This window comes from Panulirus ornatus, chromosome 64, assembly GCF_036320965.1.
Source record: "Panulirus ornatus isolate Po-2019 chromosome 64, ASM3632096v1, whole genome shotgun sequence".
NCBI lineage: Eukaryota > Metazoa > Arthropoda > Malacostraca > Decapoda > Palinuridae > Panulirus > Panulirus ornatus.
The window spans coordinates 21021924-21155684 of record NC_092287.1 but is presented as its reverse complement, the minus strand read 5'-3'; the positions used below and the strand labels follow the sequence as shown (position 1 = coordinate 21155684).

The 133761-nt window shown below is 38.2% G+C and overlaps 1 protein-coding gene and 3 long non-coding RNA genes across 5 annotated transcripts; 1 reads left to right on the top strand and 3 right to left on the bottom strand.

Moving 5' to 3' along the window:
• Positions 1-12086: 12086 nt before the first annotated feature.
• LOC139746328 (uncharacterized) lies at positions 12087-23141 on the bottom strand. Its single transcript, XR_011712136.1, has 3 exons — positions 23037-23141; positions 22508-22653; positions 12087-12299 (listed from the first exon to the last, which is right to left on the bottom strand). It is a non-coding gene; the product is annotated as an uncharacterized lncRNA (long non-coding RNA).
• On the top strand, positions 22224-78101 carry LOC139746327 (endosome/lysosome-associated apoptosis and autophagy regulator family member 2-like). Of its 2 annotated transcripts, none has more exons than XR_011712135.1 (20): positions 22224-22609; positions 34150-34273; positions 35668-35866; positions 39417-39564; positions 40774-40966; positions 45028-45266; positions 47498-47633; positions 48384-48533; positions 49076-49176; positions 52232-52345; positions 54795-54914; positions 55184-55315; positions 58945-59177; positions 62748-62889; positions 66646-66866; positions 67191-67376; positions 69915-70047; positions 70894-70982; positions 71175-71300; positions 73357-73379. XR_011712135.1 is itself a non-coding variant. In XM_071657469.1 (20 exons), the coding sequence occupies exons 1-20, from the start codon at positions 22529-22531 to the stop codon at positions 73420-73422; spliced, it is 2967 nt and encodes a 988-aa protein (XP_071513570.1). In that variant the 5' UTR covers positions 22224-22528; the 3' UTR covers positions 73423-78101. The 2 variants fall into 2 exon arrangements, 1 of the variants encoding a protein (XP_071513570.1); XM_071657469.1 differs by having other exon boundaries at positions 70894-71016; positions 73357-78101.
• Positions 78102-103381: 25280 nt separating this feature from the next.
• LOC139746363 (uncharacterized) lies at positions 103382-108278 on the bottom strand. The gene is made up of 2 exons (XR_011712141.1): positions 107959-108278; positions 103382-106128 (listed from the first exon to the last, which is right to left on the bottom strand). It is a non-coding gene; the product is annotated as an uncharacterized lncRNA (long non-coding RNA).
• Positions 108279-117112: 8834 nt separating this feature from the next.
• LOC139746362 (uncharacterized) lies at positions 117113-126821 on the bottom strand. The gene is made up of 2 exons (XR_011712140.1): positions 126655-126821; positions 117113-120472 (listed from the first exon to the last, which is right to left on the bottom strand). It is a non-coding gene; the product is annotated as an uncharacterized lncRNA (long non-coding RNA).
• Between the last annotated feature and the right edge of the window lie 6940 nt (positions 126822-133761).

The following is a 133761-nucleotide window of genomic DNA, read 5'->3' as shown; positions in this document are numbered from 1 at the left end:
AAATGGTTTGGTCACATGGAGAGAATGAGTGAGGAAAGATTGACAAAGAGGATATATGTGTCAGAGGTGGAGGGAATGAGAAGTGGGAGACCAAATTGGAGGTGGAAGGATGGAGTGAAAGAGATTTTGAGCGATCGGGGCCTGAACATACAGGAGGATGAAAGGCGTGCAAGGAATGGAGTGAATTGGAACGATGTGGTATACCGGGGTTGGCATGCTGTCAATGGATTGAACCATGGCATGTGAAGCATCTGGGGTAAACCATGGAAAGTTTTGTGGGACCTGGATGTGGAAAGGGAGCTGTGGTTTTGGTGCATTACACATGACAGCTAAAGACTGAATGTGGCCTTTGTTGTTTTTTCCTAGTGCAACCTCACGCGCTTGCATGGGGGATAGGGGTGCCATTTCATGAGTGGTGGGCTGGCAATGGGAATGGATGAAGGCAGCAAGTATGAATATGTATATGTGTATGTATATGTATGTATACATTGAAATGTATATGTGTGTACATGTGTGTGTGTGTGTGGATGTGTATGTATATACATGTGTATGTGGGTGGGTTGGGCCATTCTTTCATCTGTTTCCTTGCACTACCTCACTAACGCAGGAGACAGCGACAAAGTATAATAAAATATGAATAATGATTTTATTATCATTATTATTATACTTGATTGCTGTTTCTCGCATCAGCGAGGTAGTGCCAGGAAACAGAAAAAGAGTGTCACATCTGCTCATATACACACATATATACATAAACGCCCATACATGCACATATACATATCAACATACACATGCACAGACATACATATATACACATGTACATATTCATACTTGCTTGTCTTCATCCATTCTTGGCTCTACCCTGCCCCACAGGAAACAGCATTACTACCCCCACGTCTGTGAGGTAGCACCAAGAAAACAGACAAAAAAGGTAACATTTGTTCACACTTGGGTCTGGGGTGTGTTGAGGTAGTTTGGACATATGGAGAGGTATGTGTGTGGAGAGGTTGACAAAGCGGATATATGTGGACAGAACAAGAAGTGGGAGACCAAATTGTAGGTGGAAGGATGGAGTGAATAAGATTTTGAGTTACTGGGGCCTAAACATGCAGGAGGGTGAGAGACATGCATGAAACAGAGTGAATTGAAATGATGTGGTATACTGGGGTTGACATGCTGTCAGTGGACTGAAGCAGGACTTGTGAAACGTCCAGGGTAAACCATGGAAAGGTCTGTCGAGCTTGGATGTGGATAGGGAGCTGTGATTTTGTTGCATTGCACATGACAGCTGGAGAATGGATGTGAGTGGATGTGGCCTTTCTTCATATGTTTCCTAGTGCTACCTCACTGATGCAGTGGGTGGCAATGCTGTTTCCTGTGGGTTGGGGTGGCACCAGGAATGGATAAATGTGAGCAAATATGAGCATGTACAGGTGTATATATATTTATATGTATGTGTATTTGTATGTATGTCTATATATACATTTATATGCATGTATGTATATGTGAGTATATGTGTATATATGCCTATGTGAGCGGATGGGTCTTTCTTTGTCTGATTCTTGGTGGTACCTCACTACCATGGGAAATGGCAGTCAAGTATGATAAATAATGTACACACACACACACACACACACACACACACACACACACACACACACACACACATGTACTGCCCTAGGAGTTCCATATGTCTTTATAAGATTCCTGCAGTTCTGCAAGACTCAGGAAGCCAGCCATGTCCTCTGGTTGGAACCATAGGTCATATATAATGAAAAGACAGTGTTATTGATTTTCCATCTACTGCAATTCCTCTGTTTACACTTGCAAGTAATTTGTGCCTTTAACTTTTCTAAGGTTTCTTTTCTCTTTTCACACAGTGGCACTCTGTATCTCATACAACTTTTCTACTATTTTATAATCAGTTGTTTTCTTACATCCAGAATTCTTCCTCAAGAATGAGTTGTAACTTATTTATCCTGTGATGTATGTAGAGTTAAGCAGATGATATAGTACATTTAATGCAAAGCTGTTCACTGATGATTGTCAATGAATGTGACATATTTTTTAATGCTTATGAGAAACTACAATCTCATTTAAATTGCTACAGTTAGAAACTGGGTTATGAAATTTGAAAAACTCCTATGAATGTAGAATATGAGAAACCATCACTCACAATATGATGCCATATGAGCCCATCTGACCCATCCTTTTGGCAAATACCTCCCTCTTTAGGATAGGTCTGTACATTGTGCTGGAGATATGGCAATGCGGTAGAGCTGCACCCAATCCCCCATCCCTTTTTGGCATGGGTTCTCACCCCTTAGTTCCACAATGAGTCATGTGCTATCCTTCAGATTCTCATGATTTTACTCCATTACATTTATTCCTCTGATAGAAAAGATGATGCATCTGAACTATATTTATTTTAGGTTTCAAAAGTAAACTTGAAGCATCGGTAAGATACGATACCTATTTCCTGTGTGGCAGGGTAGCGACGGGAATGAATAAAGGCAGCAAGTATGAATGTATACATGTGTATATATGTATGTGTCTGTGTATGTATATGTATGTATACGTTGATATGTTTGTGTGTATGGGCCTTTATGTATATATATGTGTATATGAGTGGTTGGGCCATTCTTTGTCTGTTTTCATGTACTACCTTGCTGATGCGGGAAATAGCGGTTAAGTATATTATAAATGTAATATAACGTAAAAGTACCTTTGGACATGCAGATGTTTGTCAAATGACACTGCTTGTTCACCATTGCATTTCAGATGTGAGAGATAGAGGACTTGCACAAGCTTCCTTCAAAATGCATATTGGTACTGCTTGCATTATTCTTATGAAACACTTCAGAAACTATAGCCAGTTGTCACACTTGTGTTTGAAGATTAATTATGGATAGAGAATGATCTCAATAGGAACAGAACTGGCGTCCCCAGCCCCAACCCTACACTCTGGCAGCAGGGTATGGATACTCATTTTCCTACCTTTTTACCCAGTTTAGGCTTATGATTGTACAGAACATACGCACTTGTTGTGACTGAGGTTTTTATTAGTCATTCCTATGCTTTTGAGTGAGAATCTTCTTGAAGTTTATGTTCGTATATGTTGTGAATATGATGAAGTCTATGTAATTCTCTATCCAGAACATCACTGCCAGTTTGTGATATAGTCAGTAGATTTGCTAATCATAAATGATGTGTTTATTATATATACATATATATATATATATATATATATATATATATATATATATATATATATATATATATATATATATATATATTATATAGATATAGATATCCTGGGAGCCTTGAAGAATGTGTGCAAGTCGAGAACATTATCTCGGAAAGCAAAAATGGGTATGTTTGAAGGAATAGTGGTTCCAACAATGTTGTATGGTTGCGAGGCGTGGGCTATGGATAGAGTTGTGCGCAGGAGGATGGATGTGCTGGAAATGAGATGTTTGAGGACAATGTGTGGTGTGAGGTGGTTTGATCGAGTAAGTAACGTAAGGGTAAGAGAGATGTGTGGAAATAAAAAGAGCGTGGTTGAGAGAGCAGAAGAGGGTGTTTTGAAATGGTTTGGGCACATGGAGAGAATGAGTGAGGAAAGATTGACCAAGAGGATATATGTGTCGGAGGTGGAGGGAACGAGGAGAAGTGGGAGACCAAATTGGAGGTGGAAAGATGGAGTGAAAAAGATTTTGTGTGATCGGGGCCTGAACATGCAGGAGGGTGAAAGGAGGGCAAGGAATAGAGTGAATTGGATCGATGTGGTATACCGGGGTTGATGTGCTGTCAGTGGATTGAATCAGGGCATGTGAAGCGACTGGGGTAAACCATGGAAAGCTGTGTAGGTATGTATACTTGCGTGTGTGGACGTATGTATATACATGTGTATGGGGGTGGGTTGGGCCATTTCTTTCGTCTGTTTCCTTGCGCTACCTCGCAAACGCGGGAGACAGCGACAAAGCAAAAACAAAAAATATATATATATATATATATATATATATATATATATATATATATATATATATATATATTCTTTCTTTTCTTTCGTACTATTCGCCATTTCCCACATTAGCGAGGTAGCATTAAGAACAGAGGACTGGGCCTTTGAGGGAATATCCTCACCTGGCCCCCTTCTCTGTTCCTTCGTTTGGAAAATTAAAAAAAAGAGAGGGGAAGATTTCCAGCCTACCGCTCCCTCCCCTTCTACGACACGCAGGGAGTACGTGGGAAGTATTCTTTCTCCCCTATCCCCAGGGATAATATAGTGCCATTGTACAAAGGCAAAGGGGATAAGAGTGAGTGCTCAAATTACAGAGGTATAAGTTTGTTGAGTATTCCTGGTAAATTATATGGGAGGGTATTGATTGAGAGGGTGAAGGCATGTACAGAGCATCAGATTAGGGAAGAGCAGTGTGGTTTCAGAAGTGGTAGAGGATGTGTGGATCAGGTGTTTGCTTTGAAGAATGTATGTGAGAAATACTTAGGAAAGCAAATGGATTTGTATGTAGCATTTATGGATCTGGAGAAGGCATATGATAGAGTTGATAGAGATACTCTGTGGAAGGTATTAAGAATATATGGTGTGGGAGGCAAGTTGTTAGAAGCAGTGAAAAGTTTTTATCGAGGATGTAAGGCATTTGTACGTGTAGGAAGAGAGGAAAGTGATTGGTTCTCAGTGAATGTAGGTTTGCGGCAGGGGTGTGTGATGTCTCCGTGGTTGTTTAATTTGTTTATGGATGGGGTTGTTAGGGAGGTGAATGCAAGAGTTTTGGAAAGAGGGGCAAGTATGAAGTCTGTTGTGAATGAGAGAGCTTGGGAAGTGAGTCAGTTGTTGTTCGCTGATGATACAGCACTGGTGGCTGATTCATGTGAGAAACTGCAGAAGCTGGTGACTGAGTTTGGTAAAGTGTGTGAAAGAAGAAAGTTAAGAGTAAATGTGAATAAGAGCAAGGTTATTGGGTACAGTAGGGTTGAGGGTCAAGTCAATTGGGAGGTAAGTTTGAATGGAGAAAAACTGGAGGAAGTAAAGTGTTTTAGATATCTGGGAGTGGATCTGGCAGCAGATGGTACCATGGAAGCGGAAGTGAATCATAGGGTGGGGGAGGGGGCGAAAATCCTGGGAGCCTTGAAGAATGTGTGGAAGTCGAGAACATTATCTCGGAAAGCAAAAATAGGTATGTTTGAAGGAATAGTGGTTCCAACAATGTTGTATGGTTGCGAGGCGTGGGCTATGGATAGAGTTGTTCGCAGGAGGGTGGATGTGCTGGAAATGAGATGTTTGAAGACAATGTGTGGTGTGAGGTGGTTTGATCGAGTAAGTAATGTAAGGGTAAGAGAGATGTGTGGAAATAAAAAGAGCGTGGTTGAGAGAGCAGAAGAGGGTGTTTTGAAATGGTTTGGGCACATGGAGAGAATGAGTGAGGAAAGATTGACCAAGAGGATATATGTGTCGGAGGTGGAGGGAACGAGGAGAACTGGGAGACCAAATTGGAGGTGGAAAGATGGAGTGAAAAAGATTTTGAGTGATCGGGGCCTGAACATGCAGGAGGGTGAAAGGCGGGCAAGGAATAGAGTGAATTGGATCGATGTGGTATACCGGGGTTGACGTGCTGTCAGTGGATTGAATCAGGGCATGTGAAGCGTCTGGGGTAAACCATGGAAAGTTGTGTGGAGCCTTGATGTGGAAAGGGAGCTGTGGTTTCGGGCATTATTGCATGACAGCTGGAGACTGAGTGTGAACGAATGGGGCCTTTGTTATCTTTTCCTAGCGCTACCTCGCACACATGAGGGGGGAGGGGGATGGTATTCCATGTGTGGCGATGTGGCGATGGGAATGAATAAAGGCAGACAGTGTGAATTGTGTACATGGGTATATATGTATGTGTCTGTGTGTGTATATATATGTGTACATTGAGATGTATAGGTATGTATATTTGCGTGTGTGTATATACATGTGTATGGGGGTGGGTTGGGCCATTTCTTTCTTCTGTTTCCTTGCGCTACCTTGCAAATGCGGGAGACAGCGACAAAGCAAAATATATAAATAAATATATATATATATATATATATATATATATATATATATATATATATATATATATATATATATATATATATATATATATATATGGGAGCGGGTGGCTGGAAATCCTCCCCTCTCGTTTTTTTAATTTTCCAAAAGAAGGAACAGAGAAGGGGGCCAGGTGAGGATATTCCCTCAAAGGCCCAGTCCTCTGTTCTTAACGCTACCTTGCTAATGCAGGAAATGGCGAATAGTATGAAAGAAAGAAAGAAAAATATATATATATATATATATATATATATATATATATATATATATATATATATATATATATATATATATATATATATTTATATATATATATATATATATATATATGTGCGTGTGTGTGTGTGTTTATTATCATTAACCCCATTCTCCTCTAGGTAGTGTAGATCAAGAAGATACAGTTGTAAACCTTTAGAAATTAATTTTGTAAAACTAGGGATCTCAGCCCAACTCCCACAGATTGGCAGTGGGTAGGGATACCTAGACCAATATTTCTTTTCCATAAAATGTCAAGTTGCTTTGGCAGTGTTGAATAGTACCGTCTCATATTTGAAGTGATGCTAAATATATTCTCTTTGTTGTAATTTTCAATTTCAGGTAGATTTTGAGTCAATTTCGTGGAACTGAACACAATTCAAAGTATGGATTTTTTTGGATTTAACCTACCTAGTATTTCCAATGAACCCTGACTGAGGTTCAAACATTTTGTGATTTTAGCTGTGCTGTCCTCTATACCCAGTAGAATTCTCAAATGTGACTTGTACCATTATGTAGAATATGTAGATAGAGATTTCCTTTATCCACTTCTAACAAGGGTAAAATAGACTAAGACAATGATTCATAATTACACTGAAGGTAAAGTACTGTGGATATTGTGTTCCTAACACCATAACATTTACTAAAGTTATACACTGATTTGTCATTTTCTAATTAATTGATAAGAGTAACATCCTTCCCAGTGCACTACTGCATATATTGCTATAACTTGGGTGTTTGTTGAGCACCATTATAAGGCATAATAATGGCAAAATACACAGAAATAGATGAGAAAAGTGTAGTACATACAGTTTCAGTGTAGAATAACAATGACAAAGCAGTAGTGTGGGTTATGGCAGTGCATGGAAAACAGAGGTAGCCTCTAAAAATTCATGCACCTTTCCCAGAAATGTTAAATGCACTGAGATCAAATTTTGGAGGTATGTCTATCTGTATATCTCTTTACCTATCTGTTTATGTATGTATCTGTCTATCTATCCATCTATTTATCAGTCTGTTTGTCATTCTGTCTGCTTGTTTGTCTGTCTGTCTACCTATCTTTCTTTTTATCTGTGTATCTGTCCATGTTTATCCCTATTTGTCTACCTGTTTGCCTATCTACCTGTCGTCTGTCAGTCTGTCTATCTATCTATCTGTCTCTGTCTGACAATCTGTCTATGTAACCATTCATCTATGTGTGTATCTATCTATCTGTTTATCTGTAGTCATCATCACCTCATTATTTTCATGAACGTATGTATAAAAGTTTGTTGGCACCTTACTGTTTAGAAACCTTGCATTTTTCAGGGCTAAATGAATTCAGAGCAAGTTATGTAAGTTGGTTTAACAAACAACATATTCTCTACATACTCTCTTTTAAAAAAGAAAAGAAGAATATAGCATCAATCATTAAGTGAAAAAGTAGTCCCTTTATTTCTCCACAACAATGTTTTTAAGGTTGACTAAAACCATAAAAGTTACTACAGTACTTATTCTTCAAACTTTTTTCTTTATAATGTGAAGAGTCATATTCTGTTTATTTAAATGGAATTTAAATTCATAAGCTAATGCAGTCATTTGCTTTATGAATGATTATTAATATTCTGTTTAGTAATTTCAATCTAAGGACCAAGGACAAAAATGATATGTAGAGTACTTGGTTATTTAGGTACTTTGCTGCACTTTCACAGATCTCTGGCAGAGTATTGTATTATTGTGACTTTTATAGTGTAATTTGATCTCATGTAAAGTTAGATTCTTTAAGATTGACCCAGAGATGCTCTTTGTTAAAAGATATTGCTTTGATACGACTGATAAATATTTGAATGAATATATGTACCAGTATATATTTTATTCATTCACTTTATTATACTTGAGCGCCATTTTCTGCATCAGCATGGTAGCTCAAGGAAACAGATGAAGAAAGAATGGCCCATACATGCACATGTACATACATATACATATACTTATTAACATATATGCATATACATACACACACATACACAGATATATATGTATTTACACATGTACATATTCATACTTGCTTGCTTTCATCCATTCCTTGCACTACCCTGTCTCACAGGAAACACTGTCACTACCCCCTGTTTCAGCAAGTTAGTGCCAGAAAAACAGAAAAGAATGGCCACATTCTTTCACACTCAGTCTCTAGCTGTCATGTGTAATGCACCAAAACTATAGCTCCCTTTCCACATTCAAACTCCACAGACCTTTCCATGCCCTGGTTAAGTCCATTGACAGCACATCGACCCCTGTGTACCACATCGTTCCAGTCACTCTATTCCTTGCATGCCTCTCACCATCTTGTATGTTCAGGCCCTGATCACTCAAAATCTTTTTCGCTCCATCCTTCCGCCTCCAATTTGGTCTCCCGCTTCTCTGACACACATATCCTTTTTTGTCAATCTTTCCTCACTCATTCACTCCATATGTCCAAACCATTTCAACACATCCTTTTCTGCAATCTCAACCACTTTCTGTTTATTTACACACATCTCTCTTACCTCCCTTTCATTATTTACCTGATCAAACCACCTCACACCACATAACCACATATTGTTTACAAACATTTAATTTCCAACACATCCTCCCTCCTCCGTACAACCCTCTCTATAGCCTATACCTCGCAACCATGTAATGTTCTTGCCTTCCACGCATTTTTCACTGCCCCCAGAACTTTTGCCCCCTCCCCCACCCTGTGACTCACCTCTGCTTTCATGGTTCCATTTGCTGCCAAGTCCACTCCCAGATATCTAAAACTTCTCTTCCTCCAATTTTTCTCCATTCAAACTTGCATCCCAATTAATTTGTCCCTTAACCCTACTGAGCCTAATAACCTTGCTCTTATTCACATTTACTCTCAAATTTCTCCTTTCACACACTTTTCCAAACTCAGTCGCCAACCTCTGCAGTTTCTCACCTGAATCAGCCAGCAGAGGTGTATCATCTGCAGAAAACAAATGACGCACTTCCCAGGCCCTCTCATCAACAACAGACTGCATACTCGCCCTTCTCTCTAAGGCTCTTGGATTTACCTTCCTAACCACCCCATCCATAAACAAATTAAACAACCATGGGGACATCACACACCCCTGCCGCAAACCGACATTCACTGGGAACCAATCACTCTCCTCTCTTCCTACTCGCACACATGCCATACATCCTTGCTGAAAACTTTTCACTGCTTCTAACAACTTGCCTCCCACACCATATATTCTTAATACCTTCCACAGAGCATCTCTATCAACTCTATCATATGCCTTCTCCAGATCCATAAATGCTACATACAAATCCATTTGTTTTTCTAAGTATTTCTCACATACATTTTTCAAAGCAAATACCTGATCCACACATCCTCTACCACTTCTGAAATCACACTGCTCTTCTCCAATCTGATGCTCTGTACATGCCTTCACCCTCTCAATCAATACCCTCCCATGTAATTTCCCAGGAATACTCAACAAACTTATACCTCTGTAATTTGAGCACTCACCTTTATCCCCTTTGCCTTTGTACAATGGCACTATGCATGCATTCCTCCAATCCTCAGGCACCTCACCATGAGTCATACATACATTAAATATCCTTACCAACCAGTCAACAACACAGTTGCCCCCTTTTTTTAATAAAAAATGTTCATGTATGTATATATGTGTGTTATGAATGGATGAGTCTTTCTTTGTCTGTTTCCTTGTGCTACCTCGCTGATGCGGGAAACGGCATTCAAGTATCATAAAGATAGAAAGAAGGAACAGAGAAGGGGGCCAGTTGAGGATATTCCTTCAAAGGTCCAGTCCTCTCTTCTTAACGCTACCCCACTAATGTGGGAGATGGCGAATAGTATGAAAGAAAGAATATATATATATATATATATATATATATATATATATATATATATATATATATATATATATATATATATATATTCTTTCTTTTCTTTCGTACTATTCGCCATTTCCCACATCAGCGAGGTAGTGCTATGAACAGAGGACTGGGCCTTAGAGGGAATATCCTCACATGGCCCCCTTCTCTGTTCCTTCTTTTGGAAAATTTAAAAAAAAAAAAAAAAAAAAAAAAAACGAGAGGGGAGGATTTCCAGCCACTCTCGTTTTTTTTTAATTTTCCAAAAGAAGGAACGGAAAGGGGAGCTGGGAGGGGATGTTCCCTTGGGGGCCCAGTCCTCTGTTCTTAGCGCTGCCTCGCTGTCGCGGGAGGTGGCGAATGGTGTGAAAAAGAATATATATATATATATATATATATATATATATATATATATATATATATATATATATAAATATATATATTATCCCTGGGGATAGGGGAGAAAGAATACTTCCCACGTATTCCCTACGTGTCGTAGAAGGCGACTAAAAGGGGAGGGAGCGGGGGGGCTGGAAATCCTCCCCTCACTTTTTTTTTTAATTTTCCAAAAGAGGGAACAGAGAAGGGGCCCAGGTGAGGATATTCCCTCAAGGGCCCAGTCCTCTGTTCTCAACGCTACCTCGCTAATGCGGGAAATGGCGAATAGTATGAAAGAAAGAAAATATATATATATATATATATATATATATATATATATATATATATATATATATATATATTAGCATGGGCTATGGATAGAGTTGTGCTCAGGAGGGTGGATGTGCTGGAAATGAGATGTTTGAGGACAATGTGTGGTGGAGGTGGTTTGATCGAGTAAGTAACGTAAGGGTAAGAGAGATGTGTGGAAATAAAAAGAGCGTAGTTGAGAGAGCAGAAGAGGGTGTTTTGAAATGGTATGGGCACATGGAGAGAATGAGTGAGGAAAGATTGACCAAGAGGATATATGTGTCGGAGGTGGAGGGAACGAGGAGAAGTGGGAGACCAAATTGGAGGTGGAAAGATGGAGTGAAAAAGATTTTGTGTGATCGGGGCCTGAACATGCAGGAGGGTGAAAGGAGGGCAAGGAATAGAGTGAATTGGAGCGATGTGGTATACCGGGGTTGACGTGCTGTCAGTGGATTGAATCAAGGCATGTGAAGCGTCTGGGGTAAACCATGGAAAGCTGTGTAGGTATGTATATTTGCGTGTGTGGACTTATGTATATACATGTGTATGGGGGTGGGTTGGGCCATTTCTTTCGTCTGTTTCCTTGCGCTACCTCGCAAACGCAGGACAAACAGCGACAAAGCAAAAGAAAAAAAAAATATATTATATATATTTATATATATAGTGACTAGATTTCCCCTGCAAGAGGTTTCTCTACTATGGCATTTATTAGTTATCAGTTCACTGTCTTTTGTTAATAAGAGATACAATTTTCAGTCGTTGAATCAGGAAAGCAGTGTTTTATAAATTGGTAAAGGTATTCATAGGTGATGCCTTTGAAAAATAAATAAACTTTCCATTTATCATATGAAATTTGAAATTTCAGTTTTCAAAGGTATTTGCAAACTGTTGTGATTATGTATTAGCAACCACACATCATTTTTGTATTTATATGTGTGGTTGACATGTAGTTTTAGCTTATTTTTAGAGAATGGGCCTGTGATGCAACTGTGATATTTTTAGATTAAATTGAATTGTACAACTACCATCTTTCAATTTCTTTAATGTTTTTATCTGTATGGGCAACATACTCTGCTTTCTTAGCATGGCAGCAAGGGTGAATATTCTTACATCTCTTGTAAAGATTTCATTCTCAACTTTCTGCAATGAAATAGGAAAAATTATATACACATTCATGTATGTTTAACTATATATTAGAGTTAAGATGGTAATAAGACAGAAGGTTGGAAATGGAGCTTTAATCCAAACCTTTCTTTGTTATGCACTTCATTAGTAGACCAACAGCATTCAGATATGAAGAAATGAACAGAGGAAGTTCACCCATTAAGCAGTGCATGGATCAAGATGTCTCCTGACTGGCTCTACTGCACACCTGACCCCATACCTGTGGACAAGAAAAACATGACTGCCAATCAGAAGAAATACACAATGAAGACAATGGCTAATGAGAGCAGAGAGGGTGAGGCAAGTAAATATAAACAAGAGAAATATACCAAAAATTTTGATAAGTGAAGTGAAAAACAAAATGAAACCATATGAAAGCGAAAAAAGTGTGATAGATGAAAGCATGTGGAAAAAAGTGAAGAAAATGAAGAGACACCAATAAATAGGATGAAAGTTAATGATACATGCAGACATATAGAAGAGGCAAGTGCAGAGAATTTTTTAAATATGAGTATAATCACCTCAAGATGTGCAAGGAAGCACTCCTCTTTGGAAATTTTGATGTCAGCGGATGTTATGATAAGGAAGAATGCTGTTATGCTTGTCCAGAAAATGGCTGCAAATGTGACAAATAAGCAAATGAGGAGATGAATGTAAGTTCATATACCTACAAAATCAAACAGATATTTGTTTCTACTAGGGAAGAGACCAAGAGTTTAAAAAGTGTAACTATGATATGAGGAAAACAAAAGATTCAAAACTGAAAACATTGGAAACACAGGAAAGAAAGGAAATGATGATCAACTTGGGCATAGACGTACAGGAAGATTTGTAAAGAGATGGAGACAGGTTAATGAAAACCCAAGAAGGAAATACTGGAATAAACATTACCTAGAAAAGAGATGGAGGAAAAAGGAATCAAAATAGATACAACATGAAAACATAACCAAGAAAGGCTGAAATAATGCCTACACAATTAACTTTTAGTACTTTGTCTTGTTGCCTCTCTCTCTGTTAATCTTTTTCAGTCTATACTGAACTGAATCTGATAACTTCCTGAGATATTCATTGTCTATATCCTATTGATTTCATCATGCAGCCTAGATGATGTATAACCACAAAAGGTTGAAGATATGTGTAATTATTGAATTGCAACTGGGCTAAGTTGTTTTATCTGGAAGTTTGATGTATTTTCAGTGTTTGCTTCAAGGTATTTCTTTTAGGTTCAAAATATTTGTTTTATTGGTAATAAGGGTGAATGAACTTTTGTTCTAGGATGGAACTTGTGTAGGGTTTTCAAGACTGTCCTTTATTACGGAAGTGGGTGGCTTATGACTATTTTGAGAATGTTTGTGTGTTCTTTGGGAGAATGATATTGTTTGTATGGGTCAGAAGTACATTGTATGTAGCGCATGGGGTGCTACACATGTCAATTTTGTTTACCATGCACCATAGGTGGGTGTTACTGATCTTGTTCATTTTGTTTAGAAGGGCATGTTCGTTCGTTGCTTGCTTTTCTGTAATAAGGTTGGTAATGGTGTTGTTTTGATTGCCGATTTATTCCGGGGTTTCTTTTTAGAATGAGTGTGTTTGTCTGAGTATGGTTCATTCCTTTATGAGGATTACGCTGTGTAAGGAGTAATGGAGGTTACGTTGCTCCTGTGTCCATGGGAAATATGCTTTTCACTGACTTAGTTGATGGTGTTGGTGAAACATGAGATGGCATGATCAAGAGATGGAAGTGATCTATGATGAAGTTTTGAAGCTTGCAATAAATGGAATGTTGACCAATCTGCTTTTTCTTCTTTCTCTCTTTTTATTTCTAATCTCTGAATTAGATGGGTTTGGAAAAGTGATTTCAGACCAGATGAGGGAAGAGATCATATAGCATGCTTGCATGTGGTTCTTGTGTGCAGTGCTGGTGTGCAAAATGCAATTTCTAATGACTTTGGAAGTGGTGAGCTGGGTGTTTGGTTGGCTGGTTACATAGGTTGAAGATACTGAAAGAATACATTTAGTTTATGAGTAGTTTGCCTCAGAAATTTTGAATGTGAGTCAAGCCAAGCAGGATGGTGGGCACTGAAATTTCCAGGTGTGTTGGTCAGGATCTGTAGATGATGAGTGTAAATGGGAAGACAAGTACTGAGGTACAGTATGCATGTGTTGTGTATGTTGTAGAATGTGTTGTGGTTCTATTTTCTTAGATAGCATTTCAAGATTGTTGTCCCTGATTGTGATCTGTTTTGTGTTTTGGATTGATTGTAGTATATGTGTCATGAGGTCTTGTCCTTCTTGCCTGTCTTACTGTGGCTCTAGTTATAGAAGCGAGGGAATATATATTTGGGCACAGGTCTGGTTTCTTGAATGAGGGCTGTGTATATACTGTGTTTATGGAGAAAGTTATGTTCTGTATGTTTGCTTTTCATCCCACTGTTGAAAAATGCATAGTGTGTGAATGGGGTTCTGCAGAGTAGTGGAATCATATATTTTGTGTTAGTGCTCTTTAAAAGTGTGAGGATTCGGGGAGACATTTGAATGTTTGAGTGGGAGTGGCTGCCATATGACCAGAGCTCTGAGTAGTCGTTTATGAAAGGAAGTGATGTACGATGAAGAAACCAATGAAGACATCTGTTACACATCTGAAAGATCAGTTTCTCTAGCCGGTGACTGAGATCTGGCATTGTGAGTGGATGTAATTGTGTGGTCTGTGGTTAAGATTAATGTCAACGGCTTGCAATGTTTTTAAGGGATGATAACTTGGATATCACCCTCATTTGTGCAGCATTTAGGTTTGACTGATGGAACATTTGCTTAGAATTGCCCAAGACTGCACTTTGTGTAAAAGCAAGAAATTGGATTTTAGGGGGAGGGAGGATAAATGCTGAGGGTGTTCTAGGCAAACACACTTTGTCGCTGTCTCTCGCGTTAGCGAGATAGCGCAAGGAAACAGACAAAAGAATGGCCCAACCCACCCACATACATATGTATATACATAAACGCCCATACACGCACATACACATACCCATACATTTCAACGTATACATACATATACATACACAGACACATACATATATACACATGTACATATTCATACATGCTGCCTTCATCCATTCCCGCCGCCACTCCGCCGCACATGAAAAGGCACCAACCTCCCCCCGGCGTGCGCGCGAGTTAGCGCTAGGAAAAGACAACAAAGGCCACTTTTGTTGACACTCAGTCTCTAGCTGTCATGTGTAATGCACCGAAACCACAGCATATATATATATATATATATATATATTTTTTTTTTTTTTTTTTTTTTATACTTTGTCGCTGTCTCCCGCGTTTGCGAGGTAGCGCAAGGAAACAGACGAAAGAAATGGCCGAACCCCCCCCCCCCATACACATGTACATACGTCCACACACGCAAATATACATACCTACACAGCTTTCCATGGTTTACCCCAGACGCTTCACATGCCTTGATTCAATCCACTGACAGCACGTCAACCCCTGTACACCACATCGCTCCAATTCACTCTATTCCTTGCCCTCCTTTCACCCTCCTGCATGTTCAGGCCCCGATCACACAAAATCTTTTTCACTCCATCTTTCCACCTCCAATTTGGTCTCCCTCTTCTCCTCGTTCCCTCCACCTCCGACACATATATCCTCTTGGTCAATCTTTCCTCACTCATTCTCTCCATGTGCCCAAACCATTTCAAAACACCCTCTTCTGCTCTCTCAACCACGCTCTTTTTATTTCCACACATCTCTCTTACCCTTACGTTACTCACTCGCTCAAACCACCTCACACCACACATTGTCCTCAAACATCTCATTTCCAGCACATCCATCCTCCTGCGCACATCTCTATCCATAGCCCACGCCTCGCAACCATACAACATTGTTGGAACCACTATTCCTTCAAACATACCCATTTTTGCTTTCCGAGATAACGTTCTCGACTTCCACACATTTTTCAAGGCTCCCAAAATTTTCGCCCCCTCCCCCACCCTATGATCCACTTCCGCTTCCATGGTTCCATCCGCTGACAGATCCACTCCCAGATATCTAAAACACTTCACTTCCTCCAGTATTTCTCCATTCAAACTCACCTCCCAATTGACTTGACCCTCACCCCTACTGTACCTAATAACCTTGCTCTTATTCACATTTACTCTTAACTTTCTTCTTCCACACACTTTACCAAACTCAGTCACCAGCTTCTGCAGTTTCTCACATGAATCAGCCACCAGCGCTGTATCATCAGCGAACAACAACTGACTCACTTCCCAAGCTCTCTCATCCCCAACAGACTTCATACTTGCCCCTCTTTCCAGGACTCTTGCATTTACCTCCCTAACAACCCCATCCATAAACAAATTAAACAACCATGGAGACATCACACACCCCTGCCGCAAACCTACATTCACTGAGAACCAATCACTTTCCTCTCTTCCTACACGTACACATGCCTTACATCCTCGATAAAAACTTTTCACTGCTTCTAACAACTTGCCTCCCACACCATATATTCTTAATACCTTCCACAGAGCATCTCTATCAACTCTATCATATGCCTTCTCCAGATCCATAAATGCTACATACAAATCCATTTGCTTTTCTAAGTATTTCTCACATACATTCTTCAAAGCAAACACCTGATCCACACATCCTCTACCACTTCTGAAACCGCACTGCTCTTCCCCAATCTGATGCTCTGTACATGCCTTCACCCTCTCAATCAATACCCTCCCATATAATTTACCAGGAATACTCAACAAACTTATACCTCTGTAATTTGAGCACTCACTCTTATCCCCTTTGCCTTTGTACAATGGCACTATGCACGCATTCCGCCAATCCTCAGGCACCTCACCATGAGTCATACATACATTAAATAACCTTACCAACCAGTCAACAATACAGTCACCCCCCTTTTTAATAAATTCCACTGCAATACCATCCAAACCTGCTGCCTTGCCGGCTTTCATCTTCCGCAAAGCTTTTACTACCTCTTCTCTGTTTACCAAATCATTTTCCCTAACCCTCTCACTTTGCACACCACCTCGACCAAAACACCCTATATCTGCCACTCTGTCATCAGACACATTCAACAAACCTTCAAAATACTCATTCCATCTCCTTCTCACATCACCGCTACTTGTTATCACCTCCCCATTTACGCCCTTCACTGAAGTTCCCATTTGCTCCCTTGTCTTACGCACCCTATTTACCTCCTTCCAGAACATCTTTTTATTCTCCCTAAAATTTACTGATAGTCTCTCACCCCAACTCTCATTTGCCCTTTTTTTCACCTCTTGCACCTTTCTCTTGACCTCCTGTCTCTTTCTTTTATACTTCTCCCACTCAATTGCATTTTTTCCCTGCAAAAATCGTCCAAATGCCTCTCTCTTCTCTTTCACTAATACTCTTACTTCTTCATCCCACCACTCACTACCCTTTCTAAACAGCCCACCTCCCACTCTTCTCATGCCACAAGCATCTTTTGCGCAATCCATCACTGATTCCCTAAATACATCCCATTCCTCCCCCACTCCCCTTACTTCCATTGTTCTCACCTTTTTCCATTCTGTACACAGTCTCTCCTGGTACTTCCCCACACAGGTCTCCTTCCCAAGCTCACTCACTCTCACCACCTTCTTCACCCCAACATTCACTCCTCTTTTCTGAAAACCCATACTAATCTTCACCTTAGCCTCCACAAGATAATGATCAGACATCCCTCCAGTTGCACCTCTCAGCACATTAACATCCAAAAGTCTCTCTTTCGCACGCCTGTCAATTAACACGTAATCCAATAACGCTCTCTGGCCATCTCTCCTACTTACATAAGTATACTTATGTATATCTCGCTTTTTAAACCAGGTATTCCCAATCATCAGTCCTTTTTCAGCACATAAATCTACAAGCTCTTCACCATTTCCATTTACAACACTGAACACCCCATGCATACCAATTATTCCCTCAACTGCCACATTACTCACCTTTGCATTCAAATCACCCATCACTATAACCCGGTCTCGTGCATCAAAACCGCTAACACACTCATTCAGCTGCTCCCAAAACACTTGCCTCTCATGATCTTTCTTCTCATGCCCAGGTGCATATGCACCAATAATCACCCACCTCTCTCCATCAACTTTCAATTTTACCCATATTAATCGAGAATTTACTTTCTTACATTCTATCACATACTCCCACAACTCCTGTTTCAGGAGTATTGCTACTCCTTCCCTTGCTCTTGTCCTCTCACTAACCCCTGACTTCACTCCCCAGACATTTCCAAACCACTCTTCCCCTTTACCCTTGAGCTTCGTTTCACTCAGAGCCAAAACATCCAGGTTCCTTTCCTCAAACATACTACCTATCTCTCCTTTTTTCACATCTTGGTTACATCCACACACATTTAGGCACCCCACTCTGAGCCTTCGAGGAGGATGATCACTCCCCGCGTGACTCCTTCTTCTGTTTCCCATTTTAGAAAGTTAATACAAGGAGGGGAGGATTTCCGGCCCCCCGCTCCCGTCCCCTCTAGTCGCTTTCTACGACACGCGAGGAATACGTGGGAAGTACTCTTTCACCCCTATCCCCAGGGATAATATACATATATATATACATATACACACACACACACATACACACACATACGCACATACACACACACCCACACACATACATATATATACATATGAAAAATGTAAGAAACAATTTAGAAAACAAACTTTTAGATTGAAATGAATGAAAAAAAAAAGAATGTCACATAATGGTTCAACCTCTGGCTATGGAAAAGGAAATGTACAATTTATTCACACAAACGTCAATAGCAGTTCTCATCAATTTCACCACTGTATCAATAAGCTTCAATGTCTAAGCTACATTTTTCTCCAACTTCACTATTTTCTTGTCAAAAAAACACCATGATTGTGCGTGTCCTGGGAGGGCGTCCAGGACAGGTTGACGGAGCGAGAGCTGAAACCCATGATCAGAGGTCGACCAGGGGAGTCTGGAGTATCTGGTTGTCGTCTGCTTCGAACGGAGTACCGAAGCCCAAAGCTGCGAGGCAACACAAGCTACACCACATCTAAGCGACTACCTTGCTGCAACCCTGAAGCGCTATGACCAATTCACCTTGTCGCTTGCGATTCCCCGTCGGTCAGCAACAGTTCCTCTCTACGTCTCGTCAAGTAAAAGAATGATGGCTCTTCACTGATCACAATAACACATTCTTCGTCACGCCTTCCGCTGCCACCTGCTCGGTGAGGAGGAGTAAGGACCAGCAGTGCCCTCCTCTACAACACTATATATATATATATATATATATATATATATATATATATATATATATATATATATATATATATATATATATTTTTTTTTTTCATACTATTCGCCATTTCCCGCATTAGCGAGGTAGCGCTAAGAACAGAGGACTGGGCCTTTGAGGGAATATCCTCACCTGGCCCCCTTCTCTGTTCCTTCTTTTGGAAAAAAAAAAAAAAAAAAAAACGAGAGGGGAGGATTTCCAGCCCCCCGCTCCCTTCCCTTTTAGTCGCCTTCTACGACACGCAGGGAATACGTGGGAAGTATTCTTTCTCCCCTCCCCCCTTTTTCTTTAACCTAAGATCTGTGCCTTGAATCCATACGACACCGTCGGGACTACTATGCCATCAAACACCCATCTTTACACCCTCAGGCTGTGACATTTTCTTTCTACACACATACATTAATGCACCCAAGATGTCCGCTTTTGGTAGACTTGTGGAAATCATTATTTAAAACATAAGTGTAGATAACTTAGGATCACAGCTTAATTGGTATTTTTGTCACATGAACGATTTCGTCGAAAACCATGTCTAACAGATATTGATCTTTATGATTAGTGTGAATTATAAAGTGGTTCATGTCACTTATTTAGATTTTCAGAAAGCTTTCGATAAATTCCAACATCGAAGATTACCATCTAAACTTAACTCTCATGATTTAGACGTACAAAAATGGTTGACAGGCTACACAATATAAACAGAAATGTAGCGATTACATGTCAAGCCTCATCAAGCTTAGATGTATTAAGTGCAGTCCTAAAAGGATCAGTATTGGGACTTATTCCCAATCAGATGTATTTTTATGACATAGATCATGGTCTGCTGTAAGGTATCAGAATCAGCGGACCCCAATAAAAGCCTGGAAATAAAGCTACACAAGAAAATGGCCTTTTTATGCCACATTTGTCAAATAAATGTAAATCAATACATGCAGTGTTTTACAGATTAGTAAAAACGAGAGAACAATATTCTGCTAGAATTATATTGTTACATAATTTAGGTGAGGAAAGTGCAACAAATTTTAGGAACAAAAGGGAAGTAAGAAGTGAAAAAGTTGACCAAAATTCTAGGCTTTATGTTTAGAGCATTCAAATTCGCAAGGAATGTTAATACACTCCCTTCACTTTGCTGGTTTTGATTGGCATACATTTATCGGGGGGGGGGGGGGGGGAATTGCATTATCTCAAAAAAAAAAAAAAAGAGGTGACATAAGTCATCCCTACCCCAGTCGAAGAATGTCCCTCCAGAATTTCACATAATTCTACATATAAAGATTGATTCCCAGTGCAAAGTACCTATATTTCTTTTATATTTCAACTATTTTCCCATGCTTATATATCCACTCAACATATTCAATATACAATATGCTTAACTTAGGAAAAAGGTTAGCATGATCTGCTAAGAGTATTCAGAATCGCCAAAGTCGTTGATAATCAAGATCTACGATTTCATTTTCATTAGCAATGATGGATACAAACTCGTGGGCAAACGTTCTACTTCGAATGAGGGGAAATTACTTTTTCACCAGGATTCTTAATACAAATAATTACCTACCACTACGAAAATATGAGAGCAAAACCACATACATGTAAAAAAAGTACTTTGAAAGCTGTGCGTGTCAATACAAATAATTACCTACCATTACGAAGAAATGAGAGCAAAACCACATATGTGTAAAAAAAAGTACTTTGAAACCTGTGCGTGTCAGAGTTTACTATATATGGCAGGATAACTACCTAACCAGGAACTAGTGGCTGGTAATTTGAGGGGCACCCGCCATAGGGAAGAGAAGGGAGACAGCGATTCTCCAGAGATCCGAGATAAACTGTCGAGTGCTTTATTTCCTTGTATTGTATATATATTCACACCTCTGGTGTAGTATACATCAGTAAAAATTAACGTTTGTATTCTCTCGATGATAATTATTATCACATACACCAGTGTTAATTGTTAGTTGGGAATAAGACTGACATTCTTGTGGCTCCATGTGACTTTTAGCAGGTGATCCGGAGTTAAGATGTTTACCTAACACATGATTTTTGAGGAAGCAGTGAATGGAAAAGTCTAGAGCAAAAAATGCCTGGGCGCAACACCGCTTGTTTCTGGATTGACATTTATCTATACCTTTGTATACATTTAAAGGTACCTCTTTTACCATTTTAACTAACCTCAATGTTTCTGATTTATTTTCCTGAATAGCCTTGAAAGATCCCAACAATCTGTGCTGTTTGATGTATTTGTCATCAGCTTTGCTCTATTTGATTGCTGTATTGCATCGATCATTGTTAATAGTCCCATGGAGTCAGTAGCAATGCCTAGGACCACACAGAGGTCACTGAGGGTCGCCCAGGGCATTTATTTCAGAACCCTCCTACAGGTGACACCTACTCCCTTCAGGTTATGTATGACCATGAGTGTGCAATAGTCTTGCTTCAAGGTAAATTCTCGATGGTAATTAGGTATTCTCTTGGTGCTACTGGGACTGAGTGTGACTTACGCAATATGATGATTATTTCCGCCAAATGTCTAAATCCAAATGTAACTTCCTTACACCAAGAAGGTCTCAAGAGTGTTCCTCATTGAGTAATAAAAGTCACCTCATTCAACTTCATTTGTTGAAATTTCTGTACCAGGTTTAATGTTACAGTCTAGTTCATTTCAGTAACCTTCCTTGACTAAGTGTGAAACTACGAGCATACATTGGACATGATAAGCTGAGCGAGTACAGCAGCAGAGTTTTGACGTATGTCATCGATCCTGGAGCCGAGCCACCATATGCGGGCGCGCGCATCAGTTGCCGAATGCGTCCTAGTAAACTAATTCTGCCCAGTTGTGGCAGGAAAACACGACGCATATCTTCAGTGACATCTTTTTGGGACCTTCATCATCATTTTTCATTTTGCGATTGAGATCCATATCGTGGAGCGAGAATTAAACGACCATTGGAAGGTGGTAGTGACAATTGTTGTGTTACTTCCCGTGTCACGCTGCAAAGGTCGCCTTGACACCAGTGTGAGTGGAACAAGTGAGGTTTGGGGTGTGCCTGTGTCACTCCCCGCATCCCAGCCGAAACCCATGAACGCAGTGAGGTGTGGCTAACCTGGTGCAGGAGTAGGTCATCATGAAGGTCCTCTTAATTCTCGTCATCGCTACGCTGAAGTTCAAATCCGAGGCAGACGCCCTCAATAAGACCTGCCAGCCGGTGAGTCGTTCGGTTGGCGCCTGTCCAGCTTGCTCGTTCATTACCTGGAACATTTATCACTATTTGTTATGATTTGTGTTTATTGAGCATTTTGAGAATCTCAATGGGGTTTTGGGATTGTGGAAAACAGTGATTTATAAGTGTTTCTTGGTTTTTAAAGTTTAAAAATGACATTCAATCTATCTGCTCAAGGTAAATTTCTTCCAGAAATGGCATTTTTGAAGTTGCAATGAAAGCAGTCTTATCTGTGCCATATGTCAATGATTTGTCGTAGTTATTGGTCGCAGATGTCCTCCAAAGCAACCCGAAAAGTATGGCTAGTAAGTGTAGATGAAGATCACGTCTGTACCAGTGGTAGTGGTGGTGGTGGTGATATAAGATGAGTAAACCCTGACAGGGTGATGGAAGTGCTACTTTAAAAGCTAACCTGTTGTCGGTATGACGCCACAGTCCCGGCCTCTTTTGTTTACCTCGGGATATAATGATTCAAGTGTCTCCTTCTGAGATGTTGAAGAGAGATCGGGTTGGGAGAGGGACGGGTAGTGTAAGGGAGAAATATAGATTAGTATAAATGTCAATATTCGCGTGCAATTGCAGTATGTCTTCCACTGCGGTGTATCGTTTAACACCCACAATGAAATTTACTTTGGAGGGAGACATCACGAAGTAGTTTATTGCATTATCCATAAACCGTAGTTCAAAATCCCACCACTATAGTCTTTTCATTGAAACGGTCGCTTAACCAATCTTTACTGTGCCATGGGTCAAGTTGAAGGCATATCGTATAACACTCATTCTTACACTTTTCTGCACACTTACATGTTTGGTCAGATGCCATCTTCGCGACACCTTTTTTTTTTTTATTTACTACATCCTTACCGATCAGATCAGACGGCAACTTCAGTACTCCATTTTTACACCCATATCTTTACTGCACCCTTATAAGGTAGATCAAAGCCCATCTTCATTACACCAGTCATCTTCAATCTGCCCTTATATTCTCTAGGCCATCGTCTTTACTGTCCTTATCTTCACTACATCTTTATCACCCTGTGCCATAAGAGGTCAGTGGTCATTGCTACACCCTAGACATCACTGGCCTTTGACCTAACCTTTATAGGTCAGATCAAAGGTCAGCTTGAGTTAATCGTGTAGGGATTACTTGTGCTTATTGTTGGCAGAATTAAAAGTAAAAACGGTATGTCCCTCCTTTGTAGACTGACGTATATTAGCCATCACAAGAATATATGTAGAGCATTGAGGATACACGTATGAACATAGAATATTATGGGTACACTAGTTGTACAATTGCCTAGGATGTATGAAATGTCATGTACATAGAATATTGAAGGATACATTCGTACAGTAGCGTAGGATGTATGAAATGTTCTGACATCCAACCAATATAAATTGTGGTTTTCGCTAAGGAGGAGATGACATTTGGTGAGAAAAGGACAATGAAAGTAAGTGAGCTAGGAAGACTTGTTAAGAAATACCAGGAGAGATTGCGTGTAGAAAGGCAAAAGTGGAGAGTGAACGAAGTAGTTGAAGAATGATGTAACGGTCAGAGTTCCTGACCGTGACGCATTCTCGGGCCGCCCAGCGTTAAGCCCATTGGTTCGAATCCTGGATGCGGCAGTTGGTCCACAGTCAACCCAGCTGTTCCTCATCCCCTGGGGGTTGGTCGATGAAATGGGTACCTGGCTGATGCTAGGTTATATATATATATATATATATATATATATAGAGAGAGAGAGAGAGAGAGAGAGAGAGCGTCAATAGGATGGCCGTTTCGGCTAACAAAGAAAATAGGGAAGCAGTGCTGGCATGCGTTAGAGAAGTGAGTGGTATGCGGAAGATGGGAGGTAGGAAGGTGACCAGTAAACTTCAGGCTGAGTAAGGTGTTTTCACAGGTTACTTGTATAAGAAAAACAAGAAAACACATGGAACATCGATGAAGAGGGCAAATGGAGAAGTGGGAACAGACCGTGATGAAGAGGCTTAGCGAGCATTTTCGACAGATGAATGTGTTTGCTTAAAGCGTTGTAAATGTAGGATGTATGGGTCAGAGACGTAAGCGAAGTGGTAAGTCATGCCATATGGTTAGATGAAGAGAGACGAGGTCGTAAAAGCCTTGCGCAAGACGAAATATGGCAAGGTGACTGGAATAGATGGTACTGCAGCTGAATTTCGTAAGAAAGGGGATGACTATTGTTGACTGACAGATTAGGATTTTTCAGATTAGTTGGTGCCTGAGGATTAGCGGAATGCATGTTTAGTGCTACTGCAAAAAAAGCAAGCGGGACAGAGGTGAATGTTCATATTACAGAGTTATAAGTTTGTTGAGTTTACTTGGTAAATCATGTGGAAAAGTGGTGTTTGAGAGGATGGTGACATGCACAGGGGATCACACTTGGGGAGGAACAATGTGGTTTCAACTGTGGTAGAGGATGTGTTTGAGAAATACACTAGAGAGAAAGGATTTACATGTGGTATTTGTGGATCTGGAGAAAGCATATGATAGAATTGATACAGATGCTTTTTAGAAGGTGTAACGAATATATATCGTAGGAGGAAAGCTATTAGGTAGCAGGGAAGAGATTGTATCAAGAACGTAAGGTGTGTGTGTGTGTGTGTGTGTGAGTAGGTAGAGAAGAGGGTGAGTGGCTCCAGATGAAGCTTTCAGGAACTGTCCATAGGCAACGCCATTGTGTTCACGGGTAGTACCATCATACCCGAGAGTCAGGGGCTTAATGTACCAGAACCAAAGACTACGCATGACCGCTTGGCAAGGCTTTTAAAAGGTTATTTATAGAAGGTTAACTGGGTGCAGGATTGTAGCTTCGCAAGCAAACCAACACCAAGCCTAGTTCACCCGCCATGTTTGAAGTCGACATCTCTGTTAGCGTATGAGTGTATCCTAGAGTTCATGGAAGGAAAGTAGAGATGGGGCAGCTTCAGTAGACTCGGAGCATCCATCTTTCGAGCTGAGAATTGACAAACACCTCCTTCGGCACCTCATAGTCGTGAACCTCGTACCGGATCTATGTCTTGTAGCGTGTGGTACACAGACCACCACACAGATGTCTAGGCGTAAGTTATCATACTACTAACATCCGGTCTGATATGACGCACTTTGTACTTACCAAATAAAGAGCTTTTAAAAGTAATAACAAAGTCAACGGTAACAATTCTTATAATATTTTAATGATACTGCCTATGTTTATTTTTGTGTGAAAAAAAAAGTTACATTGCTAGAAGCTGTGCAGATGGTGTGTTAACTGCTTTCGTACACAGAACAGCCAACACCTTGCTTAGAATCTCTAGCATCTTCGAACAGCTAACACCTTATTTAGAACACCACTTGTTAAACAACCGGCACCTTACATAGAACAACTGACATCATAACCTTACACTATCCGCTCGACCTCAAAGCGAACTAGGTTCAAGGCTGGTTGAAGTTGACTAATAGTAATACAATAGCGACGCATACTTATTAGTGTAGAAGGAAGTGTATGAGTGAATTGATTATAAAACTTAGTTATTTTGCCGACTTATTGGCTCTAGTGGGTTAACATTTGGCCTAGCTTTTTTCGGCATTGTTTTACTGACCCTTTCGTCGTCTTTGGGTTTGGATGGGATATGCGAGTTACGCGAGGTAGGGTAGGCTAGAAGGACCAGGGAACAGGATAGTTACGAAAGTAGACTATGCAAGGTAGAGTAGGGTCGGGGGATCGGGCGACGGGCTAATTACGCAAGGTAGACTACGCGAGGTAGGAGTAGAGTAGGGGGGGTGGGGTACTGGCTAGTTACGCAAAGTAGACTATGCAAGGTAGAGTAGGGTCGGGGATCGGGCGACAGGCTCATTACACAAGGTAGACTATGCGATGTAGATTAGGGTTGTCTAGGGTCTTTGACCGGAACCTCATGTGAGATGGATCGGTTTGACTTTAAACACTGCCTGGATCAAGATGGTGCCATTTTTTTTCGTTAATCAGAATCACAGTGTTTGCAAAAACTCTTGTATAGGGAAAATCAATGGATATGATTATAACGTGGAATTAAAAATAAACTAACCGTCATAGTAAAAGAACCACTGCCATAAGGTTTATGACCAGAAAAATTTTATGGGATATTATTATTATGTTTACCTTTAAGGGTGACTTTCCACTTGATATATTGTCCACTGAAAAAAAAACGAATCACTAATTTGTCTGTGAAAATTCTTTTTATGAAAAGGTGGAGGCTGAAAACCTTTTACCACACAGCTCCTCAATTGATATACTTCTTCCTGGAATACTATTATTAATAATGATAAAAGCAGTGATTATAAGTTTTAAAGTTTTTCTCATGAACAGTATTAGGAGAGATAAAAAATAATCATATATCTACACAGGGATAGCATAGGCTACAAGCATAAAGACTGGTAGAAGAATAAAACCTGAAAAAGGCGTTAAAAGTTCTTCGGATGATGGATGTAGGCTTGACGCTGACGGCCTTGTAACCCTAATCGTTGATAGGCCATAGCCAGTCAACCAACCAGCTGCTATGGGTGAATGAACTGGCCTACGTCACCCCCGCTAACAGCACCTTGTCAGTTTATCAAAGAAACACACGACCAGGACACCCAGCCTACCCTGTCTTTCCTTTACATTTATGAGACGAAAGGAAAAGGCCCCGTTTGGCCTTGTATGCTTGGCAATGTATGATTATGTTATTCTTTTGACGCTGAATAGTAAGTTCCGATTTAAGACATCAGAGCAGTGAACATTATAAAGAGAATAGTGGCGAGGAAAAGTAGATTGAAAGACCCACAAAACTGCTTGAAAATGTCATTATGGCGAACCCATGTTTTTTTTCAACGCCATAAGGAAGTTTGCCCATAGAGCGAGATAGGCTGCCCTAAAAAAAAAGTTACTGAACCTTTATTTATGTATAATCCAACCATTTAAAAACCATAAGAAAACGGAGTAGTCAAACATTGCCAGCCATAGATATGGCAGTTATAATTACATTTCGCCGAGCAATTCCATAATGTGGTGCGTCTACGTTCCACACACACAACACGAACAACATGGCGGGTAATAACGCGAGTATGAGGGACACAGGAACCTGGCCTCTCACACAAGTCTACCACATATTGAAAAATTAATATAAGGTATTGGGATGACCCGTGAAAGTTGTAAGTGGCCGTAGATATGTGTTGGTTCTAGTTTTAGTACACTTATTTGTGCTCCCTCAGCATTCGCAGGCATTTTACATATCTAAGTCAATTAGCTATCACACTGGTAATACACCTAACAATACAAGTAGTGTGTAATTGCTCCGGCTGAAGATTTTTGTAGCGGTTTCTAGAGGTATTCTGTTCTAAACTTAGCACAGAATGTTTTACCCTGAGTTCCCCACAAATTAAAACCCGGTAAAGCTTAGCATATATTCATTCTGACATTGGATTTCCTCGGAAAATTGTCACACCCAGTGTACTCTCTCTCTCTCTCTCTCTCTCTCTCTCTCTCTCTCTCTCTCTCTCTCTCTCTCTCTCATATATATATATATCTTCATTTCCATGAGTTTGCTTTGCCTATGAGTCATGTAGATTCTAACTAGCCTTTGAGTCGAGCACGGCGTGTGTCAGTGACAATTCCACCTTCAAGGTCGGCCTCATATTGTTTCGAAAATTGCCACCTGGTGGTAGCAACTTTGCCGAGCCTCTCCACCTGACACCTGCCTTTAGGACATTTATCAGTGGTCCTGCCATATCCGCTCTTGGGAAGACATCGGTAGGACCCCCCCACAACGGCCCCCAGGAAACCACAGGAAATTATTGATGTTGCCACTATTGCTGGTACCCCGATACTTGTCCACATGGCATCATCGGTGGCACTTTCACTATCTCTTCAGGACAATATCGGAAGTATCCCACACCTGCAATCAGGAAAATATTGGTGGAACTCACGTTTGTCACAGGACACCATCTGTGTTACCCCCTCACTATCATTGGTAACCGTACACTTGCCCTATCAGACACCCTTCGATGGTACCCCTAAACCCTGAGCCCCAAGTACCATCATGTCCTCATGATATTGGTGGTACCTTCACACACGTTCCCAGGATAGTCATTGGACCCTTACGCTTGCAGTAAGGACACTGTATTCTATTACCTCCACACCAGCTTTCAGGGCAATATCGATGGTACCCCATCTTGTACCACCTGCTTTCAGGAGAGGTAAAGTTGTAGGGGAGACTGGCTGAATCAAGTCTGCATGAGACATAGTCAAAATTGCGGGAGAGAGAGAGTGGTAGATGCGATGATGTGGAAAATGAGGTTAGGAAGATTTGGCTGGGAAATCGGAGTATATGCATAGTGACAGGATTTGAGAGGAAAGGCTTTGAGGCATAGGGTGAAATGAAAAGGACTGAAATTGCTAGGTATCATCAATAGCAAACAGGCATCTCAACAAATGCTTAGCTAAGAGATCAGTTATACCCGCATGTCCTCATGGAGCTCACACCTGGCCGTGCACACACACACACACACACACACACACACACAAACATTTTCTATGGTAACATATATTAGGAATGGAGTTCATTGCACTCCAGTCAACCAGCACTTGCGAGGAGTAAGAGAGCAAGTTTCGCAATCTGTATATTCAATTGTCATCTCTCTTGTACCTCAGTAAAAAAAAGATTATGTACATAATAGGTGCCTGTAGTTTTACCACACCTTGGGAATATTTTTTAAGTTCAAAAAGCAATTTCTTTTGATGCCAGAAATGAGAAACATGTGAGGGAAGAATGATCTGGAATTTGTTTTATATTTTGTATTTGTCCCCATAAAGTTTTTATGAAAGAGTCTTACTGTTACTCAAGACATTTCTGAAAGCTTATGTATTCCAGAGCTATGCTACTTCTAGAAGGAGGGAAATGTAGACTTCTTTGGAGAGAGAAGTTCTCTGACAAGACTGTACTCTCAATTATACAGCGGTTTAAGTCAACAGGTCAAGTCCAGCAAGGTAGCAACACTGATATTTTTTCTCTGATGATAAAGAAGTTGATTTTTGAGAGGGCTGTAAAGACCTGGAAAAATGAGATTAATTAGCATAAAAGTTCATTAAACATAATCAACTGAACGTATAAAAACCCCACCTGACTTTGCCTGTGTGTCAAGATTTACCATAATTTTGATATAGCGAAAATATACATCATTGTCATTTGCCATGTTCTCCTAATTGGTTAAGTATGGGTGCAGGGATAGTTATATGCTCAGTTGTGAGTGATCATACACAAATGCACCTAGGTTCCCTGTTGATTTCAGTTGATTTCTAAAAAGGTTTAACCCACTTTTATATTTATCACCCATGCAGTTTTCCCTGGTTGTAATAGCTCTCCCTACTACTAATACATATTTGTTACCATGAAATGATAAAAACTCTAAATCATTCTTCCCTTTGACATTTCTTGTTTTTGGCATCAGATGCATTGCCCTATATTTTTTAAAGCATTTGATTGATTCTGTTTTTAGAGAGTGATACCGGACCATATGAAGTAAAAGTAATCAAGTTGTGACCTCAGAATGGTCTATGGGGATTCACTGTGGATAGTGGACTTTGTTGTCATAGCATTAGGCATGATAGCTAGAGAGAGGATATGAGCAAATGAAGCCATTGTTTTTCTCCTGGTACTTCCTTGCTAAGGTAGGAAATAATAAACTGGTGTGAGAAAATGAAGATTTGTTTCATAAGGGGGTACAAGGAAAATGAGTAATCACCTAGATATATATTTCATTGTTGACAGTCCTGTGAAATCAGCCATTATTAGATTTTGATTGCTTTGGTTTGATGATTTTTTCCCTATGTTGCTTTTGCCTTTTGATCAAACTTAACACATATATTATACAATATGATATAATGCAATTACTCACATTGACTCCACCAGCTAATGGTAAACACCATAAGTGAGAAACACATTTGACGAGTCTACACCACTGTCAGTGGATGGAAAAGAATACAGCACTGTTGAGGCACTTTTTACCCCAAAACCCATTTTACCTTGCTGCCTCATGGAATGCAGCCTCAAAGGTGCAGAAGCTCCATAAAAGGGATTCTGAGGTTGCATAGCCTGATGTTTGTTTTGTGTTTGATTTGAGATTACCATATTTACAGCATTTAAGTAGATATTTGTAGGTCATGCTGATACTATGTAGAAATTTCATTGAAGGTTTCTTTAAGACACTTGAAGCTTGGATGAAATTTCCTTTTATGTGCATAAAAACCACATAACATTTCATAAGTACTTTTGTTATCATCTTTATTATGCAACCCTAGGGCTCCTTTTATGCAGCTTTGAGGATGCATACCATGTGGGAACAGGGAAACGATGAGTCTTTTGAAATCAGATCCTCAGCGAGACTACACTCCTTTCCATCCACTGATGATGATACAACCATTCTTAAGGCGACTACTCACTCATGGTGTAATCACTTGAAAGCAGAGTCTTGTAACACATGTCTGCAGTATGAAAATTTGTTTACACATTTTTGTATAGACCAATATGGGATGTCTGTAATACCTGAAGTAATGTTACTGTGTGCGGAACTGTAAATTGTTGTATGATGCCACTGAATTACGTGTGCTAAAGGTCCTTGGAAAGCCAGATTGGCAGGCCATAGTGAATTTTCATTTGTATGATCATTTCTTCTTGTTCTACCAACCATGATCAGTGTTTTGGTTATTATTTGATTTCCCTGCACCACCTTGTTCGTTGATGTATTGACTTGTCACATACACAAAAAAAAGGCTTTTGCCATTAATGAAATTCATGCAGTTCTTTATTTTGAAGTATGAAAAGAGGAATTTGATATTTTATTTCAAAATAAGTTCATGAGATTGGGTTAGATTAGTTAACTTATGTGTAGAAAGATGAAGAGCCCAACTTGAGTTTACCTTATGTAATTTTTTTTTATGCCAAATTGCATCATTCCCTTTGTGAGGTAGCATCATGAACAAATGAACAATGACCCACTTGCACACATCCAGTCTCTAGCTCTCATGTATAATGCATTGAAACCAAAGCCCACCATCTACAGCCAAGCCTCTCCTCACCATCACCTGTCTTAGTTTACCCAAGTGGTGGCATGTTTCCTTTCCCTCCTCATCATATACTGTATTATTGCTATTCATTCTACCCCATGATCATTTTTACCCTCTTGGATGTTCAGGCCCTGATGTTCCAAAGCACTCTTCACTTTACCCTTCCATCTTCTCAGTCTGACTACCCTTACTACTGCACGTCTTTCTAACATTATAATTCCCCTATACAATCAGTCCATCTTACACCATATTTTTTCCTGGGGCATTCCATTTCCAACATAACATTTTCTTTCCTTTGCATTCCTTTGCATTTAGGGCCCAAGACTCGCATCCATTTAACATTGTCTGGACTGTACCATCAAACATACCCATATTTGCCCTTTCAGACACAAAGCTTTCCTCCATGGGGCACCCAGGACCTTCGCCTCTTTTTCCATCCTATGACTCACTTTAACTCCCTTAGTTTCATCCACTGCAGCATCCACTCAGGTACTCCATATTTATGCTTGCACTTAAACCTCCCAGTTTCACTCCCATGCTGCACCTCATTGCTTACTTTTGTTCACATTAAATCTCAACTTCCTTCTTTCTAACACTCTCCTAAAGTCCTATACCAGCTACTGGAGTTACTCTTTGGAGTCCAACTTGAACGTGCCTTGTTCTTCTGCTACAAACTCACTACTGCAGCCAGTAGTTCTCCCATACCAGGAATTCATAATTTTTTCCACAATGTATCCCTGTTGATTATGTCTTGCACTTTCTCCTCTGTAAAAGTCTCATACAAACCCCTTTTTATTTCCAAGTACTGAATTTCTACACAGTTTCTTCAAAGCAGACTCTTGGTCAACACACTCAACCATTTTTGAAACTGCATTGCTCCACACCAAACAGATCTTCAGTGTAATTTACCACCCTCTGTCACCATTCACCCATACACCTTAACTCATCTGAATTATACCTTTGAAGTTTGATCATTCATTTTGGTCTCCTTGCCCTTTCACAAATGCATTATGCATACATTTTACCAGTTTTCTGACACCATACTTAGAGCTATACATATGTTGAACACACTGGCTATCTAGTCCACAGCAACGTTACCCTCTTTCTTGAAGATTTCAACTGCAGTTCCATCCACTGTGTAAGTTACCACCCTCTGTCACCATTCACCCATACACCTTACTAGGTATTCTCATCTGAATTATACCTTTGAAGTTTGATAATTCATTTTGGTCTCCTTACCCTTTCACGAAAGCATTATGCATATGTTTTGCCAGTTTGCTGTCACCATACCTAGAGCTATACATATGCTGAACACACTTGCTATCTAGTCCACAGCAATGTTACCCTCTTTCTTGAAGATTTCAACTGCAGTTCCTTCCACTTCTGCCACACTTCATCTTATCAAGGCTTTCATGGCCTTCCTTTTTATCATAACATTTGCCATGGTTCTCACTCCACATACCACGTTATCCCAAATGCAGCATACCTTTCTTCCTATCATCTAACAAATTCAGTAGTCGTTCAAAATACTCTTTCCATCCCTTTATCTTTTTTTTCTGTTCCCCCTTCCCCATTTGCCTACCTCACTGTCATCCTTATCCATTCCCTTGTTCTCATTGCTGTCCATTTCATTCCTAATATTTTATACCTTGTGTCTGAAATTTCCCTTTACTCCCTCACCTGATCTTTCATTTGCCCTGTTTTTCAGTTCCCATACTTTTCTCTTGATCTCTTGCCACTTGTTCATATACTCTTTCCAGTTGTTTACACTCCTTTCACATCACTCTTACAAGTGATCTAATTTCCTCATTCTACCATTCACTACCTTTTCTCATACTTCACATCTCACCATCTGCATGCCATAATACCTCACGTGCTCATTTAAGCATTGCCTCTCTGAAATACTTTTACTCCTCCAGTCCCTTAGATTCTTTTATTCTCACCCTATTCCTTTCTTCATTCACTCTCCCTTGTTATTCTGGCACACATGCCTTTTTTTTCCCCTCTGGCTCTTTTTCACCACTTCTTTCATGCATGTCATTTCTTATCTTTCTACTCTTTTTATTAGTTTTTGCTTTTGTTCCAGCCAAGAAGTGATCAGATATTCTACCTTCTGCACATGTACCTGCAACAACCTCTCGTTTGCATGTGTTTCATTCAGTTCATAATCCAAAAATGCCTGTTACCACAATTCCGATTACGTATAGTCGATATGTGCATGCAAAGTAAATTTTTTTTTTTTTCAAATTTTAGGTTATAAATATTCTGGAATCTTAACAACTGCAACATCTTTTCAACTGTAGGATTAGTCAGTAAATTACATATATTATAGCACCCCAAAAAACAGTGTGTACCGTAGTTATCAGTGTTTTTAGCATTTAGATAGTTATAGTCATTCCTTTAAATGCATGTGTGTGAACTTAATCTGATATGATTACCTGCATGCAGGAAGACTTCCACTATGAGTTCACCGAGTGTGACGATGAGGGTGGGCGGTGGCGGGTGAGTGTGCCAACACCAAACACTTGTACTGGTGGCGTTCCAAATCCACCTACACGTGTAGAGGAGTGCAGTAAGTATCACCTCATTCCTTGGCAATCCACATCCCTATATGCTAACTGCCGTTTATGCAAAGCAGCATGTTCCATTGCAATTAGTATTTATTATGATTTTTTCTTAACTTGCCATAGTTTTCATTTCAATAATTATCCTGAATGTCAGATAAAAAGGCATCTAATTTTGTTCTTTTATGCTTGTTTCCCTGCATATAATGATCATTATGCTACATGAAATGTGTAGTAGATAAAGCTCACATCAAGAAAAATCATAGTTAATATTGAGAATGGGATGGAGAAAAAATTGAAGGGCTCTATTCTGATCCTGACAATTCAGATTCAGATTGTTTTGGCAGTGGACTTAATTTTCTCTGACCTACTTACACAGTTTCAGGTTAAAACATTAAACATCTAACATTGTGAATATTAAGCAGTTACATTGATATCTTATTAAGCCATGATATATTTTGGATATATCATGATAACATACTCATTCTTGATTATAGCCTTCTGCTTCTTTCAACATAACTGAGTAATGTATAGTAGGGAACAGTATGATCAGAATAGTGATTGTATTACTTCTCATGTGCACATATGAAATTTCATGATGAAACCTTTTTCTTTGACTCTAGTTACAACTGTCTTTCATTCAGGGCCATTTATCACTGAATAGAATAGCTAACAGGATGTTATATATCTAAAAGAAAAGCAATTGAAGATTTCAGAGCCAAAATTAATTAGAATCTCAAAGAGCATAACAAGCTGATCATTAAGGAAGTGATAAAAGTGTAGGAGATGCACCAGTATGTGTAAGGAGTGAAAGTATAATAATCAAATCTGGCAGAATGATAGTAATCAAGGATGAGGTTCACAAGTGATGGAGTATATTTTAAAGAACTGATGGGAGATGATGGTGAAACACCTATGCCTTTTGGTGCAGGATAAGTAGAGACAAGTAGAGAGTGAAGTAATTATGTGGGAGAAGAAGTAAGAACAATAGAGCTTTTAAAGAAAGGAAAATGTTTAGATGACAAAGAGTGAAAGTGGAATTCCTGTGAGGTGGATCAAGAAAGATTTTATGGGACCATGGAAAAGTGGTCAGGTGCCTGATGAATGTTAGGTTTCCATTAGTTACCAAGTACATCGATGTGATTTATTGGTATAATTTTTACAACTTTACTTAATGTGCTGGCAAGTGTGCTTACTTGGTCATTACTTATCTATAATTTTCTTTGTTGTATCCTCATTACCGAGTATTTTAGACATAATTGACTTCAGTAATACTCCATTAACAAGGAGACCAGGTTCAAAACAGCTTACTAACATAGACAGACATGTTTATGAGTATTTCAAATGCTTTGTATTGACAGTATACCACAAGTTTTCTTAGTAAAATCAGTATCTTCTGCAGGTGTGTCATGTGCTCCTGGGTGGTTCTTCAACCTTTCAAAGCTAGAATGTGCACTCTGCCCCAGTGGCACCTACTCACTGGGTGGTGGTGTGCTTTTTGACTCTTGGACATCTCTTCCAAGGGGGTTCAGCACCTACACTGAGGCAGTCCGATCAGCATTTGCTCCATGGAGAAGGCATGGAGATTTGGATTGTAATGAGTAAGTCTTAGAGCTATTCGATTTTGTGTGATTTTGAGCATATCACACTTGAACTTTCTGTTCAGTCTTGATCACAGTACTTTAGAGCTTGAAAAAAGAAAGAAATATTCCACTTAAGGTAGAACCAGGGAAATCTGAGCACTTTTTTTTATGTAGTTATGGTTTAGCTGTTACACATTAAGTGTAGGGTACCAGGTATTGCCATTGCCATCAGCGAATTAGATTATAAGTGAAATGAAAAAATAGTATTATCATTATAGTAGGACTTTAGAAACTAGTGCATATGTATGGTTTGCACATATGGAGAGAATGTGTGAAGAAAGATTGACAAAGAGGATGTGTGTCAGAGGTGGAGAGAGCAAGGAAAAGCAGGAGACCAAATTGGAGGTAGAGGGATGGAGTGAAAAAGATTTGAGCAATCGGGCCTGAATGCACTGGAGGGTGAGAGGCGTGCAAGAAATAGAGTGAATTGGAACAATGTTGTATACCGGGGTCGACATGCTGTCAGTGGACTGAACCAGGGCATGTGAAACATCTGGGGTAAACCATGAAAAGGTCTGTGGGGCCTGGATGTGGATAGGGAGCTGTGTTTTAGGTGCATTACATATGACACCTAGAGATTGAATGTGAATGAATGGGGCCTTTTTGTCTGTATTCCTGGTGCTACCTTGCTGAAGCTGGGTATGGCAATGCTGTTTTCCTTTGGGCAGTGACAGGAATGGATGAAGGCAAGCAAGCATGAGTATGGACATGTGTATGTATGTAATGTCTGTGTGTGTGTATGTATCTGTATTTGTTCATATGTATATGTATGTATATTTGCATATGTAGGCATTTATGTACATATACAAATTTTTTTTTGCTTTTTTTTTTTTTTTTTTTTTTTTCGCTGTCTCCCGCGTTTGCGAGGTAGCGCAAGGAAACAGACGAAAGAAATGGCCCAACCCACCCCCATACACATGTATATACATGCGTCCACACACGCAAAATATACATACCTACACAGCTTTCCATGGTTTACCCCAGACGCTTCACATGCCCCGATTCAATCCACTGACAGCACGTCAACCCCGGTATACCACATCGCTCCAATTCACTCTATTCCTTGCCCTCCTTTCACCCTCCTGCATGTTCAGGCCCCGATCACACAAAATCTTTTTCACTCCATCTTTCCACCTCCAATTTGGTCTCCCTCTTCTCCTCGTTCCCTCCACCTCTGACACATATATCCTCTTGGTCAATCTTTCCTCACTCATTCTCTCCATGTGCCCAAACCACTTCAAAACACCCTCTTCTGCTCTCTCAACCACGCTCCTTTTATTTCCACACATCTCTCTTACCCTTACGTTACTTACTCGATCAAACCACCTCACACCACACATTGTCCTCAAACATCTCATTTCCAGCACATCCATCCTCCTGCGCACAACTCTATCCATAGCCCACGCCTCGCAACCATACAACATTGTTGGAACCACTATTCCTTCAAACATACCCATTTTTGCTTTCCGGGATAATGTTCTCGACTTCCACACATTTTTCAAGGCTCCCAAAATTTTTGCCCCCTCCCCCACCCTATGATCCACTTCCGCTTCCATGGTTCCATCCGCTGACAGATCCACTCCCAGATATCTAAAACACTTCACTTCCTCCAGTTTTTCTCCATTCAAACTTACCTCCCAATTGACTTGACCCTCAACCCTACTGTACCTAATAACCTTGCTCTTATTCACATTTACTCTTAACTTTCTTCTTCCACACACTTTACCAAACTCCGTCACCAGCTTCTGCAGTTTCTCACATGAATCCGCCACCAGCGCTGTATCATCAGCGAACAACATATATATATATATATATATATATATATATATATATATTTTTTTTTTTTTTTTTTTTTTTTTTTGCTTTGACGCTGTCTCCCGCGTTTGCGAGGTAGCGCAAGGAAATATGTATATATTATATTTTTATTATACTTTGTTGCTGTCTCCCGTGTAAGTGAGGTAGCACAAGGAAACATGAAAGAATGGCCCAGCCCACCCACATACACATGTATACACATACACATCCACACATGCACTTATTCATACCTATACATTTCAACATATATATACATATATATACATACACAGACATATACATGTATACACATATACATATTCATACTTTCTGCCTGTATTCATTCCCGTCGCCACCCCACCACATATGAAATAGTATCCCCCACCACCCACGAGGTAGCGCTAGGAAAAATCAAAAGGCCACATTCGTTCACAATCAGTCTCTGGCTGTCATATTTAATGCATTGAAACCAGAGCTCCCTTTCCACATCTAGGCCCCACAAAACTTTCCATGGTTTACCCCAGATGCTTTACATACCCAGGTTCAATCCATTGACAGCACATCAACCCTGGTATACCACATCGTTCCAATTCACTCTATTCCTTTCATGCCTTTCACCCTCCTGGATGTTCAGGCCCCGATCGCTCAAAATCTTTTTCACTCCATCCTTCCACCTCCAATTTGGTCTCCCAGTTCTCCTCATTCCCTCCACCTCTAACACATATATCCTCTTTGTCAATCTTTCCTCACTCATTCTCTCCATGTAACCAAACCATTTCAATACAACCTCTTCTGCCCTCTCAACCACACACTTTTTATTACCACACACCTCTCTTACCCTTTCATTACTTACTTGATCAAACCACCTCACACCACATATTGTCCTCAAATATCTCATTTCGTACACATCCACCCTCCTCCACACAACCCTATTTATAGCCCATGCCTCACACCCATATAACATTGTTGTAACCACTATTACTTCAAATATACCCATTTTTTGCCCTCCAAGATAACGTTCTCACCTTCCACACATTCTTCAACACTCCCAGAACTCCCTTCATCCCCACCCCCACCCCACCCACCCACCCACCCACCCTGTGACTCACTTTCACTTCCATGGTTCCATCCGCTGCCAAATCCACTCCCAGATATCTAAAACGCTTCACTTCCTCCAGTTTTTCTCCATTCAAACTTGCTTCCCAATTTACTTGACCCTCAACCCTACTGAACCTAATAACCTTGCTCTTATGCACATTTACTCTCAGCTTTCTTCTTTCACACACTTTACCAAACTCAGTCACCAGCTTCTGCAGTTTCTCACCCAAATCAGCCACCAGCGCTGCATCATCAGCGAACAACAACTGTGCAGCAGGCTAAATTTTATCATCAAAAATGGCCATAAGATGGTAGACTATATATTGATAGATTATGCAGTTTCTACATATCTTTAGGACTTATAGGACTTGGTATGTAGTTAGTGAAAATATCATTAGGATTGAGTTGCCAGCAGCATGATGAGGATGGCATCTTGTCCAGATGATGAGAAAATGAGATCAGTCAGGCCAGGATAACAACAAAGTGGGTATTCATCTGGACCACTTGAAATTTTTTTAGATCTCTTAAAATTTTATTAGAGATTATTCACAGGTCTTTGGTCTTTAAGAAACACCATGTCACCATGTAAAGGGTGTATTCTCTTTAATTGGTCCAGGAATGGGTGGCAAGGAAAAGGTGATGTACTTGCCAGCAAGGGTGGACCATGTGCAGCTGTTCTTGTCTACACTGTTAAGCTAGTTAAACCTGGAGCAGTCCACTACACTTACCAGTACACTAATGAAGAGATCATCTTTGAATTCCAGGTTAGTTTGTAAGGATGCATTAGAGTTATTAATGAAACAAAGACTTTGGATTTCTAACAGATATGGGAATATTGATGAAATTTGAGTGGTTCAGAAGAGTCAGTTGATGATAAGTTTATAAGCTTGTTATAACTTTGATGTCTTTCCTCAAAGTTCACATATCCTTCACACATAATTGCATAATCTTGTTGCTTCATGAAATATACTTCATATGGTGATCATAAAACTAAGTAAATCTGTATAACCTGATAGATTCCCTCTTCATTCAATGTGAGATTGTGCTGTGAAGGTTCTTGAGGAGGTATGTTGCACTATTAGAACAGGTTGTAGAAAGAGACTAACAACATGGTGAGTGAACTGTCATGAGAATTTGGTTTAGTGTGACTAATGAAAGGTATAAAAGCACCTGTATCATAATTTTTTCTATTTTACTCTGGATCTAGAGGTTACATATATATGAAGTGAAAGGATACTTGCATTTGATTCAATGTTTTTGAAAAGAAATGGAGTTGATGAAAAGATAAATTGATGAGAAAAGTTTCTCATATTAGAATGTAGTTCTTAAAGTGGCTTTCTCTGACTAATTGACTGTACCATATGATTATCTTGTACTCCTCAACCAGTTGTCAAGTTGCTCTAAGCCTAATAGAGGTGGGCTAAGGTTATGCCATCACACATTTTATGAGCTTAACATGGACATTCTAAGATAGAAGAGACAGCAGGCTGGGATACATTTGAGATAGCATTGTACCACTGAAGAGCTGTGGAGGGAATGGTGACATCACAATGTTGACTGATGTTGCTGGCACTTTACAACTGAAAAGTCTTCAGTAAAGATGAATTATGAATATTTTTGGCATTTATATATACCATAAGATTTTTTTTTGGTTTAACTGGATCATTAGGGCCTGGCTACTGTAATTCCTAATGGAGTGCTGTCTTTGGTTTGCCTGTATTGTGATTTAAGAAATATTTTCTTAAACTCACATTTTGAATAACAGCTGTATGTAAAATACTTAATTTCTTCATATTTTTTGCAATTTACAGTATAGTGAAGCACTCAAGATTTACAAAGTGCAAAGGAGATACAGTATACGGTGATTCTTTTCAAATTTGCCTAGTTATATTGTAGTAGAGAAGCCACTGCCTTTATGATAGATGATAGATTTTTGCATTGATATGGGAATTACTTTGATCTTTAACATGCAGGCTCAAGATGAAGAATGTCAAAGTATTGATGATGCAGATAATTATAAGTGGCCACCACTCACTCGGGAAGGCCAGTGGCAGACTCGTAGTATGGAGCTTAAACCAGGACTTAATGTACTGCATTGGAAAACTATTGGTATGGAGGCACATGGATCATCGAGACCTGTGTTGATCAAGAGTATTCAGATCAGTGGTAAGTGCAGATATTCTTTCATTTGGGAAAATGCACCATGACCTTATTTTCCTACTGCTTCCTCAATCAGGCGAACAATTTTGCACAATCCCTTGGGAGTACCAGCAATAAGAGCCCTAAGTTCCTTGAAAATTTGCTCATTGGTTTACAAACATCTTACATTTTTTTTTTAGCAAAGTACCTTACTTGTCCTCATCCATGCAGTTCTCTTATGAGCTATCAGATTTCCTGAAGTGAGGGAGAGGAACACATGATTAATTGTGCCACAGTTTCACTTCATGCATGCAGAGCAATAATTGAAACTATCCTTTTGAGTGTCTGAAAATTCTCCCTTGAATCAGTACTGTAATCTCTCCCATGACCATAACCACCTCATGCATCTAGCTACTGTATAACTTCACACTGATGAAGTCCTTTTTACTCGTTTGCCATGTAGCCAGTTTGTTAAAAGTAGTCATCGAGTGCTTTGAGGACTTTGGTTGAGATTAAACTTCATGAGTTGGCCTGCACTTTTTAAGGGTAATGTTCTTTTATATGGATGGATATTCGCAAGTGACTAATTTCTGATAGTTTTTTATTGTTTTAAAATCTTATTTTCAGTAAGTCATAATATGAAAATATACCTACCATGTTTATTTGAATGGTAAATGTTTTGTGTTTTATTCTTCCTCTGATCAGTAATGATGGCCTCAGGGTAGTCATGCTTTATCAGTCATTTTTTTTCTGGTATTGGAATAGATATAGAATATCTTAATGCACCATGAATGCTGTATAAATGGCCTGTGGGTAGTCATATTACGACTAAGATTCCTGTTAGGTCAAACTCTGGCTGTTTAGAAATTTATATCAGAGAGCATAGGTCATGCATCTAATCATGGTCCATTGGATTACTTCAAATAATTTACAGTCAAGCTGGATCCAAAGTTTTAGCTAGACAACAGATGCTTTGTTCCTGGATTTGAATTATTGGAAACAGAGTTACCTTTTTCCTTCTGTAAGTCTTTGGGTAATTGGTTTTTAGGTGCTTAATAACACAGGTAGACACAAATTGTGATGAACATCCTTGGTGCAGGAGACTCCTTCAGCTTTGCCATATTCCTCTGTTGACAGCTTAGGTTTTTCTAGACTACCTCAGCTTATTTTGCAGAATCCCAGCATCAAAGGCTTCTGTTCAGGAATTTACACATTTGGATTTTCTTAAACACTTGTACAGGTAGAGGTTTACAGAATGTCTAACAGGTGACCTTTTTCATAACATTCATACTTCGTTGAAGACAGTGCCAGCTGGTCTGAAAAGCCTTTCCAACCTTCCTTGAAGAAGCTGATGCCTTGGACATGACTGAAGTTTGGAGTTTTTCATGACAAGAATAAGGCTAGTAGTACTATTCCTACACATAAGAGCACCCTTCAAGAACCTCTATCTCTGTTTTGATGTTATCTGCAGGGCCAAGTTTTGGTCAGACTTCTCTGACCTTTCTTTTTGAAGAGTCTGGTTGCTTTACTGCAACCCAGGTGGAAGTTTTCCACAGTTCTTGACATTTTCCAGTGTAATAGTTTTACTGGGAGTTTAACTTTTTATCTTATCATGAAAACTCTTTTCTTATTAACTTTGGCTGCTTGGAGGGGAGTTTGCAAATTTCATGCTATATTCAGTTTGCTGGATAATCATCTCATGACAAACTTTTATAGATTAAGATAAAAGCAATCTCTAAATTCTTGGCTGAGTATGAGACTGTTAGATTTAGAAATAGCTCTGTTGTCATCAACACTTGTAAGACATTGCCAAGTGAGCTTCATGCCAAGATAGCTTCAATCCTTATGGCCAACTTTATCTCTTACAGTCTTTTTGGACTTCATTCTAGGTTATTGAAGGGAGAATTAATTTGTGCACCCATTGATTTGTGCTAGTGTCCCCAGCAGATTTATTGTGCACCCCATGCTCATCCTATGAGCAGTAGCACTAAAGGATTACATGGGTCACAAAGGGTCTTAGTCAGACCCCAGTGGGTTAATATTACATAAGATGTTACAATTTTTATATCAGTGCATACATTACATAGTTTCATATGGTAAGTTTTACTGACTAGATGCAAAAAGGGGATACATACTTAGAATTTCAGGGTATCTATTGATTAACAATAAGGTGTTGTGACATTTCTTGCAGGGTCTGTTTAGATCTATCCCTAAAGGGCTCTATTTTTTCACATTCTAAGACATAGTGTTCTATTTTGTGTCCAAATCTTTGACTACAAACTTTACAATGCACATGGTTAACATCTCCAGTTAGGCCAGAGTGCCAATAGTACCTATAGCCTAGCCTTACTCTAGCAGTTACAACATCATGTAATCTGCTGATCTTATTACTTTCTCCATATACATGTTTTTTACACATTTCACTGTGATGGAAACTTTCTACTTATGCTGATATGAACTCATCTTTGATCTTCATAGAGGTCAGTTTTGCAGTTTTGAGGCTTCTAATTGACAACCCCGTTGTTATTTTCAACATCACCGTTACTAAGTGCAAATTTGGCTAGAGCATCAGCTTTGTCGTGCTCACAGATGCCTAAATGAGAAGGAATCCATAACGGTTTGATTTGAATTCCTTGAGCAACAATGTCTGAGTATTTGTGTCTGGCTTCAGAGAGGAACCTCAAAACCCCCTTTGGCAAAGAATGTTTCTATTTAGATTAAGAAAGAAAGAAAGTTGGCCTTTACTGTAGCCTTTCTCAGAAACCTTTCATTGGAAGAATCAATAAAAAGGGTCTTCGACACTCATCTGCCACCATTGTCAGAGAGTACCTTATCTTAGACATTGTAGATCTAACCTGTATGGCTCTTGAATTCCTCCCAAAAGTCCTTTTGATATGATGATTCAAGCAATATTTTTTTGTGCTATGGTTGTCATAATTGGGCATTCTTCTGCTATATCACATACTTATCACTCTACAGATAGTTGGGTTGTTCATTCGCCGTATATATATATGACTGCAACCAAAGATTGTCTAGATATCTTAGAGGGTAGTCATAATCTTATAGATTCCTAACTTCTCTTATAGATTTACATATCTGCAAAACATGTTCAGTTGTGATTCCAGTCCTTCTGGAAGGTCATTTACATAGATGAAGAATGCCAGTGACCCTGAAATTACACCATATGGGATTACACTTCTTAAAATCAGGAATAACAGTGACCCTGAGACCACACCTTACAGGACACCACTTTTTGCTCTTATAGTGAGAAGGCATCTCTGATGTGTTCAGCATTTCTTTCCACTCATATGATTTTCAGTCCCTAGAAGAGGACCCTTGAGATGATTTCTGATCCACTGAAGGCATCTCCTGATTTGATTTTTTGATTCTCTAAAGGTGTCCTCCTTGTTATGCTTACCTGTTGTTGCTAATGTTTGGTCTGCCTCTTGTGGAAGATATTATAAAACACTCTTGCAATCCAAAAAGACATTCTGCCTGATTGTTTATTTTGTATAAGCCAGTGTTTTACTTGTCAGACATATCTTTAAGATTTTTATGCATGATTTCTTCCCTGTAAATCTCTGCTCCCTCACTTAGGTAGAATCTCCTTTGTAAGTGTTCTTCCATATATTTTCTGGTTATCAGGGTTTTACAAATCATGCACATCAGATGTACCAGCTTTTAATTTAATGGAATTTTCCTCATCTCCCTGAATGTAGGAATGTTATTTACTTTCATTTACTACCTAGGGAGTGATCTCTCTTCCAGGAACTTTTTGAACTCTAGCTCGGTTGTCTATGATTACACAAGGCAAAGTTTTATAAGGGCCTTATATGGATTAAGAATCTGTAGTATTCTGCTGTCTTGCCTAAGAACTTCAATATTTTTACAACTAATCTCCCTTCTTCTCTATCTAGTGGTAGGGTATTTTGATCTTCCGTGTAAAGACTGTGTTAGTATCATCTTTCGTATTTGAAATGAGATGAATTACATATGGCAGATGTACTTTAAATCATATGAGTGTATAGAAAATATGTTTACAAGGAAGTGAAAAACCAGTAACCAATTTAACACCTCTCTTCTGACAGGTGTTGCCCACTCATCAGAATGCTCACCATGTCCAGCAGGAACATTCAGTGGATCTGGAGCTCATGAATGTACAGAGTGTGAAGAAGGCTATTATGCTCCTCAAGGTTCCTCAGCGTGCCTTCCTTGTGATCCCATTTCTCACTATGCTCCTAAAGGTTCTGCCTTTTGTCTTGAACGTCCCCCATGCACATCACAAGACTACTATGAGACAGACTCGGCATGTGATGAAAAGAATCAGGTAGGCTGTACTGTGAAGTTGTTTCTGAATATAGATGAAGTCCTTTATGTTACTTGAAAAACTTCCAAAAATGCTTGCAATGTGTAATAGATAAATTAGTTGAGGAAATACCATGTTTTCTTCCAAATATTTAGCATGCAGATACTTCGTTTTGTTATTGGTACTGTATTCATTAGATATATAGGAATGTATTACTTATCCGTGGGGATAGGGGGTTAAGAATACTTCCCACGTATTCCCTGCGTGTCGTAGAAGGCGACTAAAAGGGGAGGGAGTGGGGGGCTGGAAATCCTCCCCTCTCATTTTTTTTTTTTTTTTTTAATTTTCCAAAAGAAGGAACAGAGGGGGGCCAGGTGAGGATATTCCAAAAAAGCCCAGTCCTCTGTTCTTAACGCTACCTCGCTAACGTGGGAAATGGCGAATAGTTTAAAAGAAAAAAAGAAAGATTACTTAAACTCAAAAGTTCAGTTCTATCCATGAATATGTAATTTTTTGATTAATGTACCTTCAAAATCCTAGAACCTCCAGGGTGTGGATATTTGTAAACCTGTTGGTGTTCCATCCTTGATTGGGGGAAAAAAAAGATGTTCCAGGTTGTGGACATTTTGTCAGAATGGATGCATGAAAATATAATACTGTGGTAAGATGATTACTTAAATGTCAAAATAAGATATTCCATGATTGAGGTACCATTTTAATGAAAATTTTTCTAGTAAACTAACAGAAGAATGTACAAAAAGTACACATAAAGAATGGTGCATGATTTGTCATCTAGAACCTGGAGTATGGTAATTATAAATAAACCTGGACAATCTGGAACCCCATTTCAGGTTATGGAATATTTGTTCTCTGTGTAGTGTACATATATATATACTTGTGTAAAAGTTGATGTAACATAGAATAAAGTTGATGTAACTTAGAATTTGACTCATGATGTTTAGATCTAGAATTCATAATTTTTCAAATTCTGTATCATGAAATTTGACCTTAGTGTTTTGGACTGAAAGCTAATAGTTCCAGAACAAAAGTTCATCTTGGGCTCCATTTTTTCATAGAGATGGTTGGAGAGACTGATATTCATAGGCTGTGGCACAGCGTCATAGGTAATTGCTTACATGTAAGCAGATGACCACAGCATTGTTTTATGTAGATTTCCCAGACTGCCCCTTCTTTTCAAGGGTAATCCAGTGGCTTGCAAGAGAAACACATGGTAAGGACAAGTGAGAACTCTTGCTTAAAAAAGAATGCTATGCATAGGTTTAGAGCTGACTTTTTATGTTAAAGACTTCATCGTGGGCAGAAGTTCTCATAAAGGCCAGAATGTGATTGACAAGAAGAAAATGAAAACCATTGAAAAAGAATAGAAGAAAATATACAAAATAGAGAGAAAAAACAGCAGTTTAGATAGGTTTTTAGGACTTGCAGAGCTTTCCTCCCAAAAAGGGACATGATTCACTGGTTAGGAAAGACACAAGAAGACAAATACCTCCAGAGCCCAGCAGAATATGGAAATAAATAGATATCACAGCTGCTGTTCCTCAGGTTGCTAAAGGCCTTGCAATAATTATGTGACTGTGTAGCAGTTACATGGCCACTGTAATATGAGGGTTGTCTCCATGACTGCTTCCTTTCCCAGTCTGCCACATCCCAGAATTCCCATGTTCTTCCAGGTATCCATGACCTGAGTCCCTTTAAAGTAAAGCTTTCCGTTCCTTGAAAAATTCTTGATTATTATCTTCCTTTGTCTTGTGCCTCCATATTTAGAGCCCCTGTAATGAAATGATTGATTTCCTAACATATGTTCCAGTTACATATTCAAGTGTACATTGAGGTCACATCCAAATGAAAAAAATAACCAAGGGGTGCAAGAAAGAGAAAAATTGAAATGAATATGGTACAAAGATTTTGCATGAGGGTAAGTAGTTAGAGGGTTAAAGAAAGTGTGATGATAAAAAAAGATGAGATGATAAATGAATGGTGTCTTTTAAGGAAAAGATACTGTAGATTATTTCTTGTGTGACAGAAGGAAAGACAAACTTTCTTAACTTGGAGAGTAAAAGATGATATGGACATTGCTTCAGCACTCCTCAGTCACATTGGTAATCCTTCCCTAGTTTAGCAACTGTTTACAGTTTACTCTGTAAGCTTTATGAATATTAGCTTTCTCATTATTGGTTGTTTTATAGTGATATAAGGTAAGCTTTTAATGGATTTCACTTGGCATTTTTCAGACTCGTGCTGTATATAAGTGGGTTGAGCCACAGGTATGCAGGGAACAGGTGAAAGGCTCAGTGTCTCTGCCCCCTTCTGGAGAAGTTAAGACTTGCCCACCTTGCAATCCAGGCATGCACTACACTACAGGACCAGGTATACTTGTCTCAGTTTTAAATCAGAGATGATGTACAGTAATTTGGTTAAGTTCTTTTTTCATTGTCAGCCAGATTACAGAAAAAGTCCAGTAATCCAGTGTCAGGTATCCAGTAATTCCAGCTAAATGTCACACCCAACTATGATAACTACCAATTATCTTTTAAAAGTTCCATTATCCAATTTTTGGACCCTTTATCAGAATTACACTGTACTGTCTATCATAGGTAGGGTACTGGAGGCACTGCTCTTCAAGCATCTACAGTCCCATTTGATTACATTGTCAGGGTCCCCTTTTGTACTTTTCATTGGTCTCTTTCAATTGATGAAACTTGCTTCCAAAATTGTAAATCTTATCAAGATGTGGAGGTTAAGGGTCAAAGGGCAAGTTAACACTGTGACATTCATCAGTGAGTACAAAACTTAATGCAGGGGCCATATTGTCTTACAGACATGTGTTCTGATTATTGCTTTGTTTCATCGTGTATAGTGTGATTAATTGCACTTGTGTGAGTGTAAAAGAATAATTGCATTAATGACTTCAAGCAACATTTTGAGATGAACAATCTTATATTATCATGAACTAAGCAAGGATTTTACATATGTATTGTAATGCAAAGTATGATTATTATGGGTTAGAAAATTCAGTAGTCATCATGTTGCTGAGGTGAGAGATAGCTATTGTTAGTGAGGTCGAGATAGTTCCCATTATTATTTCATATAAGTGATTAATTTCTCTGTAACTTGTAGGTTGTGTGTTCTGTCCTAGGGACCAGCACAGTGATGGAGTTTCACCATGCAAACCATGCCCTCCCAGCACTGCACCCAATTATGGCTACCAGTACCAGTGGTGGTCTTCCTTACCGCCAAAGATGACTGCCACCTGCATGACTGCTGATGGTACTGTTACTTAAACATGCCATTTTGCTCTGATTAATGCTTGATTTCTCTACCAGCATCATAAGTACATTGCCTGTTTGTTCATTGTTTATGATAATAGTGAAAGTAAATACATACTGTTTCTTCTTTCTTTGTAAGGAGGGATGCATTCCAAGCAAAGGCTTTGCAGTATGAACCTATTTCTAATTTAGATAAGGAGTGAAACACTCCGACACCCTACTTCAGTCTCGATATTTGCATTCTTATATCACAAATACAGGCTAAAAACATAAGATACAACATTTGTTTCAGACAGTGGTTTGATCTTTCTTTTAAAGGTCAAATGGAAGCTATTTATGCTGTAATAATCTTATGGAATGTGTTGATGATGAAGCACCTGAAAACATTAAAGGAAGTCTAGTTAAGTTTCTTAATGAACCCACATGCTTGCCCTACCTCTCATTGTAGTATTGAAATACACTTATGATTTCAGATATTATATATTGATTGTATATACTGGTGTCATTATCAGTGTGATATATCTTTTTTCATTATTCTTTCAGTTCTGGGTTGCAGTACTTCAGATGGCTGGCAAGTTGCAGGAGATCATATCCAATCGGGTCAGGGGCTTGCAGATGATGCTTACCTTGTCCTCAGCCTCAAGGTTTGATTTGAATAATTATGCATTTTTAGTGAGATTTAGATGAAAAACATGCTAAAAGTAGAATATGGAGGTGTAAAGAAATATTTCACAATTGCTTTCATATGCTTATGCATTATTTGTCTTACATTTAAAGATGGACAGGAGTGTGTTGCATTTCTAGATCATTGTCCCCCAACTTAATGATTAGGGGCTGTCATCTACAGAGTGTCATTTCAAATGTTTGTGTTGTCTCTCACTTCATGGACATTCTTTGCTGCCCTTCTTTAATACATGCTTCTTCATGGCTAATCCTTAACAGAAAACAAATAGATGATTGGAGATGCATTTAAATTTTTATACTTGGGTCGGATTTTTATCAAATATAATGAGATTACAAATTTTTTAGTCCTCAACTTGTTAGAATGTAATTTTTCCAGTTACTTGTATGCATGCATAATGCAAATCTGTTTCAAACCAATAACTGAGCTTAGTCAGCTGAGGGTAGAAGAGTTGGGTCCCTTGATAGAATGATGAAGGGTAGAGGTGTAAGTATGAAAGTGAAGAGAGGATTAAGGGACAGCATAGTCCTCTCAACCTTGACTCATGGAGCCGAAACATGGACATGGAATGAGTCACAGAGGTCAAGAATGCAGGCTGTGGAAATGAGCTTTTTAAGAAGAGCATGTGGTGTGATGAGATGGAATAAAGAAAGAACTGAAAGGGTGTGTGAGGGATATGGTATGGCAAGGAGTGCAAAGGGTGTGAATTGTGGAGCAGTAGAATGGGTGAAACTGTTGGGCATGTGGAAAGAATGCATGACTGGGAGTTTACAAGGAGAGTGTAAGATAGTGCAATTAAAGGGGTTAGTGTGAGTTGAAGACCACCATTGACACGGGCAAATAAGGTGGAGGAATATTGGAGAGAGAGAGATAGTGGAAGAATGCATGGAATAAAGTATGCGAGGCACTCATGTAAGGACAGGGATAGGTGAAGACTCTCTTGCCATAGCCATCCCTTGATTGGAGTTCCATGAGGGAATGGGCATCAGAGATATAGATAGAATCACGATGGGCTTTGGTCAGATTTGATAGATTAAAAAACTGGAATTGAAAAAATATCTGCTTCTCATGCATGGAGTGCAGTTATGTACAGGTAGTTTAAAATTCTTGCTACTGTTGAGCTGTTGGGATGATCTCCCATCATGGACTGCGTACCTGCACTTGTAAATAGTGCTTAAATAGATTTTGTATGATAACCTATTTGTTCAGTATGGTAAAAGAGTTCTACACACATCATCCCCAACTCTTGAATTTTTTTTGCTAATATGCAACTCTTGAAATGCGTGCATACTCTTCTGTCAACAATCAGTGTTGCTTTATATGAATTTCAAAACATGTTTAATCTGACCAGCCTTTTTTTTTTTTTATATATATATATATAAAACAGAGCTCATTCTGTTGTAGGAATCTAAGACTTTTTTGCATGTGTTCTTCTTTCTCTGTAACCATGCTGTCTCACATTTTTGAAATTTTTCTTCTGTAGGAAGTCATACAGTATATATGCTTTCTCGATATCTTTCTCAGTACCTAATGGACCACACTCATGAGGGAGACAGCTTTATAGTTCAGTACTTCCTAGTCTCCTTTCTGATGGATAGGTTTGATGTTTGCCCTTCTTCAATCCCTTGGCATTTTGTCTTTTCCATTGACATCTTGAGCCATGTTTCAAATAAGGTTTATTGAGTATATCTGTACACATCCTCTGCACATGTAGTGAATTTTCCTTACCAAATTTCATCAGAAGCAGGAGCCTTGTATGAGTTGGGACCCCTCATTATTCTGTTAATATCTCATTTTGATATCTCGGTGCTATTTAGAACCTCCTCCCTATTCCATCTCTAAGGGTTTAGGACTATATATTGCCTTCCATTCTAAAAACTCTTTGAACATGTCATTCATTTCTTCATGTATCTTGACACTATCTTCTACATCTCTATGCCATGAATCCCTTACCCTGATTGATTGCTCTTTAACTGACAGTTTACTCCTGATAACTTTATGGCAGAGTTGAATTTTCTCCTGACTTGTCTATAGTAGTCTCTTCAAAGTTTCTTCATTTCTCCTTTATTATCCGGCAATACCCATATCTTGCTCTTTTATATCTTACAAATGCAAATAGGCTGGAGTGCTGCCCATATTTTTGTCACTGCGTATCTCAAAGTTCCTTTGCTTTTTGTCATCTTTTGTTGAACACGTTTTCCCTCCTTAACCCTCCCTCCTGTTCCTACACCGCTATTGTAAATTTTGAAGAACCTTTCACCACAAAGCCCTGGTTCCTGGCAATTGAACTGCCTCTCCCAGTTCATGTTACTGTGAAAATGATTGAGTTGTCTGTAGTTTCAGCAGTTGTATGCTGTCTTTTAATCTTGTTTCATCACTGGTTTCTTTACCCCTCATTTACCCCATAATCGAACTTCAGCACTTCTAACTGATGTGTCATATATGATACAGTATTCTCAAGATCTGTTGATGGTGGTGTGTCAGGTACTCATTCTTATGCATTCATTGACATGCTGCTTGAGAAGATTTTTCAGTCTACATTCACAAGAACTTGTCTCCATGACTCTTTCACCATTAGACTCCAAATTCCCTCAGTTTGTCTCTTTGTAATTGAAATCCTACATTTTATGTGTATGTGTGTTGGAAATGAAATGCATGAGAATGTGTAAAGCATGGTGGGTTTATCTTTAAGGAATGATAGTGTTAGATAGAGGTGTGGTAGTAAGCTCAGCATAATGGAGAGGGCCCACCAGGTTGTACATACTGCAGTTGTTCAGGCATATGGAGAGGTTTAGCGTAGAAAAACTGACTATCAGTATCAGTGTATCATAAGTGGATGGAGTGAGGGGAGGGGGAACTGAGATGATGGAGAAAAAGAGTGAAAGGGGCTCTGGGGTATTAGGGTAAATGAACTAGATCATTGTGATATAATGAGGGAGGATGTACTGTTTATAGACTGAGCTAAGGCATATAGTTTCTGGTATCACTAATTTTGATTTTTAAACTCTACATTCCAGGTTGATGGCTTGAGAGGACGTGAAGGTTTTGTTGGGAGACCAATGGAAGTTGGTCGTATATCCTTCACTTTTGAGTTGTCCTGTGTATCAGAGTGCGTGTTTGCCTTCATGGAAGTAAGTCTTTACCACATTTGATACACCTGTGTAAGATAAAGGGTAAGCTCATTTCATAGTAGTGGTTAATGTTGCTGACCATGAGTCAGCATGTGCCATCCTGAGGTTGGACCAGAATAAGTTTGAATCCTGGGCATGGCATTTGGCCTACACCTGACCCAGGTGTTCATCCCTCCCTAGGGCTTGTTGATAAATGGGTACCTTGCTTAGGCTGGGGTGTGTATGTTTACATGCATAGGAGTAAAGACATTATACATATATACAAGGTTAACAGAACTCTCCTTGCAACACACACATAGTTATTAGTTTGATAGTATTTTATGTTTAAATGAAAAGAATGTTGTGTGGATTGAATATTCAAAAGATTTTTGGGGATTATTTTTCTTAGTGTTTCAACAGTTTCCATCTACTTAGAGATGTGCCTTTTAGTCTATTTATAGTGTTTGCACTACATTCTATTGTTAGAACTTGAGAGGCATAGGTAGAATTTTTTATATTTTCCATCACTGTTCTTATGGATGCCTGCCCTGTACCATTCTCCTAGCCTATATACAAATGCCACAACTAAGAAAGGATGGAATAAGTAGAATATTTAGTTGACATTTAGGTTGCTGTATATCTTTTAATATGTCAGTGTCAGATATGTAACTATCTATCTATTTATATATATCTCTGATGCCCATTCCTTCTGGGAATTCCCATCATCGGGATGGTCACAGCAGAAGAGTTGCCACGTATCCCTCTCTTTGCATGCCTCCCTTGCATAAACCATACTGTACATTTTCTCTCATTTTTCCTCCAGTACTCTTCCACAGAATTTACCCGTCACAGGTGATATTCCTCTCACACCAGCCCCTGGTTTGCATTCTTTCCACATGCTCAAATCACCTCAAAATATTGCATTTCACCCACTCTGCCACTCCATAATTTATTACCTTTGCCATATCAGATCTCTCATACACCCCCTCATTACTTTCTTCATTCCATCTAGTCATAACACATGCCCCTCTCAGTAACTCATTTCCACTGAACTTTTGACCTCTGTGATTCATCTTATGTCCATGTGATAGAATCAGATGAAACATTTCATTTGAAATTTGCATATTGCTATGGCTGTCAAGCAGATGAACCATGTGCCTTTTTTCTTGCTATTGAAGAAGCTATAACATGTTTAAAAGGTTAGATATTCTTCAGGCAGATAAGGTAATGTGTAAAGACTAGGGGTATGAAAAGAAATAAGGAAATTTAAACATGAATGATTGCAGTGATTATAAGGTTTGTCACACGTAACACTTGACAACACTAACTCACACAACTTATTCTTCGTAACTTTAGATCTTCCTGCAGTGAGTGCTATGTGCTAGCCCTATCTTTTGGCAAAATGGTATGAGCAATAAATAGAATAAGTAGGTAGAAACATTTGACAGGAGCATGAGACAGAAACATTAGGGGTTGAAGTAGTTGCTAGGACCATTAGCTAAGAGCAAAAGATAGAAAGAGTAGGTTGAAACATTAGGCAGGAATATAAGGCAGTCACTTTAGGGAGAAGTAGGTGGTAAGAACGTTAGGCAGGAATTTAAGGCGGTCACATTAGGTAGAAGTAGGTGAGAGCCTGTGAAAACACTGTGCTAGAGTTGCCCTCTACCAGTGGCACTAAAGGCTAAGAAGCGGTACTGGAGTTCAACTGTTATGGAGACTCTTTTGCCATGGCCAAATATATGTATAGTTAGATTGCATACATTACTCAATATGGAATTGGGTGATGAACATACATTTTGTGAATAGGTGTTATCAACAGAATTTGTTTCACAAATCATCCAAGATTTTTCAGTTTTGCTTACATTGAGGTTTCAGGTTGGGCCATCTGGTCTCCTATTACAGTATTGATATTTGTTGAATATCTATAAACTAGTTGTATAAGGTTTCTAATAAAAAAAATCATGTAATGTAAACTGCCCTACAGTGTAGTAGCTCCATTGGGTAGTGGAATACTTGATTAGCTGACCTACGAAACAAATTTATCTGATGTTTCCAGTGATGCTTTTCTGTGCCACATAATGCAAGAGATTTATGTTTTATAGATTTTGATTTTTATTGTTAATGATTTCTCACAAGCTGTTATGTCAATGTTACTGAATTCACTTACCTTGGATAGTTTCATCATCTATCATATGCATGTACTTACCTTTAGTTTATCCTTTCCATTCTGATGTAATAACAATTACAGTCTGTTTGTATATCTGAAACCCATTATTTGGATATACAAAATATATGATTTTAGGCTATTTTAATCCCCTTAACAATTGACTTAGTTATAATTGTATCAGTGTTTAGTATTAAGTTTTTGTACCCAGTTTTTTGATATGACATGTAAAAAATATGGCTAATTTCTTTCTTTCCATGTTTCACAGCCTGATATATGAAATTTTGATAAGCTGCTATTTTTCAGGCTTCAGCAAGTAAAGGCCTGACAGTTCTTGAGAAATGGACTGGAGCTCAACCTCGTCAGCATTATAGTTACTTAGTGACACGCAATGACTCCTATACTTTCTCATGGGCATTCCAGAAGGTAAAACAGACATGATATTCTTTTTATATTCACTGCAAGTTATATTGTTATTTGTGCAATTCAAGAAAGAAATTTGTTTTACTTTTACTGAACTTTATTCATAAACTTAGGAAAATCTGAATGCTGAATTTTTCAGACTTAAAACGAGTTTATAATGAGTATATCAATAAATAATTTCTAAAATCAGTGTTATTAAACAATACTAAAGAATTTTTCCACATATATTGAAAAGATATACAATAATACTTGTGATACATTTGGGTTGGCAGGTATCTTGGGACAAGAGCTATAAGAAGCAAGGTTTACTACGCATGTTCAAAGCAGACATGGCAAAAGTGTTTAGTATCAATGTCACCAACACTATTGATGGTGGTGCTTCTTCTTGTCTTCCATGTCCTCAGGTAAATTCCCTGACAAATGTTTGTATATTGCTGATAGGAATGAAATTTTCCATTTGCATATAGAATAGATATAGTAAGGAGTTATGAACAAATCATTTACACTCCTAGAAATAACTGTTTAGTTACCCAATATTGATGAATAGAAGTCAAAGAGTATAGAATATAAATCCCTGAGTGAAAATGTGAAGAAGTTAGTGCTAAGAAATAACAAGGTGAATGATGCTGTCAGGAGAAGGATCAATGAAAAATCTAAAGAAGATTATTAAGTTACTGTATTTGTGAAGAGGAAGAGTAGTTCCTGAAAGGAGGTCTGTGTAAAAAGTGAGGGTGCAGTCACCATGTCTAGGAGACTGATTGTGACTAAGGATGAAATTTGCTTTAGTTAGGAAATTTACTTCAGAAAACTGAATAGAAATTATGGTGTAAGAGACAGGATGATTAGTGCGATAGATTATTAGTGCACTTGCATTGCCCTCTGCCAGTGGCCCGTTAAGGGTGAGACAGTAAAGGCTATGAAGTGGCACTGGAGTTCACCAGTTATGGAGACTTTTGCTGTGGTTACCCCCTTGAGGGAGTTCCTGAAGGGAATGAGTGTCAGAGATTTGCATAGATAGATAGATAGATTTATAGTTGATGGAGATACAGAATGTTTATTGCACTTTAGAAATGCAGTGCTGGGTGACAGCTAAAGTGATGAGTAATGTTGAGAAGAATGGAGGTGAATTGATTGTTGAATAAGTTTAGAAAGTGTGTATGACTTTGAAAAAGTGGACATGTTGATGACAGCACTGATTGTTTCACTCTGTTAAGTTATAGTTTGTAAGAATGACTGCAAGAATTGCAAAGGGATATCTCTTCTTAGCATAGTTGAAAAGATATATTGTAGGAGTGTAATGAGTCATGGAAAGGGTCCTTAATCATCTCAGATGGCCTAAAAAAGTACTTTAAAAGTAGTCCAATCATTCCTTAAATCAAACTCTCCTTTGCTGTCTGTTCTGTGAACATAAGAAAATCTCTGTGATATGTTGAAGACAATTTAGAGTAAAATCTTTTTACTTTCAGTCTTTCTGGTGGGGCAACATTTGCTTTCTCCCCACATCACTACCCTTGCAACTAAGTTGCTCATTTTAGGCCTGCCTTCAACTAGTCAAGAGACTATGATAGAGGTTATTTTATCTGCTCACTTGATCCCAGCTGCTCAGAATCTCTTTAGGTCACACTTTATTAAGATGTTTTATTTTCTTTTTCTTTTTTATGTTGAAGGCTCCAGTCAACAACAAAAGTCCACATGAAGGCAAGGCCTTAATTGAAATATAGAGAGCATTATGAAACAGAAAAAGAAAAGACAGAGGAAAGTATTTACAAATTTTGGAGGAAGTGAAAAACCTGTCTTTTGAAATGTGCTAGGTCATAGTTATTTGGAGAGACATGAGGAGGTAGAGAGTTCCAAAGCTTTGATTTGTAGTGAAAGAAGCAGGTATCAAAACAGCCCATCCTTGAGCTGCTGATGGCCAAGCAGTTATCATGTGATGCAGCAGCTTGCCAAGTATTGCGTTGTCTAGCTAGTGGTGGAGGCACATAAGCAGCCAGCTCTCAGGAGCAGTAACCAAAGAAATACATATAGAAGAGGGAAAGTGAACCAGCATTATGTTGTAGAGCAAAGGGGTCAAGTTTGGAAGTTAGCCTGGGACAGTTTATAAGTCAGATTGCTTTTGATTAACTCTGTCAAGTAAGGATGCAGAACTAGAACCACCTGAGATATGAGACAGTACTCCATACAAGGACAAATCAGTCATTTGTATGAATGCAACTGTTCAACTGTTTCAACATCCAAACAGGATATCCACTTTCCTAGGGGTAAACTTCGCTTTTCCTGTAATATGGGGTTTCCAAGAAAAAGTGGATCTTACAGTAATACCAAGCATGCTCATTTAGTCAAGAGGTGGAATTACAGAACCACAAAGGAGACTAGAGTTGTGTGGAGTTTTCGAGAGAGAGATGGATAGAAACTAGTAGGTCATGGAGCCATTAAACTTACCAAGATTTTGTGTACCCCACTTAGATATCCTGTCCAATTCTGAGTTTATTGAGGAAGCTATCAGTGTATGAGTGCATTGGATTATTTGTGGAGGAGGAAATCTTTGATAACTTTCTGATGACACTGAAAATAGCTATATTATCTTTCAAATATTTTTCAAGGTTATATAGGCAAATGACTGTCCAAAAGTTTGATTATCTTTGGTTTACATTTCTACCCATATTATGTTAATATATCTGCCTTGCTGTCTGTCCCAATCTCAGACAAGTAGTCTCATAATCGTCTTGGTTACATGATGATCCCTTGGTAGAATCTTTGGATGTCTGGTCTTCTCAGAGATAGGGTATTTTGAGTGTCACCCTTAGAACCTGAGAAGGCCTTCATGGGCCATAGATTATGAATTATGATTCTGACTACTCTATGAATTATGATTCTGACTACTCTTAACAATGACTATGTTTCCTTCGCCCAGTATATCAAAATCTTGTTGAAAATGAATATTGTTAAAGTACCTGATAATGAAAATCTCTGCCTTTAAAGTTCAGCAACTGTAAAGTGCATCAATACCAGAGACTTGGCAGAGATTTTCAGGTTATTCCTAAATCTTTGATATGGCTTTGCAAAGCCCCTAGGTGCTTAGATAAAGGGTTAGACACAAGCTTCCTAGTCTTTCCAGACAAGGCAGATATACTCCATTCAGCTACCTTTGCATCTTGCATTGACCTAAAGACAGTATCAGGCAGCACCTCTCTGTGGTCCATGTCCTGAACCCATTATCTAGTCTAAGATTTTCAGCAAATTTATTGTGGATCTGTACATACCTTATTTGGCTATATCACTCCATGTGATTCATCCTTTATGTGTCATATGTTCCTAGGATTTAGGCTTGCAGCTGTCACTTTGTGAATTTCCTCTTCTAACTTTAGTTCCTTGTTCTTGGTGCCCCTCTTCATTTTTTCCTGCTGCTCATGAAGACTCTTTAGTCCTTTTGCTGCAATGTCTACCATATCATAAGATGACATACTGCTGGAACCAGAACCCTCTACCATAGCATATGATCCACTACTCAGTGCACTAGCACGTCCTATTCAGGGATGGGATGCATTGCTTCTGGCACCAGCACCCGGTGCCCTCTGAGTGTGTGAGTTATGGATAGAAATGTTGCAGTTGAAGATCTTAAGAATTATCTTTGATCTTTTGCACTGGCTTTATCTTTTTGAAGGTAGAGGAGTGAATACATGATTGGATCCCATTTGATGAATCAACTTAGCATGGAAAGTGAAAAATTGTAGGTGCTTATATTAGTGCAGATGCTCAAACTTCATATTAGCACACTGAACATGAGTCTAGAATTTGTACAAGTGAACTGAGATGCTGCCTGCATTTGATCCACCCTGAATGAAAGGCAATGACATTAGAAATGATTAATAGATATAGAGAAAGATATATGATACTAATTGGTTATTTCAGTATTCTTTATTGAATTAAAAGACGTAAAATTACACATGAATATATAAGTGCACCAATTCAAATTACCATATATGAATTACTGTAATGTACACATTAACACAATGATACTCCCTTCATCTAGGCTCCATCAGCAGTTGGGTGTATCCCTTGCCCAGCTGGCCATTACATTGAGAATAACACAACAGAGTGCACCCACTGCCCTCCAGACACTGTAGTAACAGACCCACTGCCTTATGGACGCCAGTCCTGCCTTCCATGTGGACCTGGCCTTACTGCTCCAGACCATCTCACATGTATTGTCGAGTGCCGTCTGACAGTGGATAACAGAACATATGACTTAACCAGTATTCGCAAGTAAGAATGTTTTTGCATCTTAGTAATAACCTTTATCCCAGGATATGTTGTGCTGCAGTTATATGATACTTCCTACCCCAGGAGTTCCATCTATCTTTATGAGTCTCCTGCAATGCTCTGAAAGCTTTCTATGTCCACCAGTTGGGACTTTACATCATAGGTTTATGTGTATGTCAATATGCTGAGAGTTCTAGGCAGTTATATAGTAAGTACTCTGTGTCTTCTTTATGATAGTTGCATCATGGGCATGATGGATCTTTGGATATGTTAAAATGGTATTTGTGGTGTTATTGGGATGTGTTATGTCTGGAATGCAGACATGATAGTGTGAGTTGTGTTTGTCTGGGAAATGTCATTTCTGATGGGTGTCTTTCTGTTGGGTTGAGGTTTAAGAAGACTGACTTGGGAGTGTTTGTCAGGTTACTTCAGTGTTAGTGTGTTTGTGAATGTTATATTTGTTGAAGGTGGGGGATCTGTGAGTAGAGGTTGTTGAAGTGTGAGGCAGGTGTAAGCTTTTTATATATACTAGGGGGTTTGGGGGTTAGTTATGGAGTGGTTTGCACAAGAGGGATCAAGTCCTTTTGCACAAGATTCAGTTCTGAGTATGTTGAGATGGGAATATTTCAGGAGGATCTTTGTTTTTTTGTGTAAGTTTGAGTGTTTTGGGTTCCAAGGCAGCCAGTTCTTGTTTTGAGTGTATTAGTATGTCTCCATGGTTGTTTGATTTGTTTATGGATGGGGTGGTTACAGAGTTAAATGCAAGAGTTTTTGAGAGAGGGGTGAGTATGTAGTCTGTTAGGGATGAGAGGGCCTGGGAGGAGAGTCATTTGTTGTTCGCCGGTGATACATTGCTGGTGGTTGATTCGATTTAGATTCAGAAGGGTTAGGGGAAAGTTAGTTGAGATGTAAGTTTGAATGGAGAAAAAGTGGAGGAAGTGAAGTGTTTTACATATCTGGAAGTGGACTTAGCAGCAAATGGAACCATGGAAGCAAAAGTGAGTTACTGGGTAGGGGAGGGGGCAAAGGTTCTAGGAGCTATGAAAAATGTGTGGAAAGAGAGTATGTTATCTCAGAGAGCAAAAATTGGTATTTTTGAAGGAATAGTAGTCCTTGCAACAATATAACATGACTACAAGGCATGGGCTATAGATGGGGTTGGAGATGGGTGGTTGTGTAGGAAATGAAATGTTTGAGGAGGATATGTTGTGTGAGGTGGTTTGATAGAGTAAGTAATGAAAGGGTAAGAGAGATGTCTAGAAATAAAAAGAGTGTGGTTGAGAGAGCAGAAGAGGGTGTGTTGAAATGGTTTGGACATATGGAGAGAATGAGTAAGGAAAGGTTGACAAAGTATATGTGTCACAGGTGGAGGGAACAAGGAGAAGCAGGAGACCAATTTCGAGATGGAATGATGGAGTGAAAAAGATTTTGAGTAATCAGGACCTGAATATACAAGAGGGTGAGTGAATAGAGTGAATTGGAACAATGTTGCTGTCAATGGACTGAACCAGGGCATGTGAAACGTTTGGAGTAAACCATGGAAAGGTCTGTGGGGCCTGGTTGTGGATAGGGAGCTGTGGTTTAGGTGCATTACACATGACAGCTAGAAAAACAGATGGATTTGTATGTAGCCTTTATGAATCTGGAGACGGCATATGATAAGGTGGATAGAGATGCTTTGCGGAAGGTTTTAAGAGTATATGGTGTGGGAGGAAAGTTGTTAGAAGCAGTGAAAAGTTTTTACCAAGGATGTAAGGCATGTGTACGAGTAGGAAGAGAGGAGAGTGATTGCTTCCCAGTGAATGTCGGTTTGTGGCAGGGGTGTGTGATGTCCCCGTGGATGTTTGATTTATGTACGGATGGGGTGGTTAGGGAAGTAAATGGAAGAGTTTTGGAGAGAGGGATGGGTAATGCAGTCAATTGTGGATGAGAGGGCCTGGGAAGTCAGTTGTTGTTCACTGATGATACAGCTGTGTTGGCTTATTAAGGTGAGAAACTGCAAAGATTGGTGATTGAGTTTGGAAAAGTGTGTGAAAGGAGAAAGTTAAGAGTAAATGTGAATAAGAGCAAGGTTATTATGTTCAGTAGGGTTGAGGGACAAGTTAATTGGAATGTAAGTTTGAATGGAGAAAAATAGGAGGAAGCGAAGTGTTTTAGGTATCTGGGAGTGGATTTGGCAGCAGATGGAACCATGGAAGCAGAAGTGAATCATAGGGTGGGGAAGGGGGCAAAAGTTCTGGGAGCGTTGAAGAATGTGTGGAAGTCGAGAACATTATCTCGGAGAGCAAAAATGGCTTTGTTTGAAGGAATAGTGGTTCCAACAATGTTATATGGTTGCGAGGCGTGGGCTATGGATAGAGTTGTGCAGAGGAGGGTGGATGTGCTGGAAATGAGATGTTTGAGGACAATATGTGGTGTGAGGTGGTTTGCTCGAGTAAGTTATAATAGGGTGAGGGAGATGTGCGGTAATAAAAAAGAGTGTGGTTGAGAGAGCAGAAGAGGGTGTTTTGAAATGGTTTGGTCACATGGAGAGAATGAGTGAGGGAAGATTGACAAGAGGATATATGTGTCAGAGTGGAGGGAACGAGAAGTGGGAGACCAAATTGGAGGTGGAAAGATGCAGTGAAAAAGATTTTGAGTGATCGGGGCCTGAACATGCAGGAGGGTGAAAGGCGTGCAAGGAATAGAGTGAATTGGAAAGATGTGGTATACCGGGGTTGACGTGCTGTCAATGGACTGAACCAAGGCATGTGAAGCGTCTGGGGTAAACCATGGAAAGTTTTGTGGGGCCTGGATGTGGAAAGGGAGTTGTGGTTTTGGAGCATTATTACATGACAGCTAGAGACTGAGTGTGAACGAATGTGGCCTTTGTTGTCTTTTCCTAGCGCTACCTCGGGCACATGTGGGGGGAGGGGGTTGTTATTTCATGTGTGGTGGGGTGGTGATGGGAATGAATAAAGGCAGACAGTATGAATTATGTACATGTGTATATATGTATATGTCTGTGTGTGTATGTATATGTATACATTGATATGTATAGGTATGTATATTTGCGTGTGTGGACGTGTATCCTGTCACCCCATCCCCAGGGATAGAAATATTCTATTTTATGAATATACAAAAAACTAGGAATTTTAGCCTTAGTTTATGATAATACCAAGCAGTTTTCTTAACACTCACAAACGGATGAACACCATAGGCTTTGCATTATAACAGTTTTTCAATAGCTTGCATCAGGAAATCAGTTATTGAATACTTGATGAAATGATATATAAAGCTTTCCTCAAATATTCTAATTACTGATAGAATGGAAAAAACATTTTTCTTTCCTTTTTAATGGCAAATGATAATAGGAACTTTCCGAGCTACATGTCTCTTGTGAAATATTAAGAGGCAAAATTGAAAGGTGTCAAGTGTTGTCATTTGTAGAGTTGCAATGATGTTAAAGTTTGTTCATTCTGATATTCAGGTGAATAAAGCATTTCCATATGAAGTTCAAGGACATGTGAATAACTTTATATTTCTTTCATGTATTTTACCATTTTTACAAATTTGATCTTTTACTTTTTCTAGAGCACGAGTCATGATGGGTAACACTCTGTTTACATCATCGGGAGCCAAGTTCTTCCACATGTTTAACATCTCACTATGTGGCAATACCAGTGTTAGTTGTGCTAACAATGTTTCATATAACATGGAAGGTGAAGTCACCACTGTGAGTATAAACTTTATGATTTTTAACCCAGTTTAGATGTTGCTATGTCCATTGTAAGATAACTGCAATTAAGTATAATAAAAAAGGAAAATTATGTATATATATTTCAACTTTCTAAACAGGGAAACAGAAGAAGGAGTCATGCAGGGAGTGCTCATCCTCCTCGAAGGCTCAGATTGGGGTGTTTAAATGTGTGTGGATGCAACCAAGATCAGAAAAAAGGAGATAGGTAGTATGTTTGAGGAAAGGAACCCGGATGTTTTGGCTCTGAGTGAAACGAAGCTCAAGGGCAAAGGGGAAGAGTGGTTTGGGAATGTCTTGGGAATAAAGTCAGGGGTTAGTGAGAGGACAAGAGCAAGGGAAGGAGTAGCACTACTCCTGAAACAGGAGAGGTGGGAGTATGTGATAGAGTGTAAGAAAGTAAACTCTGAGATTGATATGGGTAAAACTGAAAGTGGATGGAGAGAGATGGGTGATTATTGGTGCATATGCACCTGAGCATGAGAAGAAAGATCAGGAGAGGCAAGTGTTTTGGGAGCAGCTGAGTGAGTGTTAGTAGTTTTGAGGCACGAGACTTGGTTATAGTGATTGGTGATTTGAATGCAAAGATGAGTAATGTGGCAGTTGAGGGAATAATTGGTGTACATGGGGTGTTCAGTGTTGTAAATGGAAATGGTGAAGAGCTTGTAGATTTATGTGCTGAAATAGGACTGGTGATTGGGAATACCTGGTTTAAAAAGAGAGATATACATAAGTATACATATGTGAGTAGGAGAGATGGCCAGAGAGCGTTATTGGATAATGTGTTAATTGATAGGCGCACAAAAGAGAGACTTTTGGATGTTAATGTGCTGAGAGGTGCATCTGGAGGAAAGTCTGATCATTATCTTGTGGAGGCAAGGTGAAGATTTGTAGAGGTTTTCAGAAAAGAAGAGAGAATGTTGGGGTGAAGAGGGTGGTGAGAGTAAGTGAGTTTGGGGAGGAGACTTGTGTGAGGAAGTACCAGGAGAGACTGAGTACAGAATGGAAAAAGGTGAGAAGAAAGGATGTAAGGGGAGTGGGGGAGGAATAGGATGTATTTAGGGAAGTAGTAATGGCTTGTGCAAAAGATGCTTGTGGCATGAGAAGCATGGGAGGTGGGTTGATTAGAAAAGGTAGTGAGTGGTGGGATGAAGAAGATTATTAGTGAAAGAGAAGAGAGAGGCATTTGGACGATTTTTGCAGGGAAATAATGCAAATGAGTGGGAGATGTATAAAAGAAAGAGGCAGGAGGTCAAGAGAAAGGTGCAAGAGGTGAAAAAGATGGCAAATGAGAGTTGGGGTGAGAGGGTATCATTAAATTTTAGGGATAATAAAAAGATTTTTTGGAAGGAGGTAAATAAAATGCTTAAGACAAGGAAACAAATGGGAACATCAGTGAAGGGGGCTAATGGGAAGGTGATAACAAGTAGTGGTGATGTGAGGAGATGGAGTGAGTATTTTGAAGGTTTGTTGAATGTGTTTGATGATAGAGTGGCAGATATAGGGTGTTTTGGTCGAGGTGGTGTGCAAAGTGAGAGGGCTAGGGAGAATGATTTGGTAGACAGAGAAGAGGTAGTAAAATCTTTGCGGAAGATGAAAGCTGGCAAGGCAGTGGGTTTGGATGGTATTGCTGTTGAATGTATTAAAAAAGGGGGTGACTGTATTGTTGACTGGTTGGTAAGGTTATTTAATGTATGTATGACTCATGGTGAGGTGCCTGAGAACTGGCAGAATGCTTGCATAGTGCCATTGTACAAAGGCAAAGGGGATAAGTGTGAATACTCAAATTACGTAGGTATAAGTTTGTTGAGTATTCCTGGTAAATTATATGGGAGGGTATTGATTGAGAGGGTGAAGGCATGTACTGAGCATCAGATTGGGGAAGAGCAGTGTGGTTTCAGAAGTGATAGAGGATGTGTGGATCAAGTGTTTGCTTTGAAAAAAGTATGTGAGAAATACTTAGAAAAGCAAATGGATTTGTATGTAGCATTTATGGATCTGGAGAAGGTATACGATAGAGTTGATAGAGATGCTCTGTGGAAGGTATTAAGAATATATGGTGTGGGAAGTAAGTTGTTAGAAGCAGTGAAAAATTTTTATCGAGGATGTAAGACATGTGTATGTGTAGGAAGAGAGGAAAGTGATTGGTTCTCAGTGAATGTTGGTTTGCAGCAGGGGTGTGTGATGTCTCCATGGTTGTTTAATTTGTTTATGGATGGGGTTGTTAGAGAGGTGAATGCAAGAGTTTTGGAAAGAGGGGCAAGTATGCTGTCTGTTGTGGATGAAAGAGCTTGGGAAGTGAGTCAGTTGTTGTTTGCTGATGATACAGCGCTGGTGGCTGATTCGTGTGAGAAACTGCAGAAGCTAATGACTGAGTTTGGTAAAGTGTGTGAAAGAAGAAAGCTGAGAGTAAATGTGAATAAAAGCAAGGTTATTAGGTATAGTAGGGTTGAGAGACAAGTCAATTGGGAGGTAAGTTTGAATGGAGAAAAACTGGAGGAAGTGAAGTGTTTAATATATCTGGGAGTGGATTTGGCAGTGGATGGAACCATGGAAGCAGAAGTGAATCATAGGGTGAGGGAGGGGGCGAAAGTTCTGGGAGCATTGAAGAATGTGTGGAAGTCGAGAACATAATCACGGAAAGCAAAAATGGGTATGTTTGAAGGAATAGTGGTTCCAACAATGTTATATGGTTGCGAGGTGTGGGCTATAGATAGAGTTGTGCGGAGGAGGGTGGATGTGCTGGAAATGAGATGTTTGAGGACAATATGTGGTGTGAGGTGGTTTGATCGAGTAAGTAATAATAGGATAAGAGAGATGTGTGGAAATAAAAAGAGTGTGGGTGAGAGAGCAGAAGAGGGTGTTTTGAAATGGTTTGGTCACATGGAGAGAATGAGTGAGGAAAGATTGACCAAGAGGATATATGTGTCAAAGGTGGAGGGAGCAAGTAGAAGTGGGAGACCCAATTGGAGGTGGAAAGATGGAGTTGAAAAAGATTTTGAGTGATCGGGGTCTGAACATGCAGGAGGGTGAAAGGCTTGCAAGGAATAGAGTGAATTGGGTCGATGTGGTATACCGGGGTTGACGTGCTGTCAGTGGATTGAATCAGGGCATGTGAAGCGTCTGGGGTAAACCAGGGAAAGCGGTGTGGGGCCTGGATGTGGAAAGGGAGCTGTGGTTTCGGGCATTATTGCATGACAGCTAGAGTCTGAGTGTGAACGAATGAGGCCTTTGTTGTCTTTTCCTAGCGCTACCCCGCACACATGAGGGGGGAGGGGGATGGTATTCCATGTGTGGCGAGGTGGCGATGGGAATGAATAAAGGCAGACAGTATAAATTGTGTGCATGGGTATATATGTATGTGTCTGTGTGTGTATATATATGTGTACATTGAGATGTATAAGTATGTATATTTGCATGTGTGGACGTGTGTGTATATACATGTGTATGGGGGTGGGTTTGGCCATTTCTTTCGTCTGTTTCCTTGCGCTACCTCGCAAACGCAGGAGACAACGACAAAGCAAAATAAAAAAAAATAATAAAGAAATAATCTTGAAACCATTGAACAGCAGTCATCAGATGCACAACTGTAATTTCTTAGGAAATGTAATCAGAAGTTTTGTGATTTAGTTAGTTTGTGAAAATGTTTCAGGTAAATATTGATTCATAAAATGATGGTAATTTTCAGTGCTGGAGGTGTTACAAATAAAGTCACAGCAATACTTTTTTTTACAGGTTATTTCACGGGTGTGTCGATCTACCATTGTACCAGGGTTGGAAGGGATGTCTGGGCCTAAGAGGATTGGTGCAGTAGCTACACAGTCTGTTACACTTGGTGACCACCTAGTGGCTGTCACTACCAATACCACAGTCATGGATATCACTGTTATAGAGGAGTTCCAGCAACAAAATAATTCAAACAGAAAGGATTTACACTTTTACTACACTACACCATTGTGAGTCATACTTTTCCTCTTTTCATACTGATCTAGGTTAATTAAGGGATAGGGCAACTGTAATCATCCATTTCACATGGGGAACCGTGGATGAATTATTTAGTGCCGAAGTAAGTCCTACAGATTGATATCATTTGTAATGTTCTTGGAAGACTTGTATTACTATATATGTAGGTTAAGTGCAGTGCCCTTAGATAACACTGAATTAAGTAGATTGCATGAACTTAAATGATTCAGGAAGGTGTACTATCTGCAATTAGTTCTCTAAATTGTAAAGAGCTCAGATTGAAACCCATCCAGAAAAGTGTCTTGCATTTGTTTCAGATCAACCCATGCATGTCCCAAGGGTAGAAGTACAACCGTAACATTACACTGTGATCCTGATGAGTCAGGTGATGGGAAAGTGACCCTGCCTCAGCAGTGCCCAGATGGTACTTGTGATGGCTGCAACTTCCACTTCCTCTGGAGTTCTGCATTTGGCTGCCATGAGTGTTCTAAGGATGACCTAATGTTAGTTTTCATTTTGCTTTTCTAATAATTCCCACACTTTTTTTTAATAAATGTTTTTGTAACTATTATTTCCTGTGCAATTGTCATAGTAATTTTTTTTCCAATCCATATCCAGTGATCTAAAGTGAAGTGTGAACTGCCACACTTGTAAAAGTGCTTCTTGCTTTTTGCTATTATTTTGATTTATCATTGAAAAGCAAGATCTCAAATCATACTTCTCTCTTGTGCAAAATGTTCCAATAGCATTTAACCCTCATTCATTTATCAAATATCTTTAACTAAAATACTTCTATCCCTAATCAAATTTCTTGTTACCTCTATCCCTTCCTTCCGTAGATTACCACCCTTCCTGTATTCATTTTACTGCACTACATTATACCTTCTTGACTAGTCTGTCATCTGCCATTCATTTTACATAACCATACCATTGTAAAAGACTTTCATTCATGTATCTTTTTAATGAATTCTTCACACTAGATAAGCTTTCTCACATTATTCCTTATTCTATCTTCTTTCCTAATTCCATACTAAGCAAGTTGCACATCTTGAATGCCTTATTTTTTATCACTCATGATCTGTATACACTGTGGTTTCACATCTGTATATCATTGTTGGGATGAGGACTCCTTCCTGCAACTTCTTCCTTTCTTGCACCCTTTAGATCTGGAGCTAAGACAAGAACTAACCATTTATTCTGAAATAGAATAAAAGGATTGAGAAAGGTAAGCAAAGAAAGATTAGTGAATATAGAAGTATTATCAAAATTGTTTATTATTTGGAAAAGAAGGCTAGTACAGCAAAGGACCAATTTATAGAAATATTCTCTTTTCTTCAGCCAAGAGAGAAAATGGACAAGAAATATGTGATTGTAGACCTCTAAGCCTCAACAGTTACATTTATTGCAGACCTTTTAAGATGCCTACAGATTTCTTGGTAAAGAAAGTCCCATTTAGTAGGAGACTGGAGAGTGGGGAATGATCTTTGGCATGCATATTGGCATTCCCCAATTGCAAAGTGCTGCAGAAAATATCTCATCCCTTTAAGGCTATGGAATTTGGCAGTTCAGGGCTTTTAGCCTTTGCATTGCACCTGCTGTGTTCAAATGGGGAGTGGTAGCAGGGGGTAAAGAAGCTTAGGAAAAAAGATATGAGTTCATGTTATATCCCCCTCAATATCTTGATGCAGGAGTAGAGGGAAGCTTGCAATCCAACATGAACCTAACTTTCAAAAGACACCATTGAAGGAGGTTCATTGATAGGGCAAATTAAGCCAGGTTCCCAAGCTGAGGATTACTAGGTAATGGTTTTGGACTTGGTTAAATGTGATAGTTTTTCAGAGGAAATGATTAAAAACACTTTCTTCAAGGCATAGACAATATGCTCCCCGACACGGACCTTCCAGCACGGTCTTAAATATCTGATGAGAAACGGCACTTCCTTGGGTCAGTGCATCCCAGGAGCAGCAAGCACAGCAGCTAAAGCACTTCCTGAGTGGAGCAAGTGGTTTTATATGGGGAGGTCATAAACCATCTGCATCATTAGGTCTAACCCAGTGAAACTGAAGCTGCTAGATGTGACATTAAAAATGAAATTTTAATTTCGGTATCTTTTCCATTTATAGACTCAGATGACATATCATTTGCGTCTAAATAACTTTCATGATATGTCTTTAAAAGTAATGTTTGTTAAGACATTGTAAGATATTCACAGCTTCTTTGCCTTATCTTTTCCAACCACTCAACACAGAACTTTTTGATGTCCTTTCAAACAAGCTTCATCATGGTTTCTCTGTCATTGCTTCTCATGAAGAAATGTTCACTTTTAGTGTCATCCAACTGATTGGTCAGATGTGAGTCCAGGCCATCAGGCAAGTAATTTACATATGACAAGAACTTCAATAGGTTCAGTAATAAGCCTTGCAGAATGCTGCTGGTGACCCCTTGTGACTGTTTAAGAAATTGTATACCGTTTCTAAAGGGGAGTGCTCTTTGCTCTCCCCTTAAGAAATTGTATACCGTTTCTAAAGGGGAGTGCTCTTTGCTCTCCTATTTGCATGGGAACTACTTCAGTGTTTTTACCACCTCTTATTAATAGATACTTTTAGAAAAGAATATGATAGATAATGTGAATTATGTATGATCTATGGGAGGATTGGAATACAATTTCTTGCATGATAGGAAGGGTCTATTATATTGGGGGGAATATTTTATCCCATAGACTTTCTTCAATATCATAAATATGGTTTTAACATCTTTATACTTTCCACATTTACCATATCTCTGCATATTTCATTCATCCACCTCTTTATTATTTTTGAAGTATTTCCTGATGTCTTCTCTAGCTCTTCTTGCTTAGTTTTTAGTTTTTGTTCTTCAGCTCAGAAATATTTTTATTTTAAAGAAGTGATGAGTATTGATGATGTTAAAGCAACCCTAAAATTTTGAAAGTTGAATTTATGCACACCCTCTTCTGTCCTTTTTCTAATATAGTTAATCCATAGATTTTATCTCTAAAAACTTTCCTCTTTTTTGTGGTTTAGTGTGGTACGTGGGGAGTGTGTGGCAGGGCAGCAGAAAGTGCATTACATTGCTCCTAAAAATTGCCGTGCTCCAGATGGCCTTCCTCAAGGCCATTCTGTTCCTTGTACTACCAGGCTACCATTTCTTATTGAGGTAAGATGATATGATTACAAAACCAGTTTGATATTCATGTGTATGATAATTACAAAATGTAATGAATATTATAATGACATCGAAAATAGAGCTGGGAATACTGTTGAGTGTCAGACAAAGTACTGAGTTAAGATACTGAGTATAAAAGTGATATAGGGTGTTAGGAGAAGGGAAAGTTGGATGGTTTATACTTGGTCCTCAGCACCATATTTCCTGATTGACACATTTTTGGGCCTCTCAGGGCCAGTTGCGTAGGTTCAAGTCCTGGATGCAAAAAAAAATGCCCACATACTCACATATACATATCATCAAAACCCAAAACCTTCGCCCACTCCCCACCTTATGACTCGCATCTGCTCCCATGGTTCCATTCACTGCCATGTCCACTCCCAGATATCTAAAAGACTTCACTTCCTCCAATTTTTGTCCATTCAAAATTACATCCCAACTAACTTACTTGACCACTGTTTCCCGCTTCAGCCAGGAAGCAGATGAAGAAAGACACATCCACTCATATAAATTTATATATACATACATGCCCTTACATATACATATACATACATGTACATATCAACATATACACTTATACATACATACACATATGCAGCCTTATACATTAAACCATATGTACACACTCATAGTCGCTTTCCTTCATCCATTCCTGATGCCACCCTGCCCCACAGGAAACAGCATGTGGCATGAGAAAGCTTGGCAGATTAGAAATGGTAATGAGTGATGAGATGAATGAGTAAAGTTGTCAGTGAAAGAGGAAAGAGAGGCATTTCCATCTCTCCTATCATAAAAAGAAAAGCCTTACTTTAAAGTGCCATACTTGTTGCATTTCAGGTCATTGTTTTAGGCACAGTGAGCATGGCTTTGATGTTGTGTTTGCTCCTTTTTTGTCTTTGGAAGAAAAATCAGCGCTTGGAGTACAGGTATATGAAGCTAGTTGCCAGCACTTCATCAAAGGTACTGTTGCAAAGGTTAAATTTGACTTACAATCTTTCATTACAATAATTATATCAGCAATGTCTCAGTAGTGTCATCATGAACTGACTTTCATATGTATACCATACCCTTGAAGTTGACTGGCAATAACTCTCATAATTTTTCCTTTCTCTCTCCAGGATGGGATAATGGAGTTACCTCCTGCTGAATCTTGTGCTTTAGATTATGGTGAGGAGGAAGAAGTGCAACTTGCAAAGAATCCTTCTCGTGGTATCCTTAGCAAACTCAAACACCACAGAATAGCAGTAAGTACATTGATAAGGTGTTTGTATTATCATTTCACATTCTTAGACTAAGTAGCTATCTCTCGTCCAAGGGGATTAGAAACTTCAAGAAATTTAATTTAAAATTTGGGATGGCTCATCCCCCTCCCCTCTCTTGAATAGAGTACAAGTACACCACCGATTTTCTGACACTCTTGGTTCCAACGCCTTACCAGATTAACCATTTTGCCAGACTAACCATGGTCACATAATAATAATTCTTCAACTTACCTCTAACCCACTAATTATACATCTTCCATATGTCTAAAGTATACCATGGACTGCTAGAAATTTAGATTAAACAAATATTAAATGTTTGAGCACCCTAAGATGGTAAGTCTGTCCTTAGATTGTTTGAATCCTTTGGGGTCTTCTTCGTCTTTTATTGTTAGTGTTTTCGTAGGTGTGCATTGCCAGAATAATGCAGTTTCATCTGCATTATACACCTGCCCAGGACTGAGGTGCTCGTCAGCTACAAGTTTCGCAAATTCGTCCACATACTTGGCAGCCCCTTCGTGGTTTGCCAAGTGCTTTTCTCTGCACACTTTATTCATGGAAATTCCATGACGCTTCTTGAATCTTTGAAGCCATCCTTCACCGTAGTCACACTCATGTTGTAATTTAAGTTCTTTATGGAACAACTAAGCCTGGTCCATTATCATGCTATGTAGCAAGTCCACGCATGACTCCAACGGTGTTGAAACCATTCCATCATCACTCGATCGTGCTCAGTACTCTTACCATCTTTCATAGTTTTTCTAATCTTCATTAGCTTCTTGGGATTGCTGTCTGCGTAGAATTTCAAAATTTTTCTCCCTTTGCTTCTTTATGTCATAAACAGTTTATGAACCAATACTGTAGATGTCACACAACTTACGAACCAAAACACCAAGGTCCATTTTTTAACAGTTATATTTTATCTTGGATCGATATGAACTGGTGTTTACGTTTAACACCACGACTGACACTCTCATATGTCTTAGAAGCCATAGCTAGGGTTAGATTTAAGCAAAATAAGCTGAGAATCTCAGAGAATTGCAATATCACCACCAAGTGTAGTGTGAAGAATGTAAATAAGTGTGCCCTACACACAATACCATCTGTGGCCGCCCAGTAAACTAGTCTGGTGGCCGCAGTAATTTCAAGCTCCCTCACGTAACTTTCTGGACTAAAGTAGGTGCTGAACCATTAGTTGCTGGAAAACAGAGGTGTACCTGTAGAATCAAAAGCCTTCTATCACATTAATATTCCTGGCATCACCTCTTCAACCTTCCCTTTCCATATGCCATGATGTTACTGATCTCTGTCTGTTTTATAGATATTAATTTGGTTGTTGCTCTTGTGAGTTGTCTGCATGTGTCCCCACTCCCACTCCACTTCAGCCACTCAAGGATTATCTGTTATGACACCGCCTTCTTTCCCTGAACAGCTAAACTACGGAGTTCTTTTCTTTCTTTTGTCTTTCCCTCTTCATATAACCATTCTTTCTTTTAAGAGTTAGGTCTGCAGAGAAATCGTTAATTTCTCTTTTCTTTTCCTTTTACTTTTTTCTTTCACCTGAAATGGTTTCGAATGGGACGTTTTGCCTGTGCCATGTTGATCACTCTGAAGAAAATTACACTAATGTATACAAGACAGTTACAAACATTCATTAGACAGGGAAAACCTGTTTAACAGAGAAGAGAGTATTTTCCTTTTATGTGAAGAGAGTCTTATTCGTTCATAAGTCCTTTCTCACACATCCAACAGTAAAGGAAAATACATCCCATTGCAAGTTGTTGGTGAAATTGAGAATTAGTTTAGTGAAAGGCTGGAGAGGATGGAAATTTATGTGTAGGGCTGTTCCAACCACTTATAAGGAAATGTTTTAATTATTACTCTAAGCTTGCACTTAGGTTCGCTGCCCTTACAACACCAGTCAGGGAAAATATTTACATCTAAGTTGATAGTGGTTTAGAAGGTTATCATGTAACTTCATTTAATGTATTGAACCCATTTTTTGATATGCTGTGCTTCTAATCTAATCTTCCTTCAACAGCCTACTGAAGGTCGTGGACTGCTTGTGAAGTCAATGACACATACCTCCAAAGATCCCCTAACATGAATTATTCAGTCATAGGGGGATACAAGAATTCCTTTGTAAGATTACAAGGATAAGAAAAATTTAGATCTGTGCTGACAACCACAGGAAGATGACCTGAAGGTTACAAATATCTTTATATGTGTTCTTATCACTTGACACCCTTTAGCAGCAGTGAATCTTAAAACTGGATTAATTTTCTGTATGACTAGATATGCATCATCTTCTAAGACTAACAACAGTCAATTCACAGTTGTTTAAGAAAATGCAAAAAACATCCTTTTTTTCAGCAATATTACTGATGAATCTGTAGTATTGATAAAACTTTGGTAAAGTGCTTTGTTACTAACTGTTTTCCTAGTTCAGAGTGATGAACTTCTTTTGTTATGTCCACTTGGAACTGGATATTCATGGTATTGTGTTTCAATAGCATATGATTTTTCTCTGATAAGCTAATTTTGTAAAGCTTTTCATATAATTGTACTGATCGTTATATTGCTTTTTTGTGAGTTGTTCAGAATGGACAAATGGATAAGAGAATTTATTTTCAGTTCATAATCTAGGGTAAGTGTCTTGGAATAAATTTTGATTTTAATGGAGGTCACATGGTACATTCATATCTTTCTAGCACAAAGTCATGTACATTCCCTTTAGGTTCATGAACAGAATATTGGATGATTATCACAATTAAGTTACATTAAACAATGTGTGCTTTCAATAATTTTATAATACCTCAGTAAAACTTTTATGAATTCTGTGCGTAAGATCTGCAGAACAGAACAAAGGTTATTTAGGTTTGATCATTCCTGCTCAGGCATTCCTCATTTTCATTTTTCAGATGTGGGTAATACAGGCAGTGGTACATAAAGTGACTGCAACAGCCCTTTCAACAAAACATTCATCTTTCCATACATTAGTTTGCTATTTCCATTATCTATTAATATTAAGTAGCAGTGGATTTATAAGGCATAAGAAAGATTTAGAATCTCTCAGTTAATTCATATAATTATTCTTACCTAAATGCTTCTGCAAATAGATCCTTTCGTCACTTCTATGGAATGGCTTCCAAATACTGTCGTTTTAATTTTTCTACTGATTTCTTAGTGATATTTCATAACATTTAACAATAGTGAAAATTGCACTCGTTGCCTACTCATAGTGTTGGCCAAACAAAGGTGTTGCAGTTACTGAACTTGAAGAAGCTTTTGATGGCTTAAATCAATTTTGCAATTTCTTGCAACCTGTTGTGAAATTGTACACCAACTTATTCTCATGTAATTAACCAAAATCCATATGCTTATCTTCGTTTGTAATCCCCATGAATATGGAATAACTTAGCAGAGATAATTTTTGTACTGTCTGTTTGCCTGATGGTTTAGTACCCTATTGTAGAGATCACTCTGTCGCAACTGATTGTTGTATTTTCAAGGAATGAAGTTCAGCCCCAGAGCAAGACAGGTGAGGAAGTGTGACGTTTTTTTCTTGGAACTAAAGCTAAAAGAAACACCCTCTTTAAAGCATGCCTTCTCACTCCAAGGAAACCAGGTAATTAGAAATTACACATTGTGTGCTGAAAGTTGCAAAAGATCAAATGAAATATTTTTCATATGCATACTGTTAACAATGGGAATTTCAGTTTACAAATATTCAGTTCATCAATGCAATTATTTCTCTTTTAAAATCACATTCATCCTTCATAATTACAGGATGCTCATTCTTCCTGTGTGTAGGTTCAGTTCACGTAGATTTGACCTCTTAATGATGAAGTAAAAGACTACTTTGATTGCTTATATCAAGATATGTTATTTCAGAGAGGCCTGAAGAGTCACTTTCTGTAAAGCTTCTATAGAATAAAATTTTCAAGTAAGGCTAATGCATGAGCTTCCATGTATGCCATAGTTATAGTTTTGCCTCATCAAATGAATGAAACACAGTGTTGCTATAAATTGTATCAGTATACCTTTGGCAGTAAATAATGCATTGTAGATGTCAGTGACTGTTTAAAAGAGTTTAATGTGAATCAAGAAACCATTGTCATATAAAATACACAAAATCTTGAAAATTTTTTTAAACAATAGGATGTCACTGGGTAATTTATGTATCAAGTTGTAACTGAGAAAATTTCCTTATTTTTATGATAATATAGTATTTATTATAAAATGTTGTAAATAATATAACTTGTATGTGAATTACAGAATTAATAAATGATTGTATTTTGCCCTATGTACTTTTTATTATGTGGAAGTAGGTCAAGTTTCAGTTATGTAATTTTTTGTTACCAAAATGATACTTTCATCACCAAGTAACTACTTCGTTGCCAGGTAGTATCATCAATCAACAAGTAAGCAACCAATCACCAGGTATTGTGTCAGGTACCAGGTAAGCAACCACTCACCAGGTAATCAACTAGTCACTAGATAATGTATCTGTTGCCAGATGAGCAAGTAGTCACAAGGTGATTGTTTTTAGCGGGTGATGGACAGTCAACATGTAATATGTCTATTACTAGGTGGTCAACCAGTCACCTGGTATTATATTAGTCACCACATGGCCTCTTATTTCACTTGTAATTAATTGGTCACAAAATAACCAGTCACTCAGAAGCTAAAGCATCAGTCATTATATGTTATTCTTCAACATAATTTATCAGTTATCTAGTACCAGACTGAAAGTTACGTACACAAGAAATCTGACGTCAAAGTATAGTAGTTTATTATTATACATATGCTGTGTGTTTGTCATATTTTGTAATACATTAAATTCAGCTATTCTGTGATACCACTTTTGAATTAGCTCAGTACCAAACACTTCTTTAAACTAATAGGTATCTTTGCATGAAATGGTAGCACCTACCGTCATACCATGCAAGTAGCATTATGAAAAAAAGATAATTTTAAGTCAGTGAATGATCCAAGGCTAAAGATGAACATGCTGATTAATTTAGGCATAAAGAGTGTCTTTCTAACTTTGGATTCACTGGTACATAAATGCTGTAAATGCGGAAGCTTTGTGTTATCTTCTCTAACTCCTTGAGCTTTCCTCCCTTCCAAGTTCATGATTCCTTTCTTACTCTCATTGTTTGTTTAAGGGCCTCACATGCCTCAGATGATGTAAACTTGACAACACAGTATTATCAGATATGTACTTGGCACATCTACTCTTTACCTGTCATATATTATGAACTGAAACCAAAGCTTACCACCTACAACCTAGTCCAACACTACACTCTAGGGACAATTTTGTTTTTTCTCTGATACATTCCAGAATAACAGGCCTAAGATACTCCACACATTTAAATACCTGAATTCAAATCTTTCCTCATTTCTCGTTAATATATGTTCCATGAATGTAATCCAAAACTCTGGATTTTTTCTATATATTTTTCTTTTTTTATTAGAGACTATTATTCCTTACACAAAGTGGCTCATGAGCTGTGGAGGTATTACTGTAGTTTGGATTGGTATGTGACATGCATATATGGGCTAATCAATAAATGAAAGAAAACATGGTCTCTGCAGAGCATCATCTTTAAGCATTGTTTTCATGAAAGTAAGTTTCTTCTTCCTTGATTAAATGCCCAAAATGCCATTGTTTTTATTCTTTCATTTTCAGCTAAATGGGCTGGAGATAAGAACTACGTCTCTTGTAGATTAGTGATAAGTAACATGAGGTCCAAGTAAATGCAAGAATTTCCATGAGGCCCTCAGCTGTTGAGGGACTTTAGACCCATTGACCATGATTCAATCTCCAAAGTTAACCTAAAGTTGATACTTATGCAGATATTGTTTATATTATTGAAATTTTTTGAACTATGATAAAGTCCCACACCAGGTAGGTCACCTGAATGATGGTACATGAGATGATAATTGTGTTTGTCTCAAAACATTTCCAATTACATTAATTATTGGTCTCTTGTTCCACAGTCTACGACAATAGGCTGTTCATTCATGAAAATAATTTGTTTCTGGAATTAAGAAATAGTTTATAGATTCATAATATTGCTGAATAGTGTTTGTAAATTTTACAGTGCTATTCTATTCAGTCATAACCAATACTGCAAGGCTTACAGTAAATATTTAAAACAAACTTTTCTTAAGTAAATTTTGAAGTTACTGAACTTTTCACAATACCTGCAGTTTGAGAAACATAAGTAATTATCTTAAAGACTACTTGTGTCATTCATGATTCTTATCAACTTCAGTATTGGTGAACAGTACTGTCATTATCAGCATAACTGTGAATCATACTGTATTCACTATTACTGGTTGCCTGTCTTTAACAGGACATTGAGTGGGCATAAAATCTCTTTTTATAAATTCGTTTCACAGGCACAGTAGTATGTAACTTGATGTCTGGCTTTCAGATCAGATTGTTTGAAGTTGGAATTACTGTACTGTAATTATTACGGCACAGCAGCATTCTTTAGCCAATACTATATCACTTTGATACACAAGAAATTGCTACCTTACTACGCTGCATGAGCACTGTGACAGTGCTGCTTTAATTTCCACTCTTCCAGTTGCCTCTTCTGGAAATAATGCCAAAAGCTTGTGTCAGTTGCAGCTGTCAGTAATGCCTTTGAATGCATTTTCAAAAATTAGTTTTTACCTGCAGTTACTGTCAGCTGCTCACTTCACTTTACCGATGTTTAAAACTGTGTGAATGAGCATTTTCTCTGTTTGAAATAAACAGTTTATTTGGTATTCCTGATTTGTAATTTTCCTAAAACAAGCAAATGGCTATACTTTCTCCTGCTTATTCCAACATTTAATCTATACCAGTTCAGTTCCATATCCAGATGATACTGAATTCAATACTGCTATATAGTGGAGTGAGCTTATATGCTGATGCCATAGAAATGCTGCAAAGGTGTGTGCAGTATTTTAACAAATGAAAACCTTAAATGAATATATCCTAAGACGGAACGAAAAATTACTAAAAATTCAGTGTGGGAGATTTAAGTGCATGTAGGTCTTTGCTTCATACACGTCCTAAAATTTCAAACTAAAATAAAGTTTATGTTAGAAATGAGACCACTTAGACCAGTACCTATATAATATTTTTCACAAATTATATGAAAATATCTATAAAGTAGAATCTTGATAAAGGGAAATTTTGATCACCAGGACAAAGGCAGAAGGAAATGTATTTTCACTAGATACAAATTCAAAAACATGAATTCTCAGTTGAAGATGCGAAAAATGTGAACTTACATGTAAAATGAATGAAACTGATCGAGAGTGGAGGGACCCTCAAAACTACCCAAGTATAGGGTCCCCAAAAGAATAGGGCCAGCCCTGAACTGAAACATCTTATTTTGCCAAAGGGATACTGTATTCTACCTTTCTGCCCCAAGGACTCCATCTGTGGAGCTCCTATTTGCATAGAAAACCAGTTACATCCCCTTACCTCAGGGTAGGAAGTTTGGTGATGTGTAAATGTCTGAAAAGAACTTAGGACAATGTAGGATAAATGTTGTGTCTTCATGATGAAATGTTGCAGCTTGGGCAAATATGCAGTTTGTTGGGGATGAGAGGGCCTGGGAAGTGAGTCAGTTGTTCACCGATGATACAGCTTTAGTGGCTGATTTGTGTGAGAAATTGCAAAAGTTCGTGACTGAGTTTGGAAAAGTGAAAGTGTGTGAAAGGAGAAAGTTGAGAGTAAATGTGAATAAGAGCAAGAGTAGGGTTGAGGGACAGATTAATTGGGACATAAGTTTGAATGGAGAAAAATGGGAGGAAGAGGAGGGTTTTAGATATCTGGGAGTGGACTTAGCAGCTGATGGAACCATGGAAGTGGAAGTGAGTCACAGGGCAGGGCATGGGACAAAGGGTCTAGGAGCAATGACGAATGTGTGGAAGGAGAGAATGTTATCTCAGAGACCAAAAATGAGTATATGATATATTTTTTTTTTTTTTTTTTGCTTTGTCGCTGTCTCCCGCGTTTGCGAGGTAGCGCAAGGAAACAGATGAAAGAAATGGCCCAACCCACCCCCATACACATGTATATATATACGTCCACACACGCAAATATACATACCTATATATATATATATATATATATATATATATATATATATATATATATATCCCTCATGTTTATCCCTGGGGATGGGGGAAAAAGAATACTTGCCACGTATTCCCTGCGAGTCGTAGAAGGCGACTAAAAGGGAAGGGAGCGGGGGGCTGGAAATCCTCCCCTCTCTCTTTTTTTTTTTTTAATTTTCCAAAAGAAGGAACAGAGAAGGGGACCAGGTGAGGATATTCCCTCAAAGGTCCAGTCCTCTGTTCTTAACGCTACCCCGCTAATGCGGGAAATGGCGAATAGTATGACAGAAAAGAGAAATATACATATATATATTTTTTTTTTTTTTTTTTTTTTTATACTTTGTCGCTGTCTCCCGCGCTTGCGAGGTAGCGCAAGGAAACAGACGAAAGAAATGGCCCAACCCCCCCCCCATACACATGTACATACACACGTCCACACACGCAAATATACATACCTACACAGCTTTCCATGGTTTACCCCAGACGCTTCACATGCCTTGCTTCAATCCACTGACAGCACGTCAACCCCTGTATACCACATGACTCCAATTCACTCTATTTCTTGCCCTCCTTTCACCCTCCTGCATGTTCAGGCCCCGATCACACAAAATCTTTTTCACTCCATCTTTCCACCTCCAATTTGGTCTCCCTCTTCTCCTCGTTCCCTCCACCTCCGACACATATATCCTCTTGGTCAATCTCTCCTCACTCATTCTCTCCATGTGCCCAAACCATTTCAAAACACCCTCTTCTGCTCTCTCAACCACGCTCTTTTTATTTCCACACATCTCTCTTACCCTTACGTTACTTACTCGATCAAACCACCTCACACCACACATTGTCCTCAAACATCTCATTTCCAGCACATCCATCCTCCTGCGCACATCTCTATCCATAGCCCACGCCTCGCAACCATACAGCATTGTTGGAACCACTATTCCCTCAAACATACCCATTTTTGCTTTCCGAGATAATGTTCTCGACTTCCACACATTTTTCAAGGCTCCAAAAATTTTCGCCCCCTCCCCCACCCTATGATCCACTTCCGCTTCCATGGTTCCATCCGCTGACAGATCCACTCCCAGATATCTAAAACACTTCACTTCCTCCAGTTTTTCTCCATTCAAACTCACCTCCCAATTGACTTGACCCTCACCCCTACTGTACCTAATAACCTTGCTCTTATTCACAATATATATATATACATATATATATATATATATATATATATATATATATATATATATATATATATATATATTATCCCTGGGGATAGGGGATTAAGAATACTTCCCACGTATTCCCTGCGTGTCGTAGAAGGCGACTAAAAGGGGAGGGAGCGGGGGGCTGGAAATCCTCCCCTCTCGTTTTTTTTTTTAATTTTCCAAAAGAAGGAACAGAGAATTGGGCCAGGTGAGGGTATTCCCTCAAAGGCCCAGTCCTCTGTTCTTAATGCTACCTCGCTAACGTGGGAAATGGCGAATAGTTTAAAAGAAGAAAGAAAGATATATATATATATATATATATATATATATATATATATATATATATATATATATATATATATATATATGAGTGGATGAGCCATTCTTTGTCTGTTTCCTGAAGCTAACTCGCTGACGTGGGAAACAGCGACTATGATAAATAAATTAAAAAGGGGTGACTGTATAGTTGATTGGTTGGTAAGGATATTCACTGTATGTATGGAACATGGTGAAGTGCCTGAGGATTGGCAGAATGCATGCATTGTGCCATTGTACAAAGGGAAAGGGGATAAGCATGAGTGTTCAAATTACAAAGGCATAAGTTTTTTAAGTATTCTTGGGAAATTTTATGGGAGGGTATTGACTGAGAGAGTAAAAGCATGTACAGAGCATCAGATTGGGGAAGAGCAGTGTGGTTTCAGAGTTTCAGAAGTGGTAGAGGATGTGTGGATGAGGTGTTTGCTTTGAAGAATGTATGTAAGAGATACTTAGAAAAACAGATGAATTTGTATGTAGCATTTATGGATCTGGAGAAGGCATATGATAGGGTATATGGTATGGGAGGTAAGTTACTAGAAGCAAGGAAAAGTTTTTACCAAGGATGTAAGGAATGTGTACGAGTAAGAAGGGAAGAAAGTGATTGGTTCCCAGTGAATGGCAATTTGCGGCAGAGATGTGTGATGTCTCCTTGGTTGTTTAATTTGTTTATGGATGGAGTGGTTAGGGAGGTAAATGCAAGAGTTTTGGAGAGAAGGGAAATCATACAGTCTGTTGTGGATGAAAGGGCATGGGAACTGAGTCAGTTGTTGTTTGCTGATGATATAGTGCTGGTGGATGATTCAGGTGAGAAGCTGCAGAAGTTGATGACTGAGTTTGGTAAAGTGTGTGAAAGAAGAAAGTTGAGAGTAAATGTGAATAAGAGCAAGGTTATTAGATTCAATAGGGTTGAGGGACAAGTTAATTGGGAGGTAAGTTTGAATGGAGAAAAACTGGAGGAAGTGAAGTGTTTTAGATATCTTGGAGTGGACTTAGCAGCAAATGGAACCATGGAAACGGAAGTGAGTCACAGGGTGGGGGAGAGAGCGAAAGTTCTGGGAGTGTTGAAGAATGTGCGGAAGGCGAGAATGTTATCTGGGAGAGCAAAAATGGGTATGTTTGAAGGAATGTTGGTTCCAACAATGTTAAATGGTTGCGAGGCATGGGCTACGTATAGAATTGTGTGGAGGGTGGATGTGTTGGAAATCAAATGTCTGAGGACAGTATGTGATCTTTGATGTTTGATTAAGTAATGAAAGATTAAGAGAGAGGTGTGGTAATAAAATGTGTATGGTTGAGTGAGCAGACGAGGGTGTGTTGAAATGGTTTGGACACGGATAGAATGAGTGGGGAAAGATTGACAAAGAGGATACATGTGTCAGATGAAGGGAAGAAGGAGACCAAATTGGAGGTGGAAGGATGTAGTGAAAAAGATTTTGAGCGATCGGGGCCTGAACATACAGGAGGGTGAAAGGCATGCAAGGAATAGAGTGAATTGGAATGATGTGGTATACCGTGGTTGACGTGCTGTCAATGGATTGAACCAGGTCATGTGAAGCGTCTGCGGTAAACCATGGAAAGTTTTGTGGGGCCTGGATATGGAAAGGAGTCTGTCGTTTCGGTGCCATTATACATGACAGCAAGAGACTGAGTGTGAACGAATGTGGCCTTTTTGTCCGTTCCTGGCGATGCCTCGCTGGTGGGGGGCGGGGCGGGAATTGGGAAATGCTATTTCGTATTTGTCGTGCTGGCGATAGAAATTGATGAAGGCAGCAAGTATGGATATGTATATGTGTATATATGTGTATGTATATGTATGTATACGTTGAATTGTATGCGTTGTATATGTGCGTGCGTAGGCGTTTATGTATATACATATGTATGAAGGTGGGTTGGGCCATTCCTCGTCTGTTTCCTTACGATATATATATATATATATATATATATATATATATATATATATATTATATATATATATATATATATATATATATATATATATATATATATATATATAATGTTATGCCCATACCTACAGTAAGTGGGAGGGCATAAATCATTTTGGAGGTCTGTATTTTCTACTCCATACATGCTAAACATTTCGTTCATTTTATTCTAGCTTCACATTAGCTCAAAAGTTCACGTGACTGAATCTGCACCTGAAACGAAGTAACGTCACGTGAACACAGCCATTGGCAGAAAAAAACGACCAGAATAATCCAGATTCGAATCGTCAATCGAGCACTTTGAGATTTGAAAAGAGTGTGTGTGTGTGTGTGTGTGTTTAATGACGCGCTGAGTGCTGCTCAGAATCATGAAATGGATCGTAGTTGGTATACTCGAGACGATTTTGGGAAGCATTGTGTGAATATGGATCCCTTACTGGTAAGGTAAGTAGGGAGAAAATGATTTGTCTTGTGTTTTACACCTGCTCGAGGTGCTGACAGTCGGATCACGACCATGCTAAGCCAACTTGGGGTCTTTGAAACGTACTGGAACAAGGGTTCACCATTTTGTCTCTCCTTAGGATACCACAACGGGGGTACACTGGGCCAGAACCTCGGGAAAGGGAAGGGGCCATAGTATGGATGCAATGCCTACTATTCGGGTTGGCATGAAAAATTTAGACCACGATGTATTATCTTAATGAAGCGCCATTTATTTCACAAACGAAGGCATACGAGAGATATTGGGAACTGTTGAATGGCACAAGTACATAAAACACAAAATGATAAAAGATAGTAATGATTCCCATGAACAGAATCATGGTCGACTTGGTAGGATAGCCATCCAGTTGAGCCCTAAATTAAGTAACGAGTAATCAGATACTGTCGAACTCCCACATACCTATGTATATGTATAGTGCTAAGTCCCAAAGTCCTCTATTTTTTTTTGGGGGGGGGAGTAAGGGAAGGAACAATCCTCTTCCCTGTTTGGGCCCCTGACCAAAGAATTTGGATAATTAAGCGAGAAATCGTTGCTCTGAAGGTATTTAGTGAAGAATCGTGTTTTAATTTTGTTGTTTAGCACTTACAATAAAAGTAAGAAATAGTCCACAATATTCCTTGGTGATTTGAGAAGCCTTTTCGATAATTTCATAAACATTTCACAGAAAAATAGATATCACAACCAAATGGATTAATCCCAAATGGAGTTAGGAATACCCTCGTCATTCAGCAAAGCTGTCAAAATCGTTCAAAAATTATCAAACTATCAAAAAAACAATTTCACTCAAACCAAACCTAACAAACTTGACCTAATAAAATCATGAATCGGTAATGATAACGTAATTTCAGCGCCATTTCTCGTCCAGGTTGTAACATGTATTGTCTGGGCTTTTAGGTAGACAAAAATAAAGATTGCGTCGTAGTCACATATTGGACCTGATTTCATGTATTTTTTCCACAAAACCCACAGTATATAGGTAATGTATATATATATATATATATATATATATATATATATATATATATATATATATATATATATATATATATATGTGTGTGTGTGTGTGTGTGTGTGTGTGTTTATACATAGTCTCCATTTCCCGCGTTAGCGAGGTAGCTTTAAGAACAGAAGACTGAACCTTGGAGGGAATATGCTCACTTGGCCCCCTTCTCCGTTCCTTTTTTTTTTTTTTTTTAAGTAAAATCCGGGAGGGGAGGATTTCCATCCCCCTCCCCCGCTCCCTCCGCTTTTAGTCACCTTCTACGACACGCAGGAAGTACGTGTGAAGCATTTTTTCCCCTATCTCCAGTGATAATATATATATATATATATATATATATATATATATATATATATATATATATATATATATATATATATATATATATTCTCAGTTTCCCACGTTACCTAGGTAGCATCAGGAACGAACGTAGGAATGGTCCCATTAGCTCACATCCATTCCCAAGTTATCATGTATGATGCACCGAAATCACAGCTCCTTATACCACATTTACTGTATCCCGTGCAAACTTGTACCCTCCTACTATATATATATATATATATATATATATATATATATATATATATATATATATATAAGGGGATAGGGGAGAAAGTATACTTTCCACGTATTCCCTACGTGTCATAAGAGGCGACTAAAAAGGGGAAGGAGCGGGAGGCTGGAAATCCTCCCCTCGCGTTATTTTTCTTTTCCAAAAGAAGGATATTCCTTATTAGGCTTAGTCCTCTACTCTTAACGCTACCTCGCTAACGCGGGAAATGGATAATATATATATATATATATATATATATATATATATATATATATATATATATATATACCATGACCTCTTTGATGGGCTTCTGCAGCTTTTTAAGGCTGAATTACATCCAGTAACAGGAAAATGGTGGACTCCTTTGGAGTGAGAGATTCCTCGACAATATTACACCCATTTTCATCCATGGAAGATGCTGCTACAAGCCATCGCAAGCTACTTTTTAACCGAAGGGTGACATGCAGGCTGAGTCTGGTAACACCTCTCTCTCTCTCTCTCTCTCTCTCTCTCTCTCTCTCTCTCTCTCTCTCTCTCTCTCTCTCCTTTGGGATATTAACATTATATGCCCAATGGTCATAGTTATATTAACATTACATGCACAGTGGGTGGACACTAAACAGAGAGTGATACCTCGCTAGTGACGGCTATTCTCGAGATAAGAGAATCACAATTATAGTGAGTGTATGTAGTTTTAGACATTGATCTTTTAAAGCACCTGTTGTTGCGGTTGATGGACGTAATCTTGTCATTAATGGCTTAAAGAACAATTAGTGATTGAGAGGCTGTAAGCCCCCCCTCAAAGGATCATTCCACGTGCTGCTCTCTGGCGGTAGCTGTCGGTGCTACTCAATTGAATCACAATTAAACATGTTGATCTGGGTCAACGAGCAATATTATTTCTTGAATCTTAATTGTGATTGAATGCAGTCAAGAGCATTATTGTTAACACTGTACATGGAACTGTAACAAACTGGGAGAATTGGTGAATACCTAAAGTAGAGCCCTTAGGACATAGTCCAACTGGAAGGTGAGTACACTAAATTCGTAATGAATATAGTCTCTAGTAAAACCTATATTTCATGTATAGCAAGCTAGGGTGTCAGGTTGATTAACCAGATGAAGGAAGGTGGACGATTAGTTTATGTCTTTGATTTATCCATTTCGCCCTCTGCATCGAAAGTGGCCTTGAATATTAAGCGATTATGTTAATTTTGGTATTAACAAAGGTCCAAAATGGTACCAGGGCAAAGAGGACACTCGCCACCGTGAACCATGTGTGAAAAAGAGCAGTCCAGGAGAGTGTTAACCCCCTAGCCTAACCTTCAGACTCGCCCACAACCTAACCCTCAACCTCAGATGAACATTATTCTGGATTGCTCTGTACATAATTGCTAGGATAGTGTTTTAGAGAATATAAAAAACGTCGTCAAACGTGATTTGCATCATAATAATTTACAATAATGGGTTAGGTGATAGTGGTGAGGGTTATGAGCGTTAAGGGAAAACGTAGGGCAAATTATTGTAGAATTATGTGAAATCCTTGAAAAAATAATTAACAAAACCCAGGAGACCTCCCCTGACAGGTGAGATATATTTTTCACCATTCTAGGTGAAGTAGACCAGTCATGCCAATAAGCTTGGTGCTGATGAAATATAAATGTCCTCAAATAAACACGACATACAGAATGGCCTTTGGGCTACTGCTTAACCTCCCAACAGGAAGACATTCCATGTGATCTTTAGCATTAGACCAGTTAAATGTTAGTATCATACATTTCTCTATGACTTTTCAACTACTGGAGAAGGTATGGTGAAATTTTTACAAGTATTTTACTTACTTTTGCATATATGAACCCCACATTTTTCCCAATACACAGACCTATCGCCACTATTGCCTTATTTGATATTTCTTGGTAAAATATTGTGCTCAAAATCACGCTGTGCCATTATTATTTAATTTCAATATCTAAAGAGAGCAAAATCTTTTTGTATCTAAAGATGGCCTTTTTCATAGATTATATCTGTATTATATTTGATGAAATGTATTCTTTCTGTAAAATTCCAGTATGAGGGTGCTGTTTTATTTCTCAGCGAGATTAGAAAAAAATGGTGTCATTAGGTTCATACTTGGTAAAGTTGGTTTACAGAGCCACAGATTATAAGTAACATTTTATGTGTGACAAAGTTGCCACGGAATGGGCAGGGACTTGTAGCAGGGATAAATTTTGGGGTGAAAGAGTTCATAGAATATATAACCAAAGCTGATCTATTGGCCTGACTTAGTTATTGTAACATAATCTACCATAGTCATACCTAACCAAATGAAAATGTAAGGTGGCTTGATGTAGTCTTAGAATGTTTAGGTTTTTTTTTCATACTGTTTGCCATTTCCCGCGTTAGCAAGGTTGCGTTAAGAATAGAGGACTGGACCTTTGAGAAAACATCCTCACCTGGCCCCCTTCTCTGTTCCTGCTTTTGGAAAATTAAAAAAAAACAGAGGGGAGGATTTCCCGCCCCCCGCCTTCTACGACACGCAGGGAATACGTGGGAAGTATTCTTTCTCCCCTATCCCCAGGGAATGTTTAGGTATGGTTAGATATTTGGTATGCTTTACCTTTTTGATTTCCCCTTCCATTCAGTACTGCCCAGTTTGTTTTGAACCTCATTATATGTAAGTTTACAGTACTTATATAAGATCAGCGGTACCATGAATTGATTGGACTAATATAGTTATGTTTATCAGGAAATAATGGTGCCCTTAAACTGTAGATTTACTTGATTTATCACAAGAGGATGAATGCTGCTTATTGCTTTTTACGGAGGGGTGAGAGGAATGAGAGAAGGTATTGCACCACTATAATTCAATAAGCTAAACATGCTAAGATTGACTAGGCTCAGTCTTAGTGGAAGGTTATTGCTATTGCTGATCTAAGTTAATTGGTGCTTCCCTGTCTAGGGGTTGTTAGGCATTTCCTGAGATACCATAAAGTTGGCCTTAAACATGATAAAATGTTTCCTTGAGAGAGGCTAGAGGACTTTCATAATAGAATGTAATCCTGTTTCTTTCTTTGATAGAACATGAGATGTGAAGACAGTATTCTGCAGTATCTGGTATATCTCTCTTGTTTGTATTTTAGATTTTTACATTTACAAACTACTCAAGAAATCTGTTCCTCACATACACACAATTAAGAGAGCTGTGTTACAGAAAATGGCTCGAGATTTGCTTACCATAGAAAAGAGAAGAGTAAGGCAGGACTTGCTTGCAATCCTTAAGTTTTACACCAGATTGTTGATTTAGACTGTGAACAGTTCCTCAAAAGGTGTTAAGATTAATTCTTCCAAGATCCAATTTCAATTTCTTCCTATCTCTCTCTCGAAAATTCACAACTCTTGACTGGATGAACATACTTGGTATTACTGTAACATCCGCTCTTTCTTTAAAACCCCACATTACAGGAATAGCTAAGTCTGCCTCTAGGAGACGGTGTCCTGTTTAGATAGTGAAACTTTTCTTCTGAGCAGTTGCTTTGTGTATACAAGGGATTGCTTTGTCCTTGATTAAAGTACTGCTCTTACACTTGAGGTGGTTCTAGCTCTGCATCTTTTCCTGACAGAGTTGAGTCGAAAGCAGTCCACCTTATAAACTGTCCCAGGCTAACATCCAAAAATTTACCCTATTGCCCTATGCCGCAGTGTTGGTTCACTGTCCCTTTTTTTAAGGGTATTACTTTGGTTTTTGCTCCTGAGAGCTGGCGACTTATGTTCCCTTAACCACAAGCTAGACCATGCAATACTCATCAGGCATCTGCATCACATGATTATTGTGTGGCCATCAACAACCCAAGATTGGGCTATTTTGATGCTTGCTTCTTTCCCTGCATGTCGATGCTTTGGAATGCTCTGCCTTCTCGTGTCTTTTCCAATAACCATAACCGGGCACATTTCAAAAGACAGGTTTTCCACTATTTTCAAAAATTTGTAAATACTTTTCCATGTCTTTACTTTTTGTTTCATAATTCTCTGTATTTCAGTTAAAGCTTGGCCTTGATATGGACAATTGTATGTGACTGGAGCCTTAAAAAAAATAACATGATGTTAAGCAATAAACCTGTTAGATATGATATAGTTGATTACTTTTATAGTACAAGAGGTTGATGATTGGAATAAACTGAAAGATGGTTAGGTGAATATGAACAGCATAAAGTCTAAAATGTTGTATAGTAGTAGAGTATGTTCAAGGAATGGGGACCCATAAGTGTAAAACTTGCATATTGCTCACATATTCAGAAAACAGAAAAATATTGGGGATAGAGTTGGAATTAATATGAATCTTAATTTTTTCATCATTGATCACTGTCCTGCATGAGCGACTTAGTGCCAGGAAGAGACGAAGAAAGGCCACTTCCTTTCACATACACACACACACACACACACACACACACACACACACACACACACACACACATTCACACACATATATATTTATATTTTTTATTTTTTTCATGCTTAGTCACCATCTCCCACATTAGCGAGGTAGCGCAAGGAAACAGACAAAAGAATGGCCCAACCCACCCACATACACATGTATGTACATAAATGCCCACACATGCACATATACATTTCAATGTATACATACATATACATACACAGACATATACATATATACACATGTACATATTCATACTTGCTGCCTTCATCAATTTCTGTTGCCACCCCACCACACATGAAATGGCACCCCCCTCCACCCCCGCATGCACGAGGTAGCTCTAGGAAAAGACAACAAAGGCCACATTCGTTCACACTCAGTCTCTAGCTGTTTTATGTAATTCACCAAAACCACAGCTCCCTTTCCACATCCAGACCCCACAAAACTTTCCATGGTTTACCCCAGACGCTTCACATGCCCTGGTTCAATCCATTGACAGCACATCCACCCCGGTATACCACATCGTTCCGATTCACAATATTCCTTGCTCACCTTTCACCCTCCTGTATGTTCAAGCCCCGATCAACTCAAAATTCACTCCATCCTTCCTTCTCCAATTTGGTCTCCCACTTCTCCTTGTTCCCTCCACCTCTGACACATATCCTCTTTGTCAATCTTTCCTCACTCATTCTTTCTTTGACCAAACCATTTCAATACACCCTCTTCTGCCCTCTCAACCACACTTTTTTTATTACCACAGGTCTCTCTTACCCTTTCATTACTTACTCGATCAGACCACCTCACGCTACATATTGTCCTCAAACATTTCATTTCCAACACATCCACCCTCCTCCACACAACCCTATCTATAGCCCATGCCTCTAACCATATAACATTGTTGGAACCACGATTTCTTCAAATATACCCATATTTGCTCTCCGAGATAACATTCTTGCCTTCCACACATTCTTCAATGCTCCCAGAACCTTCACCCGCTCCCCCACCCTGTGACTTGCTTCTGCTTCTATGGTTCCATCCACTGCTAAATCCACTCCCAGATATCTAAAACACTTCACTTCCTCCAGTTTTTCTCCATTCAAACTTACTTCCCAATTAATTTGTCCCTCAGCCCTACTGAGCCTAATAAGCTTGCTCTTATTTACATTTACTCTCAGCTTTCTTCTTTCACACACTTTACCAAACTCAGTCACTAACTTCTGCAGTTTTTCACCCAAATCAGCAGCCAGCGCTGTATCATCAGCGAACAACAACTGATTCATTTCCCAAGCCCTCTCATCCACAACAGACTGCATACTTGGCCCTCTCTCCAAAACTCTTGCATTCACCTCCCTAACCACCCCATCCATAAACAAATCAAACAACCTTGGAAACATCACACACCTCTGCTGCAAACCTACATTCACTGAGAACCAATCACTTTCCTCTCTTCCCACTCGTACACATGCCTTACATCCTCGATAAAAACTTTTCACTGCTTCTAGCAACTTACCTCCCACACCATATACTCTTAATACCTTCCTCAAAGCATCTCTATATATATGTATTTATGTATATGTGCATATATGTGTATATGTGAATGGATGTGGCATTTTTGTTGAATATTGATGTGAATGCTATCACTAATGATATAGAGGAGGTAAGACTTCCAGCCATCTTTGATATTATCTTCAATATTTTTCTGATTATATAGATAATTATTAATTCATGCATTAGGTAAAAACCTTTTGAAGAGAATTATTTGTAAGAAATTTATGTCAAATACAATTTACCTAGTTACTTGATTGATTATTTGTTAAATGTTTTCTTTGAAACTAGGTGAAAGTTAGGTAAGGATTCCATCTCCTTTAGCTATTTTCTCTTTTATTTTTCTAAATATGCTTGTGATTATTAATTCGAACATTAGGAAGAACCTCCTGAAGAGAATTCTGTGGAAAAAAATAGGTGAAAAGTACAGGTTACTGTCATTTTGATTATATGTTGATTGTTTTGAAATGAACACTGTTGCTAATGATTTTTCTGATATTTTTCTGAATATAAAATGTATTTCTTATTCATTCCTTTGGTAAGAACTTCTGAAGAAAATCGTGTGAAAAAATATATGAAAATTCTGTTTACCACATCTTTTACCTTTGTAAGTGGAATGGCTTAGACCCAAGTCAATCCTGATGTTTGTGATACATGGTAATTTTAACTCTACCACTAATATTTTCCATTATTTCCTAAATTTGTAAATAGAAATTAGTCTTTCTTGACTGTATATACTTATTATATGTCAATATAGTTTGTGTATAATGTTTCAGATCTGGTCTCAGTGTATTGCTAACTTTTAATGTTAAAAGTTTTGATAGCTATGCAACATTAATACCTACTTCTAAGTATCTGATATTTTTATATCATGATCATTTGACATTAGGATCTAAGATCAGTATATCATCAGTATTTTGAACTCCCTACCCTCTCATGTCTTTCCCACCAACTATGATCTAGCACATTTTAAAAGAGTTTTTCATTTCCTCCAAAATTTGTATATACTTTGCCCTCTTTCTTCAATATTCCCTTTCAAGATCCTCTCTATATTTCAATTAAGGCCTGGCGTTGATGTGGACTTTTGTTCATGACTGAAGCCTCCAACAGTAAAAGAAAAATTATTTGAAGGTAATTGATGTTGAGAGTCCCATCAATGTGTATTATTGACAATGTGTTAAAGACCTGAGCTTTGTCTATCACCAGCATTCAACAGTGACTACTACGTTTGTGTACTTTCTGCATTTTTTGAGACTTATCTTCATTATCGTATTTGTATTACCTTTGATAATTTTTCTAAAGTTTACTACCATTGGCAGGTCCTGGTATTCAGCACAAGAACATGATACATGCCTCTAGACTTCCTGACTGACAAGGTGCCACAACATTGTAATAATTGTAGCCGCATGATGAGCTGCACAATATCACCACCAACAAGTATCAGTGATATAATCATTTACAAGAAAAAAGGCTGGAAACAGCATCAGTAAAAAGATCTATTATAGGAAAAGCATGTATAACATTAGAAGCACTAAGGATCATTAGCAACAGTAAGATTATACAACAACATTTAAGTCATAAGCAAAAAGAACAAAATTAATTGCCACAGTGAAGTGACATTAACTTAAAAAGAAAGCATTAACAAAAATGAAAGTCAAAACAGTCAGAGGAAAAGATTTTGTTGTTTATGATAAGGATGGCAGTTGATGTTAAGTCCAACCAAATGTTTATCATATTCATCAAAACTATGTTATGTTATAGTCCTTTATGATAAGGATTGCTGTTAATGATTAGTACAAACTATTCATAACATATACTGGAAATATATTATTAGGTGGCTACATTTCTGAGACAAGGACTGTTATTCATGCTAAGCACAGTCAAACTGATCACACTGTATATATAGATACTGATAAAGGTAAACCTTCTCATGTGGCATAGTTTAAGTACCACCTCTAATGAGTTTATATTATCAGTGATTCATTGCTAGTGCCAAGAATTATTCTGTCAAAAGCACTTTTATGAACTCTGAACTGGTATGTAATGAAGAGAATCTGAGATGAATGTATTTATCTCTCAACCATCATTGTAGGATGAATGTACAAAATTTTCCTTTGCTGTTGCTGGAATTAACCATACAAATATAAGTAAATCATTGTCGATACTGGCTGCCAGCAGGAAGGGATAAGCAAAATACTAGAGGTGAAAAAAATTACTGAAGTTTTCTGAGAAATATATGCTGAAACTATGATATCTTTACCATTTAAAGAGAATTTTTTTTTGTGAATATATAATTAAACCATGGGAAATGCCATAGCCAACCTGCATTGATTTAAATGTATCATGGTGTACATAAGAATGGGATGGAAGTACCTGGCCTCATCCATCCTCATTTTGACCTCACTGAGGAAGGCACACATCAAACCAGAAGCAATTATGCTCCACCACACACAGGTTCTGAGCAGGTTACCTCATTACAGTTGACCCTTGGTTGAAAGTGCCTCACCAGTCTTGTCATGTGCGTCCCACATGCTAGAACAGACAGGATCAATCACTCCACATTTGGTGTTGTCACTAAACAACTAAGGTTGTGGCTGTGGACAAAATTGCAGCATGGAGGGGTAGACTTGTGGCATGTTTGCTGTGCATCATAATGTACGTGAAGAATTACAACTGATAAAACATATGCTTGTCCACATAAACTATTCTGGTGTTACCACTGTCAGAAAAGTTTTACCCAGTATCATCATTTGTTAAACACAAGGAAGATTTCATAAGGGAGAAACTAAAAGAATGTTTATGTTACCAGAAAACCTTCTCCTGGATGGGTGAGTTATTGTGGCACATAAATATTCATACAAGAGGGTATCCGGATGAATGTTCATAGTGTTTAATTACCTCCTGCTATGAGAGTAATTTGGTGACGCCCAAGAATATTCATACAAAACGTATGAATATTGACATGCCAAAAGACTTTGTATCCGAGGAGTAACTTGGTGTAGCACATGACAGTTTGTACAAGACAGAATTCAAATGAATGTTCACAGTGCCAGATCTTCCAAATAAATCATTTTGTGAAACATGGTATTTCACACAAGAGAGAAGCCATATGAATGTTCACATTGCCAGAAGACCTTTTCTCAGAGAAGTAGTTTAGTGTGGCATATGAATATTCATACTAGTGAGAGGGCATATGAATGTTCACAGTGCCAAAAGACCTTCAGCTTTTGGTTTACATTCTTGGAACACATGAAGATTCATAAAAAAGAGAAGCCACATGAATGTTTACAGTGCCTGAAGACTTTTTCCAGGAGGAGCAATTTATTGCAGCATATGGCTGTTCATACAGGAGAGAAGCCATATGAATGTTTATATTGTCTGAAGACTTTCTCTAGGAATCAGAATTTAGCAAATCACCTCACTGTTCATACAGGAGAGAAACCATATGAATGTTCACTTTGTCGAAAAGGCTTCTCTCGAAAGTATACTTTAATGAAGCACATTACTCTTCATACAGGGGTAAAGCCATATGAATGTTCAGATTGCCAAAAGTCCTTTTTTCAGAAGGTAAACTTGGTGCAGCACATGAGTATTCATACAGGAAAGAAACCATATGAATGTTCACACTGCCAAAAGACCTTCTCACAGAGGGGTAATTTAGTGCAGCATATGACTGTTCATAAAGAAAAAAAGTCATATGAATGTTCACAGTGCCAAAAGACCTTTTCCCAGAGGAGAACTTTAGTGCAGCACATGAATGTTCATACAAAAGAGAAGACTTTCGAATGTTCACAATGCCAGAAAATATTTTTCCGAAGGAGTTATTTAGTGGCACACATGAATATTCATACAAGAGAGAAGGCATATGAATGTTCACTGTGCCTAAAGACCTTCACGAGGAAGAGTGCTTTACTGAAACACATGGCTCTTCATACAGGAGAGAAGCCATATGAATGTTCACAGTGCCAAAAGATGTTCTCCCAGAGATATACTTTAGTGGAACATATGGCTACTCATACAGGAGTAAAGTCACATGAATGCTTAGATTGCCAAAGGTCCTTCACCCGAAGGAGTACCTTAGTGCGGCACATGACTATTCATACAGGAGAGAAGCCATATGAATGTTCACAGTGCCAAAAGACCTTCTCCATCAGGAGTTATTTGATGAAACACATGAATATTCATACAAGAGAAAAGTCTTATGAATGTTCGCATTGCCAAAAGACCTTCTCCAGCAGGACTGATTTAGTTGAACACATGAATATTCATACAAGAGAGAAGACATATAAGTGTTTAAAGTGCTTTAAGACTTTCTTCTGGAGGAGTAATTTACGGAAACACATGGGTATTCATACAGGAGAGTAGCCATGTGCATGTTCATAGTGCCAAAAGATCTTCTCTGACAGGACTGATTTAATTAATCAAATGCATATTTGTACAAGAGAAAAGCCATATAAGTGTTCAAAAAGCTCTAAGGCTTTCTTCTAGAGCAATGATCTATGGAACCAAATTGGTATTCATGCAAGAGAGTAACCTTGTAAATGCTTAGTGCCAAAAGACCTTCTCCAAGAGGACTGATTTAGTTAATCATATGAACATTCATGCAAGAGAGAAGACATATAAGTGTTCAAAGTGCTTTAAGACTTTTTTCTGGAGGAGTAATTTACAGAAACATGGATATTCATACACGAGAGTAGCCAAGTGAATGCTCCAGGAGTGGTTTGGTACATCACATGGATATTCACAGAGAAGAGAAGCTATATGAGTGTTCACATTGGCAAAAGATGTCTTAGATTTGGTGGAATATGTAAGTAATGATACATAAATTGCATGAATATTTTCAGTGCTAAAAGACCCCACAGTAATGGAGTAAGTCTCTGAAATGCATAACTGTTTATGCAAGAATGCATTAATGTTAACATTGGTAAAATATCTTCTCCCAGAGGCATATTCATACAGGAAAGAAGCCATATAGATATTCACATTGTCAAAGGATTTTCACCTGGAAGAGTTCTTTGGTTTCGTACATTATCTACTGTCATAGTAAAGTGAATATGGCAAGTTACAGTAATGTGTATATGGAAGAATGATGTCCTTTCAGAACATCTAAGGACGACTAGATATGCTGAAAGTAAAAGTATTGTTGTCCTGAGGTAGTGAAACATGAAGCTGAGAATGGGTTCCATCTTCAACAAGGTGAAATAAGTCAAGAAATGGTCAGACCTATTTCTGTCTTCCCTATGGTCTCCTATAGATTAATTTGATATTGGTAAGAAAGAGCTTTGGATTTTATGATGTTATTTTCCATGTTGAGGGTAAAGAAAACCTTTCCACTCAATATTATAAGTATATGGCTACTTCAAAAGCTGCTATTATTGTGACTAGTAAAACAATGGAGTTGTGATTTTTCACACATTATGAACCTGACTTTAAAAAACTCTGGTGGTGTGTTCAGGAAGTAAATTGTGTCAACCTTTGCATCCTCTGGTGTAAAGGCATAGCACACTTTTTTTTTTTAATATGGTTAGTTTGAATATATGGTAAACTTCTCGTGGTAACTCATTTCTTATGAAGTCATCAGAAATTACTTGACTCCTTGGGATTGTTGTGTTCATCTTTTATGCCATGAATTCATATACAACTGCGTTTATCTATATGGCAAATGTTATTGTAAAATCATATGTTCAAGAAGTAAGATGGTTTAGTGTTGTTTATTGAAATGTAGCGTTTGTGAAAAAGGCTATGTAAATGTTACAAAAATGCAAACAAACATTCTGAGAGATGCAGACATGCCTGCTTTGCTACATATCATTCGTATCTCTCTGAAACAGATATTTGCTTTAGAGTGAAACTTATCTTTCATATTTATTGTTAGCATGCCATTTATGTAAATTTGTATATTTCTTAATGTATTTTTCTTTTTTTATCAATAAATATATGAATTTATAAACCTGAAAATGCATTTTTCTCTAATAGATATCTCACAGTGCCCATGAAAAGCAAATTGTACAACCACAGTAAGGATGGTTCTGACTTATGACACATGATTACCAAATTGCTTATACAGTCAGCATACACAACCTACACCCAAACAACAGATGACTATATTCACACTTGCATTAGAAATATACCTCTTGCACTCTTTGGAGTTTGTTGCCAAATGACTATATTATTTACTGTTCTCTTAGTATGGGACTTTGATAATGGGTTAGGGATGATTTCACCTCTAGTCCTTCTCATACAGATCTCTGTAATTTGCCTACTATGTGATAATACTCATATTGTGGCCTTCTTTTACTGTCTCCCACCCTCATTACTTTACATGTATCAGACCAACTTTGGAGTCTGTCAAAGTCCTCATGTAAGTTGATGCAATCCTCCATTTTCTTTCACTTTCCATGTGACTTTTACATCATCTGCAAATACATTCGTGGAGGAGTGTAGCAACTTGTTAAATTAGATTAAAAAGACTAATGGTTCCAGAACAACACTGTTGCACACAACTGATAACCTCAACCCATTTTGAGAATGCTCTGATTTGCATTCCTAACACTAAAACAATCTGTCTATGAAAGGAGTCTCCCCCTTATTTCTGCTTGGTTATCCAGCTTCTTAATGAGCCTTTCATGCAGTACAGTGTCAAATGTCCTCTGGCAGTCCAGATACAGTCTACCAGCCCTCTCTTTTACACATTACAGCTCATTTTCTCACAGAAATCTAAGAGGTTCATTACACATGACTGACTTTATGAACCCATGTTGTCTCTCGGTATGGTAATGTTTCCTCTATGTGAATTTATCTAATTAGTTTTATTATCATTTTTTATTGTACCTTATAGACCACTCTCATCACTGAGAGTAGTCTGTAGTTCAGTGCCTTTTTTAGGTCTCCTCATTTATAGATTGATATATTTGTATTTTCCATTTCCTTTGCATTTTTTTCCTTTGCATTTTGACTTTCTTCAGTGACATCTGGAACATTATTCGAAAAGGCTGTCATGTGTATGCACACATCTTCAGCAAATATGATGAAATTATATTGGGACCATGAGCCTTGTATGGGTGAAGACCCTTTAGTATTCTCTTCATCTTTTCATTAAACATTTCAGTGCTTTCTAAGACCCCAATCTGTCTCAATGGTGTCGGGGCTAAAGTGTCTTCCACAGTGAAGTGCTTTTCAAAATGTTATTCTTTTTCTCACATATCCTTACATCATCCTGTACAACTATTCCTTCAGAATCCTTTAGGCTGATTTGCTGCTTTTTAAACATGTTTGATTCTGATGAATGTTGGAAAAGTTTTGGATTTTCTCCCAACTTGTCCATATTACAATATTCTTCTCAAAGTTTCTCTTCTCCTTTTTGATCTTTCCATATTTGTTCCTTCCTTATTTATACCTCATAAATGCTTGTTTAACCAGAGTTCCACCGATATATTTGTCACATCACATCTTGAAGCCCCTATGTTATTTAACCTCTTTTATTGAAACATTTCTCTCACTTTCTTTCCCCCTGTAATTTAGCTAAAAGAACCCATGTTTGTATTTCATTATAAATTTCACAAAACCTTTTCACCACAGTGCCCAGGTGTCTAGCTACTGATCTCTTTCCCAATTTATTACCATAGCAACTGTTAAGTTCTTTGTATTTTCGTGTCACCTCTGCCCTTTCAGCTTCCTCATTTATCACATAAACCTAGGCATTAGATGATCATTTTTTTCTCTCAATGTATCATATATGATATTCTAAACATCTTTGTTAGTATTTGTTAAGATAAATGGTAATGGTGTATCACTCAGTAATGGTGTATCACTCCTTATCCTACTGTGTTCAGTGGCTTACTGGGATGGGAAATTTCCCTGTACACATTTTAGGAACTTGTGTCTTCATTATTCCATCACCAAAAAAAATCGTAATAATCCTAGCCTGTCACTATAATTGAAATCCATCATAGACTGTCCTTGTTTTAGATCATTAAAATTCTTTGGAGGATTATATGATATCACCACTGTGCACTTTCTTCCCTTAGTTACCCTTCCCATTATGTATTATCTGAATGGTGAACTTCTACTGTTTTCAGAAACTCAAGATTATCTGTTATTAGGAGAGCCAATACTCCCTTGTGTCCCCTTTCCTTCCTTACTCACATTTACTACTGGATGGAAAAATGATATATCTCTAGTAAGCTTTGTGTCCACAACTCTAGCAATATCAAATTCATATTCCCTTTAACAGACCTTAAATTTCAGCTCTTTGCCATTTATTACTAATCAATCAGCATTTATACATATTACTTTCAGACTCATATTACCAAACATTCCTGATCCTTTAGTAGTGCTGGCAGGGATGTTCTGCCCTTTTTCATTTGGTGGCTCCCATTTTTCACCATCTGACTATTCTTTGCTTGTCCCTCGTTTTATATTTCATAAATACTTCATTGAATTCCAACTTGGTTTTAAATTTCTTAGCCTCCCTAAGAACCTCCTAGTTAAACATCAAAGCAAATATAATTATGATTGGTCATCCCCATATATCTTGATTATAACCACACTTTCTTCATTCCTTTTTCACAAAAATAGCCATTGAGAATTCTATTGTTTCCCATAATTTTTTGTGCACTTCCTTCTTTCCTTTTAATCTTTATATGATTTTCCTTTTACTTCTTCATGTGATGTATGATCATTGAGCCCAAAAATAATCAAAGGTTTACATCTCATCCTCTGAGTTTAACAGTTCTCTCTTAATTTAAATGCCACCTACATAGAGTCCATCACTTTTGATACTTAAATCCCTGTGCCTCTGGCTTTCCCTATAATCCCCTTTTTGCTAACATGTATTGGTTTCATATGCTTTGCCCTTTCCCTAACTTATCATCCAATGGAGCTGATTGTTCTGTCACTAACAGTGAATATGATTGTCAACGTCTTCATTTAATTTCCTGGGCATCTATTTTTCAATATCCCATGTTCCTGTCCCACTGCATCAGTCATCATGCTTGGAGTATTTGACCAGCTCCATGATTGTTCCTACTTCTCCCTGCCCACTCACTATTTGCAGTAGTTTCTGTACCATGTTGTGGGCATTTCATTTTACTCAACAGCCTCCTTTCGTTATGTACCTTTAGAATCCCTTGACTGATGTGAATTTGTGTTCATATTGTTATCTTTAATTCCCAGAGGTTTTATCTCACCTCATGACACCTTTTATGGCCATTGAATTGGTAGTTTAGGCTATTTTTTTCCCCTTCTAATCATGTTAACTTTTGATCCTGTTTTTAAATAATTTCAATTAACATCTTCAATCCTATATCTTGTTTTTTCCTTGTGGATTTTCCCACAACTGATTAATCTCCATATTTTCCCATTCTTGAATTCCTCTATACTTACATTTCAATTTAAAACTGAAAAAATATAGCCTACCTGGCTTTGTTTTTGATAATAGGCTAGTCCAGCTTGTTTGGCTAATTTCTCTGCCTTCTTTTAAGATTTTGTTTACTTGGCTCTGGTAGAGCCAAAGGTTATAAGTTGTTCTTCCAAGATTATGATAATAATAGTGATGATAATGATAATAGGGAATAGGGGAGAAAGAATACTTCCCTGGTATTTCCTGCGTTTTGTAGAAGTTGAATGAAGGGGTGTGTGTGTGTAAGTGTGTGTGTGTGGAAATCCTCCTCTCCTGTTTTACTTTTCCAAAGAAGGAAGAGACAAGGGGGCCAGGTGAAGATTTTTCCCTCTAAGGCTCAGTCATCTGTTTTTAGCACTATTAACATGGAAAATGGCAAATATGTATGGAAAAATATTAATAATGATACCGATGATAATTTTGTTCATGATAAAGACCATGGCAATGACAACTCTATTCCTGGCAGACTCTATGCACATTGGGAAACAGAAGTTCTTACTTCTGTAAACACAAAGAGGATGAGGGTATTTACTATTGCAGACATGATAGGAATGATATTTGTGTCTGGTGGACACCTAGGGAATGGCACTTTCGTTCATGGTAGAAATTGCTAGTATGATAGATTTGCCCACAATGAACACCACAGGATTGGCAGGTGTCTCTGGTGGAATTCATGGTTTTGGCTGGTTAGTCCAAAGTAGACATAATGGTTATAGTAGTTCTCTTCCTAGTTGACATCATGTGTATGATTGTTTTTCTGTCTGTGGTAGGCAACACTGTTAGTGCAACAATTCTGTGGTTGATACCATGGGTATGGCAATTATGTTCACTGTAGATACAATTAGCAAAGTAGTTCTGTCCATGGTACACAGCACAGGGGTGGCAGTTCTGTTTGTGTTAGACACCACAAGCATGAAATTTCTATCACTGTGCTTTCTGGATGAGTTGTATGTGTCTACACTGAACCATATGATGTGTATGGATAATTACTGTATACAAACACCAAAGAATAGATAGGACAACAAAAGACCTGTTATCTTGTAATGAGGTTACCTGTTGAAGAAATTGGATTCTGTTTTAATCCTATTTACTTAATGGTAACATGCTGAATGGAAATAATTACATGGCCTCTTACTAAATGATTATATTGCTTGATATTAATGAGGTGAGCAAGTTGTAGAGTAAAATTTTTAATATCAGCACTTTTAAGGAAGTATTTTCCTACAATATCGTGATATCTTTTCATTTGGAAGCCTGAACCTGGTGTATTTAGTTATAAGATCCCTGCGGACTTGAAACAGTGTATCTGTATTGATGGTATAACGGTTCTGAAGTATATTAAAAATTATCTCAAGTCACCATGTAGTGTACAGTTGTGTTAAAGAACAGTTCTTACCCATGAGCACCTTGGTATGACACTTGACCATGATGATACATTGGCCTTACTTTTATATAATTCTTAAGGCTCAAGGACCGTGCCTATTTATTTATCTATCTATATCTCTGATGCCTGTTCCAATTGGAACTCCCTCAAAGGGGTGGCCATGGCCACAGAGTCTCCATAACCAAAGAACTCCAGTGCCGCTTCTGAGCCTTTAGCGTTTCACCCTTAATAGGCCAACGGCAGATGGCAACTCTAGTGGTGTGTGCAGAGGTTCCTACCTAATGTTCCATGCCATTGTGTTTAAAGGTTGTATTGCCATACAGATGTCATGCAGTCGTTCTCAAGGGGATGAATTCCTTTATATTTCCTCAACAGGCTTGATTTTTAGTTTTGGTGCTAATCGTGTTGCTAGTTTTGGTGCTAATCTTGTTGCTAATTTTTGACTACTGGGAGCTGCAGTTTCATAAGGAACATTCATAGTCTTAAGCACATTCACATATATGGCAACTACAAACCTGTTGGTTAAATCATATTTAATATGGAACATTGCCTAAGAATATGGTAGATATGAGTCTGGGGATTTACGATAAGTTCTCATAAAAAGTATTTTGCACTCATGAATAAGGCACTTAAAAGCCTAGAGCAGCTTTATAAATTAATATTTTGACCAAAATGTATGATGAACTCTTCTTATGATATGTTGACCTTGTAAGTTTTATGAACTCTAATAAAGATGTATTAAGAAATCCATAATAAGCACATCTACTTAGAAACTGAGGCTAAATGATGAATCCTAGTGATCAGGTGTTTGACCTCATTCATGAGTGTTGCAGATACAAGGATTTATGGTGAACCCTCATGATAATTTTTGTTTCTATGATTACAGCAATTACTGTCTGGAAAATTACGTCAGTAGTGTATACAAATATGAGTAACCTAGACACATATGAGTAACATAATTCCCAGACTTCTTTGTATTTAAATACTTTTGAAATCTTACCCCCTTTGCAATAATGTCATGAATGATTTATTACCCAATATATACCATGGGTTTAAACATTATGTAATTGTGAGTTATCATTGCTAATGCTAATGAATCTCAAGTGTTTTATGAATTCTTTGCAATTTAGAAAGTGAAACTGGAAAAAGTCAAATGTAAATATAAAGTATAATGTAAAGCTTTCCTGGAATACTGATCCCAGAGAAACAACCAACAAACGAGTCTGGAATGTGTGAAGCTGAGGCAGTGGATCAACCTAAGATCATGTCTTGATGACCTCAGGTTACACAATAACTTTGTGTGATGTTATTCAGTATTATTTGTTTGGGTGTAAGTTATATATGTTGGATGTTTGAGCATATACAGGCATGTTATTTTTAAGCAGCAAAACCACTGATATCATTTTCCTATATGGTTTGTTCCATTTACTTTAATCTAAATATGTTAAAATAATTTACACATAGTCATTCATCAACACTTTTCCAAAAGTGCATATGTTATATTTTTGATTTTATAAGTTTTTTGAGAATAGGCTGTACAACAAGTGCGACTGCACAAGCATATGTTATATGAGATAGAGAATGTCATATGAGGTAGAGAATCTGCTTTAATGACCATTTTAAGACATTTGTACGGGAGGAAAAGAATTCTCGCTTGATGGTTTTGAATGTTTACTGATGAACAGAAAAATACACACCAAATACTTAAACTTACACCATTGGTATGCCAAAATATAAACTTAAAAGCATTATACAAAAGCAAATATTAATGTTCACGCATGATGTAAACCGAGTGTGATAAAACAGACATCTTGTCCACATATTTCACATCATTTGTTTCAGAAATATCCTAGTTTTTATTTTTTCATAAACAATGCAATAGTCAAGATGCCACATTCAAATAACCAAAACTATAATTTATCCTCTTTAACATATGATTACAATAATATTCATCACAAAAAAGAAAAATAATACATAAATTAATCATCCAATCTACTCAAGACTGGATGTATATTGTTTCTTTTCACAGAAAAATGATAGATGCCACAGGTGATATTTTTTTCTCAAGAATCCATAGGCAAGATAACAGTATTGGGTGGCATGTTGCTGCTTCACTGAGTTTTGATGCAGTCAACATACCTTTACTAAGAAGTGTAAGGATTAACATCTTAAAGCTCATAACTCTTCCTTAACAATATCAATATCTTCAAGCTGACCCTTTACAGAAGACTGACAGACAATTTTGTCCACTTCTGGAAAATAGTCTGGCGTACAGATAATGGATTCTGCATCATTATCAATTTCATGTTTCAATCTCTCAGGACTATGATGCCTCTCTTCCTTAGAATGTGACATTAAGGTATCCTTTGATGTCTGTTGGCATAGTGCCATCCTCTCAAACTGATGTTTATCATGGATGGAAATTTGGCCACTCAGATCAGTCTTGGTGCTAAAGTCTTGGCCACAATGGTCATAACTGAAGGGCTTCCCTGCTGTGTAAGCTTTCATGTACTGCAATAAACAAATATTCTGCAAGACCCTCATTTGATACTGTGAAAATTCATATGGTTTCTTGGCTGTATGAATAGTCATGTGGTTATCTAAACTCCTCTTCTGAGAAAAGGACTTTTGACACTGTGAACACTCATATGGCTTCTCTCCTGTATGAACGTTCATGTGTCTCACTAAATGACTTTTTCTAAAGAAGGCCTTATCGCACTGAGAACATCCATATGGTTTATCTTCTGTGTGAAGGGCCATATGCTGCACTAATCGACTCCTTCGAGAGAAGGTCTTTTGACAATATGTACATTCGTGTGGCTTTTCTCCTGTATGAATAGTCATGTGGTTTGATAAATTACTCCTATGGTAGAAGGTCTTTTGGCACTGTGAACATTCGTATGTCTTCTCTCTTGTGTGAATGTTCATGTGATCTGCTAAATGACCCCTTTCGTAGAAAGTCTTTTGGCACTGTGAACATTCATATGTTTTCTCCTTAGTATGAATATTCATGTGTCTCCCTAATTGACCCTTCTGTGAGAAGGTCTTTTGGCATTGAGAACATTCATATGGCTTTTCTCCTGTATGAATAGTCATGTGCCGTGTTAAAGTACCCTTTCTAGAGAAAACCTTTTGGCATTGTGGACACTCGTATTGCTTCTCTCCTGTATGAAAAGTCATGTGCTGTAGAAAAGAACTCTCCTCAGTGAAGGTCTTTTGGCACTGTGAACATTCATATGGTTCCTCTTGTGTATGGATATTCATGTGCTGCACTAACTGAATCCTCTCAGGAAAGGTGCTCTGGCAATATGAACATTCATAAGGCTTCTCTCCCAAGTGAATTTTCATATGCTGTTCAAGTTCATGATTTTGGTTAAAACTCTCCTTGCAATGGGAACAAATGAATAGTTTTTTTTCTGTGTGTGAAAGAATATGCTTTTCCATGTCAGAATCCCTTAAAAATGTTTTTTCACAAAGTGAAGATCCACTTGTTTGCCCTCCAAGATGCAGTCTTATAAAGGGTTGGGGCCAATGACAGCTTTAGATGTCCAGTGATTCAACAGCAGAGGTAGGGTGAATGGTGTATGGGACACACATGACACGATCAGTTTGGGTACATTACTCTTGATCCTAGGTCAACTGTAGTGAGATGAAATGCTCAGATCCCTTACATAATGTAAAATGTAGGGAATTCTGTTGTCATCTGCCTTCCTAATGAGGTTACATAAGGTCAGGTACTTTCATCCCCATTCTCACCCACACCATGAAATGCTTCAACCACAGTCCTTAAAATATAAGCTCATTAATTGTGATAATTCAACTACCAAACAGTGAGAAGGCGAATTCTGGGAACTTTAATAATTACAAAATGTTTTGGTACCACAGTTCTTAAGAATAAATTATGAAGTTTAACAGTGCTTGGAAGTCCTTGTCATATATGTAATTAGCAGTAACATAATTTTAGTTGATACAATGATTAGCCTGTACTAAACATTAACTAAAACTTTGTAAAATAAAGAAACTTTGAAAAGTAACAATTTTAATATATGCATATAGTTTGGTTGCAATAAACATTAACACAAGTCCTTTTCCTTAGCTTGATTTTGTTCTTATTTAATCCATTGTCAGTCTGTTGTTATCAGTGTTGTTCCTGTTGCCTCTTTTGTTAGCTGCCATCTATTCTTAGTATAGGTGATGACATTCAGTTGCTTCTACTGCTGTTGCTACTCTAATCATTTGAGATTACTTTACTGATGCTGCTTTTTTGTAGACGACTGTACTTTCTCTTTATGTTATATGGCTGTTCATACTATTTATGATTCTTTTTTACTTTGTTCTTGCGGCAGCAAGTCAGTCTGGAAATCTTGGAGGCACGTATCACTTTGTGTTAACAACCCGGAGCTGCCAATAATATGAGAATAAACATTAATATTCAATGCCAAAGGTATTAAACTTATGATAATGTTAACATGACATGTGAAATAATGACAATAAAGCAAAATCTAGGTGGTAAATATTACATACTCATGATATAGAAAGCACAGATCTTCAATGCAAGATGCTGGCATTATATAATTAACATCAAATAATGACAATATATAGAGATTATACCCTATGCATGAAATTCTGACAACACAGATTAGATCGCTAATATGAAAAAATGAAGATATATATAAAGATCTGATACTTAGCGCTAAGGATTAATGTTATTCAAGTATAAAACTTTAACATTAGGAGTTAAAAATGTTTAACATGAGTACAAAAACTATATGGAAGGATCTAAATAAAGGTAGGAAAAATAGAGAAATTCACAGGCTGCAGAATATGGATGCGTATTCAGTGTACATATATTTTGAAATTCTTTCAAAGCATTTGTAATGTTTGTGTTTTACAAAAGTCTAACTTTAAAAACCCAGATTGGACAAATTTCACTAGATGGAAACAATCTTGTCAGTTTAGATTTTGCAAATATTTTTGTCAAAAATACTGAGTTTGGGTGGAACATAGGCTGCAGTGATTACAAAAGTCTTTTTTTTGAAGTTGCATGAATAAATAAATCTTTGAAGAAAAAATGCCTGATTAATACCTAATTTATGGAAAGTACTATTCTAACACCTGATTTGGGAAAAGTGTTGGAGGTCCCTATTTTCAAGAAAATGCAGTTCTAATGCCTATCTTAAAAAGAATTCTATTGTAGTGCCTCATTTCAGAATTGTGAACTCAAACGGATTAAAGCATTATCTAATAGTTAGGCCAGGGTGGAGGGGTATGGCAAAAATTTGTGACCTGACAATAATGAAGAAGAGATGTTATGAGTGGAAGTACACAACCATACGCACATTATTAAAATAACCACAATGTTACCTTGGAAATTAAATCCAAAGAAACCTAGGAACCTTTTTCTAAGAAAGAGTCCTGGTGTTACCCACGAAATCTTTCAGGAGGCGTCCCTGCAGCCAAGGCAACACTACTTCCAGTAGCAGGAAAATGTGGACTCCAATGCAATGTTTTTTTTTTTATTAGATTTTTTTATTAGCTGTATTCCCAGTGATACAGCCTTGCCAAAGGTTCCTTTTCATGTGCGATGTAACCTCATGCAGGAAGAGTCCTATTACACTTGTAACACGTTAATGATCAACAATAAAGTAATTATAGGATGTTACAAGAAGCTGGATATCTCCCAGTTATATAAAAAAATCTGAAGAACTTTATGAGTCCACTACACCATTATACTAAATGCCTTTATCTGCATGGTTTTATGGAAGTTCACTTGGTGGCAAATAATGAGTTATTACCAATATTATCATCATTGCATGATAGCATTGTCAATACAATTAAGGAACTAGAGTTTGTAAACTTGGTTAAGGAATATTATACGACTGAATTACCCCATAATCATTTCAGGATTTTTATTTGCCTGCAGCTGGCTCCTTTCCAACAAGTCTCTATTTCTCCTTAAACTCCTGAAGACCAAACTTCTTTTAAGTCTCTATCTCAAAATCTACCATATGCTGTTGGTATTTAAGTTTGTCATTGTCATGAAAGGCAGTTTTTAACATGATCCCATACATCAATTACTTCCATCGTACTACCCGAATCATCCTGTTAAGAAATAAGATATAACTTATATACATCATTAAAGGATATGCAATAACATCAGCTGGTCGTCCATTTACACTCGTTCATTCTGATATCATCCCAGACACCTCTTCAAGATGGGTTTGTTTTTACCTTCTTTTCACAGCAAATTTTAATCTTCACCTGATCGGCGAGTAGCACTGGGACATATGGGTACCACTTAAGGGACCAGGAAACTAATTCCACCCGTTTGTTAAGGCTGTCCACACAGTTTAAGGAATAAAACTCTTTTATATACTCCAATAATCAAGGTTGTTGTCACTCTCGAGTAGTAACGGCCGCTGCCGCCAGGGAGCAGCATTTCTCAGGTGTTGCCTTTCCATTTAGTTATCAATCTATTTTGACACCAAACTTTCTCCATGTCACCTTGAATTTGTTACATTATTATTTTTTTTTCCTGAAAGCCACTTAGATACACAGATACACACACACATACACACGAACTATGTGTATTATATAATGTAACCTCAAAAAAAGGAGGAATCCAATGAAATCGGGTTAAGAAAAAGTATACTTCCTTGCTAATTGAAAGTGAAGTGTGAGTGGCAATGTACAGATGGATAAATATATTGAATAAAGGTGAAATAAGTAGGCCACTTGAGCAATGTAATGAAGGAATTCCCAGTTTGTCTTAAAAGAAAAGACGGAAGGCCTGTTTTGGAAGCAGTTGTAGATAATGGTACCAAAATAATCATAGGTAGGATGTGATCACGTTTAGGTTTGACAGCTACCTTCAGTGAGTCAAAAGGCTTAGTCTAAATTTTTCTCATTCTCGTACTCTAAATCTGATACCCCTGATTCGCATCATCAAACCATACGTAGGGAATGAAAGTGAAATATGAGCCACCACATTATTATAAATGCTTCGAACTTTTTAATGTGCATACTACATTAATTTATTACACACACACACACACACACACACACACACACACACACACACATTGAGATATCTAGAATTTGCATATATACGACAAACTTCATCAAATACTGTTAAAGATGTCGCAAGAGAAAGGCAGAGTGCCAAGGGAATGGAAAATGGCAAATCGCGTACCCAGCAATAAGAAAAGAGACCAGTGAAAGGCACTGAATTATAGACCAATGTCACTGACGACTTTGATCTGTAAGGTACTTGAAAGTTAATCAAGTAATTAGAGGACTTTCTGTCGCGGAGAAATTACCCAAGGGAAAGGGAAAGGTTAAAGTAGCCATTTGTACCGAACTTCTTAGATTTCTCTAAGAGAGTGAGCTCTGTCTTAGACAGAAGGGAAGGCTAGGTAGTTTGTATCTGGACTGACAGAAAGCATTTGTCGATTCACAAATAGGTGGGAGACTCCCATGGTGTAGAATGTCTTAGTGAAAGGGAACAAAGGACACATGTCAGAGGAGCCTTTTCCAAATGAGTGTAGGTCATTAGTGGAGTGCCCCAGGGATATGTTTTTGGACAGTTACTATTATAGATCTGTGTGACTGACTTGCAGAGGATGCAGAGGTTGTGAGGGAAGTGAAAAATGGACAGTATTACGTATTCTTACAGGGAGACACAAATTTCAAAGATACTGAGGTCCAACTGCTGTAATAGAAATTTTCGAGCTGGCCCCATGGGCTTTGTAAAATTATTCACAGGTAGAATAATTAAACGAAAAGGTATCAGTGCATAAAAGAATAACATTAAATACGTACACTTTATATACCGTAGTGTCATTATCAGATATTTTCCCCATATTTACGATTATTATAATCGTATTCAGTCACATATTTTTCTGTTTCCCTCAGGTTGCAGAAGAGACAGGTGCGGGCCTTGTAGTACAATATAGCAGCTTTACACGATAATTCTTTAAGATTTAGTATACATGATTAACTAGCTTGATAGATAAAATGATTATATTACCCATATATGAATCAAAAGTGGGGAAATAACTGCATTTGAGTGGGCCCATATTTTCTGCTTGTCGACAGCTCCTTTACCCCAAGAGCACTTCCCCAATCCATAAACCTCATCTATGTCTTAATTAGTCCTTTTTAACACTGAACTTTTCGATAATACAACCGCTCACCCTATACCATTTTTTTTTCATAAGATTGGGATTCGACCACACTTTTTCTTAAGAATCCAGTTGTCCATCTTCACTGGAAGAATCTCTCGGGCCTTTCCCTTTCTAGGTCACAGGAGGTTGGGAGGAATAAATATGATAATCATACAACATGTGTGTTTGTGGCTAGAAACTCGAAAAAGATCATAAAACACATCAATTTGTATTTACAAAGGTGGCACACACCAGAGAATGGCAACTCCATATAATGACAACACCGAAAATAAGTCTAACGGGCCATAATAAACATAGAACATGTCTTTGTGGCAAGAAACTCCAAAGAAAAGATCATGTAACACATGAATTTTTATTTACAAAGGTGGGACACAAAAAAAAATGGCAACTCTTTATAAAGGCAACACGAAAATAAGTCTAAGGCACCAGGCGCCGTTCTAACCTCAACAAATACCAAACACTATCATTGATGAATGGGGTTCAGAGTTTTATTCTAAAATTGTGTATTTCGCCTGAAAAAACTGGTAAACTAGTTTGCGAGTGCCTCAGGTGGAACCACAGTGCGATTCCCTGCCCAGGTGAGGACTAAAATGTGTTTAGTACATATTGATAAAGTTAGAAACAACAGGTCTCCCACAGCTGACTGGCATGATAGCTGAGCGAATGTTTATGGGTCTCCGGAAACAACGAAATCCAACGAAATCTATAAGAGCACCCGCAGTATGGTCGTTGAAATACACATGTAATACTCTACCCAATTTACCCGATGGAATATGGTTTTATAAGCATTTTATTGCTCTTATACTGTATTACTTTTTTATTATTACAATTTCCACCTAGTGATACGACGCCATACATTATTCCACGTCGCGGTAACCTCTGTACAGTTCACATCGGCTTCCATGAAAAACTAACATATAAATTACTTGGGGTCACCTGTGGCATTACAGGTTTATTTAATTAATCTTACGAGATTGCTCTTGAATTTCGTTGTTTGACAAGACCCAGTTTCAACGAAATCTTTCTGCATATCGGTAGACCGTAAATCACAGAAATTTAAGATATGATACAAACTTGTAAGATTGGCTTAGTAGTCTTCATCATTCCATATTTACTAAAGCAGTCAGAATTTTACTTATATATATATATATATATATATATATATATATATATATATATATATATATATATATATATATATATATATATATATATATATAATTTTTCCTTATCATAACTGTTATCATATGGGGGTGATTTTTCAATAAGAATACAAAATAACATATGTAAGGAAAGACCATTAGTAGTTTAGATCCTATTCTTCATTGACATTATTTGTGGCTCTATAGGTATGAAGTTCAGAAAGATTTCACTTTGTCATTAGTTTGCTTTGCTTTTTCAGCTCATAAGTCTCAAAAGTAATTGTCCTAATTTCATATAACAGGGATTCTGCCAAGCTATCCCACCTTTGTTACTTACATGGGTATCATTTAGTGATGGTGCTTGATAGGGTGTTTGATGATCAATTAACTTCACTACTCATATCTTATATATATTTTTCCATTTATAGAATTATTTGAATGAAGAGCACATAACCCAACAATTTCTACCATTTCCTAATATCAATTTTATAAGAAGTGATATTGGATGGAGCTTGCAAATTATATAAATGACCATTTCTTTCTGTCTCACCCACATGTGGACTACTGGCATTCAGTAAAATCTATCCTTGTCATACATAACACATGACAACACTTAACTCACACAGCTGGAAGAGGCATCAGAGAAATAGATATTCAGATAAATGAATTATATGCATTATTTGCACTCATTTAATTCACATGTATTCAAAATAGATCATCACTCAGTGATAACAACTATCTGTCAATGATTTCCTTATTTTTCATTGAGACTTAATATGCATTTTTTCTAAGTATTGGGATATGTTGAAGTGAAATAAATCACTAAAAAAGTGAGCAATCATCATCTCATCATCACTAAACATGATTATATTAATAAGTAGAGTGAGTTGAGATGTATGTGGGCAGAGATCAGTATTGGCTTTGAAAATTTTGTGAAATCTCTTTTGTATGTCTGTGTATGAACTGATGAATGAAGGTGAATGAATAATCAATCAAGCTATTATTCATCTTATCATCACTCAGTGACATTTATATTAATGATAAGGATGGTCTGAGATCATTAGGTTGACATGACAGTTCTTTCGCTTGTTTGCAGGTATAATTTCAACAAGTTTTCTTGTGTGTGTGTGTATGTGTGTATACTTAAGCTAAATAAATCACCAAACTTGCTCTCAGTCACTGCCTTATCATCACTCAACAATGATTATAGGGATAAGATGGGAAAGGATGCATATATGAAAAATCAGTCATAATGAAGTACATATAATAATGACACCAAAAATACAACTGATTCTGCTCCAGAAGTTTCATAATGCTCAAATTGGTGTAGCCAAACTTGTGATTCATACTCCAATTTGGATTTATCATATGCAACAGACAATTACTGATTTTTTTTTTCATGGCCATAAAGGTAATATTAACATTTACCCATATATTGATGAATTTCTTGATAATCTTAAAGTGATGTTCTGATAACAGTGGGCACTTTCTCATTCTGACCTCATTTCATGATGTTCTACTTTTATGATTTTGCATTTGATTGCTCTGTACTTTGTCCACAATTTATATGTAATGCTGCAGTTTGACTAGGTTCTTTGCAGGTTTTTGCAACACTGAATACCCATTTCTAATAATGTATTTGTGAATGATTTCATTGCTTCTGGTAACTGTTTCCATTTTTTAGAAGTATTGGAACTGGATATGTTTAATCTTGCACAATTAAGTATACATGTGAAACTTGTTTTTTGTATGCTACACACACTCATTAAACTTAATTCTTTGCAAATTATAGAACCTGCCTCATCCTTCATAGAGGAAAGAAGATATATCTAAAAAATCCAGTTGTATACTGATAGTCACTGGACATCTATAAAAACTTATTTGGCATGCTTACTTCCTATGGATAAAGTTTTGGTTTGAGGCATCACAAAAAATATATATGTGGATTTGGATAGAATGCCTGTCAGTAAACCTGTATTTTGGAAAAGTGTTTCAGACCATAGGAATAGGAACTGGGGTATCACTTCTTAATCCAGCAAAAATGGGCAGTGATAGTGGTGAGGGCAATTTCGATCTGGGTGAATGTGAGGTAAAGCTAATGAAAACAGTAAAACTCTAGTGTAACTGTGTATTGAAAGTAGCTCTGGACTGTGAATTCTTAAGTTTTAGGTGCTTTACATATTTTTTTGTGATTACAGAAATACTGGCAGAGAATGATTTAGAGTATCAAATTTTACTGAAAGATATTCAGTAATATGAAAAAACTTAGGAAGCTAGATTAAGGAAAATGTGGGGTTAATTACTGTAAACATAAATAAATGTAATATACTGGTAGGATATCAACATAATCTGGAAAAGCTTCACATGGTAGGTAACAGTATTTGTTTATATCAAGTTCCATCTATTTTCTTTCATACTATCTGCCATTTCCTGCATTAGCGAGGTAGCGTTAAGAACAGAGGACTGGGCCTTTGATGGAATATCCTCACCTGGCCTCCTTCTCTGTTCCATCTTTTGGAAAATTAAAAAGAAAAAGAGGGGAGGATTTCAGCCACCTGCTCCCTCCCCTTTTAGTCGCCTTCTACGACACGCAGGGAATACACGGGAAGTATTCTTTCTCCCCTATCCCAGGGATAATTAATATATATATATATATATATATATATATATATATATATATATATATATATATATATATATATATATAAATATATTTATATTTATTTTATTTATTTATTTTGCTTTGTCGCTGTCTCCCGCGTTTGCGAGGTAGCGCAAGGAAACAGACGAAAGAAATGGCCCAACCCACCCCCATACACATGTATATACATACACGTCCACACACGCAAATATACATACCTATACATCTCAATGTACACATATATATACACACACAGACACATACATATATACCCATGCACATTCCCATCGCCACCTCACCACACATAGAATACCATCCCCCTCCCCCCTCATGTGTGCGAGGTAGCGCTAGGAAAAGACAACAAAGGCCCCATTCGTTCACACTCAGTCTCTAGCTGTCATGCAATAATGCCCGAAACCACAGCTCCCTTTCCACATCCAGGCCCCACACAACTTTCCATGGTTTACCCCAGACACTTCACATGCCCTGATATATGTATATATATATATATATGTATATATATATATATATATAATATACTAACCTCCAATAGCCAGGATTGAACCCGGGTCCCCTGCGTAGGAGGTGGGAGAACTACTGTTTGGCTATGATCACCCTTTATTATGTTATATGGTAGTGCATGTTCATATGCACTATTTATGTATATATATATATATATATATATATATATATATATATATATATATATATATATATATATATATATATATATATGTATACACACCAGGAAACAGACAAAGAATGGCCCATCCACTCATATACACATGTATATACATAAAGACCCAAACATGCACATATACATACATATACATATCAGCATATATACATACATATACATACACATACACAGACATATATACACATGTACATATTCATACATCCTTGCCTTTTATCCATTCCTGTTGCTACCCTGCCCCACAGGAAAAAGGATCGCCACCCCCTGCTTCAGCGAGGTAGCACCAGGAAAACAGACAAAAAAGACCACCTTCGTTTACACTTGTTCTCTATCTGTCATGTGTAATGCACCAAAACTACATCCCCTATCCACAACCAGGCCCCACAGAACTTTCCACGGTTTCCCCCTAGTTCAGTCCAGTGACAACATGCGACCCCCTTTATACCACATCACTCTCCCATGTACACCCTCCTGCAAGGTCAGGCCCCAATCACTCAAAAGCTTTTACACCCCATATTTCCATATGCAGTTTGGTCTTCTCCTTCTTTTCACCTCCACTTCTGACATATTTATCCTTTGTCAATCTCTTCTCTCATTTTCTTTGCATGTTGAAACCATTTCAGCACTCCCTCTTCAGCCCTCTCAACCACACTCTTCTTATTACCACGTCTCTCTATGACTCTATTACTTACCTGATCAAAAGTGTTCCTAGTTCTGTTACCTTTGCCTTTTCCATAAGGGTACCCTGGAGATCCATATTTTGCTGGTTATAGTGCATATGACCATCCATATGGTCATAGGCTTGCTTGCTAGTTAGGTGGTGTTTGATATCTATGATTCCTTAGGTGGGTGGTGGGTATGTATTGCTTTGTATCTGGTGGTATGCATTTGCTATTTGCTATATTTTTCCTGTAGTATCACTCAGTGCATATAATGACTTACCTATATTTTTAGTGGACTTCCCTTTAAGGTCTGTATTGTGAAGACCATCATTTCTTATTTCTTTATTCAGGTTCCAATTTGCCAGCTGTTGTGTTTATAGGATTAAGATTGGAGCAGTCAATGCAGTAACTACCAGTGGACTTATGATCATATGATTGCTGTTGGTGGGGTCACCTTTTTTGATGTGGATATTTTGGTTAGTTTTCCTATTTTTAAGAATTGTAACGGGTAGTAAGGGCCAAGTGGCCTAAAAGAATTGGAAAGTTTGGCCACAGGTGTTATGTACCATAATATTTTATCAATTTTACTATATTTTTGCCTGTGACCTTCATTGAAGAGTGTTTGAGGCTTGTATGAATAGCATTAAAGTCACCAATCATATAGGCAGCTTTGGATATCCTTAAGATTTTGGAGTAATCTGATAATAGGAGAGTCCCCAGGCTTGGAGGACATTTATGTTGTTGCTGTGTTTACAGGTGAAATATATTTAGAACTAGTGAATTTGGAGAATATAAAGAACTACATGCTTGCTGTTACAATAATTTTTTACAAATATTATGACCTAATTTATAACACACAGTTATTAATATTTGCTTGATCATAAGTCACAATAAGTAATACTTGTAAACTGAAGGTGCTATGTCCATAAGCTGAGGTTATTGGTCTTGGGGAAACAACTAACAAACTGGAATCTGGTATGTGTGAAGGTGAGGCAGGGATCATGTTTTGAATATGATTTTAGACTGCATTATAATTGACAGTGATGTTGATCATAATGATAGCTAGACACTAACCAGCAACATCCCACAGTACTCATCATTTCCTTAGATTATGTTATAATTGTTTGTGATGTTCAGCATCATCAGAATAGCTAGACACTAGCCAGCAACATCCTTGTCTTGCTCATTAATTCAGGTTTCATTTCAACTGATATTGATGTTCATGATTATCAGTCCATTTACACAGTAGCCAGCAAAATCAGTGTTGATCATGAAGTCAGGATACATAATAATTGTGAATGATGATGCTCAGCATCAAGACTTGAGAGCAACCTCCCAGGTCTTGATCATCAACTTGGGTTACTTTATATTTGGTATTGATGTTCAGCATCATCAAGATGGTTTGACACTGGCCAGAAACATGCAACAGGCTTAAGAAACATAATTTCTGTATTTCATTTACTTCAGTTTAACATAACATTGGGATTTCATTGCATAAGAACATATGTGCAACTTATAAGTTTTCTCGAGTTTTTCATTCTATAATTTACCTGATAATGCTAATTAAAATCTGAAATACTGCTCCATATAACCACTTTGGGTGTGTGAAGGCACAACCATATGATTTTGGGGTTTACATGTATTTGGTGAATATACATAAGAGTACACTGACTTGTTATTTGGGTGTAGACAGTTAATGCTAGATAAGTGGTCCAGTACCTAAAGACGTTTGAATGTGTTTAGGAGCACACTTTTTTTTAGGTGTTGGTTGTAGGTATTAAATGTATGCACATACACATGCATATGCTTTTATAGAATATGTGCAGTGAATACTCCAAGTATAAGTACATTGACGTTTTTTCATATTCTTTTTATAATTTTTTTCTTTCTAATCCTGTATAAGTAATGTCATGGGTAGTTTTGGATGTATGTGGTATATGTTGACTGTACATGTAAATGCAGAGACATGTTTCATAAGAGACGGCCTATTTATGAAGGAGCATTTTGCTTTAATTTACAGTTTTGAGACCTTTAAAGGAGAAAAAGACTCCTGAGTATGCAAATTTGATCATTTATTTACGAACGAACACAAAAAGAACCATCAACTATATAAACCTACACCAGTGGTATGCCAGTATATAGTCCTGAAATATAAGGATCATATGAAAGTAAACGTTAATGATCAAATTTGATATAAGTTATATGAAAGCACATAATTTTTTGCCTAAATAACTCTCAATCTTTGTTATTAAAAACTAATTCTACATTATCTGTTTTCTGTCAACAATGCATCATCCCGGATGCTTCATATAAATAACTCACAACAAATAATCATCCCTCTTCAGTATATAAGTTTATACTAATATTCTTTACTTTATAATAATATCTGCAGTAGAAATATGAAGAGTAGAAAATCATATGATAAAAAGATTATCACCATCATATCAAGGAATGTACTAGTTCCTGAAATGGTGCCTTCATAACAAATGAGTCACCCGATTAAATACTCATCCAAGGTGATCTTATGTAAAAAATATATTGTACCTTTTTACAGGAAAATGTTATAAAGTTGACAGTGTTCTTGACAAACTTCTCACAGGTACTGTAATATCTTCAGGATCCATACTAAACTTCATGAGTTATTGGATCATTGCTGTATTAGTTATAGAATGGTTGTGGGTTCTGATGGAGTCACTGTAATCATATGAGTGGTAGATTTTCAAATTTTATTCCTTAATCTTCAACACCAAGATTAACATCATAAAGCTCAAAAAAGTTTGCTAAATTTATCAGTGTCATCCATCTAAACCTGCATGGAAGACAGAGGGACATTTCTAGATAATAGCAAGTGCATCATCATCAATTTTGTGTTTCATTTTCTCAGGACTACAGGACTTTCCTATCTTCAAGTAAGGTATCAAGTGGTTCTCAAATGTTTGCTGACATCATCATGTCACAATGATATTCAGTATAGCAAGCTAAGTGGCCTGTTTGACTAGTCTTGTAGCAAATGCATTGATTATATGTAAACTTTCATGTAATTCATGAAATAATTTCCCTGGGAGAAGGTCATCTCACATTGTGAACATTACTGTGACTTGTTTCCTGTATGAACTGTCATATGCTGCACTGCCTCCTCATTGTACAGGCATTCTACCCCTGTACACATTGTTCTTTTGCATGATCCATCATGTGATGCAAACCATCTCTTTCAAGTGAAGGACTTCTCATAATGTGAATATTCATTCAAATTCTATTCCGCATAAGTAGTCATGTGCTAGGCTAAATCATCCCTGTGAAACATCATTTTGGCACAATGAATATTAATTTGATTTTTCTCCTGCATGAATAATCATGTGCTATACTAAAATACTCCTATTACAGAAGGTCTTTTGGCAATTGAGATTCATGTTTTCCCTCTTGTATGAATATTCATGTGTTTTGCTACATGGCTTCTCTGGGAAAAGGTCTTTTGGCACACTGAACATTCATACGGCTTCTCTCCAGTATGAACAGTCATGTGTTGAACTAAACTACTCTTTCTGGAAAATCCATTTTCACACTGAGGACATTCATATGGTTTCTTTCCTGTATGAATAGTTGTATGATTCACAAAAGTCCTCCACTGAGAAAAGGCCCTTTGGCAATAGGAACATTCATATGGCTTCTTTCTTGTATGAACAGTTATGTGCCGTACTAAAGTACCCTTCTGGGAGAATGTCTTTTGGCAGTATGAACATTCAAATGACCTCTCTCCTGTATGAACAGTCATGTGCTGCACTAAAGTACTCTTCCTGGAGAAAGTTCTTTGACAGTGAGAACATTCATAAGGTTTCTCTCCTGTATGAATGTTCATGTGTCGCATTAAATGACTCCTCTGGGAGAAGGTCTTTTGGCACTGAGAACATTCAAATGGCTTTTCTCCTGTGTGAATATTCATGTGCTGTGTTAAATAACTTCTGTGGGAGAAGGCCTTTTGGCATTGTGAACATTCATATGGCTTCTCACCTGTATGAACAGCCATGTGCTGCAGTAACCGACTCTTCCAGGAGAAGGCCTTTTGGCAGTGTGGACATTCATGTGCCTTCTCTCCTGTATGAATAGTCATGTGCCACACTAAATCACTCCTACAGGAGAATGTATTTTGGCACTGTGAACATTCATATATCTTCTGTTTTGTTCGACTACTCATTTGTTTGTTCAACTGACTCCTCTGAGAGAGAGTCTTTTGGTTATGTGCCCATTCAGTTTGCTTATCTTCTGTGTGACTACTCATATGCCACACTATAGTATTCAAATGGTAAATGGTCTTTTGGCACCAAGAAAATTAATATGATACCTCTCCAGAGTTTATTTTTATTTGCTGTCTATGACCATAACATTGGGTAAAGCTTATCCAACTCATCACCCATGCCATGAAACACGACAACCACTCCCAGCAAAACAAGTTAGCCCTAGCAGTTCCTATAATTTCAATCTATATCCCTTGATCTATTTTTTTCACCATTATTCTTAATATGAAAAATTCAGTAGTCTCTTTGAACACGTTCTTACACTGCAGTTCTCCTATTTATGTCTGCTATAAAACAATGTGTATGATAATTTTCATGTATTTCATAGGTTAATTCCAGCAACATCAAATGAATATTTTGTACATATATCTTACAATCACCTTCAAGAGATAATAATAATCATTTTTATCTAAGACTCTCTATTTACAATGTACCATTTCAGAAATTTCTGGGGGTAATTTGGACAGTTAGTTTGGCACTGGCAGTGAACAGCTAATAATATGTGCTCTGTAACTGTGATAATTCAAATTTGTTACATATTGAGATTATGGCATGGGAAATTAAATGAATCATGGAATATGTCTCCATAACATAGTTTTCATATACAGTGTAAAGTCTGAAGACTTTATTCATGCTTAGCATTAACTACAGTCCTTGTCTTCATGAACTGTTACTGTTAAGTTAATTTCAGAGAATTATGAATAGCTTGATTATGCTAAAGAGTAACAACAGTATTGTCATTAGGAAATGTAGCAATGACTCTCCTTTTCAGTGATCGTGAAAATTCCTCCTTAGATTACTTTCACTTGTTTCATTGTATCAACTCTTAAATAAATCACTATAAGTTTACTATAATCAGTGCTCTTCCTGTTGTTCCTGCTATTACTGTTGCTGTGTACTCTTTCTGTTGGTGATGATATTTAGCTGCATTTTTTGTTGTTGCTGCTCTATTCATTATAGATAATTATACTGATGCTGCTTGGTTTTTGTGCTTGCTTGTATAACTGTAGAATGTTAATGTGGAAATGATTCTTCAGTCTTTTGATATCTATAATTTGTTCTTGTTGCATCTTGTCTGACAAGAAAGTTTAGATATACATATGTTCTTCTGCTGAACACCAGGAGCTGCCAATGATAAGAAAATAATCATTAATATTAAAATGCTGAAGGTAAATGAGATATGATAAAGATAAGACTTACATGAATTAATGAGAATAAAATGAATTTTGGTAGTTAACCTCAAATGCTGACTACATAAAGCTGAGGTCTTTTATGTATGATAATGACATTATACTCTCAAATTAACATTTAATAATAATGATATGAAGAGATTGTTATATGCCAAGCATGAAATACTAACAAAGTTCTGTTATTGAGGTAGGATGCGTAACATCAGACACTGGCAATATCCAGAGGCAAGGTGTTTAATATAACTTCAGAAACTATATGAACTGGAATGAGGTGACATGAATGGATTATTGAATAAATATATCAGTAGATAAATAAATGTGAATATGTTTAGAACTCTATAGATCTCCAATCTGGATGGTATTTAACTGAGAATTTAAAGAACTGAATGATCTTGAAGGCGGATTTTAACCTTTTCACTTCTCTTCAGGCTGGTTCTCAAAAAGTTTCAATTATACGCTAAAAATTTGACCTTTTGTACTACTTTTTCAATACTGCATAGTGCATAGAATTAAATGCCAAGCATGTTAAGCTAAATTTTACTGGGAAGATCTTTGTTTCACTTGAAATATTAAGTGCTTGTGGTTGCTAAGCAGCCACTGATTGTTCTGAGTGCACTATTATGCGAAGACTTACAAATATGTCCTGGGGCAGCTGGAGGGATGTCTGATCATTATCTTGTGGAGGTGAAGGTGAAGATTTGTAAAGGTTTTCAAAAAAGAAGAGAGAATGTTGGGGTGAAGAGAGTGGTGAGAAAAAGTGAGCTTGGAAAGGAGACTTGTGTGAGGAAGTATCAGGAGAGATTGAGTGAAGAATGGCAAAAGGTGAGAGCAAATGATGTAAGGGGAGTGGGGGAGGAATGGGATGTATTTAGGGAAGCAGTGATGGTTTGTGCAAAAGATGCCTGTGGCATGAGAAAGGTGGGAGGTGGGCAGATTAGAAAGGGTGGGATGAAGAAGTAAGATTGTTAGTGAAAGAGAAGAGAGAGGTATTTGGTGCAGATGAGTGGGAGATGTATAAAAGAAAGTGGCAGGAGCCCATGATAGAGGTACAAGAGGTGAAAAAGAGGGCAATTTTGAGAGTTGGGGTGAGAGTATCATTAGATTTTAGGGAGAATAAAAAGATGTTTTGGAAGGAGGTAAATAAAGTGCTTCTTACCCTTTCATTACTTACTTGATTAAACCACCTCACACTAAATACTGTCCTCAAACATTTCATTTCCAGCACATCCACCCTCCTCCGCACAATCCTATCTATAGCCCATGCCTTGCAATCATATAATATTGTTGGAACCACTATTCCTTCAAACATATCCATTTTTGCTCTCTGAGATAACATTCTCACCTTCCACACATTCTTCATTGTTCCCAGAACCTTCGCCCCCTCTCCCACCCTGTGACTCAAACCACTTACATGGTTCCATCCACTGCTAAGTTCACTCCCAGATATCTGCAATACTTCACTTCCTCCAGTTTTTCTCCATTCAAACTTACCTCCCAATCAACTTGTCCCTCAGCCTTACTGACCCTAATAACCTTGCTCTTATTCACATTTACTCTCAACTTTATTCTTTCACACACTTTACCAGATTCAGTCACTAACCTGTGCAGTTTCTCACCCGAATCAGCCACCAGCGCTGTATCAGCGAACATGAACTGACTCACTTCCTAAGCCCTCTCATCCACAACAGACTGCATATATACATATAATTTGTCATATTTATTATACTTTGTCGCTGTCTCCCATGTTAGCGAGGTAGTGCAAGGAAGCAGATGAAAGAATGGTCCAACCCACCCACATACACATGTATATACATAAATGCCCACACACGCACATATACATTAGACCTATACATTTCAATGTATACATACATATACATACATAGACATAAACATGTATACACATGTACATATTCATACATGCTGCCTTCATCTATTCCCCCCGCCACACATGAAATGGTACCCCCCCCCTTCCCAGCGTGCGAGTGAGGTAGCGCTAGGAAAAGACAACACAGGCCACATTTGTTCACACTCAGTCTCCAGCTGTCATGTGTAATGCACAGAAACCACAGCCTCCTTTCCACATCCAGGCCCCACAAAACTTTCCATGGTTTACCCCAGACACTTCACATGCCCTGGTTCAATCCATATATATATATATATATATATATATATATATATATATATATATATATATATATATCTTTCTTTCTTTCAAACTATCCGCCATTTCCCGCGTTAGCAAGGTAGCGTTAAGAACAGAGGACTGGGCCTCTGAGAGTACATCCTCACCTGGCCCCCTTCTCTGTTCCTTCTTTTGGAAAATTAAAAAAAAAAACAAGAGGGGAGGATTTCCAGCCCCCCGCTCCCTCCCCTTTTAGTCGCCTTCTATGACATGCAGGGAATACGTGGGAAGTATTCTTTCTCCCCTATCCCTTACACCTCTGTAATCTGAACACTCACCTTTATCCCCTCTGCCTTTGTACAATTGCGCTATGCATGCATTCTGTCAATCCTCAGGCACTTCACCATGAACCATACATACATTGAATATCCTTTCCAACCAGTCAACAATACAGTCACCCCCTTTTTTTAATAAATTCCACTGCAATACCATCCAAACCCGCCGTTTTGCCAGCTTTCATCTTACACAAAGCTTTCACTACCTCTTCTCTGTTTACCAAACCATTCTCCCTGACCCTCTCACTTCGTACACCATCTTGACCAAAACACCCTATATCTGCCCCCTGTCATCAAAAACACTCAACAAACCTTCAAAATACTCACTCCATCTCCTCCTCACTTCACCATTACTTGTTATTACTTCCCCATTACCCCCCATCACCAATTTCCCATTTTTTCTCATGTTTTCCGCACTTTATTTACCTCCTTCCAAAACATCTTTTTATTCTCCCTAAAATTAGATGAAACTCTCTCACCACAACTCTCATTTGCCTTTCTTTTCACCTCTTGCACCTTGAAAATTATACTGGATGGTATTGATAGAGAGGGTAAAGGCATGTACAGAAAATCAAAAGGATGGTATTAATTGAGAGGGTAAAGGCATGTACAAAGCATCAGGTTGGGGAAGAGCAGTGTGGTTTCATATGTGATAGAGGATGTGTAGATCAGATGTTTGCTTCAAAGAATGTATGTCAGAAATACTTAGAAAAACAAATGGATTTGTATGTAGCATTTATGGATCTGGAGCAGACATATCATAGAGTTGACAGAGGTGCTCTGTGGAAGGTATTTAGAGTATATGGTGTTGGAGGTAAGCTGCTAGAAGCAGTGAAAAGTTTTTATCAGGATGTAAGGCACATGTAAGGAAAGTGATTGGTTCCCAGTGAATGTCGTTTTGCAGCAGGGATGCGGGATGACTCAGTGCTTGTTTAATTTGTTTATGGATTGGATGGTTAGGGAAGTGAATGCAAGAGTTTTGGAGAGAGGGGCAAGTCTGTTGTGGATGAGAGGGCTTTGGAAGTGAGTCATTGTTTGCTAATGATACAGCGCTGGTGGCTGATTCAGGTGAGAAACTGCAGAAGCTGGTGACTGAGTTTGGCAAAGTGTGTGAAAGAAGAAAGCTGAGAGTAAATGTGAATAAGAGCAAGGTTATTGGGTTCAGTAGAGTTGAGGGACAAGTAAATTGGGAGGTAAGTTTGAATGGAGGAAAACTGGAGTAAGTGAAGTGTTTTAGATATCTGGGAGTGGAGTTAGCAGTGGATGGAACCACAGAAGCGGAAGTGAGTCACAGGGTGGGGGAGGGAGTCAAGGTTCTGGGAGAGTTGAAGAATGTGTGGAAGGCAAGAACATTATCTCGAAGAGCAAAAATGGGTATGTTTGAAGGAATAGTGGTTCCAACAATCTTATATGGTTGCGAGGCATGGGATATAGATAGGGTTGTGTGGAGGAAGGTGGATGTATTGGAAATGAAATGTTTGAGGACAATATTTTGTGTGAGGTGGTTTGATTAAGTAATGAAAGGATAAGAGAGATGTATGGTAATAAAAAGAGTGTGGTTGAGAGAGCAGAAGAGGGTGTATTGAAATGATTTGGTCACATGGAGAGAATGAGTGTAGAAAGATTGACAAAGAGGATATATGTGTCAGAAGTGGAGGGAATGAGGAGAAGCGGGAGACCAAACTGGAGGAGGAATGATGGAACGAAAAAGATTTTGAGCGATCAGGGCCTAAACTTACAGGAGGGTGAAAGGCATGCAAGGAATAGAGTGAATTGGAACGATGTGGTATACCGGGGTCGACGTGCTGTCAGTGGATTGAACCAGGGCATGTGAAGCGTCTGGGGGTAAACCAAGGAAAGTTTTGTGGGGCCTGGATATGAAAATGGAGCTGTGGTTTCAGTGCATTACATGTGACAGCTACAGACTGAGTGTGAACGAATTGTTGTCTTTTGTTGTCTTTTCCTAGCGCTACCTTGCGCGCGCGCGGGGGGAGGGGGTTGCCATTTGATGTGTGGCTGGGTGGCGACGAGAATGGATGAAGGCAGCAAGTATGAATATGTACATGTGTATATATGTATATGTTTGTGGATGTATATGTATGTATACGTTGAAATGTATAGGTATGTCTATGTGCGTGTGTGGGGGTTTATGTATATACATGTGCATGTGGGTGGGGTGGGCCATTCTTCCGTCTGTTTCCTTGCGCTACCTCGCTAACGCGGGAGACAGCTTTTGGAGCTCAAGGCTGTGCTACTTTCAGTAGCAGGGAAATGTGGACTCCTTTGGATTGAGAAGTTCTTTAACGAGATCCCAGTGATATTGTCTTGTACAACTAATCAGGCTCGCGGTGTAAACTGCTGCCAGCGACACCGCGCAACTCTCTCTCTCTCTCTCTCTCTCTCTCTCTCTCTCTCGCTATACGTATTCGCCATTTCCCGCGTCAGCGAGGTAGCGCCAAGAACAGAGGAAATATCCTCACTTGGACCCCCTTCTCTGTTCCTTCTTTTGGAAAATTGAAAACTGGAGGGGAGGATTTCCAGTCCCCCCGCTCCCTCCTCTTTTAAGTCGCCTACGACACTCAGGGAATACGTGGGATGTATTCCCTCTCCCCTATCCTATGGATATATATATATATATATATATATATATATATATATATATATATATATATATATATATATATAACAGAAGTAGCTTTACATTTCATTACAAAGAATGTCGCCGAACATGGTACAAGATACACATCTGAGAACCTTTGGGATTGATCTCCGTTCACTCATTTTCTGTAAACTTATTACTATTATCATCATGTTAGACTAACTTTTCAGTGGATATGCTTCCTTTTTGTCTATCTCCCAGTGTTCAAATCTGTGACTGGTGAACTTAAACTTTTTTTATTTCGTGTTTTTGTAGTCGATTCTCTCCTACAATCTTATGTTCTTCCTCGTGGACTCTAGCTGGGATCTAATGTATGATAAAGATATTTTCTTGACATTTATGAAATCTTTCATTGATTATTAACATTTACACGTATAATAATTAAGTTCTTGACTGCTTTCCTTGAAGTGATCTGGCGTTTTACCCAGCAAAATGATGCGTCAGTTTGTTCTCATTTCACGGTGTTCTTGTTTTCACCTTTTTGGCAATTTCCATAAATTTTACGAACGGTCACTTTGTTCTTAGTTCAATGTTCATGTTTTCACCTTTTGGCAATGTCCTTAAATTTTATGAACAAACAATTAGTCCAATGTCATAACTCGGAATACTCCTCCCTTCTCTTAGCTTTAGCATCAGCTCTGGATATACTCAGGTGTGAATCAATTATTTCTCTGACGTTCTGTGAAAAGAACAGGAACAGCAGTGGTCCAAAAACTGAGCCCAGTGGAACTATAGTTTAATTTCGTGTGTTTGAGTGTGCTTGACCTTTACTACCATACCTTCCAACCTCATTAGAAAAGTAATGACCTTAACCCTATTCAAACCCAGGCTTGAGTCATACTATTGAAAATACTCAAATCAAATCTCATTGTATGAATACCAAATAGTAATGATGTATATCAGGTGGTCGTGTATATCCTCCTTGGATTCTGCCGACAGCTAGTCTAGTCTTTGCAAGCTCTGTTGTGCTTGTACAATACTCAACTGATTTCAGTCCTCACCTTGATCGACGGGTAGCGCTGCGTTCTTATGGTTTCCACTTACGGTATCCACAAACTAAATCTACTGTTTGTTAAGCCTACAAGCACAGCATTTATAACAAGGCCCATATTACTCTATCTTTGATCAAGGTTGGCGTAAGGTACAGTAGTACCGGCCGCTGCCGCCAGAGTGCAGCATCTCCCAGGTGTTGCCTTTAACGCGAGTTGCCACTTTCTGTTTCGACTATTGCGTATATTATAACCTGTAATCCCTCTCCATGTCCTTTTTTTTCTTTTTGAGTTGCGCCAAAAGGACTATAGATGCAGGGCGGTGTGTATGGTCATTAGATTGTTTTGAGCGCCTGATAGAAGGGTTTTTGAGATTTTAAGATTTGTGGATTTAGTTCGACGTTGACGGCTTCAAGAACCCGAGAGTCGATAGGTCGTCGAAAGCCCAAATAACCAACCAAGAACGGGAGTTGCGAAAGTCACACACTTTCTTTCTCTCTCTCTCTCTCTCTCTCTCTCTCCTTTAAAGGATCAGAGAATAATTATAGGTTGAGTTATAGGAAACCACAAAGCTCAGGATATTAATGGCAATTAAAGGATAGGAAGTAACAGCACCTGGAAGTGAGAATTGAAGAAACTTAATGAATTAGTATTGAAGATTGTATTGAGGTTTCATTAGACATGAGGAAAGTATGGAACTGAGAAATATAATCCAAGAATAGACTTTAAAAAAGAAAGGAGACAATCAAACGAAGGGATTCAGAGGAATATAACTACAGGAATGGAGGTGCGTTAAAAAAGATAATATACTACGTAGGTCAAATCTCAAAAGGGTCCTTTTTGAATGTTTCTAGGACAGAACAACAGAATGAAATGCCCGTTGTATAGTAGCTAGAAAATGCAGATATTAACACGTAGGAAAGGGAAATTTTACGCATGAGGAATTGAGACAGGGTATATTGCCTAACTAATGTAGAGGGAACCATCGAAAACTGTGACAAAGGTCATGCATTGGGTAAGATAGCACCATTAGAGAGAACAGTCAAAGAAGGACTTAATATGGTAGACGGAAGATTAAGAATAAGTACATAGTATTCTTTTGTTTCGTCTTTTGGAACTTGAAATACAAGAATGGAAGGGTTTCCAGCCCCCCGTTCCCTCCCCCTTCAGCCACCCTATGAAAGATGGAACTGAAGCAGGGACTGTTCATCCTCCTTGAAGGCTCAGGCTGGGGTATCCTAAACGTGTGTGGATATAGGCAGTATGAGAAGAGAGGAGAGATAGGTAATATGTTTGAGGGAAAAAAGCTGGATTTTCTGGCTCTCATTGGAAGAAAGCTCAGCGGTAAAGGGGAAGAATGGTTTGGAAATATCTTCGGAGTAAAGTCAGGGGTTGTTGAGAGAATAGGCGCTAAGGAAGGAGTAACACTACTCCTGAAGCAGGTGCTGTGGGTGTGTGTGAAAGTATGAGGAAGTGAATTTAGGTGGATGGCGAGAGATGGGTGATTATTAGTGCCTATGCACTTGGCCATAAGAAAGTATATGAGTGGCAAGTGTTTTAGGAGTAGCTGAGTGAGTGTGTCAGCAGTTTGGATGCATGAGGCCGGATAATGTGATAAAGAGTATTTGAATGCGAAGGTGAGTGATATGGCAGTTGGTGTAAATGGGTGTCATGGGATATCAATAAGTATTATGAATGGAAATGGTAAACAGCTGGTAGAGTTGTGCGCTGAAAAAGGAGGTCGCTAGAAATCTTAACATGCAGAGTTTAAGATGGTAGCGGGCACCACTTTAACGCGCTCCAGTAAGGACGGTAATACCTCCATGGGCGTGTGCTGTCAACCGCCCAACCTGACTTTCATAACAAGTATTGTACTCTCGAAATTACATCATACAGTGGTAAAATAGAGGCTTTAAATCCCTCACATGGGATTCTGACTATATAAGAGATCTAATGCCACATGATATTTAAACTTAATGATTTGATAAGAGATTACATCATACATTGGTAATATAGAGGCTTTAAATCCCTCACATGGGATTCCGAGTATATAAGAGATCTAATGCTACGTGATATTTCAACTTAAATGATTTGTTAAGAGACCAGATTATTAACATAGAGAGTATATGGACTGGACTGAATGATATTAATAAGAGTCAGAAGTAGATATTAACCGACCTCCCAAATTTCTCGTTGCCTAATGTCAGAAAAAGGGTAACTAAAACAGAATAAGGAGTTGTGTTTGGGTAACAGAGTGAGGGTTAGGTGAGATGTGAGGAAGAGATGTGCTAACGTCCCTTGTTTGAGGTTCCACCGAGTGAAAATTATGTATATAGTGAGGGTGTATCAATAAAAAGGAGTCCATCCTGACCCTGCTACTTATTGTAGCGTATCCTTGGGCCGCAGGAGCCTATGGACAACATGTCCTCATGTATCATTAGGGCCCTTTTTCAGACCTAAGGCCACGATGCTTGACGTAGACGGGCAAGTGGAATTCTTAGGAGTAAGAAGTTCTTTGACCAGTCTGTATTTAAAACGATATAATATCGCCGAAGGTGACTTTATTCGCGATGTAACCACCTGCAGGCGGAGCCCGGTAACACTCACACACACACACACACACACACACACACTATATATATATGTATATATATATATATATATATATATATATATATATATATATATATATATATATATATATATATATATATATATATATGATCCACATAAGTTTATGATACGCTTGTTGTCATTCTTGGACGCACTCGAACTCCTTTCTGACAGTCACTTGTTTACCAAATGGCGTCCTAGCTACGTCACTTCGTTGTGTATCAACTGAAAGTTATATTTCTCTCTGTGTCTCCGTTGATGATGTGATTATTACTCGAAAGTGCACTTGGGAACTTATCGTTTCACTTCCCCGTGAACTCATAGATATATATATATATATATATATATATATATATATATATATATATATATATATATATATATATATATATATATATATATATATTGGAAGGAGGTTAATAGCGTGAGAAAATCAAGAAAACATATGGGAACATCAAGAAAGGGGGCATTTGGGTAAGTAACGAGGTGAGATGAGTTAACATTTAGAAATACTGTTGAATATGTTTAGTGATAGGATCTTTAGGTCGGGAAAATACGCGAAGTGAGACAGTCATGGAACTACCATGGTACTCCATTTAAACCTACTTTAAACGAAGCCAGCGATAACTTAATGGCGTGAATAAGACCCTGGAAACTATTTCCAGACGCATTTTCTCCATTGTGTTCTGTTCCTTGCTTATATACATCTAAGATTATTGTCATATATAAGTAAATGGCTTTCATCATCGATAGGACTTCATCCAATGTTGTGTTGCATAAATAAATCCAATTTTATGTCGAGATTAGAAGAATGGGCAGGTCGACTAACCCGCCATGTGTGTTTACATCCAAGTTCCATAGTCGCGATCGCTATGCTAACGCCAAAACGATTGTACTCGTAGGTAATATTTGAAATTCATAAATTTAATGTATGTCTACGACAGAAAGTATCTTTTTCCATGAATAATCCCAAAATTTCATGTCATGACGGAAAGCGTGTGGTGTACGTTGCCACAGAATTGCACGACGTTACGTAAAATATATTATGAAATGGTTGTGCAGCGATTTTAGAGTTTTAGTGCTAAACTTTATTAGGGATTATATATGACTGATTTAATCTAGGGCTATATTATAAAAGAAAAGGAAAGTATTATATAGTTGCTCAAATTTTGGGTCGGCGGATGTGTAGTGACGTCATATGTTTGTTTACGTCAACGTGATGGAAAATGCAATTTGGTCAAGTTGAATGTGTGTGACATTGTATGAAAAAATGTAATATTTGTGCCCCGTTTTTTTTAATACGCGAAAGGGAAATCACCTCCAGCGCTTTTTCTTCACGTTTTCTGGGTAAGAATGAGGAAAGAGATACATACTGTATATGACAGTGATGTCCGTGAATCTATTTGCTACAGCCCCAGAGAGGTCATGTTTAATGACTTTAGTGTAATGACTTATTGTAATATCTCACATATGTTTTGATCTTCGTTTTAAAGACGTTCTATACGAAATGTGAAAAATATTTTTTTAGGGTTTTTATTAAATAGGTAGATTCATTTCTGACTGATTAATGGTATACAGTGTGTCGCTATGATTGTGCTAAACAACATGGATGTTAATGTGCTGAGAGATGCAACTGGAGGGATGTCTGATCATTATCTTGTGGAGGCGAAGGTGAAGGGTTGTAGAGGTTTTCAGAAAAGAAGAATGTTGGGGTGAAGAGAGTGGTGAGAGTAAGTGAGCTTGGGAAGGAGACTTGTGTGAGGAAGTACCAGGAGGGACTGAGTACAGAATGGAAAAAGGTGAGAACAAAGGACGTAGGGGAGTGGGGGAGGAATGGGATGTATTTAGGGAAGCAGTGATGGTTGCTGAAAAGATGCTTGTGGTATGAGAAGCATGGGAGGTGGGCAGATTAGAAAGGGTAGTGAGTGGTGGGATGAAGAAGAAAGATTATTAGTGAAAGAGAAGAGAAAGGCATTTGGACGAATTTTGCCGGGAAATAATGCAAATGAGTGGGAGATGTATAAAAGAAAGAGGGAGGAGGTCAAGAGAAAGGTGCAAGAGGTGAAAAAGAGGGCGAATGAGAGTTGGGTTGAGAGAGTATCATTAAATTTTAGGGAGAATAAAAAGATGTTTTGGAAGGAGGTAAATAAAGTGCGTAAGACAAGGGAACAAATGGGAACTTCAGTGAAGGGGGCAAATGGGGAGGTGATAACAAGTAGTGGTGATATGAGAAGGAGGTGGAGTGAGTATTTTGAAGGTTTGTTGAATGTGTTTGATGATAGAGTGGCAGATATAGGGTGTTTTGGTCGAGGTGGTGTGCAAAGTGAGAGGGTTAGGGAGAATGATTTGGTAAACAGAGAAGAGGTAGTAAAAGCTTTGCGAAAGATGAAAGCCGGCAAGGCAGTGGGATTGGATGGTATTGCAGTGGAATTTATTAAAAAAGGTGGTGACTGTATTGTTGACTGGTTGGTAAGGTTATTTAATGTATGTATGACTCATGGTGAGGTGCCTGAGGATTGGGGGAATGCTTGCATAGTGCCATTGTACAGAGGCAAAGGGGATAAAAGTGAGTGCTCAAATTACAGAGGTATAAGTTTGTTGAGTATTGCTGGAAAATTATATGGGAGGGTATTGATTGAGAGGATGAAGGCATGTACAGAGCATCAGATTGGGGAAGAACAGTGTGGTTTCAGAAGTGGTAGAGGATGTGTGGATCAAGTGTTTGCTTTGAAGAATGTATATGAGAAATACTTAGAAAAGCAAATGGATTTGTATGTAGCATTTATGGATCTGGAGAAGGCATATGATAGAGTTGATAGAGATGCTCTGTGGAAGATTTTAAGAATATGTGGTGTGGGGGGCAAGTTGATAGAAGCAGTGAAAAGTTTTTATCGAGGATGTAAGGCTTTTGTACGTGTAGGAAGAGACGAAAGTTATTGGTTCTCAGTGAATGTTGGTTTGCGGCAGGGGTGTGTGATGTCTCCATGGTTGTTTAATTTGTTTATGGATGGGGTTGTTAGGGAGGTGAATGCAAAAGTTTTGGAAAGAGGGGCAAGTATGCAGTCTGTTGTAGATGAGATAGCTTAGGAAGTGAGTCAATTGTTTGCTGATGATACAGCGCTGGTGGCTGATTCGTGTGAGAAACTGCAGAAGCTAGTGACTGAGTTTGGTAAAGTGTGTGAAAGAAGAAAGCTGAGAGTAAACGTGAATAAGAGCAAGGTTATTAGGTACAGTAGGGTTGAGGGACAAGTCAATTGGGAGGTAAGTTTGAATGGAGAAAAACTGGAGGAAGTATAGTGTTTTAGATATCTGGGAGTGGATTTGGCAGCGGATGGAAAAATGGAATCGGAAGTGAATCATAGGGTGGGGGAGGAGGCGAAAGTTCTGGGAGTGTTGAAGAATGTGTGGAAGTCGAGGACATTATCTTGGAAAGCAAAAGTGGGTATGTTTGAAGGAATAGTGGTTCCAAGAATGGTATATGGTTGCGAGGTCTGGGCTGTAGATAGAGTTGTGCTGAGGAGGGTGGATGTGCTGGAAATGAGATGTTTGAGGACAGTATGTGGTGTGAGGTGGTTTGATCGAGTAAGTAATGAAAGGGTAAGAGAGATGTGTGGTAATGAAAAGAGTGTGGTTGAGAGAGCAGAAGAGGGTGTTTTGAAATGGTTTGGTCACATGGAGAGAATGAGTGAGGAAAGGTTGACAAAGAGGATATATGTGTCTGAGGTTGAGGGAAGGAGGAGAAGTGGGAGACCAAATTGGAGGTGGAAAGATGGAGTGAAAAATATTTTGAGTGATCGGGGCCTGAACATGCAGGAGGGTGAAAGGCGTGCAAGGAATAGAGTGAATTGGAACAATGTGGTATACCGGGGTTGACGTGCTGTCAGTGGATTGAACCAGGGCATGTGAAGCGTCTGGGGTAAACCATGGAAAGCTGTGTAGGTATGTATATTTGCGTGTGTGGACGTATGTATATACATGTGTATGGGGGGGGGTTGGGCCATTTCTTTCGTCTGTTTCCTTGCGCTACCTCGCAAACGCGGGAGACAGCGACAAAGTATAATAAATATAAAAAAAAATAATATATATATATATATATATATATATATATATATATATATATATATATATATATATATATATATATATATATATATATATATATTATCCCTGGGGATAGGGGAGAAAGAATACTTCCACACGTATTCCCTGCATGTCGTAGAAGGCGACTAAAAGGGGAGGGAGCGGGTGGCTGGAAATCCTCCCCTCTCGCTTTTTTTTTAATTTTCCAAAAGAGGGAACAGAGAAGGTGGCCAGGTGAGGATATTCCCTCAAAGGCCCAGTCCTCTGTTCTCAACGCTACCTCGCTAATGCGGGAAATGGCGAATAGTATGAAAAAAAAAAAATATATATATATATATATATATATATATATATATATATATATATATATATATATATATATATATATATATATTTATCGAGGATGTAAAGCATGTGTACGTGTAG

What these genes read in the sequence shown, in the direction of transcription:
- LOC139746327 (XM_071657469.1), top strand. Translation starts at nt 22,529, where the DNA reads ATGAAGGTCCTCTTAATTCTCGTCATCGCTACGCTGAAGTTCAAATCC. An exon ending in GGAGATTTGGATTGTAATGA is followed by an intron (nt 35,867 to 39,416) that starts GTAAGTCTTAGA and finishes TAATTGGTCCAG; the next exon opens with GAATGGGTGGCAAGGAAAAG. An exon ending in ACCTTGTCCTCAGCCTCAAG is followed by an intron (nt 49,177 to 52,231) that starts GTTTGATTTGAA and finishes TCTACATTCCAG; the next exon opens with GTTGATGGCTTGAGAGGACG.